Consider the following 140,375-nt stretch of genomic DNA (forward strand, 5'->3'; position numbering starts at 1 on the left):
TTCAAGGATATCTGTGGCCTTTTACTCACTGCCTTGAAAAACGTAAGTTTTATGGGCCCTCCTAGGGCCCATGCCTAGCGCATGAGTAGGCTGGATGATAGAGCAAGTCCAGCATCCCCGTCTCCCTGAATCTTCAGATCCTTCCTGTACAGTATGCCAGGGAAGTTCTGGCATCTCAGCATTTGGACTACCAGCTTCAAGTAACCAATTTAGAAGGACTACCAGCTGCTCAAGTCAACAAATCAAATCTGAATCACAGGTAAGTATTTAGTAAGATCCTGTAATTCCTTCGGTGCTTAAGCTGTCTTCTCCAAGAACAGGTCTTGTCCTCCTCCATCAGGGCTATGCTGAAATCTAATTCTTGTTCAGGGTTTTCAGCCTCATTCATATCTTCCAAAATACCCCATGTCATGTCGCAGGGCCCAGTCCTTCTCCATCCGCTCTTACCTTACTTAGCATAGCAGATCTAGGTCTCACATTTAATTGACATTGCAACTCTGTAGCCTTTAATATCAGGTCCTGGATTGATCCTCAGCCCTATCTGCCCTGGAGCTACAAGAGAAATAGGTTTCTTCTCAGCTGTCAAAGAAGCTTTCCAATTTTCTATTCATGCCTTAAGTTTGGAATTCAAGGCTCTCTATTTGTCTTTTTTCCCAGTATTCTTGCAGAAGTAGTCAGAACAAATGACACCACAATTTTAGTAATCATCAGTGTCAAAGCACTAAGTGCTCTAGACTGATCTTCCACTAGTGTGTCCTCCATCAGCACTCCATCTCATGCCACTGTTGGCAGTCAAAGAGTAACTGTGATGCCACTCCATGCTATGGAATACCATTGTTTCATTTTCCGTGGCAAGTATTTTATACAGATAATCATCAGTTATGTGAGTAACACCACTCCAGAAAGCAAGGGTTTCTTTCTTGAGGCTACTTCCAATTCCTATAACTGTCAATCAGGATTCTGGCAAGAAAGAGATCTCTAATGAAAGGACTATTTATAAAAATGAGAACAGGGTTAAAGGCACCAAGGAGCGATAGTGAAGTACTCTGAGATTAGCAACAGTGGGAAGCCATTATCATCCTTGCCCGAAAGGGGCAAGGAAAAAGAGAGCTTATTAGAATCCTGCAAGAGCTGTCTAGCTGTAGGAGAGGCCACACCCAGGGACTGTGGCCTCCTCTGCACGTTAGGGTTTCTCAGAACACTAGTCTATGTGAAGCGTAAGCAAACTTTAGGCAGCCCTTCTGAACATTATACTTAGGATGTTGTGAGAAAATCAATAAGGAACAACATAAGGTTATTTGTAATTTGTATCTTTTCTTAACTTTTGAATTTGCAGACAGGACCGATTTGCGAGCTGAATACAGGAATCCTGCTACCAATTCTCATATAAACCTTAAAACTACCCTGAGGATCAAGGTTACTAGAAATAGCATTTTAACATATCAGATGATCAATTCAAGCTGGATAAAAAAGGGATGTGCACTGCCTTCCTCAGCTCTTCTTTTTAAAACTCCCATCATAATGACCTGATACTGATTCTGAATGACGTACATAAGTTTGACTGCCATCCAGAACAAAATAGAATTCTCCTATACTTTGAAAATATCGCTTTTGCCTCAACAACTTACCTTAATTAGTAACAGAAAGAAGTTTAAGATGAACTATTTGAAAATTCAAATCATAATTGTGCCAGATATCTTCCAACATTTTTTTTTCTTTTTTTTTTTTGTGAGAAAGATCAGCCCTGAGCTAACATCCATGCCAATCCTCCTCTTTTTGCTGAGGAAGACTGGCCCTGGGCTAACATCTGTGCCCATCTTCCTCTATTTTACATGGGACGCCGCCACAGCATGGCCTGACAAGCAGTGCATCAGTGCACGCCCAGGACCCGAACCCCGGCCGCCAGCAGTGAAGCTCGCGCACTTAACTGCTGTGCCACAGGGCCAGCCCTCTTCCAACATTTAATTGATTTATAGTTAACAAACCTATAGAGCAGTAAACTCAATCACATTGGGTTACATTTTGCAACAGTTTATATTGGAAGATTCATCAGGAGATTATATTGCTTAAGCCTATATGTTCCATAGATTAAAATTATTGTCCTCATGCTCTGTTCTGTCACAAATGATGGTCTTTATTAGCCATTCTGTTTTGGATAGTAAATTGTGAAACTTATGGATGTAGAAGTTTAAAAATCTTATGTCCCCATTTTTTTTTTTCATTCAGCCTTGTCTAAAGCTGAAACCAGAGGCCACAGATTACAATTAGCATTTTACTAAAGAACTTTGAAAGAAGGGAAACACATTACAAAGCAAGGAGCAAACCATTCTGGGTTGTTATGTAGATGTAAACCCTGGAAGATATTTATGTAAACCCTGGAAGATATTTTCATGTCAGATATTATGAAGACACAAAAAATATATGATAATTAGGTTGGAATGAAGGGCCTATCAAGCCATATTTATTCTTATTCCATACCTTGTCAGTATAAAACCATACCTTGTCAGTATAAAACTGGGTAGTTTGCAAGAAACTCTCCTTTGAGCTACAATTTTTTGTTATGTAACCTTCAACTTTGAAACTATGTGCTTAATTGTTTAGGATGTAAAATTAAATTTACACACTGTATGTTAATTTTATGGAAACTGAATTTGAATTTCTTTACCAACCATGTAATACTTAACCTACCAGCTCTGACTTCGCTGATCTTGTTAAAATTAACTCAATCAGTATTTTTAAATCCTTAAGATTCTTTCGGAGTTAGTACACAGCAAATGTTTTCCTCTTTACATCAATTGTGTTACAAGTAAAATAACGATTATAGCAGACACATTTCTTAACCACCACATAGAACCTCGACTTTTTCCATGCTATCCACCTCTGGGTTGACGGTCAAAGCATACGGAGCTGCCATTACTAGCAACATAAAATATCTGCACTTCAGGGTCTTGCTGAAGCTTATAACTTCAAACATTTTATTGCCTAATTCACATCAAACATTGTATTTCAAGAATACATGCTTGAATGATTATCAGAAAGACATTTATCCTGTTTCAAACTGGGAATTCAGAGTTTCCATTTTTTGAAGGCTCATGAATTTTTCTAAAGTCTTAGTATCAGGAAAAGATGTGCCTTTCTCTTGATCAATTGGTTCATTATGAGCTCAAAAACACCATAAAATCCTCTGCTTTGGCCAATTTGTTGCATTGCTCTGGTATCCTATTTTCCCTCTCTTTAACATCACACCCATTTCCTCATTCACTTATTTTTATCATGTGTTATAGTATGTTTTTCCGTATGCTGCCTCAAATTCTCTGTGGAATAATGCAGGTATAAATAAGTAAGAAAAACAAATTTCAGACTAGAGAAAGGATCAATGCTTACAGAGCCAAAGGGGAAAAAAAGGGAATCTATGATGTTAAACTAGTACTAGGATACCAATAGAACATTTGAAATGATTTTGAGTCATTGAAGCCAAAAGTATGTGCCCACCAAAACAAGTGCCAAGAAGCTTTGAAAGAAGGAACTGTTCTTCAACAATTTTTTCAGTGCAGCAAACACATAGGCTTTGTCCATACAGCACGTAAGTCTAAGATTACTTATGTTCCCTAAATAAGTGCCTTTTGTGCATGGAGCACAAGAAAATACATATATTCCCTGTCCTCTTAAGGTATGAATCTAATTTCTACATTATACCATTGATTACAATGATCAACAACAAGGAGTATATTGCCCAAGAACAGAATTGAACTGGACGTTCCAAGCCACAAGCCAACATCTGCCACTTGCTCTGTGTGACTTCTCAGCCACTAACGCATTGGCTGAGTGTTATCTGGCTTTTCTGTTCAAAACCTCTACTGGGCTCTAGAAATAACTGTGCCAGTGTACATAAATCTGGCAACTTTATTTCTACCTTCAGAACAAGACTGGAACCGAAACTGCAGAACAGTTTGTGAAACACCAGCCCAATGACTTGCCTGAACTCCTGTTCCATATTCTGTGCACTGCGAGGTATTTTAAAACCTCTTCTGTTTGATAACCCTCCTTCTAATCCTGTAAAATGCTTTATAAACACTTTCTCGGGCATCAGATGCAAACCCTTATCTTCTTCCAGCTGCAGATAAGGATGTCGAGACACTGCCCAACACGACGTCGTGCCCCAGACCTCTCGCTGAGGGAGCGGCCGGGCCGGACCAGGCTGCGTCCTGACCCTGTTCTGGCCCCTGCGGAGCTCCTGACGCAGTTAGTGGAGCAGCAGGCGCCGACACCCGCGTGCCCACCGGGCTGGGAGACGTGTGGGGACACTGGCTGGAGGGCAGGCTGTGCTGGGGCTGTGGGAACGGCCGGCCCCGCCGGGGGGCGCACTCGGGCGCCTCCTCCCGGGCACCGGCCACCGGCTACCTGCCCGCGGAACCCCGGCGACGTCCTGTCCTCTCGCTCCCTTATCCCCCTCACCCGAGTGACCGGACGGAACCCGGGGCGGCGTCCCGTCCCCTCGCCCCCGTGTCCCCCTCACCCGAGTGACCGGACGGAACCCGGGGCGGCGTCCCGTCCCCTCGCCCCCGTGTCCGCCTCACCCCGAGTGACCCGACGGAACCCCGGGCGGCGTCCCGTCCCCTCGCCCCCGTGTCCCCCTCACCCCGAGTGACCTGACGGAACCCGGGGCGGCGTCCCGTCCCCTCGCCCCCGTGTCCCCCTCACTCGAGTGACCCGACGGAACCCGGGGCGGCGTCCCGTCCCCTCGCCCCCGTGTCCCCCTCACTCGAGTGACCCGACGGAACCCGGGGCGGCGTCCCGTCCCCTCGCCCCCGTGTCCCCCTCACCCCGAGTGACCCGACGGAACCCGGGGCGGCGTCCCGTCCCCTCGCCCCGTGTCTCCCTCACCCCCACCTCCCCCCATCCCCAGTGACCCGACGGCGCCGGAGGCGGCCCCGTCCGAGCGGGCGGCGCGGGCGCGGGCGCGGGCGCGGGCGCGGGCGCGGCGCGGGCGGGTGTCGTGTCCCGGCCCGGCCTCGGGGCGGCAGTCTGGGCCCGCGGAGGGCGGCTCTGGCTCGGACGGCCGCGGCGCAGACCCAGGCGGGCTGGGAGCGCGTGTCCGGGTGACGCAGGCGGGGACGTGCGGCGGCGCGGGGGGGCGGGGCGGGCGGCGCCGGCGAGGAGGGGGCGGGCGGCGCCGACGGAGCGGCGGCCCCTCAGGTACCGGCGGGCGGGGAGGCCGCGCGGGCGGGCGGGCACCCTCGGGCCCGCCTCCGTCGCAGCCTTTGCTCGTCCTCGTGCCGGCGGAGGCTCCATGTTGGGAGGCGGCACCGCCTCGTCTCGTTAGCGGCCGCGGATCGGATCGGGCCGGATAGGGCGTCGGGCTAGCCGCCGGCCGGGCCGCGCGAAGATGGAGGCCCCGGCGCGGCCTGGCGCCGACATCCTGCGGCGGAACCCGCAGCAAGACTACGAGCTGGTGCAGCGGGTGGGCAGCGGCACCTACGGGGACGTATACAAGGTAGGCGCGGCCCGGCGGCCCCGAGGGGTGGGGGCGGCCACCGTGGCCTCTGGCGGGGGCGGCCTCGCTGCGCGGCGCCCTGGCCGCTAGCCCCGCGGGGCCGGCCGCGCTCCGCGGTGGAGGCCTGCGCGCCGGTTCCCGGGGGTCGGCCGGCCTGCGGAGCCAGCGCGGAGGAGCGCTCGCGGATGACCGGACTCTCCGATATGTGCATTGAAAACAGCACTTGCTTAAATGGATGAGCTTGATTTAAAAAGTCGTGTGGAACCCTGTCTCATTACCTGTACGCAGTCTAATACCGGGTCAAAACATTGTGTGTGGAGAGAGGCGTTTCTGGCAGGAGTTTCATCGTTCGTCTCTGATGGATGATTTCTTTCTTCGATTTGAGGAGTTCCTTTCTCTGGGATTAGTAACATCCATGACCAAGAGCGGAGAAGAGCTGCTGTCTTTTAAATTGTGCTCTTTTGCATTGTTTGAGACAAATGATGAGAGTGAGTTACTCTTAATTGGGAATTAAAAAAAAATCATAGAGAAGCAACCCAATTCCCTAAATCCACTGAGTTCTTGAAGGATCAAGGAAAGAGATTGTTTCAGATTGCCTTATGCTTTTTGTTCTCTGTTCCAAAAAGGGAGTGTTAGTGCAACTCATGTGTATAGTAAGGGAAATTTCCTTTGATTTTGCAACAGCTTTGTTTATTGAATTTAATCATGATGTGTACCCCATTATTCCAAACAACACCCTGCATGTAGCTGAAATGGCCTTGTGTCATGTGGGTGATGAACCAGTAGACTCTGGCGTAGGTTGTTCTGCACAGGTGGTAGGTAATGTGGAAGGAAAACATCCCTTCTTCCTGCTTTTCCGCTTTTGTTTAATATCCTTCCTTTTAACAGTAACAATTTAAGGTGGTGTTATGACAGCTCTGGCACTGTTTGATTCTGCCGAGATGGACTGTAATGGGCAGGCTTTTTATTCCTTCAGCAGGCATTTGAATTTGCTAAGTAGAACACCACTGTTCTAGGTGTGGGGCGTTGAATTGTGAGGAAGGTCCCAGCTCTTGCCTTGTGAATACCTTTGAATTCAAAGTGGACAACTATAACAGAATCCTCTTCTTTAAGTAGAATTAGAGGTAGTTAACGCTTACTTGTTTATCTGTAGGTTAGCCATCTTGTGGAATGCTCTTTCAAAAATTGAAATGCCTGTTTGCCTTTTCAGTCCCACTTTTTAGTCGTCTTCGGCTTATGATTCACTATGTGTTAGACCAGTTCAGTTCAGTTCATGTTAATACTACAGTAGTCTAAACTCCAGTTCTTGTATATTTTCTCTCCTCCCTTCTACAACAAAGTGCTTAAACTGTTTTCCCCGCAAAAATCCCAAGACCTCCACCTTTTTTCTTTGTAAATATAACAGCTAAAGCAACTCTCTCGAGCAGTATTTTATTCTTGCCAGGGAAAGCAAAGGGTTATATTTAAAGGCGCAGCTAATGCTTGCCTTTCACCCTGGTGCCTCTCTGCCCTGTGTCTTTCTTCCACAGCTCCTAAACAGACGATCCAAGACTGAATATTTATCATACACCCCCTCACGATGCCCTATCCTCACACTTACATGTATACTCATTCCGCACTAGGCTAGCCTCTGATTCCTAAACATTCTCAAAACCCTGGTTCCTTGTCTTTTGTTTTCCTTTGTTCTGATTACCTGGGATCACCTCCCACCCCCGTTTCCACCTGTGGCTATCCTGCCTGTCCACGAAAGCCTTACGCAGATGCTCCTCCAGCCCCTCCGTTCATCTCCCTCATCTACTGCTCTCCCCTCCTTCATCTGGTCTAGCCGCACTGGCCTGCTTGCTCACCCTTCGGCGTAACAAGTATCTTCCCAACTCTGGTCCTGGGTTCCTGCTATTCCCTCTGCTCAGAGTGGCTTTCCTCTGCCAGCCACAGGCCTTGCTCCCTTCCCTCCTTCCTTTTACACCGTCTCCATCTTTTTTCCTACCTTGTTTTTTCGTTTGCGCTTATCACCATCTAACAGAATGTTTTACTTATTTTTTCTGGTTTATTATCTGTCTTAGTCCACTAACATACTCCATGAGGGCAGAAGTTTTATCTGTTTTTGTCACTGGTCTGTCTCTAATAGCACCTAGAATTATGCCTGGCACGGAGTAAGTGCTTTCCAAAAACTTGATGAATGAATGAATGCGTATCACTAATTCTGTCACCTAGTTCTTTGGGCATATGCTTTTGACATCACAACTTTAAGTTAGCATTTAATACTCTATGTATTCCTGTAATGCCTATTATGATATCCTGCATATATATTTTTATTACAAATTTTAATTATTTGAGTTGTCTAGGAAAAATATTTCCGGAAGACTGTTTCATTGCATATCCATTTTCAGCGCTCTAAGTCCTACAGAATTTTGTCAGTGTATATTTTCTCCTTTCTCCTCTCCTATGACTAAAAACATGTAACATTCAAACTGTAGTGCTAAAGTTTTTAAAGCTCAGAGCAGTTAGAGTAATTTTGCTATTTATCATTGTGTTTTTGATGAGCTGAAAATCCGAGAAAGTTTTAGAAGTATTTTCAATCAGTGATATAAACTAGTAAAATAATAACAGTGAAGAATAATGAAGGTAAATTAGTTGCTGAGATTATCAGATATTATCCCTACTTTTTTTTTTTACACCTGAGGTATCTTATGAAGCAGGAGCTTTCAAAGGACTACAGCTTTGAGATTCTTTGTGAATTATTTTTGTGTTCTTCAAAACCACAGATTCCCCTCTGAAGCTCCTGTCTTGCTGAGAATCCCCAAGAAGAGATAGCTCAATCTGGCTACTCTGTGGTTGAGGGAAGAGGAACATAAAGATTCTTTTAAATAAATGAGGGTGAGAGCAAGAAATGGTGGAGGGGAAAGAAACACAGAAGAGAAAAGAATGCGATGGAAGGTGGATGAAGCATTAAATTTCAACTGAGCAAATTTTATTTGTAATTACTGTTGATTTTTAAATCTGCTAATAGGAAAAGGAAGTTTGGAGATTTAGGGGCTCTCCTACCTTTTGTCCACAGAGATCTAGACAATTGTAGTATCATAATACAGTCCACAAGCACAGTGCAAGACATTTGGGTGGTCTTTATCCAGATATTTGTATCAAAATTGTTCCCAACCTAGATTCCAGAGAAGTTCTAGGAATCTTTTTTACCTTTTGTGGAATACACATTTAGAGTGGGCAGTCCCATGCATTTTTTTCTAAACTGTATTGCTTTTTCTGATTGATTATAAAAGTATAACGTGTTTAGCTCCAGGAGGACAGGAACAGTAGCAGGCAGATAGTTGCTGAGTAAATATATGTTGAATGACATTAGTTGCAGAAAATTACCCAGTGATAAATACTGTTAATAGTTAATTATAGTTTACTTCAGGCTTTTTTCCTAAATGTTTTTAAACCAGTATGTTTCTAAAAATAGCTTTTTATAAAATTTGAATCATGATGTATCTCTTTTTTCAACTTGATTTGAATGACCACCATTTTCCCTGGTCATTAAATATTCTTCAAAAATACCATTTTTAAAGGACCTGTTGAACAAACCCTCATTTACTTAGTCATTCTAACTCTCATATTTGTTGTTTCTAATTTTTAGATTTTTTTGCAATTATAAATAATGTTATAATTTGTGTAGAAATCTTTGTCATGTAGTCTTATCACTTCTGTGAGTTCCTCTGGGTGCTGGATGAACTGGGTCCACTGTAGTGAATCCCTCTGTTCTGTATACCCTCCCTTTCTCTCCAAGCCACAAGTCACAATTCTGAAATAGCTTTAGGCACTTTGAAGCATATCCCAGGGTCCCATTGTGTAGAGACAAAGCTTAATACATCACCACAGTTATGTAAACATTCATTAATTCAAGAAATATTTATTGAGTGCCAACTGTGTGTTAGGGTATGGGGATGCAAACACGAGAAAGTACACTGTCAACAAGGAACATATAATTTAATGAGGAAAATAGACATGTAAATAGTCATAATTTGGTAAGTGCATAGTAGAAGTGAAGTGAAAGAAATGCCCAACTCTGACTCCATTGGGGATGGGGGGAGGAAAGGAGAGAACTGTGATGTGAACCAGGGAAGATTAACAGAGGAGGGGCATTAACTGGATTTTAAAAGAATTCAGGGTGATTTCCAGGTGGACAAAATGGGAAAGATATTCCAGTCTGTGGGAATAGTGTGTGTAGACACCTGGCATCTTGAGAAACCACCATGAGTTTTGAGGGATCTGCATCTGTGTTCCAAGTTTGGTGTGACCAAACCTGGCAGAGATGTCATGAGTGGAGAACACAGGCTATTTTCTGGCAGAAAAGGACCAGATAATGGACCTTGTATGTCATGTCAAAGAATTTGGTCTTCTTTCTGTAAACTGAAGAAGCACTTTAGGAGGGAATCTCTCATGATGTAGAGGATGGATTAGACACATTGTGGGAATTATAGAGCCCAGTTCCTCAATAATCCAGATGAGAGTTTATGCAAGCCTAAATTTAGACACTGGTCCTGGAGATGAAAGGAAGGGATGGATTTGAGTCATATTTAGAAGATGACCAAAATTGCCTGGTGATCGATGTGGGAAAAAATAGGTAATCAATGGCATTTAGAATTTCTGGCTTGGATGACTACATTGGTGCCATCAACAGAATTAGGAAATAGCAAATTTGTGGAGTCTGGATCTTGTGTTTGATTTTGGACATATGGCATTGCATAGGTGGATATATCTAATAGATAGTAGGAAGTGGGGCTCTGGCCTTGAGAGAGCTGGACTGGGACACAGGTTTGGGAGTCATCATCACCATTTATGGAGTGGTACCTGTGAAGTATAGGTGAGGTCACCCAGGAAAGTTTGTAGGAGAGTTGGGGAAAGGTGGTAGTCTTCCAGTAGGGGCAGAAGAAAATAGTATATTGAAGATGTCTGAGAAGAAACAAAAGAGTTATGAAGAAATTCTTTTCATTGAAATCAAGAGTTTCAAGAGTTCATCTTTCTCACCTCCTGCATCCATTCTTGTTCCCTTCCGCTCTGACTGCAATAAGGAAAATGTATTGATCTTCCAAAAAAATATAAATCTAAGGTTTTGTGTCATTCTCCCTTTATTCCACTTGCCCATAGAATAAAGTCTTGGAATAATATGCCTTTTAAGGCCCTGCCTATCCTGACACACTAGTCCTGCTGAACTTCTTTCAGTTCTTTATATGCACTCTACTCTCTGTCCTTCAGGTTTTTGCAGGTATTACTTCCTTTTCCTAGAACAGTCTTCTTCTCTTTTGTCTGTCTATCTCCTACTCTTTGGGTTTCTTTTTAAACATCACATTTTCAAGGAGGCCTTTTCTGTCCCTTAGATAAGGTCATATCTGTCTGCTGTATGATTTCTTACCATAATACTCATTTGTCACTCATCATTGTTGCTGTCAGTCTTCCCGCTCTACTCAAACTGCATGAGAACAGGGACCTTGTGTTTGCTGCTGAATCAGCTAGCCTAGCATGGTGCCTAGCACATAGTATGTGCTCAATAACTATGTTTTGAAGGTGTGAGCAACCTAGTGGTCTTGTAAGTAAGGAGTTGGAAGGTTCATTAAGAGCAAGCGAGTTGAGTGTGAATGGTAGGTGAGGAAGTGGAGGAAATGTAGAGCACACCTTGAAGCAGCTTAGCTGTGAAGGGAAAAAGGAGATGCACAAATGTTTCTTCCACTGTTTCTGTTTTTCTCCTTCCATTGAGACTGATTGATTACAGCTGTCAGTTATTCTTCTTTAAGTCTGTCTTATCACCCAAGTGACCAGAAGTGTTGCTGAGTTTAGAGAAGGAATTCCATAGAGAAGAAAATGAAGACAAAGAATTTGGGAGGAACTGAGAATTTAGAAAGGAGATTAAAGGCAAAATTTAGGATGAGATTTTTAGGGACCAAAAGAAGGGATAAATTTAAAGCTTCCTTCTTCCTTCCTTTCTTCCCTCCCTCCCTCCTACTCTGTCTCCCTCCCTCTCTCCCTCTTGGAAGTAGAGCCTCCATCGATTTCCAGCCCCAGTTGTGTCCCTCTAAGTATGGTTAGGATGAGGCACATTGATGAATGGGGAGCTGGGATGAAGCAGTGGGATGACAGGGTGGAAAGGTAATATTCAGCCAATATTTATAGAGGGCCTTTTATGTGCCAGACACTGTTCTCGGGCCTTGGGATATGTCAGTGAACAAAGTAGTTCAGAAAGTTTCTTGCCTCAAGGAATTTACATGCTAGTGGGGAGGGAGGGAGGCAGTAAACAATAAACATAATTAATAAGTTGTATGCTATGTTAGAAAGTGAATAAAGATATAGAAAGAAGAAAAAAGTTGAACAGGTTAAAGGGGATTAGGATTGCCAGGGTGGGGTGGGAGAGGCAGGTTGGGGAATTACACGTGGATGGTCAGGGAAGGCCCCATGAAGAACGTTAGATTTGAGCAAAGACTTGAGCCAAGTGAGGGAGTTCGACACGTGGCTACCTGGGTAATCAGAAGAAGTCTTCAATATCTCTCTCTCTCACTGAATCGCCAGAACAGCTAGATTGTAAGCTTAGGGTCAGGAATTAGAACTAAGACACAGTCATTACATTCATTGCATTTCATTGGCTACTGCAGGAGCACAGGTCATCGTGATTTTAGTTAAGTTCAGCACTTGGGTGTAGGTGACCTATTCGTATGTTATTTTTTAAAAGCGTAATTTTGTAAACAAAGGAAATGTAGTTGCTTCTACTCTGTCTCTACCAGTGTTCTCGAATCTTTAAATGCTAATAAAATAAAGTCTGTTGACATGCCTACTGGCCCCAGATCTGAAGGTGATAGAGAATGGATGTATATATGCTGCTTGTTATTTCTCTGACATTTGATATCTAAACATCACCCGCTTTCTCTTTTTCTTTGGTGCTAATACAGTTTAACTATGTGAACATACTATCCTTTCTATGTCCTGGGAGTCTGACATGAAAGACTATTGGGTTTTCATGTTCCGATGAGAGAGAGTGAATAACTTAGAAAAATATTTGGTTAACAGCAGAAAATAAGAAGGACTGTGTTTCAAAAATCTTATTTGAAATTACATTTTTTATTAAGCTAGTGGATATCTTATTAAAAGTTATTTAATTAGGTGTTATGTTAAATATGGCATAAGGTTACTGTAAAAAATAAAGCGTTTTATTAGGATGAAGTGTTACTATTATGGATGTTTAGTATTTTATAAATTGTATGGTTAAACTGTTATTTAGTATTTATTTTCCTTACTGTGCAGAAGTAGGCTTATTTTGTGACTGCCTGAAAAGAGAACATGGTTCTGGTGGTAGGTGTGAAGCTCTGGACCATGGCTGGAGGCAAATTATTTAAAAACTTTTTTCTACTTTCATAGAAATGTTTTGAAAAATATAAAAGAAGTCTTTAAAATATTTTCATCTTGGTGAAGATAGGCATAGAGTGGGGCCATCCATCACTAGCCCAGGTACATAAATTCTAGTTCAAAGTTGACTTGTAGATACAGCCTCTGCCTTAGGCTTGTAATACATCTAGTTTATTTTTATTTACATAGGTTCAGCATTTTCACTTTAACCATCATTTCCAGTGTTTTTGGTGAAGACAAATGGGATAGAATGCAGATTACTTAGATTTCTTATTCTAGTGTTGCTGTCAAGATTTATGAAAAGTTTCACTTCTAAACTCTAAATTGTGGTTTCAGACCAAATACACAGGAAGAGAAACATGAAGCTTATTAACAAATGGTACTTGTGTTTTCAAGCCTTTGTTGTCAATTTGAGAATTTAGTCCAAGATCAGATAAATTGGAGCAGGCTCTTTGACTTGGCTCTGTTGGACGAGTTGGAGTATTCGTACATGTTTGAGTGTTATCAGAAGGCTGTTGCTTTCCAGTTGTGTGAAGTACTCTTTAAGTTAGAGAAAGTAGATAGCTCTCTGAAAAGGGCAAGATGAATTTAGGTCTAATGTAGCTCTGTTTCTGTTAAATGTCATAATCTCCCACTGAGATTTTGAGAAGATGATGTGGGAAGCCAGGCTGGTAGCCTGGTCTGTCCTTGGAGGTGTTTGGGCCCGTGAGTCATGCCCATCTTCCAACATTTTTATAAAAATGAAATCGGATTAAAATGACTAAGAGTGACTAATATTTGTTTAGCTCTTTCATAACCAGTTTATTATTTGTTTCTCATAATAATCCTATGTGGTCAGGGGACAGATGTATTATCATCTCTAGTTTACCCAAGAAGAAACTTAACATTTGCCCTAGATCTTACGGTTAGTAGATGGCACTATGAGGACTTGAATGCAGATCTTCTGACTCTGTAATCTCTGTTCTCTCTGCTGTACCACGCTACCTCAGAACTGCATCGTTCAATCCATTGCTGTGCACAGGGCCTTTACCACGTTGCCTAGCACATAATAAGCTCTATACAAATTATGGTCAAATGGTGAGATGAGACTTGGCAGCCTCGAGGCTCTGCTGAGAGGTGGGGATTTTTGGACTGATTTGAATGTGCATGTAAGCCTCAGGTCTCAGCACCAGTTTTCAGAGGCACTTTTCTTGACCTCTGGTCGTTACTGTTACCCTCAGTTGTCCAGGTCAGAGTCCAGGCTCGCTTTGCCGCTCCTATGGAGATGGCTTAGCACATAGCCACCCTACAACGTAAATAACTAAAACAGGAGACTGCCCTTCTCTTGGTTGTTGGACATCCTTCCTGCTGTGCCTTCTCTTGCCCTCATTTTGTTGGAACTTCAGAACTTATGGTTATTGTTCCCTGGATTAATGGAGTCCCATAAGCTAGATTTTGTAATGCTATTATAAATTAAAATAAACAAAATGTTAATTATTTCAGGCAGATGGAACAGCCTGCCTCCTGCAGCATTAGCTAGTTCCTCTGTGTGCCTCTGTCTACTTTGCGGTAAACAGGGCTGCCTGAGAAGAGTGTGACCTTCAGCTTTGCCCTGGGGACCAATGTGCTACTTCTTACACACATGCAACCCTTTTTAGGTGCCCTGGCCCTTCTTGCCCCTCTGTCTTAACCATGCTTCTTACCAATATCAGGCCAATCTGATGTGAGCGTGAATTAATATATTTGAATAGATAGAACTTTGAATAACTTACTAATAACTTTTGCATTTTAAGCTTTTTCGCTCCTAATTTTAGTAGACAGTGGAGATGCTTGAGTCCCTTACCGTTTTTTCCCGAGGACTAATTTCCTGTCGCTCTCTCTGTGGTAGCATAGATACTTGGGTAGGACTCACCTTCCTATTTTGCCTCTCTCTTCCTTGCCTCAGATAGATAGCCTTCTTTCCTACCTTTTATTTTTAAAATACATTTTAAGTAATGTGTGTTCATTTTAGAAAACTATGATATAGGAATAAATAAATGTGTATATAGTATATGTATTTGATATATACTTTTTTTCATTTAACAATATATCAGAAACAACTTTTTATGTCAGTAAATATACACATTTAATATTTGTGTATTATTTCCTTGTATCACTGTAGAATTTTTAATCCATTACTGTTGAACAAGTGGATTTTCTCCAGTATTTCCCTACTATAAGCAGTGCTATGATCAGTATCCTTGAACAAATTCTTTTCACACATCCTTAATTATTTCTTTATGTAAATTTCTAGAATTAAATTTTCTAAGTTAAGGTTTTAGTGAATTTTGACCAATTATTCCCCCCAAAAGTTGCACCCACAAACAGTGATTGAGAGTTCATATCTTCCCTACCTATTTTAATGTTAACTCAAGCCCTTTTCTCCCTTTCCTTTGCCATCAAGACTTCCAGATAATTAGTTTAATGTAAGTAATCCTCAGGAACTCTCCTTTTGCTGAAATCGATCTGTATTAGGAAAACTCTTTTCAGAGATAAGTAAGTGTCCTAACAGACTAAGGCTTCAGTGTGTCCTGAGATGTAAGTCATGTGGACAGATTTGGGGTCACCCTAACGGGAAGGCCTCAGGCTCTGAATGTCTGCCTCGTAGTGGGAAGACCCTGCAATACAGCCTCCTTCCATGGCTGAGGTAGCCGTGTCCAGACCTGTGTCAATGTGTGTGGAAGACAGCTTGGAAATAACTGCTCCACAAAAATTAAGGAGTTGGGAGCTGCCAGGGACTGCTCACACAGTGCATATATCCCCTTCTCTGTCTTTGACAAATGGTCACTTAACTTATTTAAATAATAAGGACATACTGTGTTTAGAAGCCGTTGGTTCCTTTTTAAGTTCTATAGAAAACTTTCCTGTATTGATCTAAAATCTGTCCCATTGAAACTCAAAACAGGGCAAGTACATCTTTGTAATTCTTTGCTGTCACCTAAACAGTACTGCTCTCATACCTAAAGTACCTGATGCATAAGAGGTGCTCAGTGAATGTTACAATAAGGAGTGGCTAGTCTTTATTTTAAATTTCATGTGGAGGAAATGCTGTAAGTGGCTCCTCTTCTTATTATATACTGTTCACATAAATTTGATAATCTTATTGAAAGTGGTTTCCTTGACATTTACATAACAACTTTATATTATATTAGTAGTGTTTATAACCTCTCTTTTTCCTAAAGAATTTATAATAGGAGTAAAATGAAGCACTTTACTTTGCTCTTGTCAGAGGATAAAGTATTACATTCTGTTTTGACTATAACACTTTCAACATTTGTTTTTCAATTTTAAAAGTATCATAACTTTATAGAAAGGTGAAAAAAGAAAAGTCACCTTTAATGTCATGAATCTAATATTTTAACTACTGTCATTTTGTTGGACATCAGACTTTGAGCACATAGTCAAAGTAAATAGTAACCAGGATGGTGGGAAGGGTCTGGAATCTGTATGTGGCATGTTGAAGAAATTAGCATTTTTCATCCATAGGTAGAAGGGAGCTTTTATATTTTTATCTGAACAAGGTTAAAATTAGAACCTAGGCCCCTTGACTGTAGGGACTCAATAAATACTTACTGACTAAATTAATGAATTTAGATATCTGCGCTTTGTCATAGTAGGAGGAATAGACTAAATCAGTATTATCTCACAAACCAAAACTAGAACCCCTGAGGAGAAATTATAGGAAAGTAGATTTTGCCTATCATAAAAAAGCCTTTATACAACTAAAGTTATCCTAAAAATGAATGTATCAGGTTGACCAAATGACCTCCGTAGACTAAGTGGAAAAGAATTGCTTTTTAGAAAGGAGATTGAATTAGATGATTTCCAAAAGTTCCTCCAAATTGGGATTCTAATAGAACAGTACCTCTGGAGTAGTTTTAGCTTTAGTTTTCTCTATTTTCATGATCCCTTAAATGTGGGTGATTTTTTAGGATTCTGTTATTGACTCTCTTTTCTTCTAACTCTACATACTCTTCCTAAGATATCTCATTTGCCTACTGTATTCAGTAATGTTGATAACACCCAAATCTGTCTCCAGTCAGCTTAGCTCTTGAGCTTCAAGAGCTGTCTATTAAATGGCTTACAGGATATGACCAGTTAGTTTTACATAGGAACTTAAAATTTAAATACATGTGTCCAAATCTGAGCCCCTCATCTATGCCCCTTCACTGCCCTCCCCCTCCCCTCATGAAATGTGTCCATCTTCTTATGTTTGTCATCTTAACGAATGGGACCACACTGTCTACTCAGTTGTGCAATCCAGAAACTAGGAGTTATCCTTGACTTGCTATTTCTTTGTATTTCACGTTAAATAGTTTGCCATTTCCTGATGGAGACAAGGTTGGACTAGAGTATAGCAGAGGAGGTAGAGGGGAGTGAATGGATTTGGTTTATATTTTTAAGCCATCAGGGTTTGCTGATATTTCATATGTGAAGAATATGAAGGAAAGGAATGAATGGCCTTGGGTTTTGGATTTAAGCAACTGGGTGGATGCAGTAAATTTTATTTAGATTGGGAAGGTGTGGGGATGAATGGATTGTGGCGCAGGGATAACCGGGTGTTCTGTGTTAGATGTGTTAAGGTTGAGATGCCTGTCAGGTTTCCATGGATTTAGGAGTCGAGAGCTAAGTGAGGAGAGATTTGTCCTGGACATGATTGTTAAAGCCACAGGACTACATCGGAGAATGTTAGATAAAGAAAAGGTGAAATTCCATCATTAGTCAGAATAGGTAAGAGAAGAGGGAGTAACAAAGAGGCTGAGGCATTATCGAAGGTTTAAAGAGAAAGGAGTAAAATAGTCCTTATGAAGAGTAGAAAATCAAACCTAGTGGAGAAGTTGTAGTTTTAGATTTGTGTTATGCTTTGAAATTAAGATCAGTTAGCACAATTTTGTAATTTTTTTCTAGTAACATTTAGCTATTCAGTACCAGTATGGAATTACTGGATAATTGGGTTTAATCAGATTAGGATTTTGCCAGGCTAGTGTGATGGAGGGAAAGAGGGGAAAGGAAGTTAAGGATGTCTGCAAGAGAATGATTATAAATGGAGTGATGGACCATGGAACCCTGACATTAAGGGAGGATGAGAGGAATTGAGAGAGGTAATTGGTAGTTGTAAGGGAATGCATTGGTTGATAAGGTGGAAGAATGGCTGGAATGGTTGGACTAGAGAAAGTGAGCTGAAAGGATAGGAGGTCACGATCAGGAAGTACAATGTTTGACGTCAAGATTCAGATAGGAAATCAAGGAATGAAGAGTTAGAGAGGAGATCTGGATGTAGAAGTCTCTAAGAATGGTAGCAGGAGAAGGATGGAGAGAAAGACTGCAAGCCAGGGGCCATAGAGTCTTAAATGAACCAAGAGGGGTGACCAAGATGTTAGTAGGTGGTAGCTACAGGAGGATAGTAAGTGATACAATCTGTCCTGAGCCTCAAAGGACTCTTCTCTCTCACCATCCCCTCTTTACATGCTTAATGTTCCCTTAATGCAAGATAATTTTACTTCTTTGAAACACCCGTGTTTTCTCCTATTTTTATACTTTTGCGTGGAATTCTGCCGTTTTCCCTTACCCACTCCCCCTCCCAGGAAAGTCTCTCATCAGGTCTCAGCTTAGATTTAATTTTTCTTGGAAGCTTTCTCTAGCCGGCTTTGACAGGCTCAGAACCCTCGTGTGTTGTCTTGTATCACCTTTGAGAGCATTTCTCACACTATATTGTGTTTACTCTTCACTTCCCTGTCTCCAGCTGATAAAAGCTCTCTGAAGACAGGAACTGTTTTGTTTTATCACATCCCCAGTATCAGCAACAGTGCCTAGCATAAGTAAGTATTCAGTAACATTTGTTGATGAATGAACCAGTCGAAAACAATGTTCCATAAAGAATCAGGTATAGAGGTTTTATAGCCTATGACGTGATTGACCGTTTACTTCTTTTGTGGACATACTGGCTGCTTTGCGTTCTTCAAACCTTATAGATGCTGGGCTGCTAGTTTTGTATTGTAGTTCATGTTCTTAAATCTGGAATATGTAGTTCTGACTCTGAGGAGTAGTCACTGGCCGCTAGAGATAGCTTGTTAAATATTGAGACATCTGGATTTTCTGTTGTTATGTTAAGGAATATTTTTGGAGGAAGGGGACATATTTAAAACTGATGCCCTCAGTTGGCTTCATGGAAGAATTTTGTGATCCTAAAAATGTGCTGGAAGGAAGTTAACTGGGGATAGCATGAGGGGCCTAAGGTGAAGAATAGTGAAGTGGAGCACAAGAGCTGCCCTCATTTATCTTCGTGGTGACCCTCTTGGTTGCCATAGCTTTTAGATGACTGTCATCACTTGCCAGTTTCATTTTTTACCCTAGTTTAAAAAAATTCTCGGGGCCGGCCTGGTGGCGCAATCGATTAAGTGCATGCACTCCTCTGTGGCGGCCCGTGGTTCGCAGGTTCAGATTCCGGGTGTGCACCGACGCACCGCTTGTCAAGCCATGCTGTGGCGGCATCCCGTATAAAGTGGAGGAAGATGGGCATGGATGTTAGCCCAGGGCCAGTCTTCTTCAGCCAAAAAAAAACAAAAGAGGAGGATTGGCAGATGTTAGCTCAGGGCCGATCTTCCTCACACACAAAAAAAATCCAAGACAGGAAAAGAGTTTGAGTTAAAGTACTTCTCCAGTAGTAAATTGACTTGGACACAGTAATTAAGAGATTAAAGGGAAATGCATTGACAATAAGAATAGAAACTTAATTTAACTTTTGGAAAGGCTCTTTTATGGATTCTGTAATGACATTGACCTCATTTATTATTAGTTTATCTTTTTCCACTCAGTAATTTAAACTACTGATTAAATAAGAGATATACTATAGTAAAATACTTTATGCGATTTCTGGGTGTTTAGTACACTCTTAAGTCTGAATATTAGTGTATACCAGTAACCTACTAAAATGATTAGGAATCAGAAATATATTTAGATCCTTTTTGGAGAGGTGCTGTGGTACTTCTATTAGTTCCTTTTGTTAACATAATGCAGGATCTTCATATTCTTGTGTGTTCAAGTTAAAACCAAAAATACTTGAGAATATCACATTTAACTTGTTGGAGGGAAATGTTGGGTTTCAAAAACCAGTAGTGTCTATGACTCTTCTGGATTATAGTGTGAAATTGCATAGTTAGATTTCTGAAAGATCTCTTTAGTAAATTGGATCTGTAAAGTCTCTGTTTAGAAGATCTTTTTTTCTGAAAGCCTCTTTGCCTTTCATTATAAAAGAGCCTGGTACTGCTTTCTGTTTTAAAAATCCAGCTGGAAAATTACAGAGTACGAACATTTGCCCATCGGTTCTTCATTTGGAGAAAACAGAAACATGTCTTCAAAATGGAGACTGACATTTAAGTATTTATCCTATCAGTGGGAGTTATAGCTCATTTTCTTTTCTTTACTTTTTACTTCTGTAAGTATATATAATATGTTTTGGCTGAATTGTAAAATACTGTCTTTATTTTTTTCTGTAGTTGTTCAAATCTTCCAATGATCTGTTCCTTTCTGAGCCCCTCAGAATCTCTAAAAAAAAAAAAAAAAAGAAGGTGTGCTTGGTCCTTTCGTCTTCATTTTGGTTCTATTAAATTGAAACACAACATATTTGTGTTGATTCTTATCATAAAAATTGACTCATAAATGTGTCTGAAAGTGTCTATATACTTAAATAATTTTATCTGTATTTTTAAAATAATTAATAGACTTAATTTTTAGTACAGTTTTAGATTTACAGAATAATTGAGCAGATAGTACGTAGAGTTACATTCATCCACACTCCCACCCAACCACCCACAGAGTTTCCCCTTTTATTAACGTCTTGCGTTAGTGTGGAATATTTATTACAATTATTGAACCGATATTGATAAATTATTTTTGTAGTCCATAGTTTACATTAAGATTCACTCTTTGTGTTGTATGTTCTGTGGGTTTTGACAGATGTATGCTGATGTGTATTCACCATTACAGTTTCACACAGAATAGTTTCACCACCCTACGAAGTGCTTCATGTGTCCATCCCTCTCCGCCCAAACCCCTGGCAGCCGTTGTTCTTTTTACTCTCTCTGTAGCTTGGCCTTTTCCAGAATGTCATAGAATTGGAATCATAGGATGTAGCCTTGTCAGACTGGCTTCTTTCACTAGGCAATATGCATTTAAGGTTCTTCTATGTCTTTTCATGGCTTGATGGCTCATTTCTTTTTATCGCTGAATAATGTTCCAGTGTAAGGATGTACGCCAGTTTGTTTATCCATTTACCTACTGAAAGAGATCTTGATTGCTCCAGTTTTGGCAATTATGAATAAAGCCTGCTGTAAATATTTTTGTGCAGGTTTTTGTGTGGACATAAGTTTTTAACTTAATTGGGTAAATGTTTAGAAATGGGGATTGCTGGATCATATGGTAATACTATGTTTAGCTTTGTAAGAAACTGTCAAACTGTCAGTATATGTGTTTTTAAGAATCAACCTAATTAAAAGGCTATACTCTAAACTATTAATAGTAGTTACCTCAGGGGGATGGGATTAGGAAGGAGGGGTACTGTCATCTTTTACTTATTTTATATTATTTGAATTTTTAAAAACAAAATATTATTTTGTAGTAATTTTTTACAAATAAATTTTTTTCTCCAAAATGCTTTATTTAATTCATAGTAATAAAAATTGAAAATGAATCAACATAAATAAAAAGACCATTTAAAACAGTATATTGTCAATGTCATAGCACTTCCTAGTTGCAGAGGATTTTAATATTTTATTCTTGTTTTTTAAGTAAAGACAGTAATAACCTTCCTACAATCATAATTGTCCATTCAACAAATTTATAGAGCCATCTACCTAAGGCACCGTCCTTCAAAGAATCATGCCCAGGGCTAAGAAGAGAACACATTTAATCCAGCCTTGGGATATTAGGCAAGACTTCCTAGAGGAGGTGATTCCTAAATTGCATTCTGAAGGACAAGTCTGAATTGACTAAGGGGCAGGGGAAGAGAATTAATCTGACTGAAACCAGAATTAATTGTTCCGGACTCTCAGGGTAGCATATTAGATCTTTTCATGTTGTTGGCACTTGTTTGATAATCTGTAATTGGGACATTTAGATTCATATTTTCTTTCGGTTTCCAGTGACTGGCAGAGTGCATTGCACTAATGCCTGTTTTGCTTGGAAAACTGGTGTAATGAATAGGCTGAAGGTACTTTGTTGTGGAGATGTGTCAGCATCTATCACTGTCGCATGAGTTAAACATGGCATTCCTTACCTGAATTTTAGAACCTTGAATGGTTCAACTATCCCTATTTGTGAGTATACATATATGTTACTTTCTTGTGCCATCTCTCTTATACTTAAATCTTTCTTCTCAATATGTAGACTTCCACTTTATGTCCGTAGATGTTTTTCTGTTTTCTAGGATTCCAGTGAATTTTTTTAAATTACCAGTTAGGGGGATGGGGAAGGAGGGAAAACCAGGAAATGTACCGACATTAGGGATAGAAGTGGAGATGTTGCTGGATGATAATACAGGAGCCTTAAAAGTTAAACGTGTTGGAAGGCTATTGACTTTCATTTGTTAACTTTTTTTAGAGTATTTAATAATATTTTTCTTGGGATCAAATTCATCTCTCAAATTATTTCTTTAAGACTTTAGATATATAGGAGTTCACATTCCTTTACATTGAAAATCATCATAGGAAATAACTGTTAATTTAATGTAAAAGATGATTAGTATATTACTTTGTAAATTTATTTTCAACAAAAGTACCCCTGAGATCTATTATGTAATTAATACTTTTCTCTAGTACATGTTGCGTTTATTTTTTTAAAACTTTATTTACAAAACAAGCAATGGAGGAGTAGAGGAGATGTATTCAGGAGAGGTTAGGAAATGGAATAACACAGTTTGCAGAGCAATTGCATATGGTGACTTGAATAAGTCCTTAACTAGCTAATATTCATGTGAGCCAGTCGCATTTAGAAAATGAATTCTCATGTATTGAAAGGAGCAGTGAAACCATGACATCAGAATACAGTTCTTGGGTTCTAACTCTGACTCTTGCCCCTGTCAGCAGGATGGCCTTGGCAAGTCACTTAACTCTACTGAACTAAGTCTTTTTTGTTTTTAAGTAAATAGAATTAAGTAAAGAATATGAAAGTTCCTCCAAACTATAAAGCATTCCAAATGTAATTGCCATCATTATTATGGAATTTGTCTTCTAACACACATCTATAACCCACTGAATAAGATTCCCAGGAGGTCAGTTATCATTACTTAATCTGTAACTTCTGGCCATGCTTTCTGTACCTGAATCTCACTGGCATGTGAAATGTTGAGCAGTGGGCAGCCTAAATCTATATACACGTAACTTTCTGTAACTCAAGAGAGATTACAGTGCTGAAAGCTCTTAGGAACTGGGACAAGACCTGAGGCTAACAGACAAGTCTTTTGTCCAAGGGCAAGAAAGAGGAGAGGATAGGAATGGTGTGTGGCTGCTGGCTATCTGTTCCCATTCCTCTAAGTGTGTTTGTTGATGATGGGGGAAGCTAAAAGTCTGTTCTCTCTCCCTGAGACCCCTCCTTACCTACTGACCAGAGTAGATGAGGAAAACATGAACTTCTCATCCAGAATATTCGAGACTTGTGCTGTAGAAAATCCTTTTTTTTTTGTCTTCCTTCTGTTTGTGACTTTCCCTCTGTATCCCTCTCCCCATTCTTTTCTTTTTCTTATCCTCTGGATGTCGTCTCTAAGGCTCTCTTCGTACATTCTTTGTCATCCTTCTGTTCCTTTCCCTTTTGCTTTTCCTGTTTCCTCTGGTAACGTGACTTATCCAATCCAGAAAATTAGTATAATCATACTTTCCTGTTTTATCATACACTCCTTATTTTTTATGCCAAGTTTGAAAGTTCACTTTCGAATCTAATATAGTAAGTGAAAGATGTTGTAAATTACTGAATTGCATTTCCACATGTGGTATGCCACTGGGTGCAGTGAAGATGAGTGTTCATATTAGTGATGACAGTATAATGGCCCAAGGCTTTTAGACAGTATGTGTTGATGGCCTTAAATGTTCTTATTCATACCCTTTGACCTAGTAATTTCATACTTGAGAATCCATTTGAAAGAAATAATCTTAAATAATGAAACGACTGTGTAACACCCTTAGTGTCTAGCAGTGAGGAAGAATGATTATAGAGACTATTAATTTGCCATTTAAAATATGTATAGCACAGAGAAAGTACATAATTTCAAAAACGGAATAAAAATTTGTACCTACGGTAGAACTTGGCGGATACAGATTTAACATCCAAGGTGGTGGGAGTATAAATTCACATTTTTTTTTTAGAGCAATATGGCAATATATCCATTTTAAATCCACATATCTATTGACCTAACAATTATACTTGTAGATTGCCTTACTGATAAAGTCTGATATGTGCTAAAATATTTGCAGTGATAATCATTGCAGCACTAATTATAGTTAGTCTGTCCAAGATATTTTGTTAAGTAGTAAATAGTTTTTCTTCTAGGAATTTATCTGAAGGAAATAATCAAGGCTGTGGATAGATATAAAGCTAAGATATAATTATCCTTCTAATTGCAAAATAATATTAAAATTCTAAGTATCCAACAATAGCAGATTAATTAAATAAATTATATATCCCATCAATGGAAAATTAGGCAGCATTGCAAATCATGTTGTAGAAGACTGCTATGGCATCATTTTTTGCTACAGCACATACACACTCACATGCACACACGCACACATGCACACACATGCATGCACACACAGGGCAAAAAAGAAAACACATACACTAAATGTTAACTCTTTTTTCTCTGGGTGGTAAGATACAGATGATTTATTTTCCTTTAATGACCTATGACTGTCTTTATAAAATATATAAAAACCATGAGTATTTTTTTAAATAAGAAAAGTATTAACTCAAGTATAAAGAAAAGACTTGGAGGAAGTACGCCAAAATTTTAAACAGTGGCTGTTTTTGTGTGGTGAGACTAAAGGTAACTTTTTGTGTATGTGTGTATCTTTTCTATATTTTTCTTTAATGGGAAAATGAGTATACTCATTGGAAATAAAAATTTTGTTTTTTGCTTTTGTTAAAAGCATGATGGATAAGCAACTAGTTAACATAGTACCATGTAACTCTCATGTAGTTAACACACTTGTTAAAAATTTTATTTTCATTTTCATTTTAGGCCAGAAATATACATACGGGAGAGTTGGCTGCAGTAAAAATTATCAAATTGGAGCCTGGTATGTATTAAAACCCTCAAGACAATTTTTGAACACTTTCATTGTGCAGGTCATAAAGACAGGACTTAAAAGCATTTTCCGTATTTTCTTCCTGGTTTCCCTTCTTCCAAAAGAAATCTTCTTTATATGTTGTTGGGGCAGTAGGCCATCTCTGATATGGTTATATTAAATTCCAGTGGAGGTTGTTATTTAAAGATGAGTTTGATGTAATAGTTTTGTTGCTAAATAAAATTTGAAATGTGCACATTCAAAAATTGAAAGACACACTGACAGTGTTAAAGTAATTTTCTTTTAAGATTACAGTAAAATATTTGAACTTCAATTTTAGCTTTTATGAGAATTTGATTAGGAAAGTATTTATTGGTTTTTGGGGGCTATTCAGTAATATCTGGGATAATGATATTTTGTATGTCATCTGTTCTCTGGCTGGTTGATTTAGGTTTAATGATTCTGGCCTTAGCCTAATGCTTATTTTTTTCACACCTCTGTCTGAAGGCTGTTTTAAAATATGCTGAGTAACTTGCTTTGAAAACAAAACTACTATATAAAACCTGAAACAATTCTATTATTTTGATATCCTAAAAGTTTCTTTTTTTTTTTTCTTGATGGGATCTTTTAAAAAAAGTATTAGCATTGGTATTGCACTCAGGTTAACTGCAAAGAATAGAAAATTCAGGGGGCTGGACCCGTGGCGTAGCGGTTAGGTGCGCACGCTCTGCTGCTGACGGCTGGGGTTTGGATCCTGGGCGCGTACCGATGCGCCACTTGTTAGGCCATGCTGTGGCGGCGTCCCACGTGGAGTGGAGGAAGACGGGCACGGATGTTAGCCCAGGGCCAGTCTTGCTCAGCAAAAAGAGGAGGATTGGCATGGATGTTAGGTCAGGGCTGATCTCCCTCACAAAAAAAAAAAAGAATAGAAAATTCAGGAATGTATAAGAAAATAAAAATAATCCATTATTCTATCACGCAGAGAGAACTGTTATTGCCTTTTAGTATATTTCCTCCCATTTTCCTCCTGTGCATACATGTAAACATTTTACAGAGTTAGCATATACTACATGTACTGCATGCTGTTCCTCACCAGCATTACATAAAGGACATTTTCTAGGTCAGTAAATATTCTTTTCTTTTTTTTGTTGAGGTATAATTGTCATACAACATTGTATAGTTTCAGGTGTACAATATAACGATCAGCTATTTGTATATAGTATTGTGAAATGATCGCCATAATAAGTCTAGTTAACATCCACCATCATACATAGTTGCAGGATTTTTTTTTCTTGTGAGAACTTTTAAGATCTACTCTCTTAGCAACTTTCAAATATGCAATACGATATTATTAACTATAGTCTCCATGATGTACATTATATCCCCAGGACTTACTTATTTTATAACTGGAAGTTTGTACATTTTGTCTCCCTTCACCCATTTCACCCACCCTGCTCCCGGCTCTGACAACCACTAATCTGTTCTTTGTGTCTATGAGCTTGGTTGTTTTTTAGTTTTTTTAAAGATTCCACATATAAGTGAGATCAGGCAATGTCTGTCTCTTTCTGACTTATTTCACTTAGTGTAATGCCCTCAAGGTCCATCCATGTTGGCGCAACTAAAAGTTTCTAATAAGAGCAGTAGTTAGCTTTCTCTCTCTCTTTTTTTTTTTTTTTACTGTGGCAAAATACACATGACGTAAAATTTACCTTCTAAACCATTTTTAAGTGTTCGGTTTAGTGGTATAAAATACATTCATGATGTTGTGCTACCATCACCACCATCCATCTCTAGAATTTTTTTCATCTTGTAAAACTGAAACTCTGTCCCCATTAAACAATAACTTCCCTTTCCCCCCTCCCCCAGCCCCTGGCAACCACCATTCTACTTTCTGTCTCTGTGATTTTGACTACTCTAGGGACCTCATATAAGTATAATCATGCAGTATTTGTCTTTCTGTGGACTGGCTTATGTCACTTAGCATAATGTCCTCAAGGTTCATCCATGTTGTTACATATGTCAGAATTTTCTTCTTTTTCAAGGCTGAATAACATTCCGTTGTATGGATATACCACATTTTACTTATCCATTCATCTCTTGATGGAGACACTTGGGTTGCTTCTACATTTTAGTTATTGTGAACAATGCTGCTATGAACATAAGCATACAAATATTTCTTCAAGACCCTGCTTTCAGTCTTTTGGATATAAAGCCAAACATGGAATTGCTAGATCATATGGTACTTCTATTTTTAATTTTTTGAAGGGCCACCATACTATTTTCCACAGTGGCTGTACCATTTTACATTCCTACCAGCAATTGAAACAGGATTCTAGTTTCTTCACATCCTTGCCAACACTTGTTACTTTTCTGTTTTGTTTGTTATAGCAGCCCTCCTGTTGGAGTGTGAAGAGTATCTCATTATTTCCTCTCTCTCTCATTTGCATTTCCCTAATGATTAGTGATGTTGAGCATATTTTCATGTGCTTGTTGGCTATTTGTATTTCTGCTTTGGAGAAATGTCTATTCAAGTCCTTTGTCCATTTTTGAATCTGTGTGTTTGGGGTTTTTTTGTTGAATTTTAGGAGTTCTCTATATATTCTAGATATTAATCCCGTATCAGATATATGATTTGGAAATATGTTCTCCCATTCTGTGGGCTGCCTTTTGACTGTGTTGATAGTGTCTTTTGATGCACAAAATTTTTAAATTTTCATGAAGTCCTGTTTATTTTTTCTTTTGTTGCCTTGTGCCTTTGATGTCATATCTAAGAAATCATTGCCAAATCCAATGTCATGAAGCTTTTGCCCTGTGTTTCCTTCTAAGAGTTTTATAGTTTTAAGTCTTTGATCCATTTTGAGTTAATTATTGTATTTGGTGTTAGGTAAGGGTCCAACTTCATTCTTTTGCTTATAGATATCCAGTTTTCCCAGCACTTTGTTGAAAATTTGTTGAAAAGACTGTCCTTTCCATATTGAATGGTCTTGACACCCTTGTCAAAAATCATTTGCCCATATATGCAAGGGTTTATTTCTGGGCTCTCTGTTCTATTACGTTGGTCTATATGTCTGTCTTTATGCCAGTATCACACTATTTTGATTACTATAGCTTTGTAGTAAGTTTTGAAATCAGGAAGTATGAGTCATCCAGCTTTGATCTTCTTTTTCAAGATCGTTTTGGCTGTTTAGAGTCCCTTAAGATTCCATATAGGCCGGCCCTGTGGCTTAACAGTTGGGTCCAAGCGCTCTGCTGCTGGCGGCCCGGGTTCGGATCCTGGGCACGTACCGACACACCGCTTCTCTGGCCATGCTGAGGCCGCATCCCACATACAGCAACTAGAAGGATGTGCAGCTATGACATACAACTATCTACTGGGGCTTTGGGGGAAAAAAATAAATAAATAAAAATTAAAAAAAAAAAAAGATTCCATATAAATTTTAGGATGGATTTTTTTGTTTCTGCAAAAAATGTCATTGGGATGAGGATTAGTAATTTTTGACCAGGTAGATGAATATTTGGTGATCTGTTCCTTTGCTGCTTCATAAACTTAGACATGTAAAGTAGTTGTGTGACCATAATTATGCCAAGCAATTTCTTAATTTGAGCAGTTAAAATGGTTTTGTATTTCAAATATAATATTTTGATCATTGTGTGTATGATTCATTAGAGAGCTATTAGTGAGGCAGCATATGCTGCAACACTTTAAAAATAAGCTTTGAGATATGTACGGTATCCTTTTTTTTCCTGGATAATAGAAATTGTTGTAACAATTCTCTTTTAGAGTCCTCTTAAGTTCTACCTAATAAGTATAGAATGATCTCCAAAATGTCACTGATCCAAATAGAAGAGAATATAACAGAACTATGCAAGCACTGGCCTCTTCCAGAGCAGTCACCTGGTGTTCAAGGGACAGTTGTAGTCCAGATGATGAGTGGGCTGGGCTCGCAGAGGAAGCACGGACGTTTATCCCTGCTCTGCTTTCAGTGAGTACACTGGGCTGGTTAATAGCACGTTTCACTTATTTGACTTGACGGTATGGCTTACTTTTGATTATAGTTCATATAATGAATTAATGAGTATGTTTTTAAAATCCTACAATTCTGACTTCTCAATAAACCATAAAAAATATTATTATATGATGTTATTATTTAACACATAAGGATTAATTGCTGGGACCATAAATTAAGACTTGCTGAAAGGTTGGAATTTCTCACTGCCTTGCTTTGTCAAAGCTGCTGACTTTATGTTAGAATTCATTCATATATAAGGATTGACCAGTGTTTAAATTCTTTCCCCCAAAAAGAATAACATAGAAGTTCAATAAATGCTTGATGATGTGATTTTAGTGTTTGACCATTTTTATATTCTGTTAATTGCCTATACTTAATACTTAGCCCACTGCTGTTAGGTTGTCTTTTATTATTGATATTTAGACGCTGTTTGCACTTTGAGAGTAGTGACCCTTTATATGTTTTAAAAGTTTTCCCCTGTTTGGCTCTGTCTTCTTCCTCTGCCTGTGATCCTGTTCTTTTCTGTGCACAAGTGTGCTTTTTCCTGTTAGATAAATTTGTCAGTCCTCCTTTCTCTGCTCCCCTCTTCCTCATACTTAACGCCTTTTCTACTAGACAGTTCTAAAACTATTTAACTGTAATTTCTTGTAGTTTTTTCCTTTTTTTTTCTTCCAACATTTACACATTTGCTCCATCAGGAGTGCTTTGACTCTAAGGAGTGAAGGAGAGCTCCAGGGCTCTTCTTTTTCAGATAGCTGCACAAGTTCCCAAAGCCGTTTGCCAGCCTCAGTCTTCATTCACAGGTTTGAAATGTATCGAGTGTCATAAACTCAATATCCATGGGACCATGAGTTTTGTTTTCTGTTCCAGTGCTTTGTTTTCCCTCCTGTTCGTAGTTTAGTACTATCCTGTTTCTGATGCCTCTGACTTTTCATTGCATTTTATAATCTTCGTTGATTTTATTTTTCAGTTATTTCCTTTGTGTCTTGATAATTCTTTTCCCAAAAGAACTTTAAAATCATTTTTATCAAAGAGAAAAAAAAGCTTGTGAGATTAATTTAGAAGATTTGGCATTTTGACAGTAATAAGAATTTTTTTCTTGTTCAGGTCTCCAGGAAAGTATTACAGCTTTTGCCACATAAATCGTCATATTTATGGTATTTCTTGCTATTGTGAATGGCATTTTTTCCCCTCTTACACTTTCTATTTGGTTACTGTTGATATTTATGTAAGTCATTGATTTTATTGGATTTATTTTCTCTCAGGCAGTCTTCTGATATTTTCTCAGAGTTTTCCTGGTAGAATTGTTATTTTTAGTGCTCTTGGATGCCTGTTTTGCCTTGAATGTAACTTTGTCGCGTTGGTATTGCCTGTCCTCCTTCCTTCTGTTCATGTTCATGTGGTGTATAGCAGATGGACAGAGCTGCTGTGCTCGGGCCTGTCATTTTACTTTAATCCTTTCTGGGTCATTGGTTTTTAGGTGTTTCTCTTATAAAAAATCATATTTGACTTTTACTTCATAACCCAGTCTGAGTCTTTCTCCTTTTAATAGATGAGTCTATTACTATATTATTGTTCAGTGAGATGTTTGATCTTCTGTTGTGGTTTTTCGTTTTTAATGTTTCTTGAATCTTTTAAAAAATTATGGCTAAAGGGTTCTTTTATTTTTACTGCTGATAATTTGAAAGATACACAGTCTAGTTTTATCAGAGGATGGCTTGTAAGACTTTGAATAATATGCTTAGTATTTTTGATTTATCAACTTAAGAAATGAAGCAGTCACTGGCTTTCTAGGTTTAAAGATGTTGAATTTTGCATATTTATACCCTTCTGCCTCTTCTCCCAATTTTCAGACGTTTGTTAGTTTATTTGGGGGTTTTAACCTCAGAACTTTTGGTTATTCTGGGACATGAGTGTGCATTAGTATCTTTTCTTTTAAGAATTATAATGCTCCTTTTATTTAGACTTAGTTTTATATTTAAGTAGATTCAGTGTCCACTATTGGTCTTTTCATGCCATGTCCTGGTCATTCTGACTCACTTATTTTGTATCAGCTGTTGATAGGATGGGTCACATCATCACATAGATTTTCCTATACATATTAGGAATTTGAATCCACACATTGATTGTTCTTTCCAAACCTGCTCTTCCCTCAGTCTTCCACATTTTGATAAGCAGTTAGCCCAGCGGAAATTCTAGGTATTGTCCTTGATTTCTCTCTTTTATTTGCACTCCAGCATCAGTCTGTCGGCAAGTTCCTTCAGCTCCACCTCCAAAGCATGTCCTAAAACCATCTACTTCTCTTCATTGCCCTCTCCACCCCTTGATCTCCTCCCACACCTCCCGTCTGCCACCATATGCTTTCCTTCCACAAAGCTACCGGGGTGATCTTTTTAAACACAGATCAGATCATTGCACTCTCCTGCTTAAAGTCTTCCTGAGGCTTCCACATCCCTCTTAAAATAATATTCAAACTTTGAACCTTGCCTATAAAACCCTACATGATCCTCCCTGTCTACTTCTCTGAGCTCATCATGTGTGTTTTTTCCCTTCCCTGCTCTGCTTCCATTTTCTTTGTATTTAAACAGTCCAAGATTAAACTAGCCCTTCTCCTCTGCCTGAACTACTGTTTTTCATGACCTTTTGTTCAGAAGGCTCCTGGTCATTCAGATCTTAAATGTCATGTCCTCAGGAGACTCATTTCTGACTCCCTAATTTAAAGTACCACCTAGGCCTTGTCATTGTAGTTCTCTGCATAGGACATATGAGGGCCTGATAATTTTCTTGTTTATTTATATATATTTATATTTATATATATTTGTCTGTCTCCTAGAATGTAAGATCCGTGAGGATAGTGATCTTTCCTCGCTGTTATATTTCACCCCCTGAAGGAGTATAGGCACGCAGTGGGCACTCTGTAAATATTCTTTGTACAAGTGAATCTTGCAAATGTCTTTCTGTTGCCTTTGAATAAGAAGATCAGTTAACTAGGTACAGAATTATTGCACCACACCTTCTGGCTTCCTCAAAAAATCTATAGACATTTTCTCCCTTGAATAGTGTCAGAGAAAGCTGTAAGGCCAGCTTGATAGTCTCCCCTTGTAGTTCACTTGCTGCCTCTGCCTGATTGTGGCTCTAATTCTGCATATCTTCTCCAAGCTGTGATGTTCAGAAAATAAGGCCTTAATATTTATTGTGTCTTCAGAATTCTATTCATGGTTAATAGTAATTATAATGTTAGTAAATCTAGTAAATAACAACTATTAAATTAGTCACCCAAAAATAAAATAAGTTTTTCTTATACTTTAAAAATATGTACTTTTCTTATTAATAAATAGTTTCATTTATTTTTATCATCTGTGCTTTAGAATTTGAGGAATTGATCTGTTTGTGACAGTAATTTTATTCATTTGGGTTGTTTCATTACATTTTATTTGTGGATTTGTTTGGGGTTTTGCCTTTTTTTTTTTTTTTTGTGAGGAAGATCAGCCCTGAGCTAACATCCATGCTAATCCTCCTCTTTTTGCTGAGAAAGACCGGCTCTGAGCTAACATCTATTGCCAATCCTCCTCCTTTTTTTCCCCAAAGCCCCGGTAGATAGCTGTATGTCATAGTTGCACATCCTTCTAGTTGCTGTATGTGGGACGCGGCCTCAGCATGGCCGGAGAAGTGGTGCGTCGGTGCGCGCCCGGGATCCGAACCCGGGCCGCCAGTAGCGGAGTGCGCGCACTTAACCGCTAAGCCACGGGGCCGGCCCGGGGTTTTGCCTTTTTTAAAAAAATGTTTTCTATGTTCATAGATTTTTATCATGTTTTTTTAGCATTTTCAGTAAAGCCAAAGTAGATGGTGTTTTTCACATTTTTGGAACAGGCTTAAGGGAATGTTTAGATCAAAAAATAGGATGGTATGCTAATGAATTTTCCCAACATTAAGTTCAGATACTTCAAATAATTCTGGAGACAGCTGTATTTCTGAAATGAATTCTTAACTGTACTTCACAGCTTTATAAAAAATTGCACCAAAGCCAGTTTAATACAAAAGTGCTTCCTTGTATTGATTTAACAGATGAGCTGGTTTAGGATTATGTTTAGATGTGAAAAGATAATTATCTGCCAGTATGACTTAGAAAAAGCCTTATGTCTGGTAAAACATAAACAAGACTTTTTTAAGTAAGTGATATCCCAGCTGTGACTTAATACTTTTCACCACAGTTAAAAATAGATTATTGAAGTTTATAGTACTTCTAGAGTCCTGAACTTTTTTATAGATTTACTGACTTGCCCATGGCAATTTAATTTTATAATATTATATTTAAAATTTTATTGAAACAGATTGCTTTTAAGGCTCTCCTAATATTCATGAAAATTCTAAAGTAAAGCTTAAAGTTAAGAATAAAAATAGATTAGCACAGAGAATTGGTTTTTTTAATTAACCACAAAAATAATTGAAAAAGAAAAGAGTCAGCATTCCTGCCTGTGTCCCTATATTTTTATTGCCCTTTGGTATATACAGGCAAATGATTTTCAAGAATGATTTAACCGTTTCTGTATCTCATTTTTATAGTAGATACTTATTAAATATAGATACCATCTTACAAATGGTGACATTCAAATAAAGTTGGACTTACCAGTGATTAGTATTGAAAACAATCAATACTGATAATAGCATTTTGAGTTTTAGTTGCATTTTTCATCTCTTTGGTCGGATATCAGGACTACCCTAAAAGCTGGCAGATATTATGATGCACGTCACCATGTTTTCCTGTCTGTCCCTGAATTTCAGGCTCCCTTGAACTCATTTTACAGATGCTCATTTTGCTCAACAAGGCTGTAGCTAATGGCAGCCGACAGCCAGAACAGGAGCAAGATTCCTGGGAAAGCTGATCATCAGAATCCTACTTTCCCCTCCCCTCTTTTCTCTCCTCCCATTCTCTCTCTTTTATAGTAAAACTACATGATAGTATTTTAACTTTATACAAATCACGGTTTGTTAAAAACTGTGAACAACTCCATAGCAAAAAACAAACAATCTGATTAAAAAATGAGCAGAGGATCTGAATAGACATTTTTCCAAAGAAGATATACAGATGGCCAACAGGTACATGAAAAGGTGTTCAGCATCACTAATCATCAAGGAAATGTAAATCAAAACCACAATGAGATATCACCTCACGCCTGTTAGAATGACTTTTAGCAAAAAGATGAGAAATAAGTGCTGGCAAGGGTGTGGAGAAAAGGGAACTCTCATGCACTGCTGGAGGGAGTGTAAATTGGTGCAGCCGCTATGGAAAACAGTATGGAGGTTCCCCAAAAAGTTAAAAACAGAACTACCGTATGATCCAGCAAGTCCACTTCTGGGTATTTTTGTGAAGAAAACGAAAACACTAACTCTGAAAGATGTCTACACTCCCATGTTCATTGCAGCATTATTTACACTAACCAAGACATGGAAACAACCTAAGTGTCCATCAGCGGATGAATGGATGAAGAAAATGTGGTATATATATACGATGGAATATTATTCACCCATAAAAAAGAATGAAATGGTGCCGTTTGTGACAACATGGATGGACCTTTGAGGGCATTATGCTAAGTGAAATACGTCAGACGGAAAAGACAGATACCATATGATCTCACTTATATGTGGAATTTAAAACAAACAAACAGAAAAACCAAGCTCATAGATACAGAAAATAGATTGGTGGTTGCCAGAGTCAGGGGTTGTGGGAGGTGAGGCAAAATGGGTGAAGGGAGTCAGAAGGTACACACTTCCAGTTACAAAATAAATAAGTCATGGGAATGTGATGTACAGCATGGTGGCTATAGTTAATAATACTGCATTACATATTTGAAAGTTGCTAAGAGAGTATGTGTTAAAAGTTCTCATCACAAGAAAAAGAAAAATCTATGGTGATGGATGTTAACTAGACTTATAGTGGTGATCATTTCACAGTACTATATACAGATAGCCAATCATTATGTTGTATACCTGAAACTAATATAATGTATGTCAATTATACCTCAAAAGAAAAAAAACTGTGATTCTTGCTTATAGGTATGGAATTTAATAAATATTAAATCATTGCCCAGAGTGATTAATGCAATACACTTTTTGTTTGCTTGCTTGTTTTTTAAAATACTAAATTGGAACTTTCATGAAGTAGTCTGGTATTTTTTTAATAAAATAACAAGTTAAATGTATTTTATTAATTTAAACGGTTTTCAAAATAAGTAGGAATCTTTAAATATCTTTGAATAGATGTTTAAAACTTTTCTCAGTTTTGTTTTATAATACCTTATCTTGTTTCCTGGAAGTATAAGCAGAGAAAGTAGAGTAAATTTTTAAAAAGTCAAGAAGTATATAAAGATTTAAACTGCCATTAATTTGCTTTGTTAATGTTCTTGAAAGAAATCCCCAAGTAGGAGCTTTTGCCAGTTAGGACAAATGTCAGCTGTTCTGGTTAAGTGATATGTTCTTGCTTTTCGGAATTTACTTCTATTTAAAAATTAAGAATTTTGATGTTTAAAAATAATCTGTAAAGTAAAATATTGGTACCCTATCTTCACTATTTGGAAAGTTCAAGTCTGAATTGGTGGAAAATGTTAATTTGAGTTTACAAATGCCCACCAGTATTCTTTTACTGGCTTTAAATAATAGATAGAGAAAACTAATAAAGGCTAAATAGACATTTTCTGCTATTTAATAGGTAAAAATCACTTGTAATGCTAGGGTACTCGCAGCTAGATCCCAGTTTGCTTTTGAATAAAAGATAAAATTGAAATGAAGATACTTTTTGTTACTATGTAGTAAAAAAGATGAACTTCTGTGTCAGATTCTAAATTCGTGAATTTAAAATTGATAGGAATTTTCTCTCTAGGTGAATTTTCAGAATCTAAGATAGGCATCCCAAAGAAAATGTTTTGTTAGAAATGGCTGTTCTATCTATTTACATTCTAAATTCATTTTGCTCAATGGAAAAAATTCATATTTCCTTATTACCAACCAAAACAATCCAATTGACAAGATTGCCACCATCGTGTCGCTGTATTTTTTATGGACATTTGAAAGTTATGTGACAGAATATTTAGCATTGGATTAACTAATTTTCTGAAGATAATACTACTCATTTATGAGCTGTACAGTAAAATAAGTTTTCCCTTTGGTGTCTGTCTTTAACATTGATTTCATTTCATAAACTTCAGAAATGTATTTAGTACTTGCTAGTGCAGAAAACTTTTGCCATTGCTTGATATTGCAAATATTAATTGAAAGAGCTGTTTTTGCATTATAATTTTGCTGTAAATAATGTCAAAATTCTTAGATTGCTGGATTTTTATTTTTAAAACATATATTTTAAAAAGTGTCTTTTTTTAACTTGAATATCCAACCCTAGCGAAATGGTTAAATAAATTAGGGTGTATTCACATAATTTTAAGTTATTTTTTATTGTGGTAAAAAATACATATTATAAGCTTTACTGTCTTAACCATTTTTAAGCTTATAGTTCAATAGTGTTAAGTATATTTACATTGTTGTGAAGCAGATCTCCAGAACTTTTTCATCTTGTAGAACTGAAACTCCACATCCATTGAACAGCAATTCCCCTCCCCCCAGCCCCTGGTAACCACCATTTACTTTCTATATTTATACATTTGACTGCTTTAGATACCTCATATAAGTAGAATTATATAGTATTTGTCCTTTTGTGAGTAGCTTATTTCACTTAGCATAATGTCCCCAAGGTTCATTCATATTATAACATATGATAGAATTTCCTTCCTTTTTTAACACTGCATAGTATTTCATTGTATGTATATAAGACATTTGTTTTATTCATTTATCCATTGCTGGATATTTGGGTTGCTTCCACCTCTCAGCTGTTGTGAATAGTGCTGCTATGAACATGGGCATGCAAATGTCTCTTTGAGACCTGCTTTCAATTCTTTTGGATATAGAAGTGGGATTACTGGATCATATGGTAGTTATATTTTTAATTTTTTGAGGAACTGCCATAATGTTTTCCATAGTGGTTGTACTATTTTACAATACTACCAACAGTGCACAAGGGTTTCAACTTTTCCACATCCCTACTAACACTTGTTAGTCTCTGTTTTTTGGTAATAGCTTTCCTAATAGGTGTGAGATGATATCTCTCTGTGGCTTTGATTTGCATTTCTCTGATGATTAGTGATGTTGAGCATCTTGTATGCTTGTTGACCATTTGTATGTCCTCTTTGGGGAAATGTCTATTCCAAGTCCTTTGCCCATTTTTTAATTGGGTTATTTATTTTTTGTTGTTGAGTTGTAGGAATTCTTTATATATTCTGGATATTAACCCCTTATCAGATACATGATTTGCAGATATTTTCTCCCATTGCATAGGTTGCCTTTTCACTCTGTTGATTGTGTCCTTTGGTGAACAAAAATTAAGTTTGATGTAGTCCTATTTGTCTATTTTTGCTTTTGTTGCTTGTGCTTTTGGTATCATAGCTGAGAAACCATAGCCAAATCCAATGTCATGAAGCTTCTCGTCTATGTTTTCTTCTAGGAGTTTTATAATTTTTGGTCTTATGTTTGGATCTTTAATCCATTTTGAGTTGATTTTTGTGTATAGTGTAAGATAAGGTCTAACTTCATTCTTTTGTATGAGCATATTCAGTTTTCCCAGCACCATTTGTTGAAATGACTTTCTTTTCCTCATTGTGTGGTTTTGGCACCCTTGTCAAAGATGATTTGACCATGTTTGTGTGGGTTTATTTCTGGGCTCTCTATTCTGTAACGTTGGTCTGTATGTCTATCTTTATGCCAGTAGCACACAGTTTTGATTACTCTGGCTTTGTAATGAAATCAGGAATTGTGAGTCCTTCAACTCTGTTCTTTTTTTTTCAAAATTATTTGGCTATTTGGGGTCCCTTGAAATTCCATATGAATTTTAGGATGATTTTTTCTGTTTCTCAAAAAAAATGCCATTGGGATTTTGATAGAGATTATGTTGAATCTGTAGATTGCTTTGGGTAGTATTGACATCTTTACAATATTAAGTCTTCTAATCCATAAACATGGGATATCTTTCTATTTATTTATGTCTAATTTCTTTTCTTTTTTTTTTTTTTTTTGTGAGGAAGATCAACCCTGAGCTAACATCTGCCAATCCTCCTCTTTTTGTGCTGAGGAAGACTGGCCCTGGTCTAACATCCATGCCCATCTTCCTCTACTTTATATGGGACGCCGCCACAGCATGGCTTGCCAAGCGGTGTGTTGGTGCACACCCGGGATCCGAACCAGTGAACCCCGGGCCGCCGCAGTGGAGCGTGCACACTTAACCGCTTGCGCCACCAGGCCAGCCGCTATGTCTAATTTCTTTTGGCAATGTTTTATAGTTTTCAGTGTATGAATCTTTTACCTCCTTGCTTAGGCTCATTCCTAAGTATATTATTCTTTCTGATGCTATTATAAATGGAATTGTTTTCTTAATTCCCTTTTCTAATTATTCATTATTAGTGTATAAAAACACAACTGATTTTTTGTGTTGATTTTGTATCCTACAACTTTGCTGAATTTGTATTTTTTTTGCGAGGAAGATCAGCCTTGAGCTAACATCCATGCCAATCCTCCTCTTTTTGCTGAGAAAGACCGGCCCTGAGCTAACATCTGTTGCCAGTCCTCCTCCTTTTTTCCCCTTTTTCTCCCCAAAGCCCCAGTAGATAGTTGTATGTCATAGTTGCACATCCTTCTAGTTGCTGTATGTGGGACGTCGCCTCAGCATGGCCAGGCAAGCAGTGCGTCGGTGCCGCGCCCGGGATCTGAACCTGGGTCGCCAGTAACGGAGCGCGCGCACTTAACTGCTAAGCCACGGGGCTGGCCCCTGAATTTGTATATTACCTCTGAAAGTTTTTTATGGAATCTTTAGAGTTTCTATGTATAAGATCATATCATCTGTGAACAGAGATAGTTTTGCTTCTTCCTTTCCAATTTGGATGCCTTTTAAATGATTTTTGATGACACGGGCAGTGTTTAGAAAATATTGTTAAGTGAAAATAGATGGTGAAAGTGAGAGTATGAGTCCAGTTTGTGTATGTGGTGGGAGAGACCTCATAATGTGTACTTACAGGACTGGAAGGAGACAAAATACTGTGATGGGCTTCTCTGCATAGTGAATTCATGGGTGATTTTTGCTTTATTCTTTACATTTTTCTACATTGTCTGACTTTTCTAAGATAGTAACATTAATCTGGTACAATAATAAGGAATAAAATATGGAAGTTTTGGTTAGCTTAAAAAAGGTAAGTTCCATCATTGATACCCATATAAAACTAGACATGTTTCTGATAGTTTTCCATGAATATTTATTAATAATTAAAGGATTAAAATAGGAAATACAACTCATAAGCATCATGATTAATAATTTTAATCTATGAACAATGAATTAGAAATACTTATGGTAGATATAAAAAGCATAAACCAGTTGGTATTTGGTGAAATAACAACTGGAAAACCTTGCTTCACTTTTTGTGGAAATATTGATATATGCTAACTTTTTGAAAGTTCAATATATAATATTAAAGAATATTTTGCTGTTATTAGTCAAGCTTATAGCCTTTGCCAAAACATTGTCACGTGAAAGGAGCAGAATTTTAGGGGTTTAAGAGACAGAATAGGTTTGGGGCTCTGGACAGATTGCTGGGGTTCTAATCAGGGTCTACCACTAAATCTCTGCATGACTTCAGGAACGTTACTAGGAATTATTCTACTGGTTCTATTAGGGGAAGGAGGGTGGATGAAAATCACCTGTGGAATGTTGACAAAATAAACTTTCCCACCTTCAAAAAGCTCCACCTTCAGAATATATCCAGACTCTTACCTTTCTCAATACCTTCTTTGCTGCCACCCTAGTCTAAGCCACTTCAACTCTAACGTGAATTATCTCAGTGATCTCCCTGCTATAGGCCTTGATATCAGCCCCCCAACTCTCCTCCCGCTGTACACTATGTTGAATCTGTTCTCAACACAGCAACTGGAGCAATCCTTCTGAAACTAAGATAAGATCCTACACTCTGTTGCTCCAAACTCTCAAAGCCTTGCCATCTTGCTTGGAATAAAATCCAAGATTCTTATGGTGGCTGAAAAGGCCATGTCTGATCTGGCCTTCTCCTTCCTCTCTGGTCTCATCTTCTGCCACCCTCTGGTTCACTTTAGAAACATGGGGCCTCTCCGTTTTCTAATATGCCAGACACACTCCTGCCTTAAAGCTTTTACACCTGCTGTTCCTGGTGCCTGGACTTCTCTTAGATATCCATTTGACCTGCTCCTTCACTACATCCCTCTCTTTCCTCACCTGTCACCTCATCAGAAAGGCCTTTCTGACCCTTCATTCCGTGTAAGACAGCGCTTCACTCCATCCATCATGCTCTATTCCTGAGCCCTGTTAACTTTTCTTCTCAACGCTTATCACTACTTGATGTATATATTTATTCGTTTTACTTTCTGACAGCCACCCAGAGAGCAAGTGTTTGTCTATTTTTTTTAATTTCCATTGATACGTTCCCAAAGCCTAGCACAGAGTCAGCACCCAATAAATATTAATTACGTGCCTGCCTCATTGTATAGTGCTAGTATTACCCTCATACCAAAACCAAAGACAGAACCAAAAAAGAAAACTGCAGACCATTATCTCTCATGAACTTAGATGCAAAAATCCTCCACAAAATATTAACAAATCAAATCTTAAGGACATTTTGGAGAGGATTTCTAGGTACTTCCAAAGGCTTTAGTCGTTGCAGGTTCTATTCTGTGTGTTTGTTGGTCCAATGTAACTTTAGGACTTAGATCTTCCTTTTCCTGTGTAGATGTAGCAATGGTAGTTCTTAAATTTACTAGTCTTGGTTAGGGTTGTTCTTTGTTTCTTGCATAAAACAAAGAGAGTAGGGGCCGGCCCTGTGGCTTAGCGGTTAAGTGCGCCCGCTGTGCTACTGGCGGCCCACGTTCGGATCCCTGGTGCGCACCGATGCACCGCTTCTCCGGCCATGCTGAGGCCACGTCCCACATACAGCAACTAGAAGGATGTGCAACTATGACATACAGCTATCTACCAGGGCTTTGGGGAAAAAAAAAGGAGGAGGATTGGCAATAAATAGATGTTAGCTCAGAGCCGGTCTTCCTCAGCAAAAAGAGGAGGATTAACATAGATGTTAGCTCAGGGCTGATCTTCCTCACAAAAAAAAAAAAATTAATTTAAAAACAAAAACAAAGAGACTAGGGTGAGATTTTCATGGAGTAAATGACCAGGAATTAGATGACAGAGAGAAATGAGGAAGAAGATTAAGGAAAATAGATATATTTGTGAGAAAGAAAGATTGCCTGATATGGAATTAACTGTCAGAGGGTGAGACAGAAATTATATACAGGCGTGTCCATCTCCCTCTTTTCCTCCACCACCCAAGAGGGTGAAGGGAAGTATTGCAAAATAAAATTTTTTTTAGTCAAATAATTATGTATACTAGTAGCTCAATGTTAAAGTTGTCTGACAGGTTTGTCGTTCTCCAAAAACAAAGAATGAGGATGCATATCTTGGAATGGAAGGGTTGTGTCAATATAAATAGCTATTGTTACAAACTGTTTATAAATCAGTTAACTTATAACTCGGGAAGTACTTATCTAAACAAAATTACTTAAAATAGTGTTTCTGAAACTTGCCTGATCGTAAGAATCCCTTGAAGATTCTTATAAAGTATAAAGAAAGTATAAAGTGAGCCTAGGAGTCTCTTGTTAATAGGTGATTTTATGGTTGGTTAAGAATGGGAAACAGTGCTTTACAATATCCAGTTTAGAATTTTAATGGGATAAAACTAGCAAGCTAATGCATAGTCTTTAGTTTTATGTAATAGTTGATAATGCTAATAATAAAGTATTTTTTAGCTGTCCTAAGGAGTTTGTTTTCATATTGTTTGTAAAATAAGCAACAACATACTGCTTTACCTAATTTTCTGTTTTTAGAATTGACAAATTAAAAGCTATCAATTAAAATAATTGATTAGATTTCCCTTTTTATTTGCTTCATAGCCAGTTACGTTACCTACCCTTACTATTACTAAAAAAACACAAAAAATGATGGATTAAAATTTTCTGAACTCCTACAATACAGCAATGCAGTAGAAATCATCGTAATAACAGGGGCCGGCCTGGTGTCGTAGTGGTTAAATTCGAGCACTCTGTGTCAGTGGCCCAGGGTTCACAGGTTCGAACCCCGGGCGTGGACCAAAGCACTGCTCATCAAGCCATGCTGTGGCAGAATCCCACGTACAAAAGGGAGGAAGATGGGCACGGATGTTAGTTCAGAGCCAATCTTACTCAGCAGAAAGAGGAGGATTGGCAACGGATGTTAGCTCAGGGCCAATCTTCCTCACACAAAAAAAAGAAAAGAAAATAATAACAAACACTTGTGTGTTACTTAATATGTATCTTGGAAATATTAACTTAATTCTCACAATAATCTTCTGCAATTTCATTATATCCTCATTTGTAGATGAGGAAACAGACACAAAGAGGTTGTGTATCGTGTAAGAAAATAGGGAATAATCAAATGCTAAAACTGAGAGAAATAGGGAGGACATTGAAGTTGGCTTAAATCTTGAGGAAACTTTTTTGAGCCAAATAAAATTGTGGTTTGCCTTTACGTCGTTCACGTGGGACATAAGGGATAGGAGACAAAGTCCAAGACCCATGCTAGGTGAGGAGCCACCACCCTGCCACCAGGTGGGACCCAAGGGCTTTCTGTGTGGGAGAACTAGAAATAGACTTGCCCCCAACCAGGGACTACAAAAAACGTTGCTTGTCTTGAATTGGAGTCACACTGTGTGTGTGGCTTTTAAAACCTTGTTTTTTTAGTTTCAGATGTCTCCTAGGGTAGCACATCCAGCCACCTAGCGGAAGCAGATGTAGTCTCTCACCTTTATTTCAAGCTTCAAAGAATTCCCACGGAGAAAGTTCCAAGAAATAAGAGCCCAGAGTCAAAAATCACAGAAGACAGAAGGAATTAAGGTGCCATGAGCAAAAGCCAGCAGCAACAAGAGCAGAACAGACACATGAGGACATCAGATTTTGGGATTATATGCTCTCTATTTGATATGATTAAATAAATAAAAGAATGGTTTGAAAATATGAGAAAAAGTAGTAAACTGTTAAAAGAAGGACAAGCAGATTTGAAAAATGACTAAATTGATCTTCTAGAAATGAAAAATAATTATAGATTTAACATTCAGTAGCTATAACAAGTTAGAGCTGAAGAGGGAATGAAGAAACTATGCAAAATACAGCACAGGGAAGCAAAGAGATGAAAAATATGAAAGAATATAAAATACATGGAAGATGGAGTGAAAATATCTAACTTAGATCTAAGCAGACTGGGGATACACTTGAGCAAAGGAGATATATGAAGCATTAGTGTTGAAAATTTTTCCAGAACTGATAGAAAACACCAGATAGTTAAGAATTCCAACCAGAATAAATAAAAAGAAATGCACATGTACCTATATCATAGTGAAACTACAGAATATTAAAGACAAAAAGATATTTAAACCAACTACAGAAAGAAAGCATTAACTACAGACGAGGGACTTTTAAGACTATCAGTGACTTGTCAAAACGATAAAGGAAAAAAACAGTGGAGATCTTCAAAGAGCTGAAAGAAATGGACTGTCAGTCTAGAATAGTACAGCCAATGAAAATATCCTTTAATAATGGAAGGCAAAATAAAGGCATTTCAGACAGAAACTAATAGTGTTTGGCACCAATAGACCCTCACTAAAGGAAATTCTAAAACATAAACATCAAGCAGAAGGAATGTGATCTCAGATGGTAAGTCTGAGATACAAAAAGGAAGGAAGAACAAAGAGTGATAAATATGAGTAAATCTTTAAAAAAGAAAACATACTTATAAAAAGTAATAATGATAATGAAGGTGATGTTTTGTGAGGTTCTAGAAAAGAGCTAAAATTCTGACCAGCAGCAGCATGTGACTTGGGAAGAGATAACAGAGTTAAAGCCTTCTAAGGTTGTAGTGTTTGAGAGAACAAAAATAGGAGTTATGTGTAGGCTTTACCAAGGGGAATACACACATGGAAATTTCTAGGGTAACTTCTAAAGAATAGAAATGAAGACCGTCATTTCCAAACGGGTAATGGAGAAAAAAAAGAAAAAAAAAAAAAAAACAACCAAACAAAAAAACAAACTCAATCCAATAGAAGGTAAGGAAGGACAAAATAGCAGCACAGAGAAGGTGGAACCAACAGAAATCACAAAATGCGAGGTGGACAGGTATCCAGATGTTCCTGTAATTACTAGAAAGTAGAACATTTAAATGACCTAATGGAGAGAAAAAGATGATCAGACTAGATTACTACTTTTTGTTAAAGTAATGTTCATAGTGTCTGACAAAAAAAAAACCAACACAGAATGATTTGAAGTGGAAAATCATTTCTCCTGACCACACGTCCTTATTCCACTCACAGTGGTAACCACTACTTTTTTCCTATGTTCTTTTCCAGACATTTTCTATATACTGCTCTGTAGACTTCTTTTTTTTGCCCCCTCACTTAACAAGTGTTTGAATGTCTTTTTGTGTCGGCATATATTACTATGATTTGTTCTTGTTAACAGCTGCAGAGTATTCTGTTGTTTCACTGAACCATAATTTAGTTAACTAATCCCTTATTAATATACATTTAGATTATGTCCACATTTTTTGCTATTGGGATCAATACTGCGGTGAACATCTTTGTATGTATTGTTGGGTATATGCGTTCTAAAGTTTGATTGTTAGTGCCCTGTGGCTTCCAAAAAGGGTGATCAGCTGTCTGTTTCCACTAGCAGGATTTGAAAATGTGTTTCTCAGTAGTCTCCAAACTGGGTATTATCAAACTTTGAGGTTTTTGTCAATCTGATTGGATACAAAATAGCTTTGGTTTGCATTTTTTTAATTTGAGGACAAGCATCCTTTATAAGCTCATTGACATTTATATTTCCTTTACTGTGAAGTGACTGTTCCTCTTTTCTTAGCCTGCTTTTGAAGGTGTGTATGAGACAGGGATTGTCTGTGCTATATGTTTTGAAAGTTGCTTTTGAAACTCCAGGATTCTTCTTTATCTCCAGATAACGTTTTAGTATTTTTCTGGAGTGCTTAGAAATGTCAGATCTAGAGTGGTAGTATTAGAAATTAGTTGGTGCAGTCCAGAAGATTCCCTTCAAAGAATTATAGCAGAGTTCAGAGGTGAGGAGTGTGACATTGGTATCAGCTGTCTATTATGTTTGTTGTTCTTGGTCTGACGTCCATAAAATTGATGTCCAGAAAGTCTGCTCTAGCTTTTGACTGTATTGCCTTGAAACCATCAGTTCTTTCTGGATTTAATCTCTTCCTTGCTCTAATTTTGTATATTTTTTAGAGCATGCTCTGTTGGCATTCTAATTATAGGCCACACCTTAGTAAGGAGTGGAATGACAGAGCTGATTGTTCCTCTCTTGCTGGAAATAGGAACACAGTACCAAGTATTTTACCAGGGCCTGGGAGTTATCTGACCTCCTCCCAGATCTTCCCATTCCAGTTGTCAGGATCCTGTTTTCTACCTGTTGCAGTTATAAAGTCAACTGGAGTTGTGATTCAGCAACTCCAGAGATCACTTTTTGATTTTGATGTAGGGCTTCTTAACGATGCTGTTTCCCTGTATGGCTTGGGCCAGGCATTCTAGAAATGAGTATTGTCCTTTTTTCCTGCTGCAAACTGCCCACTGTTGTTAGAGGCACGTCTGTGACTCTTCCATACTGCAGCTCATTCTTTAAGCCTGTCCACATAATTATAGATGTTGGTTTAATTAATTACTTCAGTATTAAATTCATGATCTGCTACCATATTATTTGAAGGAGGGGTGTGATGAATCTTACTGCTGCCTTTCATTTTACCACAACCAGATTTTTAATACTTAGTATGCTTTTTCTTTTTTTGTTAAAATCTGAGGTGCATGTTGCTTTTAATAAGTTCTCAAGTACTATTTTTTAGGGCTCATTTGATTGGGAGAAACCCCTAAGAGAGTATTGAATCCGGTAGCATATATTAACAAAGGTGATTCTTTACTCTTCTTTCCTTTGTAATTCAGGGCTTCTTGATAAAGTGAAGGTGGGCTAGAATCTCACCAGCTTGTTGGAAATTAGCTGTGTAAACCATCAGTTTTAATGCTGTAATGGTAAAGGCTCTGTCGGGGAGTGAGATCAAAGGAGAAATCGTATGGTGATGTCCATGAGTGGACAAAGAAACCTCTACACCTAGGTGGGCAGGCTTTTTACTGTAACCTTCAGGAGTTACTCCCTACTTCTGCCTAAATTGATATTGAGAACGTGAGATCATCATCTATTTTGGATTATCTCCATTGATCCCCTTCCATTGGCAGAGTGTTAAGACATAAATTTTTTCTTTTTTTGGCACTCTGTAGAAACTCTATTTGGTGCATGGTCAAATAAATTTTTAATTGTGAAATGTTGCTATTGTGCACTTCATGTTTAAGGTATATGTAACCATTTATGTAATTCATGTTCTCCCAGTTTACAGATGAAAACTAAATTTTCTTTAATGATTTTTATTCGAATTTTTATTGTTAGAAGATTATTCCCTGATTTGGTTTATCTAATTCTTTAAAATTGTGAACTCTGAATCCTTTAAGTGAATCATCAGTTAATGATTATATGAAAAGACTATTGAAAAGAGTGCCTTAATGATTATAAATAAAATGATGTATAAAAGCTAAACTTAAATGTATGTATAAACCACATCAGTAATGATTGATTCTTTAAGGTATTTTATGGCATGGCACAAATATTTAAAGCTTTGTTTTACGTCTGAGTTGAAAGTTGGAAATACAAAGGGGAAAATATGTCTGATTTGTATGAGGATTTTATTTGTGTATTTATCTAAGGCCTAATTTCTGAGTTTTTCCTTCTTGGCTTTGTTTTTCTAAGATGACTTTAAGTTAGAGCCAGAGCCTATCTGGACACCACTGGTTTTACACCTGAAGTTGCTTTACAAAAGACCATTACAAAACAGTATCTAATAAAAAATGTCTTACCATGATGTCCTTACAAGGAACACTTTTGTTTGTATCTTTGTCATCTCCAACATATAGCAATAATGCTATTGCATTTATTCTGCGTCAAATAGTGTACTGAATACACTGTGAATACATTTCCTCTTTGTCACAACATTCCCAACTGAGGGACTCGCATAAACAGAAACATGGAGCATGAGAGTCTGTTACAAGAATGGCCAGCAACTTGATATGACTAAAATGCAGGGATTGTTTAGGGAAGTGGTCAGTAAGGAAGCTAAATAGGTGGAATGAATCCAGATGCTACTTAACAGATGAAGCTGTGGCTCAGAGAGGTTAAGTTGTCCAAAGTTACCTTTGCCAGTGAACGGCTGATTCAGGATGTGAATCCAGGTGTGTCTGCTCCGGAGCCTGAGCCCTTAGCTCCTACAGTGTATGACACATGCCGTCATTTCATCCACTCATAAACATCTTTACTGAAAGGAAGACTGTTTCCATGCAACATGAAGTTTGATGGTGACATTACCATTCTAGGCAATATTCTCATAATAACCAATATTTCATTTTATGTGACTTTTTCTGGTTAAACAACTCAAATGGGTTTGTGATAGACAAATTGGAAAATACACATTAAAAAAGAAGAAAGCAAAATTACTTTTAATTTTTCCACCCAGACATAAACATTGTGCATGTTTTTTGAGACTTTTTTTCTATATACTCATGTACTTATATAATATATATAAAATATTCCCTTTTGCTTAGTATACCATGAACATATTTTCATATCAAAACATGTTTAAGGTATTGTAGTATGTGTAACTGTACCATAAGTTATTTACCCATTCTTTCATCATTAATTCACGCTGTAGAGAACATCTGTCTCTGTGCATATCTCCTTAAGAAAAACATTTTTGAACTGAAATTATGAGTTCAAAGATTTTGTACAGTTTTAAGGCTTCTGGCTTTTTAGAAAGAATGTACCAGTTTATAGTCCCATTGAAGTATTAAGAATGTCTAATTCGTCTTCTTTATCTAATATTTATTGTAAAGTTTTCCTTCCTTATTCTCATATATAGAGACTCAGACCGTAACGTGGTGACCAAATTATTATCATTTTGTTTTTCAGGAGATGATTTTTCTTTGATTCAACAAGAAATATTTATGGTTAAAGAATGTAAACATTGCAACATCGTTGCCTACTTTGGGAGCTATCTCAGGTAAAAAGAAAGAAAAACCATCTGCTCTCTCTTTGTATTTTATATTTTTTTGCTATACTCTCCCTCTCTTTCATGTAAGTGCTGTTATGTATATAAATTTTTAAAATTATATTGTCTGAAGTTCTAAAATTTCTCATGTTTTCTTATTGTCTCCTCTATTATATTAATAATGACACCTCCACTCATTTAGTTATACCTTATCTGGCAACCTTCATGAAATATTACGAATGATTACATGTAAGTGTTTAAGCTTATAAAATTGATCATATTCTAAACCATTTAAGGTGAGAACAGAGCTAAAGTTCACATGCTTTTCTTTTTTTGTTTTCCTGATTCACTATTTTACTTCATTTTATTATTTAATTTAATTTTAATTTTAATTTTAATTTGTTTTTTGTGAGGACATCAGCCCTATGCTAACCTCTGCCAATCCTCCTGTTTTTTTTGCTGAGGAAGACTGGCCCTGGGCTAACATCCGTGCCCATCTTCCTCCATTTTATATGGGATGCCGCCACAGCATGGCTTGCCAAGTGGTGCGTCGGTGCACTCCTGGGATCGGAGCTGGCGAATCCTGGGCTGCCACAGTGGAGCGTGTGCACTTAACTGCTTGCGCCACCTGCCAGCCCCAGTTTTATTTTATTTTATTTTTTTGTTGTTTATTGTGGTAACATTGGTTTATAACATTGTAAAGATTTCAGGTGTACATCATTATACTTCTATTTCTGCATGGATTACATCATGTTCTCATGTTCACCACCAAATACTAATTGCAATCCATCACCACACACATGTGCCTAGTTATCCCTTTTGCCCTCCTCCCTCCCCTCTGGTAACCACCAGTCCAATCTCTGTCTCTATGTGTTGTTTGTTGTTATTATCTACTACTTAATGAGTGAGATCATACAGTATTTGACCTTCTCCCTCTGACTTATTTCACTTTGCATAATACCCTCAGTGTCCATCCATGTTGTCACAAATGGCTGAATTTCATCGTTTCTTATGGCTGAGTAGTATTCCATTGTGTATATATACCACATCTTCTTTATCCATTCATCCCTTGATGGGCAGTTAGGTTGCTTCCAAGTCTTGGCTATTGTGCATAATGCTGCAGTGAACACAGGGGTGCATGTATCTTTATGCATTGGTGTTTTCACGTTCTTTGGTTAAATACCCAGCAGTGGAATAGCTGGATCGTATGGTAGTTCTATCCTTAATTTTTTGAGGAATCCCCATACTGTTTTCCATAGTGGCTGCACCAGTTAGCACTCCCACCAGCAGTGTATGAGAGTTCCCTTCTCTCCACATCCTCTCCAACACTTGTTGTTTCCTGTCTTGTTAATAATAGCCATTCTGACGGGCATGAGGTGATATCTCATTGTAGTTTTGCTTTGCATTTCCCTCGCATGCTTTTCCTGTATCTTGGAGAGGGACTCCTGGGACAGTTTCCTTTTGCAGCCTGCACCCCATCCTAAGCCTTGGTGTGCTGAAGAGGGAAGGCCTTCAGGGTATTTCAGTACTGAAAATTACTGGCTAATATAATCTTCTTTCTCTTTCATGTTAGTCGGGAAAAACTGTGGATTTGTATGGAATACTGTGGTGGCGGATCACTTCAAGATATTTACCATGGTACTGTTAATTTCACTTTATGTTTTAAAACTGACTTTGACTTTAATGATTATTGTTTGACATTTCTAGTTAACCAGGGGTATTAACAGGTAGATATACTGTTTAACATTCTTCTGTTCTGCTCCTGGAGTATTGCATAAAAGAAATCTGAATTTTCTTTTTTGTGGTTATTCAGCTAAATTTGCTGGAGCCTGAACTGAGAAAGCCAAGAGTTTTTGCACAATCCAAATTTTACTTCTTAGATGTAGTCTCAAGGATATCTTATGTAGTCTCTAGGAAAGTATTTTATCTACCAATGAAACTGCCTGAACTTCCTTGTAAATAAGAATTGAAATGCAAAGGGTAACCCTTACATAAAGGAAATCATATATCTATCTTAATAATAACTTAACCTGCTAACTAGGAAAGCAATTTAGTTGTTGCTGTAATATTTTTGTATTAAAAATGTTTAATTTTAAAATATTTGGAGTATTTTATTTAGCATTCTCTTAATTTAGGCAGTTTTCTGAGTTGAATTAGATTTTGCTTCATAATACTCTTTAGGACTAGTCTTTATTTTGACTCTACAGTTTAGCTTCAAATTTGTTTTGTTGTTGACAATTTCCTGAGTTTCTAGAATTTATGAGACTAAGCATAGATCCTTATAAAATAATTTTTCTTTTCTTTATTTAACTGGATATGGAATAGTAAAACTCCCATTGCAACTGTGCATTGTATAATTTATTAAGAATTATGTGAAGTATTTTTAAACATTTCTATGCTGAAATCTTTATATTGAAAGCCTTATCATATTTGTCATGCAGTTTACAAATGCAACCATGGTAGGTGTAAAAACAAGTGCTATTCCAATTTAAATAGTATTTGTAGGTTGTAGAGGTCAAATTTTTAAAATATCAATCAATAAACTACACTGCACTGTGCAGCACTCAAAAAGATGGAGTAGCTTCGTTCATATTGACCTGGATATATTTCCCCAAGGCCTTTTTTTAAATTGAAAAGTGAATTATGAGAAAATATGTATAGCATAATTGATCACACTTAGACTTTTTAAAATTGTATTTTTAAAAGTATACATATGAATATGAATGCACAGCAAAATGAAAGGATACATACCAAATTGATAAGTCATTACTTCTAGGGGAGAAGAAGTGGGACTCAGAATTAAAATTCTGAATTATAATGAAAATGTATCGATGTATTATTTAATTATAAATTAGTAAATATAATTAATTTTGTCACAACAAATAACTCATGACAAAAAAAAGTCGTGACTGATGTGTAAACCATGGTCACTGTCTCTTTTTATTTAAAATCATATTTAACACTACATAAATATTACAAATATATAAGATATTACAAAGAGTTTTTAAAACAAGAATGGATCCCATTTTTTTAAAAGAGAAAAATGTTTTATTCCTTTATATAGTAGTCTTTCATCCTCTTACATATTATACCATACTAGAATGACTGTTGTCTTTTATTTTACTCTGTTCTTGATTTTAAAGAACTATTGGTGGAAAACAGCTCTATCCCACTTGATTTAAAATTCTTTTCTATGGTTTTATGAAGAATTATCATTTATATGAAGAGTTTTTATAGAATAATTATAAATCTTATTCATTCACACTTTTACAGAATAAGAACTCAAGAACATGGATAAATCCATCCCTGTAAATAGCATACTAGGTAGCATAGTAATCAAAAGCGTCTACACTTACCATAAGCTGTTAATAAAGTGGCTTCCCTTCCTTGATTACTATTCCATCAAGTTACTAAGAATTGAAATTTTACATTCCTGAGTAGATGTAGAGAGCCAGTGATAAAAATACGCAGTAGAATATTTCTCTTAAGTAAAGAATGCGTATTAGTACCTGATTTGGTGTCACTGTCAGCAAACACCAGCCCAGATTTCAAGTATCATCTCATGGTATTGGAAGGCATATGTCCAAAGCCTCTGGGTGGGTACTTACAGAAGGATTTTATATTTCATAATAGAGATCTGATTGTCAGAATGGACCTGGTTACTTTTTAAATTCCTAGATAAGGTACTGGATCAAGTCTCCCTGTTTTGTTAGATATAATAAAGAACTAGACTGAAGAAATAATATCGTGACCTTTAAAAAGGTATATGTTGCCTTTCAGTATATTTCTTTTTTATTTATTTATTTATTTATTTATTTATTTATTTATTTATTTATTTATTTATTTATTTATTTATTTTTTCCCCCAAAGCCCCAGTAGATAGTTGTATGTCATAGATGCACATCTTTCCAGTTGCTGTACGTGGGACGCGGCCTCAGCATGGCCGGAGAAGCGGTGCGTCGGTGCGCGCCCAGGATCCGAACCCGGGCCGCCAGCAGCGGAGCGCGCACACTTAACTGCTAAGCCACGGGGCCGGCCCTCAGTATATTTCAATAATTGATCTCTTTATGATTCTCTACTTCTCTATATAACTGTAATTAATTATATGTGTTTATCTCCTTTCTTGGCTTTATTTTTGAAAAATTGTTCAGGCTTGAGATCATGTCCATTGTTTTCCCTAGGACATCCTGTGATGCTTAGTACTTGCTTTGCACATACTAGGTGCTTAATATTTCCATTGACCAAAGTTGTTATGGAGTAAATCTTCCATTTTTAACATACATTTTTAAATTCTCTACTTTTGTTTTTTTACTGATCACAAGAATAATATATGCTCTTGAAGAGAAGTCACCCATGATATATACAGAAGAAGTTTTGTAATGGTTTGTCATTTTTGGGCCAGCCTTGGTGTTCTAGTGGTTAAGTTCGGCGCACACCACTTTGGCAGCCTGGGTTCTGTTCCCAGGCGCAGACTTACACCACTCTTCTGTCAATGGCCATGCTGTGGCAGTGGCTCACATACAAAAAGAGAAAGATTGGCAGTGGATGTTAGCTCAGGGCGAATCTTGCTCAGCAAATAATAAGAATAATAGTAAGAATAATAATAGTTTGTCATTATTAAAGTAGACTGTTTTTAATCTGTTGTATTCAAATGTGTAACAATGTGGTCTCTTCTTTTTCTTTCTAGTTACTGGACCGTTATCCGAATTGCAAATAGCCTATGTATGCAGAGAAACTTTACAGGTACTACATTTGCTTATGTAGATAGAAGGGCAATTCCAGTTTCACAGTTGAAAACTAAAATGGTGATCTTCCTAAAAGAAGAAGAGTAAACCAAATGATTTTTCTGTTAACCTCTCATTGTGTAATTCTGTAAGCCTATTATTTCTTTCATGATTGAGTCACAAGAATTCATTTAAGCCGATGCTGGTGTACACAGTGGTGATGTCTGGTGTTTGCTTTGTCACACTTGGCCCTCAGTTGCTACAAAGCTAAGGAAGCCCATAGGTGTGAATTGGTTTTCATGAATGAATCACCAGACCTTTCAATTGCAACAAGTTGTCTAAGCTTTCCCTTCAAGTTTTATGGCAGTAAAAGGAATCTCTTTTGCACAAGACATGAGATCATTTACCACTTCTCCCAAAATGAGAATAAATTAGCATAGCAATAACCCAGAATGTTATCTGGTAATGCTAGTTCCATGTGATATTCATGTGTCATTGATAGCAGAATCCCTTTTTATAAGTTTGGTAAACATTGTATTAAGCAGAGGTTTCTTTACTTCTTTATTTCAGAGCCTGTAAGAGCTTTTAGTATGTTAAGTAGGTTGTGAATCTTCACTAGGGGTATAGAGTATGTAGCATTTCTCCTAATTTATTTTTTCAGTGCTTTGAAAGACTACTTATTGAGAAAATGAGCAATTAACATTTGTTTATATACTTTAAGGCATTTAAATTAGGAAGAAGGATTAAGTAATAATGATTATTTTTTATTTTGGTAATTTACAACTGATAATTGTAGATTGATGTTTCTACCCCTGCATTTCCTAGATTGTGTAGTTTGTTGAGAAGTGAAATTGATGTTCTATATGTTCTTCTTCCATATTTTAGAAAGTGGGAGATTGACCTGATTTAAGAGAAAGCTCTAGTCATTTTGAAAAGAGTTAGTTTCCACATGCTTTAGAAGACATATCATGCCAAATCTTATTGTTATATATATGAAAATAAATTTCTCATATATATATATATATATATATATATATACATTTCTTTAATGTTCACATAATATAGAAATCTACTTTTTTGTATTGACATAAGATATGAACCTAATCATACACTCATAGCAGAGAATTGTTGACAGGTTAATTTTCTTTATATTTTAACTTCCAAAGTTCATTGCTTCTTTAAGTAGTGGACAGAGTACTAAATGGAAATAAAAAACAAAACAAAAACTTGAGTTTGCCTTCTGGTCCTGGTACATGACCATATTCTTTTATGGTTCTAGTTCCTCAAATATAAAATGAGGCTTTGGAAGGGATGACCTCCCAGATTAGTTCCAATTTTAAGATTTTGTTATGCTGACAAACTTCCACATCTGACAACTGATGAATGGATAAAGAAAGTGATATACACACACACATACATACATGCAATGGCATATTAGTCAGCCATAAAAAAGAAAAACATCCTGTCATTTGTGACAACATGGATGAACCAGGAGGACATTATGCTAAGTGAAATAAGCCAGGCACAGAAAGACAAATACTGCATGATCTCACTTATATGTAGATTCTAAAAAAGTTGAACTCATAGATGCAGAGAATAGAATGGTTACCAGGAGCCAGAGGATGGGGGGAGAAATGGGAAGATGTTGGTCAACAAGTATAAGTTGCAGTGATGTAGATTGACTGATTTTAATGTCCAGCATGACGACTATAGTTAATAATACTGTATTGAATACTGGAAATATGCTAAGAGAGTGGATTTCAGGTGCTCTCATCACAAAAAAAACATAGTAACTATGTGAGAAGATGATGTGTTAACTAGCTTGACTCAAGTAATCGTTCCACTATGTATATGTATATCAAATCATCATGTACACTTTATATATAATTTTTTATTAAATAAAATTTTTTTAAAAAGGCAGAGATTGTCAGAATAGAAGAAAGCAAGACCTGACTAGATGCTGCCTACAAGAAATATACTTTTATAAAGACACAAATAGGTAAAAGAAAAGAAAAGAAAAAGATATAGCATACTAACTATTTGGAAGAAAGCCAGAGTGGCCATTTTAATATCAATATCAGACAAAGTAGACTTCAGGGCAAAGATTCTTACTAAAGAAGGTCTTGTCAAAAGACATAACCCTAAATGTTTATACCCCTAATAACACAGCTTCAAAATATATGAGCAAAAACTGACAGAACTATGAGGAGAAATAGACAAATGAACATAGTCCGACATATCCCTCTCACCATAATTCTGCAGAACAAATAGGACAAAATCAGTGAGGATATAGGAGACTTGAACAACACAACCCACTTCCTGACCTAACTGACATTTTAGTCCAGCAACAGTGGGATACATGTGCTTTTCAAGTGCCCGTGAGCATTTACCAAGATAGACCATATTCTGGGACATAAAATGTGTCTCAATACATTTAAGGATTTAAGTCGCACAACATATATTCTTTGACCACAGTGCAATTAAATTAGAAATAAATTAACAGAAATATTTCTGGAATATCTCCAAATATGTGGAAACTAAATAAAACACTGTTAAGTAACCCATGGGTCAAAGAAGAAATCAAGAGAGAAACTAAAAAGTATTTTGAACCAAATGAAATGAAAACACAACACATCAAAATTTGGGATGCTGCTAAAGCAGTACTTAGGGGGAAGTTTATAAAACTAAACACCTTTATTAGAACCAAATAACTTGAAAGAAAGGTCTGAAATCAATATCCTCAACTTACACCCCTTAGAAAACTAGAAAAAGATAAGCAAATTAAACCCAAAGTAAGCAGAGAAAGGAAATGATAAAGATCAGAGTGGAAATCAATGAAATAGAAAGCAGAAAAATATGAGAAAATCAACGAAACCAAAATCTGATTCTTTGAGAAGATCAATAAAATTGATAAACTTCTAGCCAGATTGATCAGAAAAGATAAAAAGACAAAAATTACCAATAGTAGGAATGAATGAGGGGACGTTATGACAGAATCTACAAATATTAAAAGAATAACAAGACTATTCAATATCCAAGAATATTATGAATAGCTTTATGCCAGTAAAGCCTACAGCTTAGGTGAAATGGACAATTTCCTTGAGAGACACAAACTACGAAAGCTTACTCAATTAGACATCATCTCAATAGTCCTATATCTGTTCCCACAAAGAAAAGTCCAAGCCAGATGATGGCATAGATTCTACCAAACATTTAATGACAAAATAATGCAAATTCTACACAAACTCTTCTAGAAAATTGAAGAGTAGAGAGTACCTCCCAAATCATTCTATGGGCCAGCATTGCTGTGAAACCAAAATCAGACAATATTACAAGAGAACAAACTATAGACTAACAGCGTTCATAAACATGGGTGCAAAAATTAAAAAGGAAAACAAAAGGTTAGCAAAGGTAATCTAACAATATATAAAAAGATCATACATCATGAGGAAGTGGGGTTTGTGCTAGAAGGCAACGTTGATTTAACATTCTAAAGTCATTTCAAGTAACTGACCATATAAGCAAACGAAAAGAGAAAAAAACCCATGATCATCTAAACAGATACAGAAAAAGCATTTAGCAAAATGCAACATTGATTCCTGATAAAAATTCTGAGCATACTGGGACTAGAAAGGAGCTTGTTCAACCTGATACAGAGCACCTATGAAAAACTTACAACTAAATTGTACTTATTGGAAAAAACTAGGTGCTTTCCCACCAAGTTCAATCAAACAAGGCTGGATGTCTGCTCTCTTCTTTTCAACATTGTACTAGAGGTTCGACCAGTGCAAAAGAAAAAATGAAATAAAAGGCATCCAGTTTAGAAATTAAGAAATAAAACTGTCTTTATTTACAGACAACACAATCATGTATGTAGAAAATGGAATAGAATCTACAAAGTAGCTACTAGAACTGAGTGAGGCTAGAAGGGTTGCAGGATTCAAGATCAGTATACAAAATCAATTGGATTTCTATACACTAGCAACAGACAATCAAAAGTTAAAATAATGCCATTTAAAGTAACAAAAAAATATGACGATTTTAGGGATATTTATGACAAAAGATGCATCAACACCTGCGCACTGAAAACTACAAAACAGCTGAGAGAAGCTAAAGAAGACCTAAATAAATGGAGAACTATACTACATTCATGGATCCGAAGACTCAATACAGTTAAGATGTCAATTCTCCCCAAATTGACCTATAGATTCAGTGCAAGCCCAATCAAAATCCAAGGAAGCTTTTTTTTTTTCTGTAGAAATTGACAAGCTGATTCTGAAATTCCTACAGAAACACAAAGGACCTGGAATAGTCAAACAACTTTGAAAAAGAAGAACAAAATTTGAGGGCCAACAGTGGCAATTTCAAGACTTATAAAAACTACACTAATCAAAACATAGTAATGTTGACATTAGGGTAGATAAGTAGTTCAGTGGGACAAAATAGAAAGACCAGGACTAAATCCACAAGCATATGTCTTCGCATATGGACTGCTGATTTTTGACAAAGGTGAAAAGACAATTCAGTGGAGAAAGGATAGACTTTTCAATAAATTGTACTGGAATAATTGGACATCCATATGCAAACAAATGAACCTTGAGCTATGCTTCATACTATAGGTAAAAATTAACTCAAAATTAATCATAGGCCTAAATATAAAACCTAAAACTGGAACTTCTAGAAGAAACATAGGAGAAAGTTGTGCAATCTTGAGTTAAGCAAAGCCTTTTCAGACATAACACAAAAAGCATGGTCTGTAAAAGAAAACCTTGGTAAATTAGACTTCATGAAAATTAAAAACTTCTGCTCTTCAAGAGACACTGTTAAGAGAGTGAAAAGACAAGCTGCAGACTAGAATAAGATATTTGCAAAGTATGTATCTGATCAAGGACTTGTATCCAGAGTACATAAAGAACTCTCAAACTTACTAATAAGAAAACAACAACCCAATAAATAAATAGACAAAAGATTTGAGCAGACATTTCACCAAAGAAGATGTATGGATGGCAAATAAGGAGGTGGAAAAGATGCTCAACATCATTAGTTAGAAAAGTGTATATTAAAATCACAATGAGATACCACTGCACACCAATTAGAATGGCTAAAATTTAAAATACTGACCTTAGGAAGGTTGGCGAGGATGTGGATTAACTGGAACTCTCACACTGCTGGTTTCAATGTAAAATGGTACGGCTTCTTTCGGTCTGGCAGTTGTCCTAAAAGTTTCAACTTATACCACCATGTGATCCAGCCTTTACACTCCTAGGTATTTACCCAAAAGGAAAATAATCATACAAAGACTTGTACATGAATCTTCATAGCAACTTTATTTAAGATAGCCAAAAACTGGAAGCAGCCCAACAATCCAAATGTCCATCAACTGGTGACTGGATAAACAAATGCTGGTATATCTGTACGATGGAATACTGCTCAGTAATAAAGAAGAATGAATTATTGATATACACATAATAAGAAATCTCAAATTATTGTGAATGAATGAAGCCAGACAAAAAGAATATACTCTATGATTCTGTTTACGTAAAACTCTAGAAAATTTAAAACTGATCTATAGTGACAGAAAGCAGACAAGTGTTTGTATGGAGGAGGGACTTTTGGGAGTGATGTACGTTCATTATCTTTATTCTGGTCATGATGTTATAGTAAAATATTTCTGAATTTTACCAGAAAATGAATTTGAAATCTTAAAATATAGTAAAGTTGATTAGTAAAAAGAAACTCATCTAGGTTTTTCCCCCAAAAAAGAGAAATTTTCGTTTTTCTTTTTCAGTAAGAATTTAAGTAGAAAATTTAGGCATCAAGCTTGCAGTTTTGCTAATGCATACTTTTTTTTTTTTTTTAACTTTAGGGTCTTGCCTATTTGCATACTAAAGGCAAAATGCATAGAGATATCAAAGTAAGTTAGTTTAATATGTTTAAATTGATAATTTTATTGGAAGGAATTTTATGATGCTAATTTAATAGTATTTGTCTTTTTGTTTCAGGGTGCAAATATTTTATTGACGGATCATGGTGATGTAAAATTAGGTGTGTTATTTCAAGTTCCTCAACTTTTTTCCAAAAAAAATTTTAATAAAATTTTAAGTGAGAATTAACATTATACAAGTGTAATATTCATATCAAGAGCCACAATAATGTTCATCTTTTGACCCAGTAATTTCACTTCTGAGACTCTGTTTAAGGAAATTAATTTTTTTTTTTAATTTTATTTATTTATTTTTTTTCCCCCAAAGCCCCAGTAGATAGTTGTACATCATAGTTGCACATCCTTCTAGTTGCTGTCTGTGGGACGTGGCCTCAGCATGGCTGGAGAAACGGTGTGTCGGTGCGCGCCCGGGATCCGAATCCGGGCCACCAGCAGCGGAGCGCGCGCACTTTACTGCTAAGCCACGGGGCTGGCCCAGAAATTAATCTTAGAGATAAAAAATCTATATTCACAGAAGTATTAATCATAACATTATTTATAATAGAAAAAATGCAAACATAGGTCTAGCAATAGAAGAATTGTTGAACTGTAATAAATCCACTTATTGGAACATTATTCAGTCATGAAAATTAATAGTTGAGAAGAATAAGAGTAAAATCCCCTGGTGTGTTAAATGACAAAAATGAACTATATGTGTATTTAGTTTTTTACAACCATATGTAACAACAACAATAAAAAAATTTATACACAATGGGATACTACTCAGCCATAAAAAAGATGAAATCTTGCCATTTGCAACAACATGAATGGACCTTGAGAGTATTATGCTAATCAAGATAAGTCAGATGGAGAAAGACAAATACCCTATGATTTCACTCATATGTGGAAGGTAAACAAACAAACAAACACATAGATATGGAGACCAGATTGGTGGTCACCAGAGCAGAAAGGGCTACGGGGAGGGCAAAAGAGGTAAAGGAACACGTGTACAGTGACAGATGGCAGCTAGACTTTTGGTGGTGAACACAATGTAGTCTACACAGAAATCGAAATATAATGATGTACACCTGAAATTTATACAATGTTATAAACCAACATTACCTCAATAAAAAATAAAAAAGTTTATACATAGAAAAAAGAACCTTTTTAAAATAGCACCAAAATACTAACCTAGTTGTGTTAGAATAAAAGGAATCCAGGTGGGTGTTTTATTTTGTGCTCCTTTTTTTCCAAATTAACTTCAGTGTGCTTGTAATAAAAATCTTTTTTTACTTTACTCTTAATGAAGTGCCAATAAATTGTTTTCTTTTAGTGGGTATGTTATGAACCAAGCAAGAAGAGGTTTAGATATTCAATTTATAGACATCTCCCTGTCATTACTATCTGAATTATTAATAATGCCATGCCTATGAGTGGAACTTAGACATGTTGGTGGTTTTATTGAAAAGAACTAAAGTTTTCTGTTTAATTTTTTCCCCACCAGCTGACTTTGGTGTGGCTGCAAAAATAACAGCCACCATCGCAAAGAGAAAGTCTTTCATCGGCACCCCTTATTGGTAAGACTCCATTGTGATGGAATCTTGTCCATGTTTGTTGCTTCGAGGGTAGTGATCAGCGTTGACACTTAGTAACGCAGTTGATGGTTGACTCCGAGTCTGGAGGCTTGCGTGTTCCTTGATGCTGTCGTGGTGCTGACTGGGTTAGGGAACTTGGATGCTCACTTGCACTGTCCAGCTTTCCTTGTGTTAAAGTGCTGATAATCCCGCCTGTCCCTGGGATGCTGTCGTGAGAGGACTCAGGTGTGAGATGTTCAGAAGAAAGACCAGTATTATAATCTTCTGTCATTTTGTCACTCTCTCTTTTGGCGTTGCTTCTATTTTAATCTAGGGCTTCACTTTCTGGTTGTTAACACTCATGCATCCTGTCCTACCGTTAATCTTCACCAGCCACTCTACTCCTAAGGCATCCTACCAGCTACTGACCAACTGATCCTTCCAAAGCCGTGCTTTTGTTAGTGCAGACAGATAATTGAAATATAATAGAAAGCCTAGTAATAAACCTTATTATGTAAAATAATTTAGTGAACCTTATAAAAGGTAACATTTAAAGTCTGTATGAAAGGTTGGATTCTTTAATGTGCAGTCTTTGGATAATTTATTATTTGGAAGGAAATTTAAAAGTAGCTCCCTACCTGATACCTAATGCCAAAATAAACTGTATATGGACATAGTTAAATATAAAAGTGAAACCAAAAGAACTGTCAGTGACTATCTGCTTTAAGAGTTGAGTAAGCCTTTCTTGACATAAAAGCATAAAACGTTAAAGGGAACAACTGATAGATTTAACAACATGAAAATTTAAAACTTCTCTATGTCCACCAGCTTAAACAAAAGTAAAAGGCAAGTAACTAGGAAATATCAGCTAAAATAAGACAAACTAGGTTTTAATATCTTTAATATATATTCTTCATAAATCAGTAAAAAGAATGTTTTGTTAGAAGCAGAATTATTAAAATAATACATATAAGTTGTCATAAAATATGAAAAATGTTTCCCTCAGTGATGACTGAAAATGTAAATTAAATGAACAGTGACATTCTTTTCTATCAAATTGAAAAATATTTGGAATCATGGGTAATACCTATCACTATCACTAAATATTTGACAGTGAAAGTGGAAATGGGTAGAACAGTTTTGAAAGATAATTTGGCAATAATGTTTTTTGAGAACCTTAACAATGTTTTTGTTCTTTAGTCTCTATTCTGCTTGTAGTAATTTATCAGAGAGGCATGCAGATTTATATATAAAGAGCTTTATCACTATACTTTAATCATGAAAAATTAAGGGAAAGTGTGCATATGCAACAGGAATTAGTTAAGGAAATTATGTACATTCGTTCAGATCAATGGAATACATTGCTGGTATTACAAATCATGTAGATGATGCATAGTCAGTGGATAGGCTCATGATATGCTCTTTTTCAAAAAAGCAAGATTAAAAATAACATGCAAGATTAAAAGTAGCATAGTATAAATACCATTTTATAGAAGATTTGTGTGTGTATTTAAGTAAAATTTATGGATGAAATTATGTGAAACTGGCTTTCTCTGGGTGGGATAATATTTGACTTGTTTTCTTCCATGTATTCCAAATTCTCTCCTGTCAACACATGTCAATTTTAACAACAGAAAAAAAGCCTCAATAAATATTGCTTAAATGAAAGTTAAAAGAAAACAGATGAGTTAGATTACCTACAGAATTTCCTTCATTGCATGCCTGTTTCCCCCCTCAGTCTCTTTCTGTGACTGGCCTCCCCTGTGAACACACTTCTCTAGTCAAAATGATCAGTTTTTTGTACCCTGACTATACCAAGTATCATTTATTCCCTCCCTACTACATCCATCTTCTCTGTTAACCTGGCGCTGCAGTTAGCCACCATCAGCTGACTCTGGTGGGCACAGGAGATGAACCCATATGTTTTCTCTGGGTTCCAGCTCAACTTCTTTCCTCTGGGAAACTTGCCTTCGGTCATCTTGCGCCAAGGTGATCATCTTCTTCTCTTTACTCTATTATTATGTCTGTAATACTGGCATTTAGCATGTACATCTGCATGTTGGCATTTTTAATATACATATTTTGTATCCTTAACCACTGTTAAGTTGAGAGACATTGTGTTACATAACTTCTTTTTTGTTTGTTTGTTTTTGTTTTAAAAAACGATATTGTTTTATTAATAACAGCAGGAGTGGCCGGTTTGGGGTGTAGGTGTGCTGGGCTCAGGGTATGTGTGGGCTGTGAGGAATAGATGATGGTCAGGAGGCTAGAAGGAAAGGGAGTGGGTCTGGAGGCCAGGCCCAAGGGCTCCTCACATTTACTTCTGCAAGTGAGCAGACTTGAGAAACGATTTATGGCAAGCTATGGCCAGGCCCCCAAGAAGATTAAGAAATTCTTGGAAATCCAGCTGCCCATCAGAGTTGAGGTCCAGTTTCTTCATCATGCCGTCAAGGACACCGGGGTCCTTCTGGTTCTTTGTGAAGGCAGCCAGTTCTCTATTCATGAAGGTTAGGAACTCGGTCTTGTTGAGTTTGCTGCTGTTCCCATCCTTTCCAGCGTATCTCTGGAAAACAGCAATCAGAGATTCGATGCACAGCTCAGTCTCTGTAGGACTGGACATTTTTGCCACGTCAGAGCGGAGCGAGGCGCGGAGGCTGTGAGCGAGGAGCAGCACACATACGTAACTTCTTGTAACCTAAGTCTGTATAAAAGCAACTTCTACCTTGTGGATGTTCAATATAAATATAAATTAATTTTAAAATAGTAGACATTAAAAAAATAAACGAGTATTTCCCCTCAGCAATATCATCTATACTTTATACCTTCAGGTGCCATCATTATATACCACTGACTCCCAAACAGCTAACTCCAGCTGAGCTACTTGATTGACCTTCAGTCTTATATATATTCAACAGTTGTTTGATAAAATCCACAAGCATTTTATACTCAGATCAGTCTCTTCAGTCAACCCATTTCATTCTATCCTTCTGCCACTGCCTTCAGAAAAGTCCTTTATCTTTTTTCCCTTGTATTATTGACATAGTCCTCTGATTCATCCACCCAACTCTAGTTTCACCTTCTCTCGAACTATCTTTCATGTTGCCATGAGTTTAAATCAATTATACCCCATAATTAAATCTGTCATTTTCACAGTAAAGTCTAAACTTCCTTATAGAGTTAGTAGGCCATTCATTATCCAGCCCCGACCTCTGAGGTTCATTCTCCAAGTACTGTCTCGACCCTCTCAAACTATCTGTGGTCAACATCCAATTTTTTAAAATTTTCTGTCCATCACTGACTGATACTTTTGTAAAATAAATTAAAAATGAATTACTAAGAAATGATCATGTATTTGGACTAGAGTAAATGCTTGCTCTCAATTTCTCTGCTTATCACAGACTGATAACAAGCAGTCTGTGGACCCAGATCAGTCTGTAGATCAAACGCGAGTGGCGCTGTCCTGTCCCCTCTGTAGGTGCTCTGTGCTTCTACCTGTCTCCCTACATTTGCACTGTCTCCTCTGACAAAATGTCTAGGCTCCCACTCCCTTAGTTCCCTGCTAATTCATCCTGTAAGACTCATTTCTTTTGGGTACTTTTCTCTGACCTTCCTTAGAATTTTGGTGTGTTTTTTTTTTGTTTTGTTTTTTTTCTGTGAGGAGGATCAGCCCTGAGCTAACATCCGTGCTAATCCTCCTCTTTTTGCTGAAGAAGACCGGCTCTGAGCTAACATCTATTGCCAATCCTCCTCCTTTTTTTTTCCCCCCAAAGCCCCAGTAGATAGTTGTATGTCATAGCTGCACATCCTTCTAGTTGCTGTATGTGGGACGCTGCCTCAGCATGGCCGGAGAAGTGGTGCGTCGGTGCTTCCGAACCCGGGCCGCCAGCAGCAGAGCGCGCACACTTAACCCATAAGCCGCGGGGCCGGCCCCTTTTTTTTCCCATGTCATATAGCAAGATTGACAAAACAGAAACTAAAGGAAGACAACACGATTTTTCCTCAGAGCACCAGTATTCAGAGTAGAGCACAAGATTTTTAAATGATGAATTTTAAGAGACTACGTGTCTATGTGTGTATGTGGTCTTTATTAAGTCTTTCCTAATAAAGTTTCTTTTCCTAGTAAATACCTCTCAACCTCTTTCCCTCAAAGAAGTCTAGTGAATATAACAAAAAGCTGCAGATTTCTTATAGTTTTTTTAAAATAAAATTTTATGTTCACTGATTCCTTCTAGGATGGCCCCAGAAGTTGCAGCAGTAGAAAAGAATGGTGGCTACAACCAACTCTGTGACATCTGGGCAGTAGGAATCACAGCAATTGAACTTGGAGAACTTCAGCCACCGATGTTTGATCTCCATCCAATGAGGTATTCTCACTGTTGACAATCATGCAGTTACTAATGAAGTCTTCAGGGACAGTGAGATACTGATAACTTGTGTATTCCAAGCTCATTTTCAAGTATGTAAAAGTAGTAAAAGTATTATCAGGGACTCAGGGCTAATCTCACCTAAACCCGCTGTCTTGTGTTGCTGTCCCTAAGACAAGGCAGAGTGAATTGTCTGCACTGTCTGCAGCTTCCCATGAAACAAATTTCCCTTAACAGTCATACCAAGATACAGCACTTATCATTTTAAAACGTCTTTTTTAAGTCTTTACATTTATTCTTCCATCAATTTGAACTTGTTTCCTTTTTGTCATAAGTAGAATTATAAAGAAATGACACAGTGCAGGTGAGATTTTTTTTCTATTCTCTTTTGATTTTGCTTCTTATTAGTTTGTATAGGGATAATGAAGACGTAGCCATGCTTAGTATAATTATTATTTACATTTTAGGGCATATTGCCTCCCAGAAAAAAATATTTGAGGGCCTTTGAAAGGGTTTTTAATATTTTGAAGGAAAAGATAAATTGGGCTAAAATTTAAACTTCTAAGGTAAATAGTGTGAAGTTAAAAAGCAAATCAGTGGGGGGAAGTGTTCTCCTAACATATGATAGACAGCAGATTAGTATATATTAATTACATAAAGAACTCACTCAGAGACTCTGTAGGCAAAAGTAGATTGTTTATGCACAGTACCAGATACTAAAGAAAGATGGAAAACTCTTTGACCTCACAAGTAACTCAAGATATACAAGTTAAAAGATATCTACTTTTAGCTGATATGCCGATAAGTACAGACCTTTAGGAAAATAATTTGATGTTGTTTGTTATGGGCAATACAAATGTTTCAGTGATTCCGCTACTTGGAAAGTTATACTTAGGAAATAATCTAAAATAAGAAAAAGCTAAGAATTGTCCATTTCAGAATAACAGGGAAAAAATCTAAAGTCCAATAGTTGGTGAATTGTTAAGCAATTTTCTTAGCAGTTAAAGGCAGCTATTACATAGGTATAAACCAAAGCAACATGGATAATTGATTATTAGTGAAAAAAGCAGAACGTAATATTACCTAATATAATTATAATAATGTAGTAATTGATTAGCATTAAGATAAAGACTAAAAGGAAAGCAGAAAATTTAAAATAATGTCTTAGAGTGCCAGGAGAATAGACTTTTTTTCTTTTTCCATTTTCCTTTATATATAAATCATTTAATTTTAAAAGGAGAGAATATCTTTGGTATTTTAAAAAAGACTGAGGAGTTTGCTTAGAAACCTGGAAGGGATTTTGTAGGAAATACTGAAATAGAGCATTTTAGAACTTTCTTCTTAAATCTTCCATCTTTCTACCCCCATAGTCCATAAAAAATTGGTCAAAGGTGAATTCATAGAGAAAGAAAGTCCTCTTACAGGTTGACTTCTGTATCATTCATAACGAGAGAATGTGGAAAATTATTGTCCAAAAAGGGAAACAATTCTAGGAAGTGGATATAATTTGCCTATACACCCAAAATAATTGTAGAGGCCAGTCTTTGGTTAAACATACAACCCTGTGTTGGAGTAACATGTCATGTCTGTGTGTTACAGAATGGTATGCAACTGTGTAGACTTGTGCCTAAGATACAGTGCTAGTTACACATGTAACCATGTGGTAATAAAACCCTTCTCTAACATTTGGTAGCTTTGCCTTGTGAATAAGAGTTTGTTTGAAATTTAAATATCCTCTCTATAGCCAGGAAAAATTTTCCATAAGCTATCCAAAATATAAAAAATTTAGTTTCCATATTCTATACCAGTTCTCATCAGTGCCTGCATATGTAGTAATCTTGTATAAATTCATTACAAAAGTATTTAGGTATTTCTCTTTAACTAAAATTTTTATTTCAGGGCCCTCTTCTTAATGTCAAAAAGTAATTTTCAGCCTCCAAAACTAAAGGACAAAACAAAATGGTGAGTTAAAGAATATATAGATTTATAGAATTTTACAATTGAGAGGGACACAGGTTCAGTTCCCTTATTTTATAGGTTTTGAAACTGAACGCCAGAGCCATTAATGAGTTTACCCGAAGTTATATATCCAATTTACTTGCAGAGCTATGGCAAGGATTAGGTTTATTTTCTGGTCAGTTCTAGTTGCTTAGGAACTTATAGTAACAAGGAATAGGAGGAAACTCGTGTCAATACAAAAGATTTTTAATCATCTACTGCTCTTGTAAAACTCTGATCATTTTCTTAGTGTTTTGGCAGCTTGGGTGAGAGGTGTGGTAAGCAAAGGATTTGATATGAATACATTAAGATTTTGGATATCATATTTTTGCCCTGTATTCCTTTACTTCTATTAATTACATGTTGACTTTCATGGAAAGTGATATGAAGAGGTTTCCCAGATACCATGTGTTATGAGAGGTTTGGGGATTTGATTGGAGACGTAAAAGACACTTTTTATTCCAAACAAATGGACCGAAGGTATATTTTATTATATAGAGGATAGTAAAGGTGACAGTCTGTAAACAGATCTAAATAGGTCAAATATTAAGAGGGAAAAAACATCAGCCCGACTGGAAAGGGAAAACACCCACATCGGCTGAAGAGAAATGACACAAATCAACCAGAAAGAGAAACATCAGGTTGACTGAAAAGAGAACATATTAAATTAATTACTTTACATTAAATCAATTACTTTACATCAAATCAGTTACTCACAACATCCACGCCCCACTGTCGGGAGAGCCCTGTCAATCGACGCGGCTGGGCAAGGATCACACGTCCTGGGCAAGGTGTCCCTTCCACAGGTGGAACTCTCACTAGGGCTCAGTTTTTAGCAGTTTTTATATCATCAGTAATTTTTAGAGTAAGCAATTACAGAGTTTGTAGAGCAAGCATTTAGTGTTTTCATGCACAAAATGGTTATCAGTGGCGTACGTGCACTGAGCCCCCTGGCTAACGTCCCAGCCCAGTAGTTGTGTATGTGCATTGTTTTCTTTGGTTATCGTCCCAGCCCGGCATAGATGGCCAGTCCATCCCGTGCTACGACGCTCCAAGAGCCTTGAAATGTTACAACCTGTAACTCCCTCCGTGAGAGAAGGGCCGGTTTCCACCACGCAGAAAGCAGTTTTGTATTTTTTTTTGTGCTGGTGGCTGTAGGTCAATGGAGCGGCCAAACATGGCTGTACTCATGTCAAGACATATTTGGCCGTGGCCGTCTCCATTAACCATAAGACACCATATGCACAGACAATGAACTTTGTACACAAGTACATAAGGCACATCCAAGAATCCAAAATCCAATGACTACAATAATTATAAAACTATCTTGTAATAAAGGACCCAAACCCCAAGGTAACCAATCAAACAACCCCTTAGAATATGAAATGTTATTAATTTGATCTTGTAAATCATGTACAGTATCAAAGATAACATTAGATAAGGTAATACTTAGGCCTAACAAACCAGCTTGTAGAAGTCCAGATCAGCCCCCATCACGGAGGGTAGCAGAAGGCAGGGTAATAGAGAAATTATCTTATATTGCGAAGTTGTTTGTTGTTTTTGAGACCAAATTTTTTGGCCATTTGTAGTCCAGGTTATAGGCCCCACTGGTGTAGAGCAGTTGGTCTAACAGTGTAGGGTCAAAGGTTGTCCTACAGAGGCAACTAATGCCTCTGTGTGTAGGTCTGCAGCAGACATGGAGGTGCAGCACAGCATAGCGAACACAGCAGGAGTATTTATTTACGCAAAGAAACAGAATTTTTAGGAACATGATATAACTGTTTATTTCCTGGATACATAACTATGAGTGTTGTAGTGGGCCCTTGGGCCACTACTTTTGCGGCACGGGGAGCTGCATTGGATGGATGTGTTACCCACACTTTTGTTCCAGGTTTTTATTTATTTGTAGACCCAAATCCTTGTATTTTTTTTTTAGTTAATTTACTTGGAGGTTGTCCTTGTGACACATTTGGAGTCAGGAGGGGAAGCACCAATAATTGCCCCACTCGTTTTCCAGACTCTATAGTTAGTACTGTGTCACTATCATTATATAATATAAATTTTATTTTTTCCTAGTAATCTGGATTAATAACTCCTCCCAGTACATCAATACTTTTTGCTGCCAGTCCAGAGCGTCCTTTTAACAAACCAAAGGTATTTTTGGGAAATTGTACCCCTATCCCAGTAGGGACTATAGACTGCTTCTTAGGGGGCAATTGAATAGAATGAACAGTAGATAAATCTAATCCAGCCGCTTTGGCCGTGGCACGAAAAGGCGGTTTAGCAGATTGAGTCAGGGGCCAATAGGTTAAGGTCATAAGCTTATGGGTGGTGGCTGCCATTTTTGTAATCTTTGCTAGTAACAACCTTGACAGAGGAGTCTCATTAGGGCCTAGTGGCCTGTTATTTAACATATTTAGAGCAGTATTTAGATGGTTGTGCCACCCCTTTAATGAGCCATGACCAAGTTTTCTCAATTGTTGTTTAAGCAATCCATTTATTTGTTTTATGAGGCCTGCAGCTTGGGGGTAATAAGGTATATGATAAATCCATTTTATATAATTTTTCTTGGTATAGGTTTGAATCAACTTACCTGTAAAGTGGGAACCGTTGTCACTCTGAATTTGTCTTGGTGTTTTATAATATAACTTAATTGTATCTAATAATTTTATGGCACTCTGTTGAGTGGCCACTTTAGCTGGTATAGCCAATAAATAACCAGAATATGTATCAACAGCAGTGTAGGCATAAGTATAGCCATAAGAATTTGGCAATGGTCCAATAAAATCTATTTGTCAGGTATGGGCGGGAAATAATCCCTTTTGGATATGACCTTGGTAGGGGTGTGGGACTCCCCATTTATTTAACTGTTGGCATAACTGACATTGTTTTACTGCAGTGGCAATATCATCATGGGTGACAAGGATTTCCCTTTGTTGTGCCCACCTGTATGAAGTTTGTTCTCCCAAGTGTCCACTATTTTTGTGGACCTATTGTGCTAAGCCTGGGTTGTGCGTTGCATGACTTTGTACCAGCTGATCAGCATAAGAGTTATACTTTTGTTTTGTAGAAATTAAAGAACTGTGAGCATCAACATGAAATACAGTAACAATTGTATTTTGGCATCATAATCATATGTCTTTTTGTAATTTTTTTTTTAAGTTAAAAAAAACTTTAATTTTGGCAGAAGTTTATCAAAAATATTAAAAGATTTTAAAACATTTGGTCAAATAGGAAACAATGCCTAGTTATTTATTTAATCAAGTTGACAACAGAAACAGTTAAAGGCAAACAGAGAGTTAAAACAGTCAAAAAACAAAAACAAAAACCTTAAGGGAGAGACTTTAGTCCTTTTGAACATAGGAAATTATTTTAACAAAACATAGGTGTTTTGTCTTTTACATAGACTTACTCAAAAGAACACCTTTTAATCTCTATATAAAGAGCAGACTAAAAGTTTAAGAAAATTACCTTTAAAGAGAGAAAGTCAAATTTTAATTTTTTATTAGCTTACTTTAGCCAACTTGATCATGTGCAAAACTCCTCAGGGCTTCACTTTTACAAACCTTTTGTCACTTATTTTTTACATTTAGAATTTGTCCTACGCCTTTTTTTTTTTTTTAGTACTTTAGGACAAATTTATTTTTTTTAACAAAACAAACATAAATATCTTTATTTTTTATACCTTTTTTATGGACAACATACCTTTTGTTTTTTTTGTATACAGACTTTTCAGAAATGTGTATTTTTTTATAGAAAATTTTTTAACATGTACATAACATGTTTATTAATAAATGTAAGCATCTTTTAGTTTTTTTGAGATAAGAAACCAAAGGCAGACAAATCTATGCTTAGTAACCAATTTTTAATGTTTTATCTTATGTGGGAATGACCAGAGACTCAATAAATTTTTATTAACTTAATTTAGCAAAACTCTAAAGCTTCAAGTTACCAAAAAGATTTTGGAAGCTGTTTTTGAAATAACTTTGTCTTTTAGAAGTCTCTGTGTATTAATTAAAGATTGCATTTCATCGTGAGAGGTTTTGAATCCTCTCTTTTAAGGGCGACCCTTAAGGTGAACTCATCAGATTCTCCAGAATAGCCATTTCAATTTTAAATTACTTCAAAAGTTTAAATTGAAATTGCCCCATTTTGGTCACTTTTCCTCTCTGGAGTCTATGGAATATTGTGGCAATGTGGTGTTATAATAAAAAACTTATCTTCTTGGATATGGGCTCCTAGCTGAATATAGCCCATTTAGCCAAGAGGTGGCCCAGAGGGCTCTCCTTGGGGACAGATGGAACTTCTCCCCTTTAAAATTACAAACATATAGAATAGACAGTTAAATGGGATCCCAAACAGAACAGATAGATGCATCTAACAGATTCCGGGTAAAAGTCCTACAATTATTTCCACTCCAGTAGGGATAGCCCTGCCTCTTAAAGAGACAGGACTCCAGATGGAGGGGAAGGGAGTTGTTGGTGTAAGCAAAAACAAACAAATAGGCAAACAAACAAATAATTTTAGAGCCTGTTTTCCTGTCATAAGAAAAATGTGCCCAGGGTCAGCGGTGCCAGGTCAGATGGAAAGCACTGGGAGCAGTCCCTAGGGAAAATCACCTAGGCAGCTGTTGGACTGTTTTCCAGGACATCCCACCCAGCCCAGGCCCACCGAGCCATGGACAAAGAGCCTCCCGGCTGGCTCGCCAAATTATTATTGGATACACATTTAGGCTCACTATTTGTCACTTAAGAGGGGCCAAATAAAACTAGAATGCCAGGCTCATGGCAAGGAAAGAGTTTCTATTTTGGGTGACATCAGCCGGGACTGTAAATTTGAAACTTTTTTTTTTAAGAGTACATTTTCCCTTGTATTTTATCCCTATCTTCCATAGCCCGACGATAAGCAGTCAATAAATATTAACCTCGCCGTGCCAGAAAAGAAACATTATCTCTTTTTTCCTACTGTCTGCAAAGTTTTGGTCACATCCAATGATTTATATCTTGCAGACGAACATCCCAAGATTCACATAATCCTGACCTATGAGCCCACTCCCCAGCCAGAATGCAAAAGGGAGGGTCTTCCCATCCTGGGATCTCTTCCAACTTGGCTTCAGTTACCTTTCGTTTGAATAGGAAAGGCATCTCCTTAATCGAATCCTGCTCACAGCGCCAATTATGTTATGAGAGGTTTGGGGATTCGATCGGAGACGTAAAAGACACTTTTCACTCCAAACAAATGGACCGAAGGTATATTTTATTATATAGAGGATAGTAAAGGTGACAGTCTGTAAACAGATCTAAATAGGTCAAATATTAAGAGGGAAAAAACATCAGCCCGACTGGAAAGGGAAAACACCCACATCGGCTGAAGAGAAATGACACAAATCAACCAGAAAGAGAAACACCAGGTTGACCGAAAAGAGAACACATCAAATCAATTACTTTACATTAAATCAATTACTTTACATCAAATCAGTTACTCACAACATCCACGCCCCACTGTCGGGAGAGCCCTGTCAATCGACGCGGCTGGGCAAGGATCACACGTCCTGGGCAAGGTGTCCCTTCCACAGGTGGAACTCTCACTAGGGCTCAGTTTTCAGCAGTTTTTATATCATCAGTAATTTTTAGAGTAAGCAATTACAGAGTTTGTAGAGCAAGCATTTAGTGTTTTCATGCACAAAATGGTTATCAGTGGTGTACGTGCACTGAGCCCCCTGGCTAACGTCCCAGCCCAGTAGTTGTGTATGTGCATTGTTTTCTTTGGTTATCGTCCCAGCCCGGCATAGATGGCCAGTCCATCCCGTGCTACGACGCTCCAAGAGCCTTGAAATGTTACAACCTGTAACTCCCTCCGTGAGAGAAGGGCCGGTTCCCACCACGCAGAAAGCAGCTTTGTATTTCTTTTTGTGCTGGTGGCTGTAGGTCAATGGAGCGGCCAAACATGGCTGTACTCATGTCAAGACACCATGACACTTAAAATCACTCCCTACTGGCTTTTCTCTACCTTCCTTCCCTAATATTCAAAAAGATTGTTACTTATTTTCATCCTAATCTCTTCTTTCTCTTACAAAGTAAAGCAGTTTGCCTATTCTTACAGTCCATAAGGACATCTTCAATTGGATGATAAAAATTGAAAATTATTTTTCTGGTATGATTTTTCCATACATTTAATAAAAGAAACTATGCAAATAAAAGTTTCCAAGTTCTTCAATTCAGGAATTCTTCATATAGATTACGTGGATCTCTTGGGGGGGTCCATGGACCCCCAAATTCCATATGTATATTCATTTTTCTGGGGAGACAATTCGTATCTTATTTCAGATTCTAAGAGGCCTGTCCCCAAAACAGGTTCTAAACCACTGTTTCATGTTTTGTTAGCCTTTCTGTGCGTAGAATTACTTAGGAGGCAGGCCTTCTGGGGATGATGCCAGGAGTGAAAGGCAAGTCACTGTGGAAGTGAAGGAATTTATACCCCACTGCTAGCTGTGTCCGTCTGTCTTAACACAGATTTCCTCCTATTCCTTGTTACCTTAAGTTCCTAAGCAGCTGGGACTGGAGGGTTTTATGGCAGGAGTGACTGAATATTCATTTGGGAATGAATGACTCTTAGCTCTAAGGCTGAATTCACAGTCAGATTCCAGCGCAGTCTTTACCATTGAAGACCTTTGCCAGTCTCACGTACTCTCTGACTGCATGTATCCCCACCACAGTCACCGGATGTCGTGCAGCGATTTGATTTCTCTGCAGAGAACAGCTCTGTGGTTGCTGTCATTGGTAATGACTAAGGCTATTTTGTCTCTTTGGTTCTTGCTCACTCCCTTCTCCAGTGGAATCTTGACAATGGGCAAATACCACTCTTTGCCGTTAATTAGTAATCAAAACATGATTCCTTTAATTTATGTCTTCCTTTCCCCACTTCATCAGTGCAGGTGGCAGGAAAACTCTTCTGGTTGCTAAAATTGCTCTCTCTTTGTTGCCCTTGTTCCTAAGAACTTCAGTGACCTTTTAAGGGTTTAAATAATCTCTTACATTACCCACCCTACCTCATGCCGTCCAACTCTGTTGGTATAGCAAAACATTTACATACTACGTGGGTTAGGCAATGAGAAAAGGTCATTTTGATTCGTAAGTGGTACCTAGAACACAAGGTTATAAATCCTATAAATGACACAGCTACCCATTTCTAGTTTTTAGTGTATTTTTTAGAGGTTGTATATTACTGTTCTGTTAATTGTGTTTTACTTAAGAGATGAAACTGACACATGTTTTCAAGGAATATACTGTGCTTTGGGTTTCGTTTTTTGGCTTATGTAGTGCTAAGAGGCCTAAGAAAAAGATCATGTGTTTCAGACTTTCTAACTGCTTGTAAGTTAATTTTATTTAGTAACACCAAAAAACTAATATTAGTGAAATATTTTTGTACGTGTCTCTTTTTATTTGAAGGTCATCAACATTCCATAATTTTGTCAAAATAGCACTAACTAAAAACCCCAAAAAAAGGCCAACCGCTGAAAGACTTCTGACTGTAAGTCATTGAAATTATAGGGGATTTTCTGTAGTCATGCAGTAATTAGGCATATCACTAGAACAAAAGTATTTTGGTTTTTTAATATAAAAATGTTAATGATCTCTTATAGCGGGGGTCAGCAGACTTTCTGTAAAGAGCCAGACAGTAAATATTTTAGGCTTTGTGGGCCATGCAGTCTCTGTCGCAACTACTCAGTTTTGCTGTTGTATGGTGTACAAAAGTAGCGATAACGGTACACACAGATGAGTATGGCTTTAATACCCACTAAAACTGGTTTACAAAAAGAGGCAGCGTGCCAGATTTTGCCCATGGGCTGTAGTTTGCCAACCCTTGCCCTAGAGAAAACTCTTGAAAATGTTGCTAAAATTAATTGCTTGTCTTGGCTTCTTATATAAATTTATAAAATGCTCTGTGTGTATATGTGTTTGTAAAATATTTTCTTATTAGAAAAAGTCAATGATTATAACCGTCTAAGAAAATTCTATTTAAATGTAAAATTTAATGTCTGTACATTAACATAATTTTACTGAATTAAATGTATGCAAGTGAGAAATACACAAGCTTTTTTCTTCCTGTGATATGGACTGTACCACAGTATTCATTTGCATATCAGTCTAATGACGTGAGTAATGAATGTTCTTGTTAGAGCCAAAGTTTTAGTTTTAAAACCTAATAGAGATCAGGTAACTTCACATAGAGAAATTATTCACATTATAAACTTACATTACAAAGGTTCTTTAGTTTTATAGTATATAATTATGGATTCTTTGACTAACATTTTTACTAATGCATTCTCTAACTTATTTGTATTAGTGGGCTCCCATATGCTTGTCTCTGATAGTTACTGAATGGAAAAGTACAAATAACATTTTCTGTAGGCCATAGAGATAATAGCACACTCATGAAGTTTTGTCTTGTTTTTTGTTTTGACTTAGCATACTTTTGTAGGGCAGCCAGGTCTCTCTAGGGCCCTAGCAGTTGAGCTGTTGGACAAAGTGAACAATCCAGACCACCATGCACATTACACTGAAGGAGACGATGACGACTTTGAGGTAAGGGGCGTTCACAGTCTAGTATTTGAAAATAAATGCTTAGTATGGCCTTAGAGTTAGTTTTCTGATTCACTCTTTTAAGTTAGTTAAAACAGATCTAGCTACAAAGATTAATTAGCAATGTAAACTAAACTTACTCTGCATATAATTACCAGTTGATACTTTTTTTAAATTGTGGTATAAGGTACAGAACATAACAGTTGGTTGACACTTTTGTTAATCCTAGTTCTTTGCAGACTTGTTTGTAGTTCTCTGCAAAGAACTGGGATTACTATTCTTCTTAACACTATATCATTTTATTTTCTTAGTTGGTTTGTCTAAAGTTACTAAGAGGTAGCTAAGATTAGAATCAGATCTGCCTCTTCTCCTCCCAGGAGTGCTGTCCCTTCTCCCTAGACCTTGACTTCTGCAGTGAGAGTTTGGTCTTTCTCTCAAGAGAAAGGACATCTGTTTCCAAAGAAATAAAGGTTTTAGGAACATTGCTTTGGACTAAGAGAACAGAAGTTTAGCCAGAGCACATGTACATATTATTTTTCACAAAAGAGACTCTCTAGAAATCCAGTTGATCGTTTTTGTAGTTTCTCTATTATACAGATCATTAACAAAATACAAACAATTTTTAAAAATTAAGTTGAGGTTCACATAGAAATTTTATTCTTTCTAGTACTTGTTCAGAACTATTTCTTATATAATTACATGTAGAGCTATTTCTAATTATGCTTACCTTTTCTGAAAATATTGTAGAATTATTTTGAATATGTTATATTTAACAACAACTGGTAAATCAGGAGTGAGGGACTTCCTGCCCTTTGGCAAGTATATATTTATGCCTGTCCATAACACAACTGTATTTTTCCACCAGTGTCTCTTCCTCTCCTTTTATGATTCCTTTTTATTTCTGGGTTTCTCTGAATCTGTCTCTTCATTTCTCTTTATGACTTTATTTCCCTTTATATCTCTATCTTCACTTCTGGTAAGACTGTAGCACTACACTTTATGTGTCATTATTTATTGAAGGAAATTTTCTACTTCCTGTTCTGAAGTTTTAAATTATACCATATAAGTATCGTGATAACTACTAACACTCATTGAGTAGTCATTGTGTACCAAGTATTAGGCCCAATAATTTCCATGTTAACGCATCTAATACTCAAAACAATCCTGTGCAATAGGTACTATTACTATCCCCATTTTACAAATGAGGAAACAGAGAAAGAAGAGAAGTAATTTGCCCAAAATCGTATGGTTAGTAAGTAGTGAAACCAGGATTTGGATCCACACAAACTATCTCCAGAGCCTGCTCCCTTAGTTAATACACCATCATTTCTGTGTGTGTACTTAATAGAAATAGTCGTTACACAATCTTTGAAAACGAACCATCGCCTAGTATATAGATAGCATAGTCTTGCATGTAGTAGGTACCCAAGAGTATTTCATTGAATGGTAAATGAACTTTAATTGAAAATATTAAATAAACGAGCCATACATAGGTTTTTTCCTACTTAAACCATAATTTACAGAATTCTAATAATAAGATTTTAATTCCTTAAAAGTTAAAAAATTATTAAAATTGTTACAGCTTAAATGTAGAATTGGATATTCCTTGATTGCCCAATTAATTTTTCACTGGTTATGTAAATGACCAAACTCCTCTTTTATTCCCACACCGTTTTGCTGGGCCTCCCAAATCCACTCTACCTTCTGAGTTCTCTATTTCTGTTTAATGATATCATCACACTTTTCAGTCCTTGAAATGCAAAATCTTGTGCCAGGCAGTTGGGAACACAATAGTGTATGAGATTGACACTATCTGTGCCTTCAGAGAACTTTATGGTGTGCACAGCCTCAAAGGAAATTCGGAAATCCCAACAATTAATTTACAAGAGTGATAACTGTTAGGGAATGGGAGGGAAATATAGTGTGCTACAGAGGCATGTTATAGGGACAGGAAAGGACTCACTATAGGAGCGTTATGTAAGCTGAAAACCTGAGGGATAAATCGGAATTAGAGGAAGAGAGCAGGCAGAAATGTTCTGAGCAGAGGGAATAATAGCATGTTTGAAGGCCTGGTGACAAAAGAGATGGTGGTGTTGAGGAACTAAAGAAAAGTTAGCCTTGTTAGAGCAGAAAACAAGGAAGGAAGTGGTGGGAGATGAGATTACAGAGCTAGACTAGCCATTTCAAACCACGTTCACAGTTTTGGGCTTTAGCTTGAGGGCGTTAGAAGCCGGGAAAGTGTAAAGGGGTGACATGATCAGATGTGCATTCTTTAAAGCTCTCTGCGACCTCAGAGTGGTGATGCCATTCCTGAAAACCAATTACGAGGCTATTGAAGTCATCCAAGGACAGAGACAGTGGTGTTTCAGCTAAGGTGGTAGAACAAGGATGGAGGAAAGTGGACTCATTCAAGAATTATATGATACATATAGTAATGTATAAGAGAAGACATGAGAGTGGGGGTGAGCAAAGAGTACTCCCAGATTTTGGCTTGAACTGCTGGGTAAATATACAAGTGCCATTTATTGAGATAGGAACACTATAGAGTAAAATCAGATTTTGGAAGAAAGATGAGTTCGGTTTTATATATAGTAATTTTGATGTTGCACAAGATTTCCAAATGGAGAAAAGTTAGGTGGTTGTAGCTTGGGGAGAAAAGCTTGGACTGGAGGTATAAATGTGAGCATCATTAGATATAGATATAGTTACACCTTAAGGAGTAAATGTGATCACCAAAGGCTAGCATGTAGGATGAGAAAAGAAGAGGGCCTAGGACAGCATCTTGAGGTTTCTCCCAAAATTTAAGAATCAAGTAGGCTAAGAGAAATAGCGAAAGTTTGATAAAGAACATTAAGAGAAGGAAGTAAAGTTTCAGCGAGAATACTGCTTAGGAGTTAAATTAAAGAAGTCTTCGGATTTAGGTGGTGGTGTTTGATTACTTTAAAAGGATAATTTTCAAATAGTAGAGGTGAAGCTAGATTGGAGTGGTTTGAAAGATAAGTATAGTAATTCATTGATGAAATTTAATTGTGAAAGCTAGGGGTGAGATAGAGCAGTAGCTAGAGGAAAATAAGTTGGCAGAGGATTGATTTTGATTTTTATGTGGAGTAAAAAAATTTGAACAGGATTAAACGCCTATGGAAAGGACTCAGTAGAGAGCCGGCCCCGTGGCTTAGCAGTTAAGCACGCGTGCTCTGCTGCTGGTGGCCTGGGTTCGGATCCCGGGCGCGCACCGACGCACTGCTTCTCCGGCCATGCTGAGGTCGCGTCCCACATACAGCAACTAGAAGGATGTGCAGCTATGACATACAACTATCTACTGGGGCTTTGGGGAAAAAAAATAAGTAAATAAAATTAAAAAAAAAAAAAAAAAAAAACGACTCAGTAGATAGAAGATTCAAGAGAAGCAAGATGAATACTCACAGCCCTGAGAAGGAAGGAGAGGCTGGGATCTAGATTTTGAGGAGGGACTTGATCTCAGATAAAGAAACACTTCTTCCCTTGCATCAGAGAGGATAGTTGAGAATGTAGCTAGAAGTTATCTTGTTTGTTTTCTCTGTGAAGTAAGTGGCAAGGTCATCTGAAAGTGTGAAGGAAGATGGGTGAGTTTGAAGAGTGTGAAGGTGTGAAATAGTAATTGAAGAGAATGGATGGGTTAATGACTAGAGAAGTGTTTGTGGGCAAAGCTGAAGCCTCGGATGAGATGAATTTTCTTTGTGTTCTGCTGTGTAATTTCCTCCAGCAGTGATTGGTATCCCAGGTGTAAACACAAAGGTAGCTAGTTTAATTCATCCAGGCTTGTCATTTTGGCTTGCCAGTATACTGAAGGACAGTGGGGCAAAGGGAATTTAGGATATTGGCAAGAGATAGCTTGAAATTGTGGACCACCAGATAAAAACTGGATAGGAAGAAAAGTGAAGATAAGAGAAATGCTGATGGAGAGTGAGAAAGTAGTGGATTGGTGGACTTGGGATTTTCAGTGTGAACATTAAAGCAGTGTAATGGGAGTGAGTGAGAGAGTAAGCTCCAAGGAGGAGGAGTTTGGAGTAGTGTGAATTCTCTATCAGAGCTGATGACAGGGTCCAGGATGTGGTCTTAGGAGCAGAGAGTGCATGGAGGTGTGGGAGAATGTCTTCAGGATGAGGTTGGAAAACCTAAGTCCAGAGCAGTGGGCTTTTGCAGTCCCAGTGATGGTGGGTTTTGAAGTAGAGAAAAAAGCATATGAGCCACGGTCAGAGTCATCAGGGAATGAGAGTGAGTCATCAGACATTTGGCAGATGGGGATTGAGCTGAAGGCATAATTTCAAAGTATCAGGAGCTTATACAAAATGGGGGAAGTAGTAAGCTTCTCACTTGATTTACTACAGTATTGTTACTGAGGCTCCCTGCCCAGTATTTCTCCCCTCCATACCCTCTTACACACTTATCCATTACTCTTAAAGGTGACTTATTGATGCCACTCCCTTTCTGTAAAATCTCCAAAACATTCCTTTGCCAAGAAAATAAAATTGAGAACCCTAACTTGACATTCCGAGCCTTTCATGATCTGTCTCATCCCCAGTCTGTTTCCAGCTTTGTTATCTCCTCACTTATCTTCACTGAGCCGGATAACAGCTTTGTTATCTCCTCACTTATCTTCACTGAGCCGGATAATAACCAGCTCTGGTTCCCCAGCACGCTCCAGTACGTCCCTTTCTTCTTGCATCACCTTGTTCCTGTTCTTTCTGCTTTTCCCACCTGGCTGCATATCCAGTGCCCCCTGTCCTCCCAGCCCAGATCAGATTGCACTCTGTCCTGAAGAACTTCTATACCCGTTCAGGTAGAAGCCATTTCTCCTTCCTTTGGGCATTAATAGTAATCTTAATGAAGAGCACTTACCATTTTCTAATCTTGTAAGTATTTGTGTGTCTTATCTTCCTAGGCTATCAGCTCTTTGAAGATAAGATTTCGTCTTTCTTTGACTCTCTTCAGTATTTTATACAGTATAAACATGGAATAAGTGAATAAACTTTTAAAGTATCTTTTTTATGTATTTTTTTATGTTTGTCCTATAACTTACTTTATTAGTACATAGTCATGTTTGTCAATAAATGATCACTTAATTAAAAAGAGAAAATTTGACCTTTTAACTTTATCACTGAAATTTTTAAAGTGTGTGTATTGTGCTTATATTCACAGCCCCATGCAATCATTCGTCATACCATTAGATCTACGAACAGGAATGCCAGAGCTGAGCGGACAGCTTCAGAAATAAATTGTATGTGTTTGGTATTCATTTTCAGTTGGTGGTTTTGGAGGATTGAACTGGGTGTTCTTGTGGCTTTTTTTTTTGGATTAATCAAATCTCAAACTAACTGAGGCTACATACTTTAACATCTCGGAATACCTCTAAAATAGAGGTTGTTTTCTGGTTTATAGTGAAATTCCCTTGGTTTATAATTAAATGGGTTTTATTTTCTAATTATAAAGGTAATATATGTCTATTGCAGAAAATTTGCAAGAGGAAATAGAACATTAACTTTGCCCATAACCATATCTCTCAGCACCAACCCACAGATAATATTTTGCTCAGTTTCTTTCGTGTTTTTCCATGTATATTTTTACATGGCTGAATTTATAGTATACATAAAATTTTACTTAATAGTCACAAGTATTTTCCATATACAGTCATGCGTCGCTTGACGACAGGGACACGTTCTTAGAAATGCATTGTTTGGCAGTTTCGTCATTGTATGAACATCACAGAGTGTACTTATACAAACCTACATGGTACAGCCTACTACACACCTAGGCTGTATGGTACTAATCTTATGGGACCACCGTCGTATATGTGGTCTGTCATTGACTGACATGTCGTTATGTGGCCGTGACTGTACTAGCCTAGCCTTTATAGCTATTTTGTTTAATGGTTTCATTGAGTTGATATATTGTAGTTGAACCAGTTCCCTATTGTTGGATGTTTGGGTTGTTTTTAATTTTTTTAGTCAGGTTAATACTAAGATGAATCTTTTCTAAAATACATATTTAAAAGGGGAAATTTATTGTTATTCAATAAATTAATCATTGACAGATAAAAATTGTGTATCAACAGTATTTGTCATTTAACCACTTTAATTTAGAAGCAACAATTTGCAAAGAGGTTTAGGTATGGGTATATTGACTTAGATGCACACTCATTTCAAAAGAGATTTAAAGTAGTTTACAGTAAAATAAGATATAAGTAAAAATTATAAACTGTAATGGAGGGAAATAGTTTATTAAATATTTAGGCTAATTAGAGTTATTGCAGATGAGCTTTTTAAGTCTGAGTTTTCTTGAACCCAAATATTTCTAGCTTTCTGGATGCAACTTTGGAAATATAGGTCAAGAGTAGAATGTCCTTCCCTTATCAGTTGTTCCAGTCAGGCCTTTGCATAGTTAAACCAGAAATTCAAGATTTTATCTGTCCATCCCAGTTTTCTCATCTGTTCTTATGCGATCTTCTTTTATGCCCCAAGAGAACTCTCTGGGCTCCAAGTACCAGACAGAAAAGTAGCAAAATTGATATTCCATTATAAAGCTATCTTCATTTTATGCAGCTATATGGTATTTAATTAATGTAGTCTAATTTATCTATCTTTTCTTTTATAGCTTTTGAGGTTTGTGTCGTGTTTAGCAAGGCCTTCTTGATTTTAAGGTTATAAAAGAATTTTCCTATTATTTCTTCTTGTATTTTTATAGTTTCATTTTTTTAAATATTCAAATCTTTGATATAAGGTAGAATTTATTTGGTAAAAGGTATGAAGTATGGATTCGGCTTCAGTTTCTTTCTAAATGACTACCCATTTGTCTCAATACTGTTTATTAAAAATCATATTTTCACTAATAGATTTGATATACCACCTTTATTATGTAATAAATAACCACGTATATTTTAGGACTCTTATCTGTAAATTCTATTCTGTTGTATTAATCTGTCTAATCATGTGCCGGTAGCATACTTGGGATTATTATATCTTTATAATACCTGCTAAAATCTGTTAGGACTAATGCTCATCCTACCCACCCCAACATACATACCTTCTTGCTGTTCTTTTTTGTTATGATATTTGGCTATTGTTTTTTCCCCACATAAACTTAAGAATCAGCTTATCTAGTTAAAAAAATTCTGTTTTTTACTGAGATCTCATAAATTTATATATTAACTTTAGGAGAGTTGACATCTTTATGATACTCTGTCTTCTTAACCAAAATAGGCTTTTTCAGAGATAAGTTCAAGACTCAGTTCTTTCATGAGTCCCCAGAGCACTAACATCTTCATGGAGTAAGCTCTGTGTGCTTCAAGTACCAGACAGAAAATGGTAGAGTTGAAGGTCATTTTATTGGTGATTTATCTTTAAGTTTTCTCAGATCTTCTTTTGCGTCTATTGGGAATGTTTTACAGCTTTGTTTTTGTTTGTTTAATACATGTTATACACCTAGTTAGTTCTATTCTTAGTTTTTTGTTTCAGTTTTTTTTAATTGAGCTGGTAACCTACATATAATAAAATGCTTAAGTGTACTGCACGATGAATTTCTAAATATGTATACACTCATGAAACTACCACCCAGATCAAGATAACAGAACATTATCAGAACCTGTCAAGGCTTCCTCTTGCTCCTGCACACTCAGTTCCCTTCCATCTTCCTGTATGCCTCTGCCCTCTCACTACCCAGGCTAATCACTGTTCTCTGTCACATAGATTGGTTTTTACCTGATCTTGCCCTTCAGAAAATGGGATCATACTATATGCACCCTCTTTGCATGTTTTTTGCTCAACATTATTCATTCATGAATAATGAATTCATGTGATGTGTAGCAATGTTCATTGTTTTTGTTGTAATGTAATATTTCATTGTATGATTATACCACAACTTATCCATTCTTCAGTTGATGGGCATTTGATTTGTTTCCAGTTTTTGGCTATTATGACTACTAGAAGCATTCTTGCTGCGTATTTCAGTGGACATAAATAATTATGGTGATCCTGGCCTAGTCTAAGACCACCAGGGACAAATGTGTAATCCATTAAAGTCACGTGCATTAACTTTGAGGGACAGCACACTACTGAGGAACTGTGGAACAGCTCATCAAACAAGGGAAGAGAAGAGAAGAGTAAGAGGGTTTTGGAAAGAGTGGAATTCAAGTGAAATTTAAGTGACAACTTAAAGCAGAGGAGGATGTGAATGAAAAGGTGAACATCAGGTGTATACTGTACAGATAGACCCAGAGGCCTGTTTCCTTGGAATCTTGGAATGTTATATTCAGAAACCCCTTTATTTGAAGCTCTGTATCTAGGTTGGAAATGAAGAGCTGCTTTTCTCTGTCAGTGACTTAGATCTTTCAGGCAAGAATAGAATGGTTCATTCCAATGAGTATGATTTCATACAGCCAAGTTTATGACAGTCTGTGATTTTAGAGAATGGTGTTTCTCAGTAAGAAAGCTGTAGTAATTCAGAGAGGGGCTCAACATGTGATACTTTACATATACAGCATATCCTTGGGAGAAGCATTGTTTCTTGTTGGCTCTGCATTTGGATTGTGTCTGTCCTCCCAGCCTGATGAATGGCAAGGCAGATTACTTTCTCGGTAAGGGTGATTGCTTTCCAGGTAAGGGTGTATCAGCTAAATTAATTTTTTCTTTTTTTAATTTTTTGTCATCTGAAGTCACTTAGTAGTTGAGTTCAGTTACCTAGGAAACCAACTGATTACAAAGAATTGGCACTAAAGGAAGATGAGAGGTTCCACAAAGAAAATGAGTACAAGCCCAACAGTCAGTTTAATTGTATGATTTTAGCTGATTCACAAGTAAGTTTTAGCCAGGTATTGGACTCATACCAAGGACTGACTAAGGCTGCAAAGAGCAATATTAAGAATAGGGATTCTAGGGGCCGGCCCCGTGACTTAGCGGTTAAGTGCACGTGCTCCGCTACTGGCGGCCCGGGTTCGGATCCTGGGCAGGCACCGAGGCAACGCTTCTCCGGCCATGCTGAGGCCGTGTCCCACATACAGCAACTAGAAGGACATGCAACTATGACGTACAACTATCTACTGGGGCTTTGGGGGTAAAAAAAAAGGAGGAGGATTGGCAATAGATGTTAGCTCAGAGCCGGTCTTCCTCAGCAAAAAAAGGAGGATTAGCATGGATGTTAGCTCAGGGCTGATCTTCCTCACAAAAAAAAAAAAAAAAGGAATAGGGATTCTAGGGCCAGCTCTGTGGCCTAGTGGTTGAGTTCGGTGCACTCTGCTTTGGTGGCCCAGGTTCAGTTCCCAGGCACGGACTTACGCCACTTGTGGGTGGCCATGCTGTGGCGGTGACCCACCTACAAAATAGAGGAAGATTGGCACAGATGTTAGCTCAGGGCGAATCTTCCTCAGCAAAAAAAAAAAAAAGAAGAAGAAGAAGAAGAAGAAGAAAAAGAATAGGGACTCTACAGGTATCATAATTAAGAGGTAAAGTGTCCGTCAACGATCCAAAACCTTCAGCTGGCAAAGAGTGAAAAAAGGTAGCTAAGAAAATAAAGAACTAGTCTGCACATTAAAATATGACAATCAGTGTCTCCAGTCATCATGTTCCATGGGTCTTGGGCAGATGGTCCATTTCATGTCGTCATTAGCTTGATCCAACAGCCTTGTGGGGAAACTGTCTTCTTTTTGCATCATTTGCTTCTGAAGATTCTTTGTTGTCTCCAGTTCGAAGTGTCCTACTGACACAGTCTTGCATTGATTTAAGATTGGCCTGTGTCTCCATAACTGAGATACATGAATACAAGGATCATCACCCTGTTTTACCATTGTGTTAGTTGTTAAGTACCTGGCAAGATTCTGTTGATTGAGGTTAGAGGGCAGTTTTCCAGAAGGCAGTCTCTGAGTTTTAAATCATGGAAAGGTTGTTTCAGAGGAAACGCTTTTGGACATGTGTGAATGTAAAACTGTGTGTACTGTGTGAGTATCAGCTGTGTTAGCCTGTGAAGATGTAGAAACTGGAGTTGGGGGCAGTATTCCCAGATGTGTAAGATGCTCAGGTTTTGGTTTATTGGGAGAGAATTAACGGGCTCCTGAGAAAATTGACCTCACTGTCATCCAGGCCAAAACAAACAAGCAAAAAAACACTTAGGCTGAGGAAGTCTGAAAGTTTACCCAACTTAAGTGTAAAAATCCGTTTCTCCTGTTTATCTTCCCTGAAGACTGAGGATGATAAAGGTAAGGCAGATTTTGAATAACCTTACAGTCTCCTTAGTAACAATTCTAGAGAAGTGAGTGTTTACATCACTAGAGTTTTCCAAGGTAGGAAATAGAAACTCAAGTGACTTTTTTTTGCCATTGTTAAAATTAAGGCTTTTTAACAAACTTTGATCAATCCTAGAAATAGATATATAATAACGAAAACAAAAGCCTTTGTTGACAGAAAAACTGTGAAAAATTATCTGAAGTAAAACACACCCATATGTTCCTCTACATCAGTATTTTTTTAAGCTGCAGGTTGCAACCCAATCCGTGACATGAATTCAGATTTTTAAAAAAGACACAAAATAGAAAATATCTACACGCATCACTTGAAACCTTAATAGGTACTACATTATGAAACTTTTGTGGGTTGTTTTTTTTTGCTCTTTCAGCCATTTTTTATTTACAGTTTGTGTTCAATGCAAATCAGTTCCATAACATGAGAAGTTAACTGTGAATCAAAGCATAAATACACAAACACATTATGCAATCCAAAATAGATGTATAGCATTCAGCTATGAAACACAAGGGAATGTTCATTCACACACAGAGTAGTTCGAGATCTGTTGGATATTGTAGTTCTGGCTTAGGTTTCTAAAGATGGGGAAAAAAATGATCGGTTATCAAGAGTACTGTGGTCATATTAGATACAGGAACATCTAAGCATCAGTGTGTGACTATGTGAACAAAAGACTTTAGGGAGTGTCTATTTTTAAAAACGTTTTTGTGCATCGAGGCAGTTGTGAAAAGATTTACTTTCCAGAATCAAACCCACTTTAGGCATAGGACCAGGTTCTAACTTTCTAAAAATATTGACTGGTAACAGAAAGTGTTCCAGATGTGGCTATTCTGATTCATAGTTTTTTAAAAAAGTATTTACAGAAAGAGTATAAAAGTTTTTCTGAATTTAATGCAAGTTAGCTTCCAGTCTCACTTCCCAAATACTTGATTTACAGTTTCAGCTCCTTCACATATTTGCCTTTTTAATTTCAAGATTTGTCAATTTTACCTTCAAAATAGATCACTTTTTAAATTCTAAAAAGTATTCAACATTTGCTGAAATAAAAAGCATTTTGAAATTAGTTTAGGTCAGTGCACTTCTACTCTTTGGTATCAGTTCAACTAAATGAATCTGGCACTCTTGTTGAATATAGGTGATTAGTATATAAGCAAAATTTACTCATTATGCTTGGATTTAGGGTAGATTCCAATCCATCATTACTCTGCCCACATGGCAATTACTATATAAAGTCAAATACAATGTCAAATCCAAAGCCTCAGAGGAAAGAGTTCAGTTCTCAAGAGAACAGTGATAGCTTAACAATATAAAACTTTGTCTAGAGTACATCAGCATTAGATTAGTACTGTTGAAATGATACATTGAGGATTTACACTAATCCCTGGAAGTTCCTTCTGATGTACATATAAGTAGAATCATGGAAGCTTTTTATATTACCTGTTTTATAGCCTTATAGATTTATTTATTTATTTTTTCCCCAAAGCCCCAGTAGATAGTTGTATGTCATAGTTGCACATCCTTCTAGTTGCTGTATGTGGGATGCAGCCTTAGCATGGCCGGACAAGCGGTGCGTTGGTGCACGCTCGGGATCTGAACCCGGGCCGCCAGTAGCGGAGCACACACACTTAACCACCAAGCCACGGGACTGGCCCTAGCCTTATAGATTTGAAGAACCAAATGAAAACTGAATCTCTGTTCCACATCCCGTCCTTTATCTCTAGATAAGATCAAATCTATTCTTATTTTCATGGTAGAGTTTTATGTGTCCATATTTCTTAAGCCACATTTCAAGAAATCATCTCTTAAAATTTTTGGATGTTGTCTCTCTTCATCTTGTACATGAAACGCCAGCAGATTTAATATTGACATTCATCCTCTAGTCAAACTCTTCACATGCTCCTCAAACCAATCAAATTTGGGATCTTCAGCATTTTCTGTGTCAATAAAATAAGGTGTGGAATAGCAGACTTGATGAAGACAGTTTTTTTCCTTGCCACACTGGACGTCTAGACACCATTTGGATTGGGTTTAGAAGATGGGGGAGTAGAGATATTTCTTGGCCTGAGTCTCTTAACAGTAGAGATGTAGAAGGGAGAATGAGATCACGAAGAGACTGGCTGTTGACTGCAGAGCACCGCAAGTTGCCTTGGTGGTGGCATTAGCTGGATTTGGGGTAGCCGAGGTACTCTGGGAGGAGTTACTTGAAAGTGTTACAACAGTTGTTTGATTTGAATAAATCTGTATGGGTAGGAGCAGTGCCAGAAGCAGCAGACCCAGTCCGAGCCTGGCCACCATCGCTCTGCCCATGTCCATTCCATCGGTGCACGGTGCATCTCGCTGGAAGCTGAGTGCATGGAGAATCGCTGGTTCAGGGCGGGTGCAGGCAAGGTTGGGGGAAACTTTTGTGGGTTTTTTAGTTTGTTTTGTTAGCAGTTTGTGTTGTGCTTAGGTGCGTTTTTCTTTTTGTTTGTTCTATTTAGAGTTTGTTGAGCTTCTTAGGTCTATGAGTTGATATTTTTCATCAAATTTGGAAAATTTGAGGCCACTCTTGCTTCAACTTCTCTGCTCTAGGTTCTCTCTTCTGCTCCTGGGACTCCAGTTACAGGTACTTGATGTTGTTTCACAGGTCACTGAGGCTCTGTTCTCCCTGTCCCCCCATACACATATAAGGTGTTTTTGTTCTCTATACTTCAGTCTAGTTTCTATTGCCCTGACTTCAGGTTCTTTGATCTTTCTTCTGTAGTCTTCACTCTGCTGTTTAAGCCTATCAGTGAATTTTATTTCAGATACTGTATTTATCAGATCTAGATTTTCATTGATATATACAGATACCTGCATATGTATAATATGCATACATATATATGGTTTCTATTTCTCTACTGAGAATTACCATCTGCTCACTTATTATATCCATCTTTTCTCTTAAATCCTTGACATATTTATAATAGCTGTTTTCAAGTCCTTGTGTGCTAATTTTAACGTCTGTGTCATCTCTGAGTGTGTTTCTATTTATTTTTTTCAACTGGTTATTGTTTCTATTTTCCTGCTTCTTCTCTAGTCACTTTTTATTATATCTTGTTGTGTTGTATTGTATCAACATTGTGATACAACATTGAGTGTCTGGATTTTGTCTTCTTTATTTTAAAGAGTGTTTAAAGAGTTAATTAACTATTAGGTCAACTTGATCTTTTCAAAGCTTGTGTCAGGTTTTACTAGAGTATTCAGCAAGGTCTTTCCTCTGAGTAGAAACTCAGATAGCTTTCCTGGTGTCACGTGATCACCAGAACCTGCATTTAGCTCACAGCACTCTGTTAACTGTTTTCTAACATACCTTGCATAGTCTTGCTTTGCTCATTGGCCTTTTAGTACTCCACCAAAGACTTAAGGAGACCTCTTGGCGTATTTCTAGAGTACCTTCTTCATGCAGCTTTCTTATTTCTGGTACTCTGTCCTTCAAATTTCCCCTGCCTAAGCAGCCCCAAACTCCAGTCTTTGTTTCCTGCACCCATTGAGACTGTTACTCTCTCTTTGGGTTCTGCATTCTTGTGCCCTAGTTTGGGAAGTGCCCCCAGACAGAAAGCCAGGGTGAATGTGGATTTCACCACCATGTATTTCTCTTCTCTCGAGGATTACAACCCTGTGGTCACTGTTACCCATTGCCTCAAAATCGATGTTTCAGAGTTGTACACACTCACCTATTTGTGTTAGGTGTATGTAGTTGTTTATAGCAGAAGGGTATATGTCCAATTCCTGTTACTTCACTATGGCCAGAACCTGCATCATCCTTTGGAGATAAATGTGGATATATATATGTACTAGAAGACCTGCCACCTTTGTGTTTTCATAGGCCAGAGACGCACCCAAAGTAAGTGCCAGGATTTTCTTTAAAACAAAACAACTTGGAGGGGCCAGTCTACCACACAGCAGAATAATAGTGGAGGCTTAGCATTCTGTGCATAAGTTATGGCTGCAATAATTTTAGGCTAGTCATAAGGAATTTTTTTTCTTTTTTTAAGGAATACTTTTCTTATGTGTTAAAACATCTTAAATGTTTATGCTATTGTAAATAAAATCTCTCATTTTATTTTCAATCACTGATTCTGGTGTATTGGGATGTAGTTGATATTTTACTATATCTTTAATCCAATTTTACGAAACTCATTTGCTCTAGGAATTTTTTTAATTCTTGAAATTTGCTTGATTTATAGTTCTTATTATTAAAGAATGATATTTTCTTTCTTTCTTTTCCATGTTTATGCCTTTTATAATTCATCTCTAGACCTGTTTGCAAGTATTTCTAGTTGTGACCAAAAAAAACTTGATCTCATTTCTGTCTCAAGTGAAGTTGGTTCTCTGTTAATGATATTAGTGGTTCTTGAATTAAGATTTTTTTAATTATGTTAATAAGTCATTAATGAATAAGGGCTTTTTATTTTAGGTTATTTTTGAAAAGTAGATACTATATTTTATGGAATTGGAGATTTTATGACAATGTTTTTGTTTAATGCAATGAATTATGTAAGTACTTTGTATTGCTTTACAAATCTTGTTTTTAGGAATAAGGACAACTGGATCCTTTTTGAAAGTGCTTTTTTAATGTATTTTATTTGTCAAGATTGTATTTAGGAATTTTGCATCTCTATGATGCAAGTGTGAGTATTTTAATTTTTTTTTTTGGTCTTACAGTCACATTAGATTTTAGAATTTTAAAGTTCTGTGCTCTTAATGAGTAGATAATAATCCATCCTTTTCTCTATATAGAATATTTCACATAAAAGAAGTTATTCTTTGAATATTTGGAATAATTCTAAAATCAGTCTGACTAGGCCAAATAAAATACACATTTAGCAACATATAATATTAAATTTCTGAATACATTGTCACATTTAATTTGTCAAATATCATTTGTTCCTTTTAGACAATTATAGGTAATTTTTTTGGGTTCATCCCTGCCACAAAGTTGTAACTTAAATTAGTCTCAAAACAGAATCTGCAGCGTAGAGAGAGAAAATCCTTAAAGTGTTTTCTCAGTCATCTACTTTTAATTAATTTTTAAAAATCTCTTATACATAAAAAGTGCTATTTAATTTCCTGACTCCCACCAAAAATTACATAGAGTTGTTAGGAAGGTACCAAATTGTTACTTTCTCTGGTAAGCATAAAGAAAGGGGTACTCTTGAGGTAAAAAATAAGAGATTTTGTCTTTTCTTCTTTCCTCCCTTCTCCTTTCTCTCTTCCCCCCTCCCCAATACACATGCTTCTCATTACATTTCCAAGATTAACCCTTTAAGATTGAGCTTGTGAATGTCTGTTATATATTTTGCAGTTGACAAATTACAGTTTGAACCTCCACTGAGAAAAGAAACAGAAGCACGGGATGAAATGGTAGGAATTATGACTTTTATTTTACACATTAAAATTTGAGAAAACTCTTAGTTAGGGTACTTTGACCAAGGAACAAAGTAATAAGCTCTCTTAAGCTTTAATTTTGATCATGTATTTCACACATGAAAGTGTGAAGAAGCTCATAGTTCAGTGTGTTTTGATTAGGGTACAGAGTGCAATATACCATTTCAGCCATTCATTAAGACCCTCAGAGTCTTTGGAAGAGTTTACATAAAGTTATTAAATATATGGAATTTGATGCTCAGCTTTAAGCTCTCAGAAACTTTTTTCTTATTGATTCTGTTAGGTTTGCAGTACATTTTTGCATTTCCTTACTGTTTTTAATATTTATTTGTTAATATAGCTTCTTTTTTTAACCATTGCTCTTATTTTGAGACACTCTTTAGTTAACCCTTTCCTTATCTAAAAGGAAAGAAGTAATAGATGGAGCAAGATATTGTTAGAGTCAGCCTAGACCTGAACATCTACTTTACTTTTAAGCTTTAGTAAAAGTATAGTTTTTAGAGTAATTATCTTCTGTTAATGGACCTCTTCATCCATAACGTTTGGAAGTGGTGCCCTTCTTCCTGTGTATATTGCTGTATAATAAATTCTTAATTTCCATGCTAGCAGGAAAAAATAGGAGCACCAATCAGTTAATGATAATTCAATAATACGATGTTTAGTTCTCCGTGCTAATGGAGTAGTAATGCAAATAATTCGAACTTATGTTTTTCTGTTTTGCTTGGAAATATACTAGCATATTGGTAAAGAGGACTTGTCACACTTGAAACTATGTTTAGTATGTTTATGGAATTTCTTAAGTTTAAGTCAACTGATAATGAGTCATTGACCTAAATATGTCAAATGACAGCAAATCTAGCTGGAGATTAAAAAATTGATTGGAAGCCAAGATGATTAACAGTCATGACACTGAATGTTTTCTTGAATCAAATGAAATGATTAGTATTTGTTATAAGGTAATATTTTAAACTCTGTTTTTTACCTTCACAGGGAGTGTTATCAGACTCAAACTTTGTATTACAGTGGAATCCTTTTGTTGATGGTGCAAATACTGGCAAGTAAGTTGTTTTCTAACTTAACTGTATTTTACTTGATTATATAAGAACAGTATTGGGGGGAATGGTTTATTCTAATAAGCTTTAATTTTCATTCTTAAAATTGTGGTACTATGCCTCTTGTCAATGTAAAGCTTCTAACTTTTTTTTTATTACCAAAAGGTAACATTTATTGATCAGTAAGGTTTTTGGTTTTTGTTTTTTAAGTCAGAATATAGTATGTGTAACGTTAATATACTGAAAGATGAACGACATGATATCGTGGGAAAAAATACTGTAGTAGGAGTCATCTCTGCAATATAGTCCCGTCATATCTAAACTTGTCTTCCCTCAACAGTTAAGTGACGGGGCTGGCCTAGGTGAGTTGTTCCAGACCTATTTGTGCATTGCAGTGCCTAGAGAGCTCTTTGGAAATATAAGTTCCTGGGCCCCCACATGAGGCCTATAAATCTGGGGTTGGCAAACTCTGTGGCCTATAAGCCAGATCTGGCCCACTGCCTATTTTTTGTACAGCCCACAAACTAGAATGGTATTTACATTTTTTAATGTTTGAAAAAGAAATCAAAAGAAGAGTGATATGTTGTTACACGTGAAAATGATGTGAAGTTTAAATTTCAGTGTCTGTAAGTGAAGGTTTGTTGGAACACAACCATACTCATTAGTTTATATATTCTCTGTGGCTGCTTTCAGGCTACAACAAGAGTTAAGTAGTTGTGACCATTGTATGGTTTGTAAAACCTGCAATATTTACTATCTGGCCCTTTACAGGAAAAGTTTGCCAACCCCTGCTGTAGAATACAGTCTTTGGGACTGGAACCTAAGAATCCTGAAAGCTTCCCAATTGATTGCAGTGACTGTGGATAAGTATATGGAACCAGTGGGCTCCATCAGTGATTCCCAGACTTTGATGTGCCTGGAGGGCCACCTGAAGACCCTGTTAAAATGCAGATTCTGGTTCAGCAGGTCTATGAGGGTGCCTTTATAAGTTTCCAGGTGATGCCAATGTTGCTGATCTTCGGGCCCCATTTGGAGTAGCAAAGGGTTTGATGATATAGCCATTTGAATCTGTGATTCACTGTGGGTTCCAACTCTAAAATTCTGAATCTCTTTTTTACTACTGAGTTTAATTTAGTTTTATTACATATTAAATGTAGCAAAGCACAACCGTAGAGTAAAAAAGACTTTGTATTTACTTTATAGTCATACTAATACAGTTTGACAGAATGAGGTCTTAGGTCTTCCTATAGGTTTTAAAAATACTCTGCACTATGATCTAATTGTCTTTTATATTCCTTGAATATAAACAGATTTTAATGCACATTTAATTGTGTCTCTGTTTTATGTTATGATCATTTATCACCATCTAAATTGCATTTTTCTCTTTGCAGTAGATCAACCTCAAAACGCGCAATACCACCTCCCCTACCTCCTAAGGTGAGCTTACTTAAAGATTTTGAACAATAAATCCTTGTTTAAATGGTAAAATAATTTGTTCAGAATTCTCTTAACTATATTTTAAATAAATGCAGTTTTCTTCAAGAAAGGATTACAAAGATGCAAAATATATGTTAAAGAAGATTTCGTGAGAAATACAGTATTTAAATAGCTGTTAGAAAAAATCAAAAATAGGTTATTACTCATTTGAGAAAATACTTGACTGCAGGGAGAGGAGATAAAGAGTTCATATTTACAGTCCTCATTTATTACTACAATTTGACATTTCAGTATAGACATACTTCATTAAATCATTTTCCTTGCTTGTTTCTAGTTATTAAATATTTTGTGGATTGTTTCCATAATTTTATTGGTTATAAAAATTTTATCAGTTTTGATTATGGCTGATTAAAAATCACTTGGCAAGTTCATAGTTGTGTTGGGACAGTAACTCAATTCTTGCTGTCTTTGCTTACTTAGCCCGGTGAATTGAAATATGTAGAAGAAAGAAAAAAAAGGCTTATTCTCCTCCCCCTAGAGTCTTTGATGCGTAATGATAACCGAGTGCTATTGTTTCATATCCAAATTTGTTAAAGTACTTTTGTGTCTTTTATCACTAGCCAAGGATAAACAGTTACCCTGAAGACAACCTGCTAGATGAAGAAAAATCATCAACTATAAAGCGTTGCCCTGATTCAGAGAACAGAGTTCCCCAAATTCTCAGAAGACAGAGTAGCCCAAGCTGTGGTCCTGTAGCCGAGACTTCCTCTATTGGTATGGCTAGCAGTGTCAGCAGCCCTGGAGTACATATAGCTAGATACTGTGATCTGGGTAGATAAATCAAAGTGAAAACTGAAAAGAAAGCCATTTTGTTGATATTTTAAAGAATGTCTTTCTTCCTTAGTCAGTCTTATTACTGTTTAAAGTTTTGTGAAGTTTCTTTAAAATTCCACTTGGATGGACTATAAATAGATTCAGTCCAGTTCAACCCTGATTTGATCACTTACTAATTATAGGATCTAGAAAGGTGAATGGATGTTTTCTGTCCTTCAAAAGTTCAGGATCTATAGCAGAAGTTATATACATGGACACATAACATTAGACAATTCAGCTTGTATAAGTATCTCCTACAATAATTAACTATAGGTAATTGAAGACGAGACACTTCTGAGGGAGGTAAGGATAGGGAACAGAGGAGGTGGGCCCTTGCATAGTATTAAAAGGCTTGGTGAGCCTTCAGTACATGGAGCCCCTGCTGACCGGCATTCTTGGAGAACGAGAAAGAATGACCAAATGCACTGAAGCAGGAAAATCTGAATCATGTTGGAAGTACAGTTTAGTATGGTAGGAGTGTGAGCTTTTGAAGGGTGTATCCTGGGAGATAGAACCAAAACAGTAGATTGAAGTTCAGTTACGAAAGGCCTTGAACATCAGCATCAGGAGTCAGATTTCATTTTTCTCACAATATGGAAAGATGTGTGTTGTTTTCATGGATTAGGTCCACTGCTAAAGACACAATGCTACCTCTGCAGAACCTAGAAAAAGGCACAGAGATACTTGACCTCATCTGACAGTGGAGTATTTCCCAGTCCAGTGGAAACAGTATGGGGGAGGGCAAGTTCCTGTTCAAGGGAAGTACTCTTTTGTGTGGTCGTTCAACTTTTAATCATGGTTCTCTTTAGGAAATGGGGATGGTATTTCAAAACTGATTATTGAAAATACAGAAGGATCAGCACAAGCACCGCAGTTACCACGAAAAAAAGACAAGCGAGATTTCCCTGTAGGTATAACAGGCATTTGTTGATAGTTGTAACTAACACTGTATTTACCAGATAAGGGGCATAGCCTGTTTAATTCAAGAATTTGAATAACTGAATTTCTGAATGTATGAAGGTTTCTTTTTTAAGGCTTAAGAGGTCTTACAGTGTTAAAAATTATTTCCCACAGAAACCCGTCATCAATGGCCTTCCACCCACCCCAAAAGTGCTGGTAAGGAATATTTTTATGTGAACCACTTGCCAGTTTTTATCTCTTTAGAAGCAGCAGAAGATTCTTTATTTGTTATCAAGTATCTTGAGCCATTGAAAGGAAGGATTCATAAAATACAAAGGCATTAAGCGCATTTGAATATACCATGAATCAAATCATATACCCTAATTTGAGTGAGATGGTTAGAATTTGGAGTGTTTCACTTTTTTATAAATACAGGCAGTTGGATTCTCAGATTAGCCTACAAATGCCAATTTAATTTTAACACGATGATATTAATAGTACTGTGTCATCTTTATTATGTGGGTTAAATATCTTTCTACACCTGCAGCCATTTTCACCTTGAACTGTATATAGTGAATGGGGAAGCTTCTGTTAATGCTTGTGCTCTAGTCCTTACCTGTAGGTAGTTCAGCCAAGCATATGAATGGGATGCTTTATGAATTGTACTTTTTTATTCAGTAAAAGTCTAATATGTAATATGAATTGTCTGTTATCATTATTGTGGAGTTATACTGCAGTTATAATTACTATACTGTTACTCAGTAAAACCATCCATTGTTTCACATTATTAAATATTAGTCCCAAAGATAAGTAGTGACTTAAAATTCCTAGAATGTATCACTGATGTATGTAGATGTTTTAATAAATTTGATAATTTTGCCCTAAAATAGTGGATCATACAAGAAAAGAATATGAGACTCTCTTGGTAGAAGGGGTTAAATTATGTCAAAATATGAATTTTTTTTGTAATGAAACCATAAGTATATGCAGATAAGAGTCAGTTTAGCATTTCATAATAATCTTAGCTATTTTATAAGAATATATAAAATTATCTAATCAATTAAGTCCACATTTCTTTCTTTATAAATAAGATGGGAGCATGTTTTTCTAAAGTTTTTGATGGCTGCCCCTTGAAAATTAATTGTGCAACATCCTGGATACATCCTGATACAAAAGGTAAAATTTCTGAACTTTTATATACAACTCCAGTAAAATACTTATTATGGGAAAGGATCTTTAGATCAGTGAACTTAGGTTGTTTACTTTAAAAATATGGTTTTAGAGACTAAACAGTGTAGGTACCTCAACAACCTAAATAGGTAAATAGAATTTTGGTTTAAGACATTAGAATTTAAGAGTATACAGGAACTGTTCCTGATGAAAGGAGACTAAAGAGACATCAAAGCTGGTTGCAACCATAATTTGGAATTTCCTTTTACATAAAAAGACAGTACTGGGATGATTGATCATCTCAATCAGTAAAGTCGATAGATAATAGTACTGATTCAGTGTTAATTTCCTGATTTGGATCATTGCACTGTGATTATATAAGACCTTTTTTTTGCTTTTTTTTTCCCAAGAAGGGTACACTGAAATATTTAGGAGTAAAGGGGCATCATGCTCGTAACTTATCTTAAACAGTTCAGAAAACAAACAAAATGTGTGTATGGAGAGAGAAAGGATAAAGCAAAAGCAGTAAATGTTAACTTTTGTGGAATGTGTGTGAAGGATATTCAGGAATTCTTTGTACTGTTACAAATTTTCTGTAAATCTGAAACGATGGCAAAATAACGAAATTTATTTTTAAAAATTTAGACTGTATATGTTTAAAGTGAGTAAGCATAATACATAGAGGCAAAAATTTGGAATCAAATAGAACTCGGTTTGAATTCCTGCTCTGTCATTATTGTGGACTTGGGAAAGATACTTAATACCTCTGGTTCTCATTATGATCATTTATAACATAAATATTCTTAATACTCACCTTGTTGCAAGGAAGGAAGGAGTCTACCTGTGTGTCTGGCAATGAACAAAAATAGTGGTTAGGCGGTAGAGGGTGTTGAGGAAATGTTTGTTTCCACTTCAACACAGTAATAAAGACAAGTCATATAATTATCTGCTTTAAATGCCACTATTAAAAATTATAACAGGAAAAAAATGTTTTTAACTGTAAGGAAATGGGTTTTTTTGTTTGTAACTTTATTTTGTTATAGTTTCAGACTTACAGAAAAGTTAGAAAAATAGTGCAAGAAACTCTATGTACTCTGAGTCACCAATTGTTTCTATGTTGCCCCATTTGTTTTACTATTCTCTATATGTGCGTTTTTTTCTGAATCGCTTGTGAGTTAGTTGGAGACATTGTGCTCCTCCTCTATTTATCCTTCAGTTCGTATTTCCTAGGAATAAGAATCAGCTCTTATATAACCACAGTACAATTATAAATATCAGGAAATTATCGCTGGTATAATACTGTTTTTTAATCCACAGTCCATATTTAAATTTGATTAATTATCCCAATACTATCTTTTATTGTCTCCCCCCCTCCTTTTTTTCCACAGTCCAACATCCAGTTCAAGAGCACATGTTGCATTTGGCTACCATGTCTCTTTACTCTCCTTTAGTCTGGAACAGTTTCTCAACCTTTCTTTGTCCCTCTTGATCTTGACATTTTTGAGGCTACTTATTTTGTAGAATGTCTCTTAATTTGGGTTTGTCTGATGAGTCCTCATGCTTAGATCAGGTTACACATTTTTGGCAGGAATGTCAAAGAAATGTTATTGTGCTCCTCTCAGTGCATCATATCAGGAGGCATGTGATATCCGCTTGTCCAAATACTAGGGATATTAGCATGGACTAGTTGGTTAAGGTGGTGTTCACTAGCTTTCTCCACTGTCAAGTTACTATTTTTCCCTTTCTAATTAATAAGTAATTATTTAATTTCCCAAACTAATTAATAAGTAATTTGTGTGGAGATTCACTGAGACTGTATAAATATCCTCTTGCTCATCAGTCTTTCACTGACTGGTTTTAGTTTATGCATTGACAATCCATTGACATCTAAATCCATTGATGTCTATTAACAGTTTGCCTTATTTCCCATTTATTTATGTATTTATATCAACTTGAACTTATGAATTCTTTTTTATTCAAGGAGATGTGATCTATTACTATTATTATTTATTTTAGCACTGAAATTGTCCCGGAACTTTTGAGCACTGGGAGCTGTTGTATTCTTTTGTTTCATATGTCCATATCGTTTTTTGAGCACTGCCTTACTTTCTAGCACAGCAAGATTGTAGGCTCGTCTTTCACTTTCCTTACCCCAGAATTGGAATCAGTCTTTTCTCCGAGAAGCCCTGATTCTTTTTAGTGGAAAATAGTATTTAGAAACCAAGATCCAGACACTAGATGTGCTCATTGTTTCTGGTGTGTCATGATTTATAATTTCTACTTCGTTTATAGTTTCCTTTCTCAAAGAGTACTTGAGATATCTGGCAAAAATTTATAGCTATAATGGAAAATCTTAACTTATGAAAATTATGTTGAAAGGAAGGATTGTAGAATAAGATAAAGCCAGAGTAAATTCATAACAGAGAATATATTTGCTTTTAAAAATAAAAGAATTGCGGAAAGAGGTAAAGAACGTGGCATGAATTTTAGAAAGTAATTTTTCTTTGGATGGGTAGGTGGCTGTCTAACTCTTAGTACTATTGAAACATAGAGCCATTATTTTGGTGAGTGGTTTCAGAAAATGCTAATAAATTCTGGTGATTTATCTCAATTATTTTAGATCAGTACATTATTTTTGGAACTGAAGATGGTATTTACACATTGAATCTCAATGAGCTGCATGAGGCAACGATGGAACAGGTAATTTAGGAGTTTTAACTCAAGGAATTAGTTTGGGTAAAGTGAATAAAAGAAATATCTTAATTTTAAAACAGTTTATGTGGGCCTCAGTTTTAATTTTTATGGTGTAATATTTAAAGGGGTGAAATTGTACTCTTTACGTGTTCGTGTTGCAAGTTTTTTTTTTCCATAAGGTTTTGGTAATTTACTGAAAGATAGAAAATAGTTATTTTTATACTATTTCTAACTGTTGGAATTTGAGGTTAAGGATAAGGGAATGAAAATTGGAGAGTTTTAAGTATCTTCTTTTTTTTTCTTTATAGTTATTTCCACGGAAATGTACTTGGCTCTATGTTATCAATAATACTTTAATGTCATTATCAGGTATGTATATGATGAAAATCATATGAAAAATAAACCATAGACAAGCAGAGAAATGTAATTTTAATATACATTATTTTTTAATGTTTGTTATTCTGGGTAATTAGAATCTAGTAGAGTAACTTTGAGATTCGCAGGTGTTTTCTGCCAACTTAGAATGGGAAGAAACTTTGAGAAGGGACCCTGTCTTCAGTTAAGATAGCACTTCCCAAACCTGCCCAGGATCTAAACACCTGAGGAATATCACAGTGATTGTCACCTGAGGCCTTCCCGCCAGTCAGACTCCTCCACTGTCACCGTCACCATTCCTGCCCTCCGTTGAGAATTAATAGTTGAAGGGAAAGAATCAGAGGTTCTAGCTGCTTCCTTTCTCTGTGATCTTGAGCCAGTCACCTTCTCTTAGCCTTAGTTTAATTAATGGTAAGATGAGGATGATGGTGACAATAACAGCCTCACAAAGTTGCTGTGAGGATTAAATGAGATGATATCCCAAGTGCTTAGTGTACTATGAAGACTTATACAGATGTTTCCTGGCAGAATTCATGTCGTTCTGGACCACATATTAACTATCTTGGACTGATACTTTAAAATCTTATAAACAAGTGGGTTCCAGAGCAACCTATACTAATTTTGTTTTTTGTGTTTTTCTTTTTTGGTTGTTGTTGGGGTGAGCGAGTGGGTGGTGTTTTAGGCATTGTTTTTTCAATTCTCACGTACCAAAACCTGTTTTTTTACATTTTAGATTTAAGCGGCTACCCAGAGTTTGCTGCTTGCTTTCATTCTGATAGTAGAGTACAAGATAGTTAATTATTTCTCTCTGTCCCTGATTAATCCTAATGCTATCAGCTATTAAAATAGCAACCCTGTTAAAATCCACCCCTTTCTCCACTTTGAATAATTAAATTATTTTAGAATTTCTTACATTTTTTTCAGTTCTTTTCTTTCATACTCTCTCATGCTTGGTATCTCAATAGATAATGTGAGGATTATATCCCGGCTCTTATTTACTGTACTGTCAGGCTTTTCAGTATTAACTATACCTTTCAGCTACTTATGCTTTAAAGCATCAGTGCTGATATAGAAGTTTGCTCACTGATAGATAGATCTTTATGAATTGTGGCCTAATGTAAGAAATGCCATTTTCATAATTTAAGTGTGTGTATGTGTGTGTGTATAACTCTTCCACTAACCAACACGTGATAGACGTTCTTCACAAATTTGTATATTTTAGCTGATGACAGTGTTTACAAAAAGCATATTATTTGATTGTACATAAATAGCTTCTGAAAAGCTGGAGTCCTTGAAAGAGTACTTAATCTCTTTGATTTTAATTATGCTTCCCCCCAATTTTTTTACTTTTGTTTAACAAAATAGTAATATAAAATATTACTATTATGAAAATAAACTTAAACCCAATTCTGTTTGTTTGTGTTAACGACTCTGAACTGTATGAAATCACTTTCTTCTGACTCACAGTTTTCATCCCTACTGATACCTGCCTTTGGAAATACACTTAAAAACCACACAGAGTACATCTTATATAATTATAAAATAACTGCAGGAAAGCAGGGAAAAGTTAGCCTATAATTAGTTCTTTCCATACTCTAGTTAAAATGACCCATAAAACTGAATGAAGACAGGTAGCAGAGCTCAGTAGGAGAAGATGTCATTCTGTTTAGGGGTCTGCGTGTGTGTGGATGTGCACGTGTACGTGTACGTGTAGCTAGCGAGGTAGCTGGCTGTGTATGTAGAGGGAGTGGAGAGAGGAAGGGGGGGGATAGTGTTAGGCAGAATGTTTGCATTCTGAGAAAATAGAATTTTGTTGAGGATAAGACTATATATATTTATGTTTTGTAATAGTAAAATAAGTGCTCTTTTGTGTTGTTCTAGTACCATACCACGTATGATAAGGAATCAGAAAGTGTTTACCATCTCTATCCCTGCTTAACACAGCTGTGGTTTCGATTATATGGAAACTGTAGCCCTATTATCCTTGTATTATGGCATATAATATTAGTTTGCTTTGCTTTTCTTAGTATTTCAGCCTGTTGTATTTAAGACTTCATTCACAATCAGTTTTAATCCAAGGTAATTTGATAAACTACTGATAAATAGATCTGTCCCAGAAAGATAATGTAATACAGTTTTATAGAATTTTCCATGTTATACTAAAATAATCACATGGGCATCATTGTAACTCAATCTATTATACAGTGATGTTTAACAATTTCTCTTTCTATGCTGGCTTCATTAAGGTTTGCATGTATTCTGCCCAGATCACCTGTTAGTCAGAATATACCTAATTTATGTATTAGGAAACACAATTATCTACTTTCTTAAAGCTCATTTTACCTATTATCTTTCAAAATAGTATTAACTGGGTTTTTTGTTTGTTTTTTTGTATGTGTTTTTCTATTTTGCTTGGCTCTTTGAACATTTCTGGACTTCTCATTTTAGAAGGTAATTACATTTTCTTTTACTTGAAAATTGTATTTCTCTGCTGTGAATGATTCTAATAAAAGTAACTTGTTTCTCTTTTATAGGAAAAACCTTTCAACTCTACTCTCATAATCTTATAGCTTTGTTTGAACAAGCCAAAAAACCAGGATTAGCTGCCCATATTCAAACTCATAGGTTTCCAGACCGCATACTACCAAGGTACAAAATGTTTTGATTCTGTTGAGAGTGTCTGTTTTTAAAACAGCTAGTATTCCTTGCCCACTAAAAAATATCCTTTGTCTTAAGGTAGTTTGCACTAAAGTGCATGTCATCTAGAATTAAAAGGACAGTGTTTCCTTAGTGTGACCGTCCATGAGGGTCACCTGTAGAAGTTTTATTACAGATTCCCAGGCCCTGCCTTAGTCCCATGAAATCAGATAGTTTGGGGTCAGAGTCCAAGACAGTTTTTTTTAAAGCTCCTTGACTGGTTCTGATGCACCTGATTCACAGATCACTGGGAACCACTGCAGTAGAGTACATTTATATTGTCCTATGTTTTCAGAAAGTTCGCTTTAACAACAAAGATTCCTGATACAAAAGGCTGCCACAAATGTTGCATAGGTGAGTAAATGCTGTTTCTCAAACGGGATGGTTAGAACTTTTAACAACTTTAAAATTATGTGAAGAGTCTTATAGTATCAATAGGCTTTATATTTGTTTTTAATAAGAAGTTAAGGGGCCATTAAAGCACAAGAATGTATATGGCATGATATGGCATAAAAATGCTTGGAGGTAATAGCCTAATGCTTTCTCAGAGCATAACGTTCCTAGAGTTTTCTAACATAGTCCCTGAGGCTATATCTCTGCTAATATACTACCTTTCATTTATTTAACAGTTACTTCTTAGTGCTTTGTGAACATTATTATTGCAGGAGTTTAGCCAACTATAAAGTTAGAGGGAACAGTCCACACAACACCACCCTCACTTCTGATACCAATTGCAAGTTTGGGGGTTCCCAAAATCCCTCTCATGTTCAACAGTTTGCTAGGAGGACTCACAGAACTCACTGAAAGTGGTTATGCTCATGGTTATGGTTTATTACAGGGAAAGGATATAGATTAAAATTAGCTAAGGGAAGAAGGGCATAGGACAGAGTCCAGGCAAAGTACCAAACATAGAGCTTCTGTTCTCTCCCCATGGAGTAATGGGCAGCGTTACTTTTCTGGCAGTGATGTGTGGCAGTACGCATCGAGCATTGCCAGCCAGGGAAGCTTACTCCAACCTCAGTGTCGAGTTTTTATTAGGGCTCCATCATGTAGGCATGATTGATTGCCCACATGGCTGATCTCAGTATCCAGTCCCTCTGGAGGTCAACTGATGTATGATCCAAAGCCCCCAACCTAAATCACATTGTTGGTCTTTCTGGCATGACTATCCCCCACCCTAAGACTATCCAGTGTTGCCAGCCCCTACTTCGAACCATATTGTTAGACTATCTAGTAACCCAAAGCCCCAGGCACACAAAGGCACTCCTATCAGGCATGACATTCCTGAGGCTTAGGATCACCTCCCAGAAGGGAGGACAAAGGCTGGACCTCTTTTTGGGTAGGGTTAAATTCTGGGCTATATAATTATCCTATGTCACTCAACCCTAAAACAACCCCATGATACTTGTTACGTCACTAATAAGTGACAGAACCTGGATCAGATCCAGTCCATGACTTCACGTCTTGGGCTCTTAACTTTCTGTTTATTCTCTTTGTTTAATCAGTGAGCTTACACATTGATCTTCGGGCTACGTAGTTCCACAGCATGCTCTCTAGTTATAAGCAAACTTTGTGAGCATTCTTCTAGGGAGAATCAGGTCTATATCTATTATCAGATGCCTAAGATCTGTGACTCAAGTAAGGTGTAGAAGCTCACAATCTAAGATAGAAACTCATAAACATGTTAGGATAGAGCTTATTGCAAATAACTACTCTTATAATAAAGATACATTATAGTTGATGGGAGTCAAATTGGGGAGAAGGAAAGACCAATGTGAGTTTTTGTAAATTTGAGTCAAGGAAGTCACATCTTTAGTAAGATGTAAAACAATTAGTTATTTTCATCTGTCTTAAGTGGACAGCTTTAAACTACTGTACCAAAAAGGAAATCATAGATTTCAGCTGCCTTCTAGACTATCTTGTGGAATTCATTCTTTCAGTCAGCTTACTTAGGAAGCAGCTCTTCAAGTTGCATTATTAATTTAGGTGTTTTAGAGCTTAAAACATTGTTCTTGGGGGCCAGCCCCGTGGCGCAGCAGTTAAGTACGTGCGCTTCGCTGTTGGTGGCCCGGGTTAGGATCCCGGGCACGCACTGATGCACTGCTTGGCAGGCCATGCTGTGGCGGCGTCCCATATAAAGTGGAGGAAGATGGGCACAGATGTTAGCCCAGGGCCAGTCTTCCTCAGCAAAAAGAGGAGGATTGGCATGGATGTTAGCTCAGGGCTGATCTTCCTCACACACATACAAAAAAAACATTGTTCTTGTAAAAAGTTTCTGTGTTTTCTTAAGAACCTAGTCTGTTAAAGATGTTTAGAAGTAGATGTATATAATTGAAGATTGAGATAGGAAAGTAAAAAGGATAGGATAAAAATCCAAAAGACGTGATCTTCCTTTACTTCTGCCCACTCTTACATCCTGGTGAACAGAAACAGTAATTGCCTTTACCAGCTCAATAATCCGTCCAAATAGTTTCCTTTTCCATCCATATTTTGCTGTCGATGGCAGGCCATATCGCATTATTTTCCTCATGTATCAGCACTGCCTGTATTAAGAAAGCTGAGTTCACTTTTAGGTGAGTATAGCTCAGGTGATGCTTTTACTAAACTATGTTTTCATGTAAAGGTTCTCAATGTTTTGAGGTGTCTGTTTTGTTTCTTTCCAGTCAAAAACCCTTACACAGGACATAAATACCTCTGTGGAGCTTTACAGTCTGGAATTGTTTTACTTCAGTGGTATGAGCCAATGCAGAAATTCATGTTGATAAAGGTATATATTACTTTGTTTACATTTTTCTTCTTTAGAAAACACTAGTGTATAACTGAAGCTAACATTTGTAAGTTCCCATTGCCACTCTCCAGGGTCAGTACGTTTGTAGTTATTTATAGGTGTTTATTTGGTTTAGGGAAGTTTTTGTTCTTGTTAAGATTTCCTCTTTAACTTATATTAATAAACTTCCAGAAGCATCACAGCCATAAAGATGAATATGGCCAATTCTCTAAAACATATTTTTATAGAAAACTCATCCTTGGGCCGGCCCCGTGGCTTAGCGGTTAAGTGCACGCTCCGCTACTGGTGGCCCTGGTTCGGATGCTGGGCGCGCACCGACGCACCGCTTCTCCGGCCATGCTGAGGCCGCATCCCACATACAGCAACTAGAAGGATCTGGAACTATGACATACAACTATCTACTGGGGCTTTGGGGAAAAAAAAAGGAGAAGGATTGGCAATAGATGTTAGCTCAGAGCCGGTCTTCCTCAGCAAAAAGAGGAGGATGAGCACGGATGTTAGCTTGGGGCTGATCTTCCTCACAAAAGAAAAAAAGAAAACTCATCCTTATCTTGATCATTTTAGAGGTAGTCTTTTTTTAATTTTTTTGTGAGGAAGATCAGCCCTGAGCTAACATCAATGCCAATCTTCCTCTTTTTTTTTTTTTTTTTTTGCTGAGGAAGACCAGCCCTGGGCTAACATCCGTGCCCATCTTCCTCCACTTTATATGGGATGCCGCCTCAGCATGGCCTGACAATCGGTGCGTCGGTGTGTGCCCAGGATCCAAACCAGTGAACCCTGGGCCGCCTCAGTGGAGCATGTGCACTTAACCGCTACGCCACTGGGCCAGCCCCATAGTCCTTTTTTAGCATTAGATCAGTCAAGAAAATGAAAGCCTTTCTGTTGACTTTATTCAACCATATGAATGGGGAGTTGTTTCTAAGTTATACTGCTGTTGTTTATTTTTGCAGCACTTCGATTTTCCTTTGCCAAGTCCTTTGAATGTTTTTGAAATGCTGGTGATACCAGAACAGGAGTACCCTATGGTCTGTGTAGCTATTAGCAAGGGCACTGAACCAAATCAGGTTGTTCAGTTTGAGACAATCAACTTGAACTCTGCATCTTCATGGTTTACAGAAATTGGTGCAGGTAAGTTTTTTTTTTACCTTATGTTAAAATATTGATGCTTTTGCTTATAAAAGAAGCAGAATCATTTCAGCCAGCGTGGGCTCATTCAAGTAAAGATTCAGAACGTAGTTTCCCACACAAGCCCAGGGGATCATGTACATGTACTTTATGATCTCTGTTTGCCTGAGGCAAATTGATACGAGTTATTTTACCAAGAAAAATTTTAATAATTCCTGACATTTAAAGGTCTTAGTTGTTATCAGTTAATCTTTAGACTTACTAAATAATTAAGTTTTCAGATTTTATCAGCTTCTTAAACAAAGAGATTTACTTTTTTTTCTTGGGTATTTTTCCCCCCACACTTCTTAGAATCATTGAGTTCAAGTGCTTTACAGACTTGATAGAAGCTTCTCCTGTGTGGCCTCCCAGCTTTGCCATTTAAAGATACAGGGAAATCTCTCTTGCACTTGCTGAGAATGGTTCCTCAGCCTAGGGTTTTATCAAATATGTCTCAGTGAAACCTCTGAAAAGGCTGGAAAGTTTATTCTCGAACTTTAAAATCAGAACAAATCAATCAAGAATTCATTTTTAAAATCTATATAACAGGGGCCGGCCCCGTGGCATAGCGGTTAAGTGCGCGAGCTCTGCTGCTGGTGGCCTGGGTTTGGATCCCGGGCGCACACCGAAGCACTGCTTGTCAGGCCATGCTGTGGCAGCATCCCACATAAAGTGGAGGAAGATGGGCACGGTTGTTAGCTCAGGGCCAGTGTTCCTCAGCAAAAAGAGGAGGATTGGCATGGATGTTACCTCAGGGCTGATCTTCCTCACAAAAAAAAAAAAATCTACATAATAAATGAAATGATGAGGGTCTTCGTTTTGCCAGTTTATTGTTTGCTAATGTATTATTTGATCATTTGTAACCCCAGGTTTATCAAGCCATTTTTACATATGAATCAAGCAAGTTCTAGTTATAGTGATTTCATTACTGACACTGTTAAATCATTCGTTATCACTTTGTCTGTGACAAGTATCGTAAGTTTGATTCTTCTTATTAAATATCTTTGGCTTTTGGTCCTTTATAGGCTAAATTACAAGAACTCTTTATACACTCCAGCTGTTGAAGTTCACATAAAACCACACTAATGTCACTTTCAGAATAAGAATCAGTACGAACTAGTGGTGTCCTGGGAAATGTTTAACAACAGGCTTGTGGGGTGCAGAGAAGCCTGGTTAGTAGCAGTTGCCTATTTCTGTGGTATAAACACTCCCAGCATGGCCAGTTTCAAACTAGCAATCCAATGTCATCCAGCTCACAAAATTCCTGAAAATTTAAGAAGCGAGTACGAGCCTGTTCCAGCATGCACTGGACTATGATCACTCTCTTTATGGATCTATTCGTAATTTCCAGTAGAATAAAATAGAAATGTACTCTGTACCCTCCCACCTCTACCTGCACCCCACCTTTCTTTTTTTGTGTGTGTGAGGAGATCAGCCCTGTGCTAACATCTGCCAGTCCTCCTCTTTTTTTGCTGAGGAAGACTGGCCCTGGGCTAACATCCGTGCCCATCTTCCTCCACTCTACGTGGGATGCCGCCACAGCATGGCTTGACAAGCAGTGCATTGGTGTGCGCCTGGGATCTGAACCGGCGAACCCCGGGCTGCCACAGCGGAGCTCGTGCACTTAACCGCTTGCACCACTGGGCCGGCCCCCACCTTTCTTTTTATTTATTGTTTAATGCTTTTGGTTGAGTTAGATGCATACCCTCTTGGTATAGCTAACAGAAAGGTGCAAATCACATTGTTTAATTATCATGAAATATAAGCAGCCCAAATAGAAACATGTTCCTGTTATGTAGTTACTGCTAAAAAGAAGGTTTATAAGTCAATTTATTTAGAAACCAAGATCATTTTTGGCCGACAGCCCCAACTTTTTCACTGGTTAGTATACAATAGTAATATAAAGCGAGTCATTTCATACAATTATCTAATGTGTGTATGTAGCCACTTTCTTCTGCATTTATATTAGGAGGTTACAGTGCTCAAGGCTAGCCATTCAGTGAGTCCTCTCGTGAATTTGGGGGGTGCTGGTGAGGCTTTTGTCATTGTTTGGTTTGTTTTTTAATTCCTGAGGCATACTCTTCTACCTGCTTTTGACATTTTCTAAGCTAAAATTAAGGCAGACCCAAAATTGCTTCCTGAGGAGAACCGGGACTCCACCTGAGGATAATCGTTCAAATCACCCTCAGGCAGAGGGTGTCCTGACTAGGCTTCTCCACCTTCACAAATGGTGGTTAACCCGCCTCCCAGCAGTGTTCACTGTTGAGGCCAGGCCTTGAACTGGCAGCAGTTTTAACAGTTAAAATGAACTGCTATTCCAAGATTCTTTTAGTCTTAGTCTCATTTATTATTACAGTGTCGTTATCTCCAAGGATGGTGCTTAGCAAGTCCCCAGCACTCAATAAATATTTATTAAATAAATGCATGAATGTAGATTTACTGAGAAAAACTGTTTTTTGGAGTGTTGCCTGAGGAACCAACAGTTTATCAATTTTGTAGATCTGGATTCTTCACTATGTATGGGCTTTGGAAGGTCCACAAACACCCCAAAATAATATATAAAATTTTGTGTTAATGTTCACATGTGCAGTTTTTAAGGGAGAGGATCCATAGGCTTCCCAAAGAGATGTAGTTAAGAATGACTGCTCTAAATAATCTAAAATATTTTATTAGATTCAGCTAGACCATTCAAGCAATCTGAGTGCCTAAAATGAATTTTTACCAAAAATGTTTTGCAAAAATGTCATCACATCTATTAGCAGATGTTAAAAGAAGCAGCCCTCTGAATATCAGCAAAGTAATGAAAGTTGCTTCCTGCAAAGATGAGGTTGACAATATTGTCCATTATGTTACTCAGTGTCCTACACACAAACCCCCAACACCAGGAAAATTTCTCTCTGATCAGTTTCGTGAATCCTTTTGCTTTTTCTGAACTACAGGGATGCTGTAATCACCTAACTGACCTTCCCATTGGCTCCTGTAGAATGCAGAGCAGAATCTAGTTGCTGTGTAGCATGCATCTTACTTCCTTACCCATATTCACCCTTTCTTCATTTTATTTTTGTAATTCACCTTTCCAGAACTAGCAGTGCTGTTATTTAAATGTAATATTAACTTTTCTCAGCTCAGTTAGCCATGCTTAGGACTTAACGTTTGTTCTCCTAAATTGACCTACATACATTTTTTGAAAAGATAACATACCATTACAAAATATAATTTCTGTGTTAAATTTCAAAGACTAGTTTTAAATCACAGAGAAAGTCAGAATTTGTGTTTCTTTTCTAAGCTCTAGTTTTTAAAGTATGTTGTGTAACTGTAACCTTGTTTTTTTCCCCCTAAGGCAGCCAACAGTTAGATTCCATTCACGTAACACAGTTGGAGAGAGATACCGTTTTAGTGTGTTTAGATAGTAAGTACTATTTTAAAGTTTATTCTGAGTATGCTACTTGATATAACAGATCTTTGCATGGAATTGATTCTATTGAACTATAATTCAAGATTTTCATTTTTCCGTCTTAAGTGGCCTTGTTTTATTGATGAATAACCTAAATTGGCTAGAGATATAGTGATCTGTTTGTCAATACTATCCTCTGTGACTTTTTGCTTTATTTTCTTTGACCTACTTGGAAACATTGTATTAGAACAGTTCACCATAACCTTGGGGTAAAATTCTGTATAAACCTGTTCTGAGAGTTTTTTTCATACCTCATTATAATTAATGAAAAAACAGAAGGCTATGCTAATGTGGTCACTTAGAGTCATATAACGTAAGCTTTTGGAATCATGTCAGAGTGAGATTCTGATGCACAGATAGATTTGACACCTTCATCTGCCAGTTGTGATTCTTCTGATGCAAGGAGAGATGTTATTGATAGAAGTGGGTTGTACTGTAAGCAGTAGAGAGGCAAAAAAAACTTGAACAACAGGTTTTATTTCAGTTTTGCAAACGAAGTACTCTTGTTCTTAAAACCCCCTTTATTTTTATGCAATGAATCCTACAAGGTGAAATTCACCCAGACTTGGAGTTATACTTAATTGGCAATGTTTGCTATGTTTCATCCATTCCAGTATTTTTTAAATTACTAGAGCTGCCCATAGGTGTTCAGGGTTATTTTTAAAATTGTTCCACTGCTGAATTTGCCTTATTTCTGTCCTAATTTCTGTTCTCTGAAGGGTTCGCTAGTGGATTTACCTTATAGGATCTTAAAGATCATCTAATATTATACATAAGTAAACCAAAACCCAGTGTTTCATTTGCCCATCACCCTTCTTGAAGGATTTTTGATTCTTTGAATACTGACAGGATTAAACTGTTATTTGGTTACCCTTAAGTGAATTCGATCAATTCTTTTTTACCCAAATAAGTAGAAAGTTCTGTACTGATTAACCAAATAATCAGATAATCAGAATTTAATTTTAATGATGTTGAACCTTTAACGTTAAATCCCTAAATACCTTCTGAGTCATCCAAGGAAAATAAATTGTGCTTAGTTTTCGTTTTGTTGGTTTATGTATTTTATCAAAATATTTTAAAACCTTTGATTAACTAGGCCCTCCATTTCCCAGTTATTCAAGGTAAATGGAAAGTTGACTTTATTGCATTTTTTTTTTTAAGGGAGCAGTGTAAGACTTCAAAAATGAGTTGTCAACTATACGGTTGACAGCAAGCAGTTTTTAGTAAATTGGTTTTAGTAAGCAGCAGTGGAGATAAGCTGTAATCACAAATCAGGTGGACAAGTGAGAAAGCAGGGCAGAGAGAAGGAATCTTCCAGGTCAGAGCTTAGAGGGTTAAATTAAAAAACAAATCCATGGAAGGTAAGCAGAATTACTTATGTAGACTCACCACCCCAGAGTTTACTTAGAAAGAAGTTGTGACCCTGGAGAGCACTGTTTGCTGCCCCGTGGACCTACATCTGTAGTCGAGTATTCATATACTGAGGTCATGAGGGACTGCAAATATTACTTACCATGTGCTGTGTAATCGGTAAGGTAAAAATCAACTCTTACTGCTCAGTGTTTGGGCACCAGGGCAGCCACTTTTAAAAAAACACTGTACTTCTTAAAATATGAAAATGTAAATGTTCAATATATACTCTATAAAAAAGAAAAAAATAGCAGTGGAATTGCCATTTACCAAAGGAGGCACTCTTATAGTATATCTTATAAAACATGTTAATGACAGTTTCTCACGGGCATGCTTGAATGAAGATAAATAGTTGAACTTTATTAAAAATATTGTTCTATATTCAGGTAAAATAAAATTCACATATCAATTTACATTTATTTTAGCAAATTTGCATTTTCAGTCTTGACTTGTTTTTTCTTTTTTTAAGAATTTGTAAAAATTGTAAATCTACAAGGAAAACTAAAATCAAGTAAGAAACTGGCCTCTGAGCTAAGTTTTGATTTTCGCATTGAATCTGTAGGTAAGTCTCCTTTTTTAATAATGCGTTTAGAATACTTGGTTTTTTGTTCATTCTGTACTTAAGGTTGTCGAGACCAGCACTGCCTCATAGAAGTTTCTTTGATACAGAATGTTCTCTATGTTCTTAAATACAGTAATCATTAACCACACCTGTTAAGTACTTGAAATATGAGTAGTGCTACATTTTAATTATTTTAATTAATTTAAATTTTAATGTAAATAGGCACATGGGGCTAGTTGCTATCATATTGGACAGTGCAGGTCTAGACCATAATAAATCTTTTATTGTAGTTTCCTGAATATTTGAAACTTGAAATAATTTTTAAAATTTCTGTTCATTATTCCCTTTGCTGCATCAAGTGAATTATACTTCTCCCAATTCTTTCCAAATCGTGAAGGTATTTGTGTGACGTGATCAGTGGTGTTAGATATGCTATAATTCTGTCCTATAAGATTCTGGTTGGGGGCCAGCCTGGTGGCGCAAGCGGTTAAGTGCGCGCGCTCTGCTGCGGCGGCCCGGGGTTCGCCAGTTCGGATCCTGGGCGCGCGCCGACGCACAGCTTGTCAAGCCATGCTGTGGCGGCGTCCCATATAAAGTGGAGGAAGATGGGCATGGGTGTTAGCCCACGGCCAGTCTTCCTCAGCAAAAAGAGGAGGATTTGGCGATGTTAGCTCAGGGCCGATCTTCCTCACAAAAAACAAAACAAAACAAAAAAAGATTCTGGTTGGTGTGTGTTGATGGTTATTGCTTTTAGGTCTATTTTATATATAAATAACTAGTTTCCCACTGGACTTGGAAACTAATATGCCATTTTAATGTGCTTCCTTGTCAATGAGTGTTTTACTCTGTGATACTCATTGGTTTTATAAAAATTATTATATTTTATTATTGTTTGCATCCTCGTTCATTACATGTCAGTAAGTATTTTCCCTAGGGGTGATAGAACTTATGAAAAAAATACCATGGCTGGAAACATTCTGAATGATTTATGATGTGATTCTTCCATAAGTCAAAAGTAGTTAAAACAAGTTGGCAATTTTTTATTTGGGCCATAAAAAATATGTGTATTTTATAATGAAATGTATATACTTTTAAAAACATGTTTTGTATTATTTAGAAAGTTTTTTATTTTTTAATATTTTAATGGTTTCTCAACTGAAGTTTTGCCCTATTGCAAAGTATCTTCATCCCTCTGTGTAAACATCTTACATAAAAATAATTTGCTTATGATTGGAAAATTTAATTTATTGAAGCAGAAAACCTAAACTTTCTGGAACTAGTTTCTTTTTTTACTCCTTTATATGCTGGATATTACATGCCAGTTTCTAAGATTTAATATTTTCAGTAGAGATTCTGACATATAGACCTTTAGTTCCTCTTTCATTTTAATTGAAACACACTGATACCTCAACTTTTTCATATGTCCCAGACTTTTTAGGGAATTTTAATTGTTACGTAAAAGTTTGTTCCTCCTAGGCTACCATCTCTCCTTGCCGGTGAACCTTGGAATAATTACAAGGATCTTCTAGGGTAAAAAGAGTCCCTTTAAATCACCTTTTAAAAATAAAACCAATAGCTGAGTTTTTATTTGTCACAGTTAGTGAAACTTGTGTGATTTGTTATTGTAAAATACTTGTATTTTTATTGAGCTAAATTATGGTTCCAGAACATTCTTACATTAACTTTTTACAGAGTCAGTATTCTAGTGAGAAATGTAGTAAGTTTCTCCCATCGTCTTTACTGGTGTAGGGCATATGGCTACTCTCCAACAATCACATGGTTCTCTCCCTCCTTCTTTCTCCTACCCACACTGCGCTTTAATGGCCCCAGACCCCTGCCAGGAAAGGCCCACAGGCCTCACTCCTCCCCCATCTAGGGGGCTTGCCCACTCTGCTTCTGAACTGTTAAGTGGCCCCACATGGGTGCCTCAGAGGGCCCCGGCCTGTGCTTGGCACCAAGCAGGACACAGAGATGGACAAGGCACAGCAAGAACAGGTTTCCTTCCTGGACCTTCAGGCCACCTGGGAGCATGGGAGATGAGAGGAGGGCAGGAGAGGCTATGTCATGCCATGTGGTGACCACACTTTGGGGTCATGGTCACTCCTGAATCCAAAAACATTGGAAGGCAGCAAGCATGGCTCAAATCTGTGACTCCTCGTGTGGGCAGCGGATCCTGCGAAGCCAGGGCAAAGGCCCAGAGGGCTCTGGAGGCCTGAGGAGGCTGGGCTTGGGCCACAGCAGTGCATGCTGTAACTGACAGCCCCTCCGAGTAAGCGTTGGCTCCCAGGTGATAAATGTTCAATGTGGGGTTAAAGTTTGGATTGTGAGACAGGTTTATTTTTAAAAATTAATTTTGTAATAGGGAAAATGTGAACATAAAGAAAAGATGCGTCCTTAATAGCTACTTCTAAATATATGACAATATTTAAATGACCATTTATTATCCAAAAAACCAATTATATATGTTTTTATTATTTTATTCATCTAAGACAAAAGATAGTGTATGATAGAGAAATTACTATACTGATCTCCAGCTTGTCAGAAGTTAGCCCTGTTTGAATGAATGCCTGTTGTATATATCTTTGAAAACTTATGACTCTGCCTCAATAAATGATGTGAGCTTGGGCATGCCTCAGCCACAGAAATGTTGGGAACTAGTGATCTGGACAGTGAGATTTTGCACAAGCACTTAAATAGCCTTACATTTTCATTTATTAACAAGAGTTGAGGAGAACGTATGAGTTACTCTGCTTCATCTGAGCTTCGGTTCTCCCTCATCTTTTTTAGTATGCCTTCAAGACAGCGTGCTGGCTTTCTGGAAACATGGAATGCAGGGTAAAAGCTTCAAATCAGATGAGGTAAGGTTTCTCAGATTACCTCTAGTGATTCCCACTAAAGATCTTAAATGTTAAAACGTTCATTTTATGCATTTTCTCTCTTAACCTACATTCCTGTTTAGTGCCTTTAATGCTATGAACTGATAGAGCAAAATGGCTAATATTTTCCCTTCAAATAATGTTCAGTTTTGTATTTATTTTATAATTCTCGGTGGCCACCAGGAATTGTCAAACATGAGTTTACACAATTTCAGTCCTCTGATCTGTAATTTGTAAATGTGGTTGCTAAGCTTGCTAAACTTTTCTAAATTTAATAAGACTTTTCCATAATCTATAAATGTGTAGCTTTTTTTAATATTATATTTAAAATTCTAAATTAATATATATTGGATCACAGGACTAAGGAATATCTAAGAAAATCAACTCATTTAGTAAATATTTATTGAGTACAGACTGCATACAAGATGCTATTATTACAGCACTGTAAGACACAATGAAGTAGGATTATAAATAATATCAACCCTGTAATATCTGTGTCCTGGCACCTCACAAATATGAGCTTATTTAAGGCTAATAATCCAGTAGGGTTAGGGACTATTCATATTCTCATTTTTACAGGCTCAGAGTGGTTAAGTAACTTGCCCAGAGTTACATAGCTATCAGTGCGCCAGAGGCTGGATTTGAAGGGTCTCCAAAAATCACTTCTAGCTGAGATAATCAGGATACATTTCATGCAGGAGATGGGACTTGAAAGATGAATCCTGATACAGTCACGCGTTGCTTAACAACAGGCATACGTTCTAAGAAATGCATCATTAGGCGATTTCATCGTTGTGTGAACATCGTAGCGTGTACTTACACAAACCTAGATGATACAGCCTACTACACACCTACGTTATATGGTACTAATTTTATGGGACCATCATCGTATATGCAGTCCATCATTGACCCAAACATCGCTATGTGCACATGGCTATAGTTAAGACAGTACTAACAGCCATTTCCCATTTGTGTGAGTACCTGAGTAATTTTTGTACACCAGCGCCTCACAAATTTGTGGATTTCTTTTAAAGCTTAAAATCTTCTATTTGAATTGCCTTTGGTTTTATCCACACTCTTATTTGTATGTAACTGTTTCCACCTCTTATATGAATGCAGAATTAGAATGCTTCCAAGAGAAAATGACATAAATCAGCTGTCTTTGAATATGTCAGTTTTCTAGTTACTGACCCATGTCACTAAATGTCACCAGGTCCCTGCACTTTATAAAGCCTACAGTCCTACTTACTGCCATAAGATTAATTGTCCTTAGATGCTGTTTTCCTTGTGTCACTCCTGTGGTTAGAAATCTATAGATGATACCCGTTGTTCAGTCTCAAGTGCAAATTCTGTTTCCTATTTTTAACTCATCTTGCTTACCTCTTTCTTTCCGCTTATGTTCTCATCCTTCAATTTGGGCCAAGCTCTAATGTCGTAAGTAATATTCAGCCACTCCAGTCCACAATGATTGGAACATTTCTGAACTTAATACTCTGAAAATTAGCTCCACCTGGTACAGCACCTAAAATATTTTCTGATTCAAGTTTATTAATTCCGTCTTCCCAGCTAGACTGCAAATTCACTGATAACAGGATATTTTTACACTTATTTTATATCCGCACTTTCATAGTTTGGGTTCCTTCAAAAGCTGACCTTAAGACAAGGACTCAGGTGCAGGTAGTTTATTTGGGAGTAGATCCCAGAAGACAGGTGATGGAGTGAGGAATATAAGATGGAGAGGGGTAAAAAGCCAATAAAGAGCACATTAATAAACTGTTCCCACTATGGGCAACCAAGACTTAATCCCATAGGGACCGGTAAGGACCGATGTAGAACACACCTCAGCATTGACTCCTTTGAAGGTGGGGAGGCTGGTGCATTTATACACGAACTGCTCTGCCTGTTGGGTAAGGGTTGCCCCCAGGGGTATACACTCCCCACACTTTGGAATAGTACCTGCGCATGGCTGAGTACCTCCTTCTACAGCTTTGGAGAAAACAGAGCAGAGGAACACCAGAGATGCACTGATGTAAGACACTGGCATGGGGGCATCCCCCACAACTCAGCCGACACCAGGTGGGCCATGGGGTGCCCCCTCGAGCATCTGCACTGGGATATAAAGGAAAGAGCAGGGGCCCTGCAGTCAGCAAACCCAGATTCACATCTTAGGGTCTACCAGTTGTGTGACCTTCAGCAAGTTACTTAACCTCTGAGCCTTAGTTTTTTCTGCAATAATATGGAAATTATAATAATATCACAGAGAGTTCTTCTAAGGAAAGTACCTGACCCATACCAGATGTTCCATAAATGTTGGTTTATTTCTGCTAATAGGCAGTCAAAAAAAACTTAGTAAAATTTCATTTGAGGAATTGAGTCTATCAAAAATTATTGTTTAATAATTGCTCTATGGGCCGGCCCCGTGGCTTGGCGGTTAGGTGCGTGCACTCCGCTGCTGGTGGCCCGGGTTCGGATCCCGGGCGCGCACTGACACACCACTTCTCCAGCCATGCTGAGGCCGCGTCCCACATACAGCAACTAGAAGGATGTGCAACTATGACATACAACTATCTACTGGGGCTTTGGGGGGAAAAAATAAATAAATAAAATCTTTAAAAATAAATAAATAAATAAATAATTGCTCTATCAAAATGATTTTTAAATTATTATTTAAATAATATGGGGACTAAGGTATTACTGATAGGTATTTTCTCTCATAGGTTACCCAGGAGATTTCAGATGAAACAAGAGTTTTCCGCTTACTAGGATCAGACAGGTAATAGTTTGGTTGTTTTACTTTAATTACCAAAGGAGTTCAGTGGTTGTGTTCTTAATTATACTATCAGCCTGTGACTGTGTTTCAAACAAAACTCAGAGGGCTCAGCAACTTAGAGAAATTTCCCCGTATCTTTATTGAGAGGGAGAATGATATTTTAATTAGTCGATGAAGCAGTCTTTTGTCAGTATGAAGACTGTGGTTCTCGAGATGGTTACACTCAGCCAAGACAAAAAATGTTAATACAGATAGGTGCTGATGTCCCTAGTACCATGACATACTTCAGGCTTCTTTGTTTTCATCATTTCTTCCTGGCGTGTTACCTTCTATTAACCATTACTATATAAATCCGACAGAATATGCACCTCTTGACATGTGCTTTGTCTCAGAAGATATTCTACTCACTTTCTGAGGTCAATCTAAATTAGAAAGAATTATGTGGTCTCTCTGATTAAAATGAAAGACAAGTTCCAAAACTGTGCCATCTTATGAAAAAAATTCAGTAGCTTTTGTTCTCCAAAGTCTATAAAGTCTACCTCTACAACTAATAAAATACACATTACTTCCTAAACTTACAAAAGTTGTTACTGCAGCAGAATTGGCTATAGTAGTATGCATTCATCCTGGGCAAGAATTGAGAACCTCTAATCACAGAATCATTGCTTAAATATTTAGACACTTAAGGAAAGGAGGGAAATGGAGTTATGACTCCATAAAAATTTTAAAGAGACTTTTGTAAGGAGATAAAGGATTTTTTTTTAATGGTGACTACCTTAGTGAGTAGAAAAGGGAGACCCACAGAGCATGCAACTTAGCAATTAGTCTTGCAAGAAAGAGAGAGAAAGAATTGGGGACCAGCCGGTAAGTGATTCCAGAATGGGAGGCTCTTTGCTTCCGCAGGAAGGGCTGACAGAAGAACTGTGGATCGTCCGATGATCCTGCTGCAAAGAGCCTTTGAATGAGACTTGGTGTGGGAGAATTCTGCTTACTAGAGGGGGGTACCCGAAGCCCCTTCTCCTGACTTCTCTCCTTCCACCCCTCCCCCCAGAATTTCCTCCTGCAACTAGTCCCTTCTTTGTCTGTATTGTTTCTCCGTTCTCTGTCACTGTTTGCCCTAAAAAAAACTGCTCTTTTTAGCTTATTGCTTCGTTCTGGTTATCTTCTTACTTGGGCACCTCCTTGATTTTAAGATCTATATCTTACCCAAAGTTTTTGTTTTGTCTTAATTTTTAAGGTAGTTTAAAAAATTGTTGTTTAAAGATAGATATTTGTGTCTAGGGAAAAAAACCTAAGTATGTCAAAATATTAATAATGGTTAACTCTGGACAGTTGGATTATAGGTAATTTTATTTTCCCTATAATGCATAATATAAAGTATACATTACTATTTTATTGTTTTCATTACAAAAGTAATATGTTAGTTGTATAAACTTCATACACTAGAAAAATATAAAGTATTTATGCAGTTTCCCCTTCTGGACCTTTTTCTCTGCATGGGTATATTATTTTAAATTTTTTTCTAAACCTGTCTTCCCCACAGTATAAATCCTATGATATGGCACTTTTTTGATTTTTCTTCTTATTGGTCCTTTGATTGAACTCTTTCCCTGCTCTTGTTCCAAAGACAAGAGAGGCCCCATTTCATACTTTTTTTAACTATTTATTTTCAAATACCTTGAAGAACTGAAGAACAGTTTGGATGGGTGTCTTTCAGAATCTTGTTCTATTCCCTCAGCCTTCTTCCACCTCTTCCTTTAGTGTGTATCCTAAAGCTTTATTATACCTTTTCTTGGCTTATATGAGGAAGCAAATTTGTTTTTAGTTGGAATAAGATAATGAGACTATCCAGAAATGTTTTCAACATTTTGTATTCATAAATTCATCAATTTATTCAGTTTTGTTTTTAAGCTATAAAACATAAAGCTGAATTTGTGCATCAGTGATCTTATGTAGTCTTAAGAGAATGTGAACAATGATATTCTTTCCTGGTAAGATGTTAGTATTTGAAGGATGCAGTCTCTGTTTTTACTCTTAAACAAGCCTTCTGTTTTGATTTAATTGCAGGGTTGTCGTTTTGGAAAGTAGGCCAACAGAAAATCCTACTGCACACAGCAATCTTTACATCTTGGCTGGACATGAAAATAGTTACTAAGCAACAGAAACTGATCTCAGATGACAGGAAAATGAACATATTCCATTGAAAGCAAAAATATCTTAAGGAAATTCAGTACAAACTACACTATGATTTGCTTTAACTGTTATGGGTTATATGTCAGATGATCTGTACTTTAAGGGAGAATTCAATATTTTCTGTAGCTGGAAACAGCTATTCTATCTCTTGCCACTGTGTGGTGGTTATATCAAGTTTGCTTAATAAAAGCTATCAGACAAATAGTCCTCTAGTTCCAGGAAACACAGTCTTTTTAAAAAAAAAATAATGTTTGTAACAAGGGTGCCATGATATTTTTAGATAACTCATGTGATTATCTTCAGAGAGATAAATTTAGTGACAGTTTTTTCATTTTTTTACCATGTTTTATTCCTTCTTAATGAACATAATTTGATAAAGAAATTATAAGCCTTTCACTTTTACATTGGCCATTCTGTATGTTTTTGTAAAATAGAATATTTAATCCTTATTTATTAATCTCTTGCTGGAGTGGTGTAATGTATCTAACTTTTAGCAAAGGAGGGTTACAGAGCAGCTTAAATTTTTTTATATTGTATAAAAATTTTGTTTACCTTTTAAGAGTAGTACTTTGGAGGTTCAATGCATACATGCAATTGTGTTTAACACAAGTATTTTGTAATTCAGTATCATCCAGAATTGCCTTAAAAGGGAGTTTTGTGTTTTCAACTACAAATAGTTGTAGAGAGTCATACAGAAGATACTGAAATATAGTTAGAAGGGGTGTCTGTGTCTAGATGTGGCCACCGTGTGTATGTATTCTTGACAAGCAGTATAATACACCTGTGATTTTGTTTTACATTGGGGATAATGCATAAGAACTTACTCTTCATATATATTATCATCCCTAATGTAGGGGAAAGTATTTAACTGCCCGTGACGTGTATTTTACTTATACTCTACCAGAGGGAACTGTAAAGCAACTGTGTGCGTCGTGTTGGGTTTTTCACATATGTAGGTCTTCATTCTGTGTATGTTTAAAAAAAAAAATCTTTAAATGAAATTGAATTCCTTATAGGATAGTTTAAATAAGTATTATAAAAACCAGTATTCCAAAAATAAGAAAGGTTAGGGCCATTCTTGAGTTTGCTTTTCTTTTGCTTTTGTTAGTATTCAAATTAATGTGTTACCCTGTACCTGTTGTCTTAATGCATTAAGAGAACAGTTAGCATTGAGATGATGAACCGGGATCAGCAGTAGCAGACTACAGATTTATTTTGAGCAGTTACTTGCGAGGAAAACAGTATACCTATCTCATTCAGTCTTGCAGTTCTGTACAATAGGTATTATCATCTCCATTTTTCAGATGAGGAAATAAGGGTTTAACCAAGGTTAAGAGACTTACCCAATTCACACAGCAAGTTAGCGGTTGAGCCAGACCATGAGTCTTGTGACTCTGTTCTTTTCACTATGCAATATACAAACAATAAAATTTTATGCAAATGAAAATGTAAAGTATTGTCCTTTAAAATGCACATATGATATGATTTCAATAAGTGTGTGGCTATTTATTTTGGGTATGTTAAATGGGGCCTCTGGACTGAAGGACACTGGATACCATAGATGACAGGGAAGCATACTCAAAACAGGAAATGCTTATAATACTGGATACAAAGACCAATATCCTCCTTCTCTGTGCCGTCTGGCCAGTGCAAGTGGAAAGACCTAAAGAGATCTTGACATCAGAGTTGTCCTGGCTAAACTGCTCAGCTGGATACCCATACAGTGAAAACCATAGTTGACATGCCCACCACCCCACGCATGCAGAGCGTGTGGTTAGTCTTCCAGTCCTATACTATTAAAAATGATTAAACACCCAAGAGTTCTAAAACATTTGAGGAGAGCCTCTAACATGAAAGAGAGACAGCACTTGGGGAGAAAGCACTTAGAGGAAGCAGACTGTGCAGGGTGAAGCAAGTGTCAAAAGTAAAATGTCTTGAGAAAGATGTTGCAACTATGAATCAAGTAGGATAATAAAAAATGCTGTCAAAAAACAACAAGCGCTCTTAGAAAATAATGTGAGAGCATAGCTGAATAATTCAATAGAAGGTTTAGAATATAAAGTTGAAGAAATTTCTCAGAAAATCAAACAAAAAGAAATGGAAATATTAGAGGAAAAAAGTTAAGAAAATTAACAGCCCAGGAGGCCCACTATCCAATCTCCCAGAGTTCCAAAACGAAAGAAGAGAGAAGAAATCAGAGTATTCCATGAAATTTTTCCTGTCCTGAAGAACTTCAGGTTTAAGACTGAAAGAACACAGTGAATGAAAAAAACCTCTGCCAAAACACGTGATGAAATTTCAGGGTCAAAGAGAAGATCTGCCATGTTTCCAAAGAAAAAGGGCAGGTCAAATACCAACGAATAAGAATCACAATAGCTTTGAATGTCAACAGAAGCAGTGCCTTCAAAATTCTGAAAGAAATTTCCAACCTAAAATTCTGGCTCCAAATAAACTATTAGTCAAACCTAAGGATAAAATGAAGACATTTTTAGTGGTACACGGTCTCAAAAACTACCTCCCATATAGCCTTTCTCAAGAAGCTAGAGGATGTACTTCCTAAAAATAAGGGCATAAACCAAGCAAAATGAAGACATACAATGCAGAAAATGAGATTCAGCACAGGAGAGAGATGAAGGAAATCCCCTGATGATGGTGGTGGGATACCCAAGGATGATACTACACCAGGCATAGAGAACATGTTGAAGCATATTAGAAGCTCCTAGAGAGACTTTTTCAGAAAGACTGAACTAATAAAATTCCTCATGCATCTCAGTATCTTAAAAGTTAGACAACTAGCGAAGAATGAGAGGTTCCCCCCAAACCAGCCTAAGACAAGAACACAGGTGAGATCATTTACTTTAGAGACCCCAGAAAATAGGAAGGAGGGACTTGTGAGACTGAGATGGAGAAGTGGAAAGGTCAGTATGGGCACGTCACTGAGCCTTTGCTGTGTAGACAGTGGCAGCTCAATTCCACCAGATCTTCTAAGAAGCTCTATGATGGCTCCCACAATTGTCTCCTGAAAGACAAGTGGCTGTGGCATTTATCCAAGACTCTCACTCCTCCTAGTTGAGTTGCTGCCAGGACCATCATCTGAAGGACCAAGCTGCACCTTGTGCTTTGGCCAGGCAGGCTCCTTAAGTGTCAGAGAAGGCCCTGAGCCAGAAAGCCAAAAGAGTATGAGATAAATCTGTGCTTGGATGGAACTATCCACACCTCTGTGGCTGAAATCAGAGGTGAGTGGAGGGGATGTTTTTCAAGGCCCCAGGGTACAATCAGTGCTGATATTTTTTCTAAGCACAAACTTATCTAAAATTAAAATCAAACAAAAAACTGGCAGTTATTAACTCCAGTTAATATTTTTGGAGTTATTAACTCCAAGAAAGCAAAATGTTGTATAAAAAAGAAAAAGTAAACTATGACCAGTGGTCGAATGGCATAACATTGTTAACAGTAAATATTAAACTGATCAAAATCACAACATAATTATATGGGGAGAGAACTTGGTGGTGTGGAGGTGAGGTGGTGTGGAAGATGAAGTTACCTAAATCCTCATTTTCCACAGTGGGAAATCAATGGGTAATATCTAAAAATTAAAAATCAAGAAATAGCTTATTTAGTGACATGGAAATAAAATAATCTGCTAAACGAAGTAAAAGAAGGAAAAGTTGTTTTTGAGGTGAGAGAGATGGGAGAGAAGCCTGCTTTTTTGGTGACAAACCTTAGAGGACTACTTTATTTATGTGCATGCCTACATTTGATTTTTTTTTTTAATGTCAAAATTTTAACTAAGTAAAAGCATGAACCACTGTTCCATGATGAACAGTGAGCAAACACATATAACAAGTCCAGCACCTTACACTGTATGTTACACATAGCAGGCACTTGGTAAGTATTACAGCTCATGTATGCGTATTGTGGAAGGAGGCATAGTAACTAGGGGAAGAAAACTGGGTTGAGTAAATGAGAAGATCTTGTGAGAGAAAGCATTTTCATCAAGCTCTTTTTTTGGCTAAGCCTCCTGTCCAGGCTTCCCTCCCATTGCTCTCCCCGCGCCCTGGAACACTGACACATAGAGGCCGTGATCATTCCAGCTTCATTGCTGTACTTACAGTGGCTCTCCCACCCTGAAATTCTGATTTTTCACCAAAAATGTAAATCCTTTACTTCACTCAGGGCACTCAGTTCAAGCTAAACTTTCATATGACAGTTCTGAGTGCTTAAGCCAGACTCTGTTTTTCAGAATTTGTATGGCACACATAGATTGCACATCTCAACACTCAGTTGTCACTTCCCACCGAACTATGTAGCACCTAGCACTTAGCTTAGACAACTTACTGGATCATTGAGGCTTCCATCTCCTTACCTGTTGATTGGAAATAATGGCCACTTCACATGGTTCTTAGGAGGATTAAGTGAGGTCATGTGCACTGAAGTTTCTTGCTCTTGGTAAGAAAAAAAGTTGGCTCCTTTATTTTCACCAAGAAGTTCACTGAGGGCCTAAGAAGTAAGTACATTCTCATTCTTTAGTTGTTCCTGTCAGTGTGTGTGTCACATGTTGATAGACTTGTCAGGGGACTTTTTTAATTCTGCTTTTTTCAAGTTTCTTATATGCTTTTTCATTAGAGAAATAACCAATATCTTGTATCAAAGGTTGAAGAAACTCTCCCATACCAACCCTAGCATTTTAGGTTTTACGGGGAATTTCAGACTATTCCTAATGGATCTTTCTTAGGAGAAAAGCAAGAAACATCTGTTAAAAATCTACTACATTGAGAGCCAGCCCTGATGGCCTAGCAGTTAAAGTTAAGTGCACTCTGCTTCAGCAGCCCGGGTTCAGTTCCCAGGCATGGACCTACACCACTTGTCTGTCAGTAGCCATGCTGTGGCAGCGGCTCACCTAGAAGAACTAGAAGGACCTGAAACTGGAATATACAGCTATGTGCTGGGGCTTTGGGGAGGAAAAAAAAAAGAGAGGAAGATTGGCAACAGATGTTAGGGCAAATCTTTCCCAGCAAAAAAAATCTAAAAATTTTTTAAAATCTACCACGTTGTGGGCCAGCCCTGTGGCTTAGCAGTTAAGTGCGTGCGCTCCGCTACTGGCGGCCCGGGTTCAGATCCCGGGTGCGCACCGACCCACCGCTTCTCCAGCCATGCTGAGGCCACGTCCCACATACAGCAACTAGAAGGATGTGCAACCATGACATACAACTATCTGCTGGGGCTTTGGGGGAAAAAAAGGAGGAGGATTGGCAATAGATGTTAGCTCAGAGCCGGTCTTCCTCAGCAAAAAAGAGGAGGATTAGCATGGATGTTAGCTCAGGGCTGATCTTCCTCACAAAAAAAAATATATATATATCTACCACATTGACATCAGGAACAAGTCCAGTATTCTCACTCTTACCACTCGTTGTTTATTGTCCTGGAGGTCCTAGTCAGTTCAATAAACCAAGAAAACTAAGAAAGATAAAATTAAAAGATAAATAAAAGATTAAAAGACTTAGAAAGGAATAAAAATGCTATTATTTGCAAATAAACTGTTAGAAATCATAAGTGAATTTGGAAGAGCAGCTGGATGCACTGTCAACAAAAAAGTTGTATATACATAAACCTGCAATAAACAAAATGAAATTTTAAAAGGATACCATTTACAATATAGAAAAGTATCAAGTATCTAAGAAGAAATAAAATGAGATACAAGATCTCTATATTAAAACTACAAAACATTAATGAAAGAAATTAAAGAAGACCTAACTGGCAGATTATCCCATGTTAATGAATTAGATTTGATATTGTAAATGTGTCAGTTGACTTAAAGATTCTGTGTGATCCCAGGAGATATTTTATGGGAACAAGTTGATTCTAAAATTATATAAAATGCAAAGGGCCAGGAATACTCAAGGCAATCTTGAAGAAGAAGAACAAACTTGGAAGTCTAGGCTACCACATTTCAAGAGTTATGATAAAGTTGCTCTAGCAGTTAAGATAGTGTGCACTGGCACGAAGACAGACAATGAAATACAATCAGGAGTCCAGAAAGAGACCCACACTTAATTACCTTGTGTGTGACAGATACGGTGCAGTGGAGTGAAGGAAAGGGTGGCCTTTTCAATAAATTATATCAAAAACAATAATGGACAATCAAATTAATCTTCACATAGTAAACAAAAATACTAAATAGACTGTAAATAACGTATATAAAACTATAATTCTTTTAAAATAAAACATAATATCTTCATGAACTTAGGGTAAACAAAGATTTCCTAAACAGAACATTAAGACTTTGACTTTAAAGAAAAAGTTGATAAAATGGACTGAATTAAATTTAAGATACTCTGTTCATCTAGGGACATCTTTATAAAAATGAAGAGATAAGCCACAAAATGGAAAAAAGGCTTGCATAACATATATCCACAAAAGACCCATCCAGAAGATATAAAGAACTTCCACAAATCAATAGGAAAAAGCAGACAACCCAATAGAAAAGTGGGCAAAAGATTTTGAACAGGCACTCCACAAAAAGGTAACATCCAAGTAGTCAATAAATATGTGGAAATGTATTCAACTTCCTTGGCTATCAGAGAAATGCAAATTAAAAAAAAAAAACAATGCAATACTTTTACACACCTGCTAAAATGAAAAAGACAAAAACAAATAGATGAGATTGTGGAGAAACTGAGGCACATACACATTGCTGGTAGGAATGTAAAATAGTGCAACACTTTGGAAAACAGTTCGGCATTTAAAAACGTTAAACATAGGTTTACCATATGAGCCAGCAATTCCACTCCTAGGTATGTGCCCTAGAGAAAATATGTCTACACAAAGATTTGTATGCAAATATCCATAGCAGCATTATTCATAATAGCTAAAAAGTGGAAGCAACCCAAATATCCACCAACAGGTAAATGGGTAAACAAAATGTGTCATATCCATGCAATGAAATACTATTCAGCAATGAAAAGGAACAAAGTACAGTACTGATACATGCTACAATGTGGACCAACATCAAAAACATGTTAAGTGAAAGAAACCAGTCAAAAACGATCACATATTGTAATGATTCCTTTTATATGAGTTGTCCAGAAAAAGTAAATCTATAGAGACAGAAGGTAGACAAGTGGTTGCAGGGGAGAGGGCTTGAGAATGGAGAGTGATTGTGAATGGGCATGAGGTTTCCTTTTGAGATGATGGAAATGTTCTGAAATTAGATTGTGATGATAGTTGCACAACTCTGTAAACTTACTAAGAATCATTTATTTGCACACTTTAAATGACTGCATTTTATGGTATGTAAAATATACCTAAATAAAGCTGAACAGAGAGAAAGAACAGCCAAGGGGTCAATAAACACTTGAAAAGGTATTCATCAATTACCAGGGAAATACAAATTAAGCAATAAAGCCGTTACAAAATGAAACCACAGTACAATGCTATTACACACCCACCAGAATGACTAAAATGAAAAGGGACAACATGCAGTGTTGATGAGGATACAGAGCACAGGGAGCTCGCATACATTGTTGGCAGGAGCGTAAATTGGTACAATCACTTTGAAAAACTAAAGCTGAACATACATACACATACTTGTAATCCAGCATTTCCCAACCTAGGTCTACACCTAAAAGACATGTTCACTGCTATTCATAGCAGCGTTGTTCATCGTTGCCATAAACTGGAAACAAACCAAATGTCCATCTACAGTAGAAAGAATCAATAAGTCGTGGTATATTCACAACTCAAAATACAGCAGAACAATCAAGAAAAATGAACTCCTATTGACGACAGGGATTTCAGTCCCCCAAATATAAGGTTCTATGGAATAATGCAGACATTGTAAGTATACTGTATCATTTCACTTACAGGAAGTTCAAAATCAGGCAAACTGATCTTTAGTGTTAGATATCAGGACAATGGTGGCCTCTGAGGAGGAGTGAGGAAATAATGACTGAGATGGGGCATGAGGCTTGTGAGGCGCTGGAAACGTTCCGTTTTTCACTTCTCAGCGAGCTGTACTCTCAGGCCTGATGCGTTTTTTCTGTGTGTACTTATATGTCAATAAAAGACACTCATGAGTTTCTGTGACCAAGACCTGCACTGGGAGAAATAGTCTCTAATTTTCACCTTAACTCTGTGATGTAGACAGCGGGGCTCCTGTTTTATAAATGAGAAGACTAGAGGTTAGTCACTGGCACAGACTGGGTTCTCGAAGCAAACATCAGATGGCAGTGGAAGTGCAGGAGATTCATTTGGGGAAACAGCTGTGTGAAGAAGAAGAGAGGGAGTGAGCGGGAGTGAGTAGGGACACGCAGTTGTGACACCTGTGAAATGAGAAGGAGAAGGACCTGATGGAGCCTCACACTGCACTGCAGCTCTCAGAACCTCCTGGCCGGTCAGTGGGGAGCCCCAGAGCAGGGACTGCCCACGAGAGGAGTCCCGCGTTGGAAAGCAATAGCTCAGCTCTCAAACCATCCAGAGCTCGGTCATCAGCGGGGAGCAGGCTGGGAAGAGCCGGGCCAGTGCTAAGGTGAGTGCTGAAAGGTAACGCATTTCCTGTAGCAGGTCCTTCCTGAAGGGAGTTCTGATGCACGCACGTCTATAGCTGCCACACACACATTAAGTTAGTTGGAAAGTTGAGATGAATCCTAGGTCCATCTGTCTTTCTGAATCCATACAGTCCTTTTATGACTGCTTAAATGGAGACCTATCAAGTGTAGCTCAAATATCTAAGAAAACTATTAAACTAGTCCATATCTCTAAAGGAAATACATAGTATTTGGAAACATAAAGATGGGAGTAAAGGGCATTCCAGGCAGAGGAAATGTCTCCGAAATAAACCTCATTGAGAGTTAAGCTTCTGTATTAGGGCTTTTTGGCTGTTCTTTGGTTGTTTGGATTAAAGAAAAAGCTGAAGAACTGGGCTCAGAGAAGACCTAGGAGGAAGAGCCAGCGGATGGTGCCTTTGGACCCTTGGGAGGAATCCACTCCAAAGCCTTCTGCGCTGTGCCTTTCATGCAAGACTCAGGTTCCTAGGGAAGAGAATCTGCGTGGCCTAGGTTTGGTTGTCTCTTGGCCATGGAGGGTGAGGTACGTTGAACGATAGTCCCACCGAGACAGAAACCCCAAGCAGAAGAATGAATGGAGGTAGGGCTTTTAACAAGGAGAAATGGATGCTGGGCTGGTAGAAGCAACAGATGTCCTGTATAGTTATAAATCATCACTTGGTGAAGCTTACAAAAACAACCACTCACCACATGTGAGTGAAATAGTTCATTAAATCGTTATGATCTTCAACCTCAAGTTCTTTCCTCAGTAATTTTGGTAAGTGTAAGATTTAGCACTGTGAATATGACGTTTAATTTTGGGTATATGACTTCATCCTGGTCATGTTTCTCAAATCTAAATCTTCCTGGAATAGTTACTTCACTGTGATTATCTTGTGATGGCTAGAAGACACACAGAATCCAGTGGTCTGTGTTGGTCACTGAGCACCTGCCAGAGCACCAGGCCATTTGATGCATAAATGCTCCACTAAAGCACTGACTGTGTATCAAGCCTTCAAGTGTATAATTATTTCTCAGTTTATGGATCCTGAAAACCCACAGTGGATACCAACGTCCACTTAAATTCCTTCAAGCCAAGTTCCAAAGTCTTCTCCAGGATCCCACAACCCTTGTGCATCCTTTAATAAAGCTCTTTTTACTACACAAGAGGTAGATATTTCTTTTCTCTCTTAAGGATAAGGAGCAATGACACCATGTCTGCATCCCCAGCACCTAACAGTTCCTGACACATAGTCAGTGGTTAGTAAATGTTGATTGCATCTGACTACAATAGAATGAATGTTTTGAGTCAGTAACAGGGTAACTCATTCATGGGTATAACTCTGGGAAAAAATTTCTTTGACTCTTAAAAGTCTAGCTCCTGTAAAATGCAGATATATCACAAATACCTGCCAGTTTTCTGAAAATGAGGACAGTAGTGTGAGTAAATTATTTAAAAATATTGAGCCTAGGCATATCAGTCAGAGTCTGGGTAACAAAACAAGGAACCACACTAGGTATTTTAGTAGAGGAGACTTAATACAGGCATTGTTACACAGATGCTGGAGAACTGAAAAAGGCAAAAGTAGGACATTAAGAAAACTCAAAGATAACAGGTGCAGGAAGCAGTTAGCACCACTAGGGCTGGAGGCACCAAAGGGAAAAGTGTGGGAGTAGCACCTGGGGGCTCAGAGGAGAAGACCCGCAATGTTGGCAGGGCTGCTGCCTGCTGCCGCAGGCTCCTCAGGAGCTGGAGGAGGGTCCTGTGAAGTTGGGGCTCACCCCTTACGAAGAGGAGCTGCCTGGCTGCCCGCTGCCTCTGAAGGTGTGTGAGAAGGCTGGTTCTGGCAGGCGAACAGCAGCTGGAGCTAGGGAGGACTTCTACAGTTAAGGAATAACAAAAAATGGCAAGGAAATTTTTTCTCCTTTTTCTACTATCCATTCTCCTAGTATCTTCAGTTGGTCCAACCTAACTTGAGTGGACTCTGGAAATATAGTGTGCAGAGTTGCAGCCCCAGCATAACAGAACAGGATATAAAAAGGTTAATTTGGAGCTGAAAGACCTAGATTGCTATGTAGGGACCACTTTAAATACGATTCCCCAAAGAGGGGCTAACGTGCCATCTAAAACAATGCAAATGTCAAGAATGTCACCTATTAAATTATATCTGTGTCACTCTCCCTGAACAACTTATTTTCTAATATCTGTAAAGTTGGAATTTTCAAGGCACCAAATGGAGGTATAATTGCTTTACATCCATTTAACTGTGGCCCTTTATCTAAACAGTGCTTTTTAGGAAGATTTACTAAGGGAAGACTCGTGAGATTTATTGGCAACTGATGTCTGAATAAATTCTCTGTGGATTACTTTTTCTGTGTATTTCCACATGATTCTCTGTACTTCTTTACCACCAACTTTCAGTAAGAGCAACTTAGAACAGAAATTTTCAGTATCTGGTAAAGCAACAATAAATTAACGTTCTTGACAAATATCTTAAAATTAATAAAATATCATCTAATCAATTGATTAGCCAAAATACAGTAGCTCAGTCTACTTGTTCATCGTGGTTCCATAAATTCAAATGATAAGCTTAAACTGTTCTCAGCTTTTGGAAATGCACATGGATTCTAATTTCCAGCATATAGCATCTCCTTCTTCGAGAGAACCTTCTGACATTCAGCTTATTCAACATGTTCCTATCAGTCACCTACTAGGGGTGCGGCAACGTCCTACAGACTCGGAGGGACACAAACTAAGTAAGACACAGTGAGTGCTCTCAGTGAGCACAAAGTCGAATCTGAGATAGACGTAGGCAAAACACCTCTACGACCAGGCAGACTGGCACATGATGCAGACGGATTCTGCTGGAGGACCTGGTGAGGCTTTTTGTACAATGTGGCATTTGACCTGGGTCTTGAGGATGGTCCCGCTTTTCTTTTTGAGACAAGTTGAAGAATGCTTTGTCAATGTCATCTGAACTGTCTTAATATTTATCATGCATACTATAGTTCACATTATATTAAAAGCTAAATCTTGTCTTCCCAACTTGAAACAATGTGTGTGTTAGGCTGACAGACATGCACTCTCCTTGTTCAAAGCGTCTCTACTTGATCATGAGATAGTAATGGTGGGAACCATCAGAATACAGAAAAGCTAAAGAAATTTTTTTTAGTTGTTGGGCTTTCCATACATAACTCTCCAAATTGCAAATAATTTAAAATAATATAATACCACACTTTGTACTTGCTTCTATTAGGACTTGCCACATTGTGTTCAAATTATTTATATTCCTTTCTTCTCCTCAGGAATTAATCCTGGGAACAAGGACTGAATGTTATTCAACTTCATATCTACAGAATGTTACAGGAAATGGTTACTCCACAAATGATTAATTTCCATTACTATCATTATCATTGAGCACAAACAGGGACAAAGACTCTTTTTCCCCATCAATTTATACCTGACTTGTGGGATTTCTGTTTGAGAGACCAAAGTCCCAATAGGTATCATGTAAAGCACCTATTCTTATAGTTTCTGAACATTCTTCTTTGGACTAAGGGAAACGAATAGCAATGAGGAAACAACCCACTAAACCCCTCTTCTAGCACGAGAGTGGCATCTTTTTTTTTTTTAATTTTATTTATTTATTTTTTCCCCCAAAGCCCCAGTAGATAGTTGTATGTCGTAGCTGCACATCCTTCTAGTTGCTGTATGTGGGACGTGGCCTCAGCATGGCCGGAGAAGCGGTGCGTCGGTGCGCGCCCGGGATCGAATCCGGGCCGCCAGCAGCGGAGCGCGCGCACTTAACCGCTAAGCCACGGGCTGGCCCAGAGAGTGGCATCTTTATTCAACAGATTTTAATTAGGTACCTGCTCTGTACCAGACAGTGTATTTTTAGACTATTTCTGTCACACTTAGGCAATATGAAGCTACGGCCCTGGGTAGATCAAAGATGAGGGTAATGTGGATTACACACCTGAGGAATGGAACATGACAGGAAGCTACACTTCAGTGAGCAGTGCACCTAGGTCTGTCCTGTCCATATGAGGAGAGAATTTCAAGATACTTAAGTAATCCACAAAATCTTAACTTTTCTGCCACTTATCGTGCTAATGTTTTTACGGAGTCCCATCTTCTCACAGCCCCCGTGGTACTGGGAAGAGCACCCCCCACCATCACTGTGGTGTCCTGTTCTTCCCCAAGAATTCAAGAGTCCCTCAAGGGCTCAGTGCATTCCTGCCTTCTCCTTTCTGCTCCACACCAAAACCTGCTCTCCAGAGCCTCCGTTGATAGAGCGACACTACAGAGCTGGATGGGGGTCAGCTCCTCACCTCCTCTTAGTAGGTGAGAGGCCAAGAGAGGGTAACTAATTGCTCATATAAGGAGATGGAGGATCTCAGATCCCTTAATGTCCAAGTGAGTGTTCTTTCTAACAGATGACGTGGCCTTATATTAATATGTCATTTATAGCCTAAAAGAGCACTCCTTTTTCAGATATTTGCATTTTCTCAAGATCAGAACTTAAGTAAAATAACATGGAACTTTATGTTAGATAGGCTATTAGGAGGGTCATAGAGCTCTTCTAAGGTTCCTAAAATTGTTTCACATAGCTGCCTGTATAACAGCCTTATGTCACACAGGAAGTAACTCACAGCTTACATTTTATGGGGAGAAAGGAGAAGGATATGCAACTGGCACCTGCAATGTGCCAGACACTGTGACACATCCTACATGAGGTATGTCATTGCATCTTGCAGACAAGTCCATGAGGGAGGTAGCTATTAATATCTCTATTTGTAAACAGGGCGGAAGAGTACAGTAGGTATTTCTCATGCTTTGTGGCTGTCTTTGAAAACTTTTCCTACATTAGAGTCATTTCCCACATTATGAATCTGGACTCTCCAGGGCAGAAGCCCACACTGCCTCCGCCAGCACCTTCGCAGCCAGGGTGCAGGCTGCCGGCCCCCAGACTTACTCACACGAGTCTCAGTCGGACAGAGAGCACAGGTGGAAGCACGTGCTGTCCTGAATCCGTTTTTCTGGCTTGGACGGTGGAGAGGAATCTGCTCTTCAGCAGCTGGAACAATGGAGAGGCGTGTGTAGCGTCCAGCCATCTGCAGCGCCAGCAGCAGCAGCCCCGAGGTCTGGCTGAGGCAGTCCTGCAGAGTGGTTTTGGTATTGCTTCTGGCTATGTAGCCTCCAGATCTGACTCTCTGACTCTCCTGGGAATTCCACAAACTATTTAATATCCCTTAATAAATCCCTTTCTGCTTAAACTAGCTGCAGTGGCTTCTGTGGTTGGCAACTAAGATCCCAGTTCACAAATCAAAACCACAATGAGACACCACCTCACACCCGTTAGGATGACTACTGTCAATAAGAGAAAGAAGGGACCAGCCTGGTGGCATAGTGGTTAAGTTCGCACACTCCACTTTGGCGGCCCAGGGTTCCAAGGTTCAGATCCTGGGCACAGACCTACACACCGCTGGTCAAGCCATGCTGTGGCAGGCCTCCCACATATAAAGTAAAGGAACATGGGCACAGTGTTAGCCCAGGACCAGTCTTCCTCAGCAAAAAGAGGAGGACTGGTAACAGATGTAAGCTCAGGGCTAATCTTCCTCACCAAAAAAAAAAAAAAAAGAGAGAGAGAGAGAAAGAAAATACAAGTGTTGGCAAGGATGTGGAAAAATTGGAACCCTTGTGCACTGTTGGTGGGAAGGTAAAATGGTGCAGCTGCTGTGGAAAAAATTATGGTGGTTCCTCAAAAACTTAAAAATAGAATTACCATATCATCCAGCAATCCCACTTCTGGGTATATACCCAAAAGATTGAAAGCAGGGTCTTGAAGACATATCTGCACACCTATATTCATAGTAGCATTACTCTCAATAGCTAAAATATGAAAGGTCCCTAGAGTAGTCAAAGCCATAGAGACAGAAACTAGAATGCTGGTTGCCAGAGGCTGGGGGAGGTGGGAAGTGGAAGTTAGTCTTTAATGGGGACACAGTTTCTGTTTTGCAAGATGAAAAGAATTCTGAGATAGATGGTGGTGATGGTTGCACAACAATGTGAAAGCACTTAATACCACTGAACTGTCCACTTAAAAATGGTTCAGATAGTAAATTTTCTGTTATGTGTATTTTACACAATTTAAAAACCAAGAAAAGATTGACAGTCCCAAGTGCTTGCAAGCTTTGGAGCAACTGGAAGGCTCCTATATTGGTGATGGGAATGCGAAACGGTACAGCCGCTGTGAAAAACCATACAGCAGTACCTTAGAAAGTTAAACATACATTTACCACACAGTCCAGCCACTCTGCTTCCAGGTATTTACCCAAGAGAAGCAAACACAGAAGCCCACGGAAAAACTTATTCACAACCAGGGGTAGGGGGTGGGGAGGGTAACGTGAGGAAAACCTGTGGTGACAGGACCGTTCTGCAGCCTGCGTCAGTGTGAATGTCCAGTTGTGACACTTCGCGATAGTTTTACCAAATGTTATCATTGGGGAAAACGGCAGAGTCTATGGGGCCTCTGTGTGTTTCTTCCTACAAGTGCACGTGAATCTACGAAATCCCAGGCCAGCACATGAAGTGATTTTCCTGGATTCACACGGCCAGAAAAGGGTGCAATGCAGACGTGAACCTGGGTCTGATGTGTCCCGGGCTGTGTCTTCCCTCAGGGATTGCCTGTGAGCAGATGATGTGGGGAAAGAATGCCTCTCAGACAGCTGGAAGCGTTGCCTTCCTGGAGAGAACCCTCGGAGTGTCACTTAGGACTCTGAGTGACTAAAAAGATTTTTTTCCTTGATTGGTAGGCCTTAAGTGAATCTATAAATTGACATATGTTTCCAGTACAGTATGGAATACATTTTAGTAGTAAATGAAATTCCCACCTAACAGAAAATAGCATACAGAGATTACTAATCTCATGACGATAGTAACAATAAAAGCTAACGTGGATATGGCCCTCATCATTTAATCCTCACGACAACTCTAAGAGGTTGCAGATGACACAAAGGAGGCACAAGGAGGCAAGTGACTTGTCTTCCTCCTTGCAGATGGTTCGTAGCACAGCTGGATCTGATCCCAGGCAGTCTGCCTCCAGAGTTCACGCCCCTTCTGGAAAATCAGGTCCAGTGATGATAGTGTAGAAAACAAATATGTTGCTGTCTAAGGTGAAGGATTTCTTATTGCTTGGGGGGAATATTGTTTAAATGCATATTTTTTACAAGGACCTACACGTGGATTCATTTAGATGCCTCACAGGAATATCTTACCACTAATATCTGATGCTGACCCGTCTTCAAAAGCTAGTTACAGTAATAGGATTTCCGCATGTGGTGGTTACCAGGCCCTTCACTCAGTGCTTGGCAAGCATGCAGCTTAAAGATGATCTTATGAAACTACTTAGATCTTTTGGATCAACAGACGCCTAAAACTTCAATGGTTGACATGGGAAATGTATCTAGGGTGCCAGTGGTTTCTGTTTGTACAAAGAGTTACTCAGACACCAAGAATAAGCATCACAGTTTCTGTAAGGGAGGGGAAGTTGAGAGCACTCCGTATTAACTCTGCTCAAGAAATGGATGCATTTCTAAAACAATCTGTATGAAAAGAAATCCCACTTTATGTAAAGAGAAGAATATTTTTTAAATGCAAATAATTCATACTCCCTGTCCCCTCCTCTCCTCCTCCCCCACCTTGACACACACATAAATATTTGTTTTGATATCGAGTTTTATTAAGGTTGGTTTCTCTTTTTTTTTTGGTTGGAGGAAGATTGCCCCTGAGCTAACATCTGTGGCCATCTTCCTCTATTTTGTATCTTTTTGCTGAGGAAGATTGGCCCAGGGCTAACATCCGTGCCTATCTTCCTCTACTTTATATGGGATGCTGCCACAGCGTGGCTTGATGAGTGGTGTGTAGGTCCACGCCCGGGATCCGAACCTGCAAACCCCAGGCTACTGAAGTGGAGCACACACACTTAACCACTACGCCACTGAGCTGGCCCCACTTTCTCTTTCTTTAACCCCATAACTAGAGCTAATCTGAAGCCGCAGCACGGACAGCCAGTGGGAAGAATACGAGTCAGAATTGAGAGCCAGGTTCTAGGCCTGTTTGTTGCCTGGAACAAATTTGGTTTTTGACTCTGAACAAGTCATTTAAATTTTCTGTATGTGTTTCCTCAAATGCCAGATGTGGCCTCTCTCCTTCACAACCCTTGTGAAGCCTTTCGGAAAGCAAAAAGTACAGTGGAAACAGCACCCGGGCCGCTGGGTGAGAGACGCAGAATTGTCCCTGCGTGGGGATCCCATGCGTCCGACCCTGGGAAAGTCAGCGCTGAGGCTCGAGGCCCAGCCTGGTGTCCCACGCGTGTCAGCGCTCAGCAAGTCTGCTTTCTAAACAGCTGTTTCTGTGCCATGGCTGTAAGCTGAAGTTCAGAAAGTAATTAATGTTTTTTCCAATTTATTCAGTCTCATAAATTTACCTTTTCAAATTTACCTTTTTCCTGGAATATAATGATTCAAAGATCACAAAGCAGAGCAACGTACACAGACTGCCTTATGATAAGTATGGTGACCAATCAGCTGCCACAGTGGCAAAGAGATGTGCCTCGAGGAGCTGAGACACTTCCTGGAGAAGGATCGCGTACACACTGACTCACCCTCGGGAACCCCGGGGCCAGCCACAGAACCCTCCAGTGTCTTAGTGTTAACACTGCTGAGCTCTCGTGGCTTTTGGGTTCCTGGTGAAAGTCTTCGTTGGTTGTTATAAATCTGAAAATGCAAAGAAGTGTTGAGGTTATTAAAGGAAGACTCAGAAACAAAAAAAGCTTTAGAAGAAGAGGTGCTTTAAAAAAATGGCTTGCCATATATAGAATGCAATAGGAATTTAAAGGGAAACACATAATAACTATGGTTATGTTAGTTAGGGATGAAAACACTTTATTGTTGGCTGGGCCCACATATAAACTCAAAGACGATAAGCTCTTATTTTATTTCACTTTATTTTCCAATATTTACATTGATTCGCCAGGCTCCAGATAAAGGGAGAAGCTATTTACATGCCTGGTTTGTAGCCTTTGGCAGTGACTGCTCAGGATGCACTTGGCTGACACCCGCTTCTCTGGGTTGTTCACGAGGTGCTCCTAGTTGTCGTAACTCCGTCACCACTGCCAGAGCACGGGCTTTGGAAACAGGTGGCGTTGGGTTTGAAACCTGCCTTCAGCTCTGGAGAGCTGGGTGGCCTTGCCTACGCTGACCAGAGGGCGCTCTCAAAGCCTCGGCTGCTTTACGAAGTGGGGCAGCGAATAATTCCAGCCACCTAACACGTCCCACCACGCAGGGCTGTTACAAAGACTAGAGATAATGTGGTTATTGAGCCTGAAACATAAGTGCCCCTGCATGGCCGTGACTGACTATGTTCTGTGTGTGCCCTGGAAACAATCTCCTTTCCAAACCCACTTGAAGTAGGGACAGTCAATTCAAATATTTCCTCAAGCGGCTGTATAGGGTCATTTTAAGGTCGCAGTGACTCAACTCCCTTTTCCCTACAGGAAACATAATTGGGGGGATCAAAGGGGGAGCCTAAAGCATTCCCCCTGGCTCAGCACTCAGGTGAAGTGTTCGTATTCTGCCCAACCTCGTGGAGGTTTGTTCACGCAGAAGTTGCTGAGCTACCGTGAGAAGGACGCATAATGACAAGGCTCATCTTCCTGGCAGCTTGAAAAAAGAAGGAGGATGCTACGTTGTGCATTATAAGTACTTCGAGTCAACTCCCAATGTCCTATACATTAACTCAAAATCCTGACAACCAGCCTATGCGTTAGGGAGTATTAGCAAAACGGTCAGCAGCAAAGGTGCTGGAGGCGGACCACCCACACCCCGCTTGCCGCCTCAGGACTCCCCAGCTTTGTGTCCCCGGACAAGTCACCGAGCCAGTCTGAAACTCACTGTCCTCATCTGAAACCTCGGGATAGTACTGACACCCATCTCCTAGGCTGTTGTGAGGCTCACGTATAAAATATCCTTAGCATAATGCTTGCCACAATGTAGGCACTAGTGGCATAGTTATTGTTGTTTAGGCAATAGTAGTTCTCTTGCAGAAGATCAAACACCAGTAAGAAGGTAGAAATCCTGGTCTTCTGATCCAAATCCCAGGCTCTTTCTCCTACCACGTGTTCCTCTACTGAATGCTTATTGCTTCCTTCAGCGATTAACATACCACAGTACTGCTTGTGTTATCCAAGGACACTAAAGCATTCTCCCTCATGATGCAGAGCTGAAGACAAAGGAGCACCACACCTGGAGAATCCTCATGTTGTTTCCCTGCTCTTTGCACTGGCTTGAGAACAAGAGCCCACATATCAGACCATGGCTCAGCTTCCCAAGAACTTTCCAGGAGTTACACTTCTTTGATTCAAAACCAATGTCAGTCCTGCCTCTGAAAGGAATGCCTGTGATTTGACAGGACAGAGGCCACAGCATCTTCTCTGTTTGGCGCTAAATGGTGACATCAACTGTTTGCCTCTCTTTCAAAGTTGTTCTCAAATATTTTGCTCCAACTTCCTCCAAACAAAACAACTGGTGCAGCGGCAAGTCACGCTGGCTTTCTGGGTCACTGCCTCCTCAGATGAACACAACGGGGCACCGGCCCCTGCTTCAACCACCACTGCGCCTGGCCCAGCGCCAGGCTCCTTGGGTACTGACCCTTGTGGAGTCCATAAAGTTAGTTTTCCAGACTAACTTGAGCCTCGCATGAACTTCAGACAAGGCAGCTCTGGACAAATTCACGTTGACTTTCCCACTTCATTTTAAAATAATTTTTTTTTTAATTTTCAAAAAGAAACATTCACCAACGTAGACCATATTCTGGGCCATAAAACAAATCTCAACACATTTCAAAGAATTTAAATCAAACAAAGGGATTTCTCTGAAAACAACAGATTTAAACTGGAAATCAATAACAGAAAGATATCTGGAAAATCCCCAAATAGTTGGAAATTAAACAACACACTTCAGAATACACCATGGCTCATATAGGAAGTCACAAGGGAAATTAGAAAACATTCTGAGCTGAATGATGATGAAAATACAACAGATTAAGATTTCTGGGATGCATTTAAAGTGGTGCTTAGAGGAAAATTTATGGCATTAAAGACATATTAGAAAAGAAGAAAGATCTAAAATTAATGGTCTGAGCTTCCATCTTAAAAAAACTAGAAAAAGCAGCTAAAAGTAAGCAAGCAGAAGGAAGAAAACAATAAAGAGGTGAAATCAATGAAATTGAAAAACAGAAAAACCAGAGAGGAAATCAATTAAGTTAAAGCTGTTTCTTTTAAAAGACTAATAAAATTTGTAAGCCTTAGCCAAACTGATCAGAAAAAAGAAGGAAAAACAACCCAAATTACTAATAATCAAGAATGACATAAGGAATACCACCATGTATCCTATAGACATTAAAAGGATAATAATGTAATATTATTATACATAAACAACTTTATGCCCATAAATTGAAATATCTAGATGAAATAGACAAATTCCTTGAAAGACACAAACTACCACAGCTCACTCAAGAAGAAACAGATATCCTAATAGTCCTGTATTTTACTAAAGCCATAGAATTTGTCATTAAAAACAATTCAACAACAAAAACTCCAGGTTCAAGTGGCCTTACTGGCAAATTCTACCAAACATTTAAGGAACAAATAATACCAATTTAACGTAAACTTCTCCAGAAACTAGAAGAGAAGGAAATATTTCCCAACTTATTTTATGAGATCAGCATTGCCCTGATACCAAAATTAGACAAAGACATTACAAGAAAAGAAAACTATAGATCAATATCTCTCAGAAACATTAATGTAAAAATCCTCAACAAAATATTACTAATCAACTCCAGTAATGTATCAAAATGATAGAACATCATAACCAAGTTGGTTTTATCCCAGGAATGCAAGGTTGGTTCAACATTTTCAAATCAATCAATATAATTCACTATATCAACAGACTAAATAAGAAAATCATATGATCGTCTTATAGATAGAGAAAAGCATTTGACAAAATTCAACATCCATTCATTATTTTAAAACAAACAAAATACCTCTCAG

At 37.6% G+C, this 140,375-nt stretch overlaps 2 protein-coding genes across 2 annotated transcripts; one reads left to right on the plus strand and one right to left on the minus strand.

Annotated features, from left to right (window-relative positions):
* Positions 1-5,219: 5,219 nt before the first annotated feature.
* MAP4K5 (mitogen-activated protein kinase kinase kinase kinase 5) lies at positions 5,220-121,207 on the plus strand. The gene is made up of 31 exons (XM_058540600.1): positions 5,220-5,494; positions 25,122-25,179; positions 48,390-48,480; positions 50,042-50,106; positions 53,156-53,211; positions 59,059-59,106; positions 59,195-59,237; positions 60,620-60,692; positions 64,922-65,053; positions 66,953-67,015; positions 74,500-74,581; positions 75,520-75,636; positions 80,812-80,890; positions 91,225-91,283; positions 92,298-92,365; positions 93,754-93,796; positions 94,417-94,570; positions 95,479-95,576; positions 95,744-95,785; positions 96,661-96,745; positions 99,360-99,439; positions 99,742-99,802; positions 102,343-102,457; positions 102,801-102,859; positions 105,169-105,272; positions 106,244-106,421; positions 109,798-109,866; positions 111,791-111,883; positions 114,671-114,741; positions 117,477-117,532; positions 119,597-121,207. Exons 1-31 carry the CDS (start codon positions 5,387-5,389, stop codon positions 119,682-119,684), a joined length of 2,538 nt encoding a protein of 845 aa, XP_058396583.1. The 5' UTR covers positions 5,220-5,386; the 3' UTR covers positions 119,685-121,207.
* Positions 62,872-63,340, minus strand: LOC131405612 (protein S100-A11-like). The gene has a single exon (XM_058540601.1). It carries the CDS (start codon positions 63,307-63,309, stop codon positions 63,007-63,009), a length of 303 nt encoding a protein of 100 aa, XP_058396584.1. The 5' UTR covers positions 63,310-63,340; the 3' UTR covers positions 62,872-63,006.
* Positions 121,208-140,375: the final 19,168 nt, after the last annotated feature.

The sequence above is a fragment of the Diceros bicornis genome, chromosome 5 (genome assembly GCF_020826845.1).
Source record: "Diceros bicornis minor isolate mBicDic1 chromosome 5, mDicBic1.mat.cur, whole genome shotgun sequence".
NCBI lineage: Eukaryota > Metazoa > Chordata > Mammalia > Perissodactyla > Rhinocerotidae > Diceros > Diceros bicornis.

Coding starts and splice junctions, on each gene's coding strand:
- MAP4K5 (XM_058540600.1), top strand. CDS start 5,387: ATGGAGGCCCCGGCGCGGCCTGGCGCCGACATCCTGCGGCGGAACCCG. Junction 102,458..102,800: donor CCAGACCGCATACTACCAAG/GTACAAAATGTT, acceptor CTATGTTTTCAG/AAAGTTCGCTTTAACAACAA. Junction 102,860..105,168: donor CTGCCACAAATGTTGCATAG/GTGAGTAAATGC, acceptor GTTTCTTTCCAG/TCAAAAACCCTTACACAGGA.
- LOC131405612 (XM_058540601.1), bottom strand. CDS start 63,309: ATGTCCAGTCCTACAGAGACTGAGCTGTGCATCGAATCTCTGATTGCT.